This window comes from Coregonus lavaretus (assembly GCF_964263955.1).
Source record: "Coregonus lavaretus genome assembly, chromosome: 7".
Taxonomy (NCBI): Eukaryota; Metazoa; Chordata; class Actinopteri; order Salmoniformes; family Salmonidae; genus Coregonus; species Coregonus lavaretus.
In genome coordinates, this window is record NC_139994.1 from 44,917,733 (window position 1) to 45,061,911 (window position 144,179).

The window sequence follows — 144,179 nt, forward strand, 5'->3', positions numbered from 1 at the left end:
ATATACCCACACACAATCCAGAACATCTAGACGTCACACTACAGTACTACAACAGAGATAAATCATCCTCTTCCTCGATTCAATGTCAATTCACACTAGCTAGTAAATACATTATACAAAGCATGAAGAAATTCAACTTTCATTTATCTGTTCCTTGTCATGTAGTTGTTTATTCTGATTAACCATAAATGCTTTTTAAAAGGTATAAAAACAATCAATTATGTTCCATCAAACTTCTGCTCAAAAAAGAATATAAAAACAAAACAGATCAACAATGTCTCTTTTAGTTACAAAAAGAGGGGGAAATGTAATACCACAAATACGTCCCAAATGGCACCCCATTCCCTATATAGTCCACTACTTTTGATCAGAGCCTTATGGTCAAAGTAGTGTACTATAAACGGCATAGCGTGCCATTTGGGAACCAATTTGTTTGTAGCTGACATGGTCCAACCAATATGACTCCAACATGACTTAGTAAGATATTGTTTTTATTTTAATCAAAATAAAAAAACATCACTGCCCTCCAAAAAACACCCATGAACAATAAGCATAGCAACACGTTTTTTTAAACTGACAAAGAGAGAAAAAAAGAACATAAGTAAAGATAGAACTACCACTTCTTTTCACTCCACACTTGTCCATTTGGGGGGCTCCTGCATCGGCAAGGTGATAAGTCAGTTTAGAGAAAGAGAAAAGTCTAAATAAAGTGTATTTTTATTCAAATGCACCATCAGAGTATAGTAGACTTGGTTTGCATCCAAATGGAACCTTATTACCTATATAGTCTACTGCATTTGTCCAGGGTCCATGATCAAAAGTAGTGCACTACATATGGAAATAGTGTGCCATTTGGGATACAATCATAGACATTGCCTCTGTCAATCACAAGGAAACAACCATGAAAATGAAATAAAAGGTCATGGGAGAGAGGAGAAAAACAGAAAGAGAGGGCAGAAAACAGGGGCCGAAAATATAAAATGCCCTCTTGTAGTAGTAGTAAAGTCTCTGGATATCAACGTCGTCAAGGGGATTTTTTTTTTCCTTTGAAAAGTTTGTTTCCTTTCTTTCAGTCACTAGCTCGTTTAGAATAGTTCATTTGAACCATCCCTCGCTTCCTCCTTAGAATCCCCCACTTCTTTGTTAAGAATCCTCAAAGGGCGTGGCGTCACAGCGAGAGCTTGCAGTGACACAGTTCTTTGTACATGAGCCTCCTCAGTTTGGGCATGTCCTGCTGGCCGAAGCTGAACGGCTGACCCAAGGCTAGAGTCTTGCAGTACTGGAAGGAACACGGACAGAGATGGGTTAGAAATCAGGCTTCCCCCTAGTGTAGGACACAAAGGCCCCCAAAGCAACATCCAGGCCCTCTAGCACCAAATTGTTCTACCTTGCCATTCAGAGGGCAATGTTAAGCAGTTACAATATTAAAACTATCCAATCCTAAATCTAAACGAGTGTCTAGGTCTTGGAGTAGGGGCTAGGGCTTGTTTTGGAATTCAGCACACAAGTTTGTAGTACAAGGACAGCTATGGATCATGGCTCTCGATAGAAGTATGAAAAATGTATGCACTCACTAACTGTAAGTCGCTCTGGATAAGAGCGTCTGCTAAATTACTAAAATGTAAGTATGACCATCTAGGATTATAATGAGGACTTGGACCTACCTGAAGAACGAACGCCCCACAGTCACTGTCATTGTTCTGGCGGCCCACATTCTGAAACACACAAAACAGTAAATACACTCAGAATATAACCCCACCAATGTCAAACAAACAAAATATGTTGTTCCTTCATGTAAAGCAATTGTTATTACACTATGTCAGAAATGAGAACTGAAGTCAAACCGACTCACCATTTTGAAATAGCCTTTCCATCCTGGAAGGAAATCTCTCTGTTCTTTCTTGACAGCCTCTGCCTGCAGATACTTTGCAATATGCTGAGGAGGTGGTAAACAGAAGAAGCGTGAATTTAGCATAATTTCAAAGACGACCAAATTAACACCCAAACAGACCATTCTGAATGAGGTGAAACAAACAGGTGCTGTAACAAATAGAAATCGAGGTGCCACTAAATCCTAAATCCATGTTAGACAAGAAAAAAGGTATGGCACAAAAGAGTACGTTCACTCAGATTTTAGAAAGCAACGTTTCTCTCTATGCAAGCTATGGTCAGGTCTCACTTGGGAAAGAGGTATTCTGACCGCAACTGGACTTCCGAGTTAAATATGCATTTGAAACATGGCCGTCTCACCTTTGGGCAGCGTCGGTTGAGTGTGCGTTGGGAGTCGAAGTAGGTGATGGCCCTACGGGGGATGTCCACGCTGACCAGGGACCAGTGGACCTCCAGGTGGATGGGGATCAGGAGGAGATCCTTCTTGAAGATGTCCACCTGGGAGGGAAGAGGTAGGAACATGTTCAGGCGTTGGTGGGTTAAGGCCCGGGTCTCTTTGCACTTAACAGTAAGCGTAACAGATTTGTCCCCTCAATGTATTTGTGACAGGTGCACAAATGTCAATTGGTTCACAATTTGTTGCATATTTAGTTACAATGCAATATACTGACAACATTTGATAGATTGCTTTTTTGAGAAAGGATAATGCAAAGCAGGTATATTGAGGACAACGTAACAAAAAAAACGATGAGATAACGAATATCTGGATAAAGTAATCCTTCTACCCCCCCCCAAAAAAAACCATTGTAAAGTGGTTATCCCACTGGCTATAAGGTGAATGCACCTATTTGTAAGTCGCTCTGGATAAGAGCGTCTGCTAAATGACGTAAATGTAAAAATGTAATCTTTATGGTTCCTTACATTCTTCGTCCATCGTTTGACTCCATCGTAGCCTTTCGTCCTCAACTTATCGTAGAAGAAACTGTTGAAGAAGTGAACCTGGGAGAGAAGGAGAAAGATGTCAGATGCTACAGATATTCTCCTTCATTGAATATACTGTGTTCAGGGGAAATATTATGGATTTTGTTGAAGTAGTACATCATGGAAGTATGTTGTATTATACATTTTAAATTGTTCCTACCTTCTCGGGCACAGAGTCCATCACAAGGTCACCATACATGTTCATGACCTAAAGAAGAAGAGACATTGAATAAACACAATGCCTTGCTTTTAATCTGTTCAAAAGTAACAGATATTTGCATACAGTGCCCAATCCTAACTAGACATACACACAAATACAATTTTGCATAAGTCATGCAATGATTTCAATGCATAGTATGCAAAATGTATGCAGAAATTCAGGTTACATGAGCAAATATCAAGTTAGAATCCGGGCCGTAGTGTTTAGCACAGGGTCCCACCTTGGGGCATACAGTTGTGTGTTATTACTTGTTATAAGCATGTATGCGACTCCTGAACAGCTAATCAAATGGCTACCCGGACTATTTGCATTGCCCCCACTCCCTCTTTTACGTTGCTGCTACTCTCTGTTTATTATCTATGCATAGTCACTTTAACTCTACCTACATGTACAGATTACCTCAATTACCTCGACTAACCTGTGCCCCCGCACATTGACTCTGTACCGGTAGCCCCTGTATATAGCCTCTGTTATTTTGCTGCTGCTCTTTAATTATTTTTTAATTAACACTTATTTTTCTTAAACTGCATTGTTGGTTAAGGGCTTGTAAGTAAGCATTTCACTGTAAGGTCTACACCTGTTGTATTCGGCGCATGTGACAAATACCATTTTATTTTTATTTGTGGCCTTATAATGCTTTGTAGTGTTAGAAAAATTATACAATAATTGATTATACAAAATACAGATTTAAAAAAATTGTCAAACATGGTACAGTATTTCCTTATAATACATTACATAATCTCTACACATGTAGGCATAAACAAAAAATGGAGTAAAGTAGACTAAAGGATAATTAGGCACTTATAAAGAAACACCTTCATTGGAGGATAAGGTGGCAGGCTTTGGCACAGGCATTTTACAGTGCCTTCAGAAAGTATCACACCTCCACTTTTCCACATTCTGTTGTTACAAAGTGGGATTAAAATTGATTTAATTGTAATTTTTTGTAATCTATCTACTTCCTTCCTTTCCGGCAACAGTTAGGAAGGACGTCTGTCTCTTTGTAGTGACTGGGTGTATTAATACACCATCCAACATGTAATTAATAACTTCACCATGCTCAAAGGGATATTCAATGTCTGCTTTTTAAATATTTACCAAATAGGTGCCCTTCTATGCGAGGGATTGGAAACATTCCCTGGTTTTTGTGGTTGAATCTGTGTTTGAAATTCACTGTTCAACTGAGGGACATTACAAATAATTGTATGTGTGGGGTACAGAGATGAGGTAGTCATTACAAAATCATGTTAAACACTATTATTGCACACAGAGTGAGTCCATGCAACTTATTATGCGAGTTAAGCACATTTTTAATCCAAAACTTATTTAGGCTTGCCATAACAAATAGGTTGAATACTTCTTGACTCAAGACATTTCAGCTTTTCATTTCATAGTAATTTGATAATTTTTTTAAAATCTAAAAACATAATTCCACTTATGGGGTATTGTGTGTAGGCCAGTGACCAAAAAATCAAAATGTAATAAATAATGTATTCAGGCAGTAACACAACAAAATGTGGAAAAAGTCAAGGGGTGTCAATACTTAGTTACCTGATAGAATTTTACAAAATGTATTATTTTAATCTAGACCGCTAACATTATCAATGTCTGGAAAGCTGACGAAGAAGACCTAATGGCGTTGTATAACCCACAGTAAAGCAAGGTATGGGCTTCTGTTTCAATGGATCCATCATTACAAAAAGTACAGACACGTTTATCTAAGGGAGTGTATCGATCAGTCTCAATAGCGCGAAGGGCCACTCCACATCGAAATGTAGCAAAAGAGCTTCGATATTGCTTGGATAAAACTGTACATACGGTTCTGTCCCAAAAGCGCATTTAAAAAGGCAGCCGGTGCACAGTTTTTTTACTTTCAGGTTTTTTTATCAGTTGGTACCACTTTAGTTCATCGCTCTCTGAAAGTGCTGATTGAAAATCATTTTGGTAATTTTTAGAATACACTTCGCCTGTATGAGTGAGGTGAGTCATATGAACAGAGTAAAAAAGGCTGACATGGTATATACATGGTCCTCTGTAGCTCAATTGGTAGAGCATGGCGCTTGTAACGCCAGGGTAGTGGGTTCGATCCCCGGGACCACCCATACGTAAAAATGTATGCACACATGACTAAGTCGCTTTGGATAAAAGCGTCTGCTAAATGGCATATTATATAAAAATGTACAATTGCAACATCACAAGCCCATAACAATACACGTTTACATAGACGTTAATTTGGCATGCTACAAAAGTGTTTAGTACAGGGTCCCACCCACCTGGTCATTGAGCCAGTTCTGTCCATACAACGTGCTTAGGTCATCCATGGTGAGGACATGACGCTTGTAGTTGACACGGAACCCTCGCACCATGGCCGTGCCGGACGACCTCTGGTAGGACTGGATTAGGTGTTGAACCACTACTTTCCTGTTGGAAATGGAAGCATGAGATGAGGAATATGAAACTTGTCCTAAAGTTTTTCTGCATTTTACCGCCTTGTCTTTTTTGGAAATATGAGATGGAACTGTATCAGTCAAGGATTACACTGGACAACAGCTGGGTCATATTCATTAGTCCACAACATAGCGAAAACAAGCGTTTCTTATTGGAAAATCCTCTTCCGTTTGGTTCCCAAGCCCTGGTGATGAACAGGGGGTTGCATCACAGATTGTTTACATCACGATCATCAATTTGTAACATTTGTGCCTTGTTATAACACGAAGACTCATTTCCATCAACATACTCAGAACTTGGGTGATTCTAATAACGTGGGTGGTTTCATCATGTGGGTGGTCCCTTTCCCTTTGTTCCAATTCACTCCAGCAGATTTTATGGACTCCCGAGTGGCACAGCGGTCTAAGGCACTGCATCTCAGAGGCGTCACTACAGACCCTGGTTCAATTCCAAGCTGTATCACAATCCGACCGTGATTAGGAGTGTTAAAAATAACTCATTTGGAGGTCTAAAATCATAGAATTAGAATCATTCCAATTCTATGTCTGAAATTAGAGCGCTGCGTAGAAGCTAGAAGGAATGCGTGACTACTCTCCAGGACAAATGGACTTGGTTTACATTCCACCTGGCCTTGGCAAAGAGCACCAGGCTTTTTATGGCCAACATTTTAAAAGCACCTCACATTAGGCAGACATCAGGGATATCAGATTGTATAAATATTAGGCTATGTTGTGTTTCTCATTTGTGTTGGTTGTCGCTCTCTCTGTGTATGTGTCCATGCACAGTACAATAAATTATGTTTCATCTGTGTTTGTACGTGTACTGTATGTGTGGACACTGTGTGTGAATGTGCACCTGCGCATGGATTGCTTTGCATGTCTGTGCGTTTTTGCATGTCTGCCTGTGTGTGTGTGTGTGTGTGTGAGAACGTGTACACTACATTGGTGTGTGTGTGTGCACACGTCTCAGACCTGTGAGGCTGTGAGAAGTTGTCGTTGAAGATGTCTTTTAGTTTCTCCACCACATCGTCAGCGTGGATGGGGATCAGACTGCCGTACTTCTGGAGGGACTCATCCAGGATCCCTGAGACGATGGGAAAACAATACAGAATGTTGGGAGAGTAATATGGAATCAGACTGTAGAGGATTCTGTGACCTTGAGCAGCCAAGGTCAGTCCTATATTCATATCCTGTTGGTAGCAGATGCGTAAAGCTAAACCATACCAACATGAACATATTACCTTAACTACCTCGTACCCCAGCACATTGATTTGAGAAAAGAACAAGCTTAATTTCTTACTTGAACTGGGCCCCGTTTCCCAAAAGCATCTTAAGGCTAAGTTCATCATTAGATTGATTGAGGTCAATTCTACACAATGTAGCAGTTTTAAAGCAAATTCCCTGCGATTCTACATTGTCTGCCATGGAGAGGAGAGAAAATGTGGCCGTTTTAAAGCCAATTTCCTGCAATTCTGCAATTTTGCCATGGCTAATGCTATGGTCTTTTGCTCAAACATAGTAACAAAATCTATACTGCTAAATACATTTTCAATTCTCCCCGTCTAGCTTTAATTTTGGTGATTGTTACTTTTCAAAGATTATATTATATATAAAAAAAATAGGTCCATTATCTTTTCTACATACTTTATATCTGGTTTTAGTCGTTTAAGTTTACACTGTTTGTTTGGACTTACGCGACCTGAAAATACGCTTAGGCGGCCCGTCCAATGATTTCATATATATATTTTTAATTTTTTTGTGTGTGTATTTTACCCCCCCTTCTCTCCCCAACTTCGATCATGTCTCATCACTGCAACTCCCCAACGGGCTCAGGAGGTGAAGGTCGAGTCATGCGTCCTCCGAAACATGACCCGCCAAACCGCGCTTCTTAACACCCGCCCGCTTAACCCGGAAGCCAGCCGCACCAAGTGGCGCAGTGCCTTAAACCGCTGCGCCACTCAGGAGGCCCCCGCTCATCCATTTCAATAGCAGAAAATCCCTGAGTTACTTCATTACATCACATAATTTAAACTAGAAAAGGTAATTTCCCCTAAGAAAAATGTAATGTTTTAGTTTACCATGCACACAGCTCATGTGTTCCTCAGTGAGAGCGACCTCCACAGGTTTCTCTCTGACGATGGCGTACGATGAGGCCTCTGATTCCCTTCTTCCGCTCTCCCTGAGACCTCCCATCAGACTGGACTGGTAGTCTCCTGAGTAACCATTCAACACGTTATCTGCAGGGACGACAAGGGTTTAGTAAGTGAATATTATGAGATAATTATAGTATAGTTTATATAATGGTGATACCTGTTGAGATGCATACAGTCACATTCATTGAAACATATCAGCCCAGTGCCAACACGAGCGTTCCAATTTTGCCAATAGTGGGTATATTAGAGAATTCTGCTTGCCAGCAAAAAATAGAGACTTGAGTGTACCCTCTCAATTGTTTTGATCATATCAACAGCCCTTTCGAACACTGAGTGTTCAGTTTGTCAGATACACCTTTCACCATCCATGGGATCATCTCACCTCTTTCAGACCCACTGAGCCTCTCGTCATCTGACAGTGGGCTGCTCAGGCCCGGGTCCGCTACCGTCCTCTGCCGGTTGGAATACAAACTATACCGACGCCACCTCCTCGCCCTCCTGTGCCCCAGGGTGCCCACCCACTGAGCCCGCTGACGCCAGGTCTGCCAATGCTGGGTGAGACGGAGCCGTAGGCCTTCATGAGAGTGGAGCTTCCTCCAGCGCCTCAGCCTGCGCTGCCTGAGCCCGTTGAGCCTGGACTGGATAGGGACGCTGGGAAAGTCCCTTTCTTCAGGTTCGGCCTGGTTGTTGTCATGGTCATCGTCGCCTAGTGGTGCTTGATGATGATTCTGCTCTTGTAGGGATGGGGTGGGGACCATGTGTGGGACCTCCCATACAACCTCAGCCTCCTCTCCTTCCTCATCATCATCCCAGCCCTCACCTTCAAAATCTTCCTCATCATTTTCCCCCTCGTCCTCCATGTACTCGGCCTCCCAGGCCACCCTTTCCTTCTGGCCCAGCTTTAGGTGCATGGGGCTGGGCATCCGGTGGGTGACGGTGGGGTCGATCTCCAGGTGACCCCCGGAGATCGCTACACCACCACCTCCTCCATCCCCACTGTCCTCCTGGCCCAGCTGCCCCTGCCAGCGGTTCTGTGCTAGGCTGCTACCACTGTCCCTCATGGTCCACGGGCACCCCACAACCTGCGCCAGCTCGTCGCTTGGGGAACCAGTAAGGGAGAGAGATGAGACAAATGTCACATGATGTACTTCCAATGTTTTTCTGTAGGTAGGCCACTACCATAATAAGCAAACCTACGACATGCAAAGCAAGTGTATAGCATTCTGCAAGCATGACTGTAACCACGTTTGTTTCTGCAACTCTTAGGCCATAAAGCTAGGTAACTAGTACATTCCTTTCCTGTTCACCGAATTATTGTAAGCAGCTCAACGCTTTTAAGTTTCAACATAACGTGAATTGATGCATTTACATCCTGGGCCTTGCGAAAGCCATTCATTTTGGTTGTCATTAATTGGAACATTCAGCTGGCGAGCTAGCAGGCTGCACCTATAAGAAACCTGTGAACTAGAAACAAACGTGCAATTATTGCTAAGTTAACTAGCTAACGTTAATGAGATAGCGATTAAGCATGTTGTTTAGCTTGCTTCGACATGACCTAAGTTAACTAAGTGTAACTATCAAAACTATTTTACAGCTTAGTGTGTTGTTTTGTATGTATATTGTATAAGCAATTCATGGGTGACCAATTAAGCGAAAAACGGTGCTAGCTACTTAGCAAGGCTTTAGCTAGCTACTTCGCAAGCTAACATTAGCTAGCTAGCAACACAAAAACTGCCGGTCGCCTATCGTTGTCTCAAATAAAATGCAACCCCGCACTCACCGTTAAACTGCAGTTTTGTGCAAATGTTTTTCTTATATACAGTTTGCGCAGTGTTTTAAATTATATTTGGCACCAAAACAGACGCTACTTTTCTGCTAAACCTCATTCAATGAAGCAGACACTGATGTAGTAAAGCAATCGTCACCACCCCCCAGCTAAGTTTGAGCCCTCTCCGGACTTCCGGTTTCAAGAAAATAACATCGCTTTTAACAGAAAGGAATGGCAGTTATACGACACGGTGAATAATAAATACCATATATTTAAATACATTTTCGATAGTCTATAAGGGGTGCAAAGGAAGTAACAGTGTAGCAAGGCGAATTTATGCTAACAACCCTCTCGACTGACAACACACGAAACCCGTCGCACTGCATCGCGTCATTTACGACCTAGCTTAAACAGTGCAGGTCAGGGCACAGGTAAGAGTAGCACATTTTCGGTATTTTCTACGATTCTGCTTCACATTAAGTTAGATTAAATGTGTTATTTTGAAAGTATATAAGCTGTGGATGCGCTGCATAATAGAAAATAGACATTATACGCAGTGGAAGTAGTGAAATGATGACAAGCGGTGAGCGCTCGTGCAGTGAGCTGTTTTCTGTAATGAAAGTTTTTGTTTATTTGCCTGTCGGTGTCAACAAAATGGCACGTTGATGTAGTCTAGGTGATTGTGACAATCAATGTTATGAGGGTGACATCTATTTGCTGGTAGAGCAAATTGATAGTTTCTGAAAGTCTACGTGATGTCATGCATGGTTTTCTCAGATATTGAAACGTGACCCTTGCTCTATATAGCTGATTGTCTGGAATGGACTTTTGAACTACACAAACCCTGGCCTCCACTGCCATTGCGCTCTCTCTCTCTGCAGGCTCTTAAGAATGTTATCTAGCTAGCTAAGCATCTTTTTATTTTTAGTAACTAGTAGGCTACTTCAAGATATTGTATCCACTATTCTTTCCACTCTTTCTTATAGGGAACAATAAAGTGCCTTACATAATGAGTGTCCCCAGCTACACCAAGGCTAAGTATGACCAGAGTGACAAGATGGAGCTGGGTCTGCCTGACTTCCCTAGCGGACCTCTGGACATATACAGGAAGAAAGCATCCTTCAACTGGAAAGAGATGGTTATGTTCCTTGAGGGAGAGGACATGCTAGCATTGAAGGTACACTACCGGTCAAAAGTTTTAGAACACCTACTCATTCAAGGGTTTTTCTTTATTTTTACTATTTTCTACATTGTAGAATAATAGTGAAGACATCAAAACTATGAAATAACACATATGGAATCATGTAGTAACCAAAAAAGTGTTAAACAAATCAAATAATATTTTATATTTGAGATTCTTCAAATAGCCACCCTTTGCCTTGATGACAGCTTTGCACACGCTTGGCATTCTCTCAACCAGCTTCATGAGGTAGTCACCTGGAATTCATTTCAATTAACAGGTGTGCCTTGTCAAAAGTTAATTTGTGGAATTTATTTCCTTCTTAACGCATTTGATCCAATCAGTTGTGTTGTGACAAGGTATACAGAAGATAGCCCTATTTAGTAAAATACCAAGTCCATATTATGGCAAGAACAGCTCAAATAAGCAAAGAGAAACGACAGTCCATCATTACTTTAAAGACATGAAGGTCAGTCAATCCGGAAGTGCATTCACAAAAACCATAAAGTGCTATGATGAAACTGGCTATCATGAGGACCGCCACAGGAATGGAAGACCCAGAGTGACCTTTGGTCTGGAGTCCAAATTGGAGATTTTTGGTTCCAACCGCCGTGTCTTTGTGAGACGTGGTGTGGGTGAACGGATGATCTCCACATGTGTATTTCCCACCGTAAAGCATGGAGGAGGAGGTGTGATGGTGTGGGGGTGCTTTGCTGGTGACACTGTCTGTGATTTATGTAGAATTCAAGGCACACTTAACCAGCATGGCTACCACAGCATTCTGCAGCGACACGCCATCCCATCTAGTCTAGCTTAGTGGGACTATCATTTGTTTTTCAACAGGACAATGACCTAACACACCTCCAGGCTGTGTAAGGGCTATTTTAGCAAGAAGGAGAGTGATGGAGTGCTGCATCAGATGACCTGGCCTCCAAAATCCCCCGACCTCAAACAAATTGAGATGGTTTGGGATGAGTCGGACCACAGAGTGAAGGAAAAGCAGCCAACAAGTGCTCAGCATATCTGGGAACTCCTTCAAGACTGTTGGAAAAGCATTCCAGGTGATGCTGGTTGAGAGAATGCAAAGTGTGCAAAGCTGTCATCAAGGCAAAGGGTGGATATTTGAAGAATCTCAAATATAAAATATATTTTGATTTGTTTAACACTTTTTTGGTTACTACATGATTCCATATGTGTTATTTCATAGTTTTGATGTCTTCACTATTATTCTACAAAGTAGAAAATAGTAAAAATAAAGAAAACCCCTTGAATGAGTAGGTGTTCTAAAACTTTTGACCGGTAGAGTAGGCTCTGTAATGAGCATTAAGGGTAGGCTAAGTCAGAGCCTTCTATTTGCAAATAGAAGTCTCTGGGCTATGTAAAGAAACACTGACAACGGTAACTGACTGTTAGACCTATATTTGGAGTAATATCTTACATAAGTCACTTTATAATATTTTCTCCCACAATTCCACAGCAACACGTGTTCCGGATGTTGGAGAACGACCCTATCTTCGCCCGGCAGCCCGGCGAGGACATGTCAACGGAGAGGATGCGTGAGGTCACTTTCCGACGGTGTAAACAGCTGTTCCGGTATGACTTCTTGACACGCGATGACATTATGGCGAACCCGTGGAGGACGGTAGTGCTCAACGACTGTCTGGGCATGTACGACTGGTCATTGGGCGCCAAGTACTTCCTCAACAAAGGGGTGAGTTTAGATGGATGGATGGAGGGAGGGAGGGAGAGAGAGTTGGAGATAGATAGTGCTCAAGGACTGTCTGGGCATGTATGACTGGTCACTGGGGGCTAAGTTCTCCCTCAACAAAGGGGTGAGGGTTGTCAGTAGTGTTGTCAGTAGTTACAAACCTAAGTTTTGCTATTTGGTATTTTATTAGGATCCCCACTGCAGCAGCAACTCTTCCTGGGGTCCACACAAAACATGAAACATGACATAATACAGAACATTAATAGACAAGTACAGCTCAAGGACAGAACTACATCAATTTAGAAAAAGGCACACGTAGCCTACATATCAATACATACACACAAACTATCTAGGTCAAATAAGGGAGAGGTGTTGCTGAATCAGTTTTTTTAAACCAGGTTTGCTATTCATTTGAGCAATATGAGATGGAATGGAGTTCTATGCAATAATGGCTCTATATAATACTGTATGCTTCCTTGAGTTTGTACTGGATTTGGGGACTGTGAAAGTGAATTCACCCACTCATTTTGATGATCTCCCATGCAAGTCTATCTATTGCCTCTAAGCTTCAACCTTTAGTCATATGCATGTTGTATAACCTCCATAGAGTGTGACATTATGCTTGAATCTTCTCAAGAGTAATGATATGAGCGGTTACAGTATAATCATATTCATGTTCTGTTTCAGATGTTTGGTGCGACAGTGGCCAACTCCGGATCCCAGAGACACAGCCAGTTTGTGCAGGATACAGACGACATGATGGTAAACAAACAATAATCAGCATACACATGAATTGATATTTACCTTCTCCCTTTCAAATGTATTGGAATCAATGTAAACACATCTTAAAAGTGATTTCATAGTTCTTTATAGTGGCAGGTTATTGCCGTTCAGTGTGTTATGCAAATAAGCTATTTGACCTGAATGCTGCTAGCTATGTCTCTCATTAGAATGCTGAAACTAAAAGACAACTTGTTACATAAATGGTTATTTTATTGCAATTTATTAATTCTACAACAGACTATTCATTTCTCTATTTCAAAAAACATGTATCCCAGTGACAGAAAGCTGTTGAAATACAATGTAACCGTTGTGGTGTCCCATGTCCTAAGCTGCACCTGGTATTGTTTGTGTATCCACAGACGTTTGGATGCTTTGCATTGACAGAGCTGAGCCATGGCAGCAATACCAGAGCTATGAGGACCACAGCCAAGTATGATCCCAGCACACAGGTGGGTGGGATACAGTTCACCGCAAGGCCTCTGACTCCATTAGAATAGTATTGTATTCTATACTGAATATTGAATTATTTGATCTGTAGATTTTGAATGTGTCAGTCTCCTTTTTTATTTTATTTCCTTTTGTTTTTGTATATTGCAATTCAGCTTTTAGCTGCGTATGTATACAAGATCAAATAAACCTTCTATATATATTATTATTATCATTAGTCTCTACTAAGAATACACTATACTCAAGTGAACTCTCTCTTTCAGGAGTTTGCGATCAATTCCCCTGATTTTGAGGCAGCCAAGTTCTGGGTGGGGAACCTTGGGAAGACGGCTACACATGCTGTGGTGTTCGCCCAGCTCTACACCCCCGACGGAGCCTGTCACGGCCTGCACTCCTTCATAGTTCAGGTACAGTGAGCTTACCGTATTTAAATTAACTTTTTGCATACATGTACTACTTTGTGTCCTCAGAGTTAGCAATCCTTTATGATTTCCAAAAAGCAATCACAAAACGAATCTTACATTTTAAAACTAAAACATGCTTCTACTATCTTTGCTGGTGAAACTGTGATATTGTAACCTAAATTAATGTGTTTGACAGGTAAGAGATCCCAAGACTCTGCTGGCGATGCCAGGAGTAATTGTTGGAGATATGGGCAAGAAGCTCGGCCAGAACGGACTGGACAATGGGTAAGTTCAATACCATATGTTTTATAGCAAATAAAACTATGCATTTCTCATCATCACACCACTGCATTCTATGGCATTCAGTCAAAATAAGCACCATTAATAATATTACTATAATATTACTAAAGAGAAAGTAATATTCATTGTGAACTTTGGTGGTGACACTCCGCAAGACCACCAGAGGGCAGTTGAATCCTACTTTATATTATTATAGAACTTCCACAATGTCCTGTGGAACAGACGTTTCAACCATGAGAATGTTCTGTTTAATGAATGTTCTAAAATTCTCTCCCGGGGTGTGCAGGATTTCTACAGTACCAATGCTTAGAACTAGGCTGTACTGTATAGATCACCACACTAATTATGATTTGAAAGGTATTCCTAAAATGGGCTCTGACTTTAGTGCATGTCTTTTGTTTCCCGTACCAGGTTTGCAGTGTTTCACAATGTCCGAATCCCTCGGGAGAATATGCTGAATAAGACGGGTGATGTCACCCCTGAAGGACACTACGTCACACCTTTTAAGGTGAGGAAACACACACACACATGAACACCTTTCATGTGTGTGTGTTTGAGGAAGGAAGTAGAAATCCAATTTTTACAACTTACTACAAGTACGACTATGATCAAATATCTACTCTCTGTTCTTCTCTGGCTCAGAGCATAATAGTTTGTCGTTGTAAAGTTCTAACCGAGATTCCAACTCCAACCTTCTAAAGAACTTGGCTAGGCTCTACTCAGTCGTGAGTGGTGGGATGTCGAATTAAAACATATAAACAAACATTCTGGTTCGTAGTCTTCAGACCACCACGCCTGATCTCACAGTAAGACTCTTTCCTCTGTTTTTGTTCCAAACAAACATGGATGTGTTTGACCCCACGCGCACACACAAACATGGATGGATTAGACAAACATGTAAAAAGAAATTACCAGGGCTCTCTGGGTTCTCTTGAATGATGGGAACTTGGCCTGAGGAGGCTTCTGAGAAAACAACTTGGCCGGAGGAGGCTTCTGAGGAAACAAATAATGACTGGGGGAGGATATAGGCCTTAAATGTTCTGGGGTTAGTTTCAGTTTCAAGTTTTATTAGTCGTATGTACTGGATACGCATTGTATACATTGTCCAACAGGATGCTTACCTGCATGTTCCTTCTAGACAATGCAACAACAATAAAAAATAATACAAGATAAGAATACGAACATAAAGCAAACGGCTCAGTAGAATAGAATAAACATTTTAGTGTACGTATAATACAGGAGTTAAGGATTGGATCCCCAGCAAGGCCCTGAATGCTGCTCAAAATTGGTACCGTTTTACTCCTGGTTCAGATGGTAACTAGGAGCCTAGTGGAAGAAGGTTTGAGAAAAAAGGGGTTAGGAAAGTGTTGGAAAATGCTTCTGTACCCATGAGACATGTACAGTTGAAGTCGGAAGTTTACATACACTTAGGTTGGAGTCATTAAAACTTGTTTTTCAACCACTCCACACATTTCTTGTTAACAAACTATAGTTTTGGCAAGTCGGTTAGGACATCTACTTTGTGCTTGACACAAGTCATTTTTCCAACAATTGTTTACAGAGATTATTTCACTTATAATGGTCCTCTGTAGCTCAGCTGGTAGAGCGCGGCGCTTGTAACGCCAGGGTAGTGGGTTCGATCCCCGGGACCACCCATACACAAAAATGTATGCACACATGACTGTAAGTCGCTTTGGATAAAAGCGTCTGCTAAATGGCATATTATATTATTATATTATTAATGTATCACAATTCCAGTGGGTCAGAAATGTACATACACTAAGTTGACTGTGCCTTTAAACAGCTTCGAAAATTTCAGAAAATGATGTCATGGCTTTAGAAGCTTCTGATAGGCTAATTGACATAATTTGAGTCAATTGGAGGTGTACCTGTGGATGTATTTCAAGGCCTACCTTCAAACTCAGTGCCTTGACATCATGGGAAAATCAAAAGAAATCAGCCAAGACCTCAGAAAAATAATTGTAGACCTCCACAAGTCTGGTTCATCCTTGGGAGCAATTTCCAAACACCTGAAGGTACCACGTTCATCTGTACAAACAATCGTACGCATGTATAAACACCATGGGACCACACAGCCATCATACTGCTCAGGAAGGAGACGTGTTCTGTTTCCTAGAGATGAACGTACTTTGGTGCGAAAAGTGCAAATCAATCCCAGAACAACAGCAAAGGACCTTGTGAAGATGCTGGAGGAAACGGGTACAAAAGTATCTATATCTGTCACGTTCGTTGTGTAAAGGATCGGACCAAGGTGCAGCGTGGTATGCGTACATAGTCGTTTATTTGAATAAACACAGACAAAATAACAAAATCCAACAGAACGTGAAGTTCAAGAGGCTAAACATCAAACAAGCCAAACAGAAACAAGATCCCACAACTAAGGTATGCAACATGGCTGCCTAAGTATGATCCCCAATCAGAGACAACGACCGACAGCTGCCTCTGATTGGGAACCACACCCGGCCAACATAGAAATATATAAACTAGATTTCACACCCTGACCAACCCAACTAGAGATCTCAATGTCCACAGTAAAACGAGTCCTATATCGACATAACCTGAAAGGCTGCTCAGCAAGGAAGAAGCCACTGCTCCAAAACCGCCATAAAAAAGCCAGACTACGGTTTGCATCTGGACATGGGGACAAAGATCGTACTTTTTGGAGAAATGTCCTCTGGTTTGATGAAACAAAAATAGAACTGTTTGGCCATAATGACCATCGTTATGTTTGGAGGAAACAAGGGGGGCTTGCAAGCTGAAGAACACCATCCCAACTGTGAAGCACAGGGGTGGCAGCATCATGCTGTGGGGGTGCTTTGCTGCAGGAGGGACTGGTGCACTTCACAAAATAGATGGCATCATGAGGAAGGAAAATTATGTGGATATATTGAAGCAACATCGCAAGACGTCAGTCAGGAAGTTAAAGCTTGGTCGCAAATGGGTCTTCCAAATTGACAATGACCCCAAGCATACTTCCAAAGTTGGCTTAAGGACAACAAAGTCAAGGTATTGGAGTGGCCATCACAAAGCCCTGACCTCAATCCTATAGAAAATGTGTGGGCAGAACTGAAAAAGCATGTGCGAGCAAGGAGGCCTACAAACCTGACTCAGTTACACCAGCTCTGTCAGGAGGAATGGGCCAAAATTCACCCAACTTATTGTGGGAAGCTTGTGGAAGGCTACCTGACACGTTTGACCCAAGTTAAACAATTTAAAGGCAATGCTACCAAATACTAATTGAGTGTATGTAAACTTCTGACCCACTGGGAATATGATGAAATAAATAAAAGCTGAAATAAATAATTCTCTCTACTATTGTTCTGACATTTCACATTCTTAAAACAAAGTGGTGATCCTACCTGACCTAAAACAGGGACTTTTTACTAGGATTAAATGTCAGGAATTGTGTAAATGTATGTAAACTTCTGACTTCAACTGTAAGGGAGTGGGTCTTAAAATAAGTACTCTATACAACATGAAACTGTTCATGACCGTAGAAGTCAACAGCAAAGGGACACTTGGACTTGGGGAACTTCACTCTCTACTTTGTTAATCAGTTGATTTAGTCTTTGAGTGGGATTTCCCTCTTGAATCAGATTTTAAGTGAATACTGACTTGACAAGAGTTTTCCACTCTTGCATACGCCCTATTTTTCAACTTTTATTTAAAGGCCCCCACAAATAAACTATGAAAACTATTGAAAAACGGAACATTTTAATATTCTCATACTCAAACTCAATGTTAATCCCTCCCTCCTCTCTCTGTCCCCCAGGACCCTAACAAGCGTTTCGGTGCATCCCTGGGTGCCCTGTCGGGGGGCAGAGTCTCCATCTCCAGAATGGCTGTGGTCAACCTGAAGCTAGCCATGACTATAGCTATCCGTTTCTCTGCCACCCGACGCCAGTTTGGACCCAAAGACGACCAGGAGATTCCTGTCATAGAATACCAGCTCCAGGTAATGTACAGTTAGTTACCTTTCAGTTGGTCCATGGTTATGTTGGTGGACATAGGTATAAGCCAGGAGTTTTTCCAATTTTTTCAGAGACGTTCCTTGGGATATGCGTCCCATTCCATTGATGGTGAAATATGTCTTCTGTGGACGCCAGAGGGGTATACTACAAAGCAGAATCAATGAGTTAGCCAGCTAATTTGCCTAAATATCCAGAAATAACTTTGTACTTTTTAGAAAGATTTACTCAACATCAAAAAACACAAATGTTTAGCTTTCTTAATAAACCAGAAAATCAACAGTTATTTTCCTTTTTAAAGTTACCCCGTTGTAGGCATGTAGCCTAGTGGTTAAGAGCATTGGGCCAGAAACGGAAAGGTCGCTGGTTCGAATCCCTGAGCCGGCAAGGTTTAAAAATCTGCCGTTCTTGAGCAAAGCAGTTAACCCCCAACAACAACTGCTCCCCAGGTGCCGATGACGTCGATTAAGGCAGCCCCTCGCACATCTGATTCAGAGGGTTTGGGTTAAATGCGGAAGGCACATTTCGTTTGAATGCATTCAGTTGTGCAACTGACTAGCTATCTCCTTTCCCCTCGTCTGGTTGCAGCAATGGCGTCTGATCCCATACCTGGCGGCTGTGTACGCTCTGGACTACTTCTCTAAATCCATCTTCATGAACTTTGTGGAGTTCCAGATCGGTTTGATGATGAAGGACGAGAGCGACAGACAGGTAAAGAAGGGAAGGAGGGGGGGAAAGAGATGGAGAGACAGAGGAGAGACACGTAGAGAAAGAGGAAAGAAGAGAGAGAGAGAGAGAGAGAGACAAAGGAAGAAATGAGGAGAGCGAGAAAGAGAGAGTGAGACAGAGCGAGGGAAGGGAGACCGAGAGAGAGAGACACACACACAGGGAGAGAGAGGGAGGGGAGAGAGACACATACACCCATAGTTAGTTCTGTGTGATATGTGTTTTAACTAGGCGGAGCTGGGCAGAGAGATCCACGCCATCTCCTGCTCCAGTAAGCCCCTGGGGTCCTGGACGGCTCAGAGGGGTATCCAAGAGTGCCGCGAGGCCTGCGGAGGACACGGATACCTGGCCAGTGAGTCACACACATAATAATATAATAATAAAACCCTAGCCACAACCCTAACCCTATCTTCATGTCCACATCCTGGTTCAAACCTAACCCCAGCCTCAACCCTAACCCTAAGTTCATGTCCAAATCCTGGTTCAAACCTAACCCCAGCCTCAAGCCTAACCCTAAGTTCATGTCCACATCCTGGTTCAACCCCAGCCTCAACCCTAACCCTATCTTCATGTCCACATCCTGGTTCAAACCTCAGCCTCAACCCTAACCCTAGCTTCATGTCCACATCCTACTTCAACCCTAACCCCAGCCTCAACCCTAACCCTAACTTCATATCCACATCCTGGTTCAACCCTAACCCCAGCCTCAACCACAACCCTAACCCTAGCCTCATGTCCACATCCCGATTTAAACCCTTGCCGCAACCACAACCCTAACCCACATCAAATCTATCTCCTAATAATGATGCTGGATGTTGACTCCCTTGTAGTGAATCGTCTGGGGGCCATCAGGGATGACAACGACCCTAACTGTACATATGAGGGAGACAACAACGTGCTCCTGCAGCAGACCAGTAACTACCTCCTCAGCCAACTACACGCCAAACAACACGGTTAGTATTAATACCAGGAACACTTTGTTTCATAGACCGCTTATAAATGCTTTATAAATCATTATGGAACTGCTTTGTAAATCATTACATATCATTTTTAGAGAACCTGTGAAATCCTAAAGACACTGGTTGCAGCTCATTATTTGTATGCTATTGAAATATATTGATTTTACGCATGAGATTGTAATGTTAACCGTTTGTCTCACTGTTTTATGTGCTGGTTTGGTTTTGTTGTTTCATTAGATGGAGTGATGATTGTGTCGCCACATCCAGCTTATAAACTGCTTATAAATGTCTTATGAATGTCTTATATACTAGTATTTGTTTGTTGTAGATGGAGTGAGGATTGAGTCTCCACTAGAGTCTGTCAACTTCCTGGAAGAATATGACAGCATTCTGGAGACCAGGTTCACGGCAACGTCGGTGGAGGAGTGCATGGACTCTGCAGGTAACGACACACACACATACACACACACACACACACACACACACACTTGTCTCTGCAGCTGCAACACAAACACCTCTCTCTAGTCAGTACTCCGCTCCATGCAGAGATTGCTTATGGCCAGTCAGTTATGTAAGATGCCCAGTGTTATTGTACTACTGGAAAGCGCTTTACTGGAAGCTATTTGTCATGATGCCAGAGGTAACACCCACTCTCCAGCTGTCACATCTGGTAGAAGGCAAGCAAAGCCTTACTGACCCTCTGAAGGACCCCATTCCCAGGCCAGGGCAAGCTGCCCCTGGAAGTGCCTGTTTAAAGCCCTCACAAAATCCCCATCTTTTATATTGTAATATAGCTCAACCATAGCTTTAATTATAGAGGGCTGGAACAAAATCATCTCAATCCAAAAAGCAACCTAAACAAAGGCAAATAGAATGTGTTGAATCAAACACAGATGCACGCGCACACACACACACCGGCTTCAGCTGTGTTTTGCATGCTGCTTTAGACTGAATGAATGCCCTTCCAAGGTAAAGCCGTCCAGACAGCCTCAGTCTCAGATGATGTAAATCTTGGTTAAAGCCTCTCTTTCCTCATATGCCACACACACACACACACACACACACACACACACACACACACACACACACACACACACACACACACACACACATCGAAGCCTTCTCTCCCCCATCTGCAAAACATCTGGTCCATTTATTGACATCATACCACAGAGGGTGACTCAGCCCGCCGGTCGACGAGCGACCCAGGTCTGCGCTGCCAGCTAATTGGCTGAATTGGAACGAGAAAGGGGAAAAATAAAGGCGGCCATTTTGTGTACCGGATCGGTCACTGTCTGTCAACATCGTACTGTTTGTGTTGCCACAGCCTTGTATAACCACCATCGAGCTGTAGGCCTAAGAGCGCATACTGTTTAGTCTTAATACCATAACTTACTTAGGCCTATATTTCAATACTTCTATAGGCTACTGTATCAATCATTCATTCATTCATGTCATCACACGGCATACGAGTCATTCATGATTTGAAATGCAATCAGGCATTTTAGTTTTAAAATAAAATAAAGCGAGCCTTGAATAATTAGCTTAAACAATAAATAAATGTGACAGTTTTTAGCCTTTGCTGTAATAAAGGCTTAACAAAAGTTTTTTTTACAACAGACTCTCTGGTACAGTGCCTTGCAAAAGTATTCATCCCCCTTGGCATTTTTCCTATTTTGTTGCATAACAACCTGTAATTGAAATTGATTTTTTATTTGGATTTCATGTAATGGACATACACAGAATAGTCCAAATTAGTGAAGTGAAATGAAAAAAATAACTTGTTTCAAAAGATTCTAAAAAATAAATAACGGAAAAGTGGTGCGTGCATATGTATTCACCCCCTTTTCTATGAAGCCCCTAAATAAGATCTGGTGCAACCAATTACCTTCAGGTCACATAATTAGTTAAATATAGTCCACCTGTGTGCAATCTAAGTGTCATTAGATCTGTCACATGATCTCAGTATATATACACCTGTTCTGAAAGGCCCCAGAGTCTGCAACACCACTAAGCAAGCGGCACCATGAAGCCCAAGGATCTCTACAAACATGTCAGGGACAAAGTTGTGGAGAAGTACAGATCAGGGTTGGGTTATAAAAAAATATACTTTGGGCCATCAAGGAAAACGCTATGTCTGGCGCAAACCCAACACCTCTCATCACCCCGAGAACACCATCCCCACAGTGAAGCATGGTGGTGGCAGCATCATGCTGTGGGGATGTTTTTCATTGGCAGGGACTGGGAAACTGGTCAGAATTGAAGGAATGATGGATGGCGCTAAATACAGGGAAATTCTTGAGGGAAACCTGTTTCAGTCTTCCAGAGATTTGAGACTGGGACGGAGGTTCACCTTCCAGCAGGACAATGACCCTAAGCATACTGCTAAAGCAACACTCGAGTGGTTTAAGGGGAAACATTTAAATGTCTTGGAATGGCCTACTCAAAGCCCAGACCTCAATCCAATTGAGAATCTGTGGTATCACTTAAAGATTGCTTTATACCAGTGGAACCCATCCAACTTGAAGGAGCTGGAGCAGTTTTGCCTAGAAGAATGGGCAGAAATCCCAGTGGCTAGATGTGCGAAGCTTATAGAGACATACCCCAAGAGACTCGCAGCTGTAATTGCAGCAAAAGTTGCCTCTACAAAGTATTGACTTTGGGAGGGTGAATAGTAATGGACACTCAAGTTTTTTTTTTTGTTGGTCTTATTTCTTGTTTGTTTCACATGTTGTGTAAATCAAATGATACAAATGATACAAACCCCCCAAAAAAATCCATTTTAATTCCAGGTTGTAAGGCAACAAAATAGGAAAAATACCAAGGGGGGTGAATACTTTCGCAAGCCACTGTACGCTTATACTTTATTTAGTGTTGTTTACATTGTTCCAAATGGTCAGAAATGATATTGTAATCTATACAGCACCTATACAGCATGATATGCTATAGGCACGGCCTGACTGCTCATTAGGCAGGATTAGGCAGCCGCCTATGACGGCAGATTGACTAGGACAGCATTTTCTGAGCTAAACTGACCAAAACACACCCCCAACAACAGCACATAAAACCTCACGTAATTCTGCCCAAAAACAATGACAATTTCTCTCAACCAGGGGCATATGGGCTTTTTAGGTGAGCGCTGATGCCGCCCATTTTGTCAAAGGCAGTGGCGCAATAATATTTGTATTGTCCATTCCCAGTGCACCTCTCCAAGGTGCTGTTGGAGAGACACATCTCTGCAGCGCTCCACCAACTGTCATGTTAACAAAGCAACATATCCTAAAAACAGGACAGGTCAAAGTAACATGGACAATATGGAATGGACAATCACAACTGTTGTCCAGGAGTTTCACCCCATTGTTATGATCATTCGTTTCAAGTTTGTATCCGTCAATTATTGAAAATATATATTTGAACCCTTTGACGCATACAATCACATATTTGTGGTCCTTGCAGCGTACCATCACAAATATGTGATTGGAACAGTAACAACAGAACGTATGGTAAAGGTCTTCACAACTTTATTCCTCAATTTCACCTTTTTATTGTAAAAGATAAATGCGAACTTCATCATCCAAACATCACACAGAACACATCCACAGCAAAACCCATTCCATAAACCAGTCTAAATAACAGGTTGCGCTGACAAAAAACTAAACATAAGTTAGCGACCTAACAACTAGACTTGTTTACAATGTACCACTTCTCTGGTGAGCAAAAGGGAGAAATGTAATATTGTTTAGAAAAGAGATGCGTGTCAGCTAAGCTAACAGCAGCTAAATTCTTTATCATGGCAGCCAGGTTTGTTTATGTTTGACAAACAAAAACTCCCTAACCCCAGAATGCCACTCACTATAAGACGCAAATAAACAAAGTCAAAGTCAAAGATGGCTGCACCCATTGCCTGAAAAATATTAACTTAGTTTTGCCACTTTTCAGCATATTACAAATCTTCAATGTACGTGTTACAGTGTATACAAGAACCGGAGCACATGACTTGACAAGTCGTTTACAGTTTTTGACAAATCACAAAGCAAATAAAATGTTATCACCGTATAGATCATCACCCCAAATACAAGCCTACTGCCTAGCCTAACCGTAGCGCGAAAGCTAAACAGGGATGAAACCGTTTTAGGGGGGTTTGTGGGGGGGGTTCATTTAATTTGTGGTGGGGGTAGAAATGGGGGAAGGTATGGTGGGGGGATATGATGCAGCAAATATTACTATGATGGGCGATTTATCAATAAATGGGGGGCAAACACAGGAGAAGTTTATACGCTAAATTAAAATAAAACCCCTGGAAAGGGGTTCTGGCCTGGCAACCCTATAATAATAATAATAATAAGCCATTTAGCAGACGCTTTTATCCAAAGCGACTTACAGTCATGCGTGCATACATTTTTTGTGTATGGGTGGTCCCGGGGATCGAACCCACTACCTTGGCGTTACAAGCGCCGTGCTCTACCAGCTGAGCTACAGAGGACCACCCTGAGGTACCATAGTTACAATCTGATGCAGCGTTCAAAACCGCTGGGAACTGGGAAATCTCTGACTTCAGTGCGTTCAAGACAACTGGGAACTCTGAAAAAAATTAGCTCTGACTAGTAAAAATAGTTTTGAACGGTTATCCAACTCGGAATTCCAACTCAGGAACTCTGGCCTCTTTCCAGAAAACTTGGGAACCAAGCTCGAGTTATCAGTGTGGACCAATTACCTGGACATGTTGAAATACTGTATTGTCACTCCTAGAATAAAAACCTCCAGGCTTCCGTCATAACCGTCAATTTATTGGAAAAAAAAGAAAGAATAACGGACATTCTGGAGTAATAATTACATAACCAACGTTCTCTACTAATACTAGTCCCGTGCGAATAGGTCTTTGGTCACGTGCATGCAAAGCATACACGTGCCACCTAAAGAGAGCAGGGGTTGAGGGAATAGGGAATGTTTATCCTCAAATGAGGGATTTCGGTAACAACTTTTCAGTCAGATATAGCTGTAATTATATTGTTGCTTCAGCAACACGGACAGCCCGATAAACACTGTTGATGTTCTGTGGTGTTCGCTGCTGCAGGGAGGAGAGCGAAACAACAGGTGCTAGTCACAGTCACTCTTTTTCAGAGCAGCAAGTCTGAGCCCGGCAGGCACAATCAAATCAATTGCTGGTCGGACTCTCTCTAGTCATTTGTGTGTCTTAATTATTTAATCAAACCGTGTGCTTAAAGCATCAGACAAGCTCAGTGAATATAGTTGATTTGATTAAAACATATAGGATGTGTCAATATATGGAAAAATACACGTTTAATCCACAGATGACTCTTGGTCGACCAATTTTTTTTGTTGTTGTCTGGGACAGCCCTATCCCCAATATTCTCCTGTTATAATTATTTCCTTATCTGACCCTTCAAGGTTCACAATGTCTCTGGTTAGTGTGTGTGTGTGTGCGTGCGTGCATCTCCAAACCTTACAAGCATAAAGCTTCTCATATCCTCCTCATAATCATTCCAGGATCATATGTTTGTCATTATTTATCATCATGTTACACACTCCTCTGCAAACCTTGGCCCTAGAAGCTGTGAAAACAACCGTCACACACACACACACCTGCACTCGCTCAACCCCCACTCCTTATAAAGCTAGCCAAAAATAAAACAGTGTTATCATGGTCAAAAGGATTCAGGTTAGTCACTCACTACCTATTCTATGTTATCTGACCTTTGATTTCTAACAGGCTAGGACAGGGTTGTCCAAGAGATGTTCCATAACTTGCTAGAAGATTAACTGTATTATGATAAGAGAACAAATGTTGGTTTGATACTGTATGCATTGGAAACCTTTCTTGATACTCTTCCATAAGTTCATATTTTAAATATTACCTGATGAAATCTCTGAAGTCAAACTCATTTCCCTTTTTAATATGCTCATATTGTAAATATTACCTGATGAAATCTGTGTTTTTAACACTAGAAAGCTTACTCATGTCCTCGATTTATTTAATATTGTATCTAAAGTAACGTAATAAATAATATTATCTCTGAAGCCTAACATATTTCCTGGTCTCTCTTCTCACTTCAGTGCCGTTAGCAGCGTATAAATGGCTGGTGTGTTTCCTACTAAGAGAGAGCGAGAGGAGACTGGCTCAGGAGAAGGCTTCTGGCAAGGCTGACTTTGAGGCCCGCAACAACAGCCAGGTAAATAGTACACACACACACACACACACAACGCACGCATGCACACACACAACAGGAGGGGAGTAAGGTCAAATAAAACACTGAACTACTGGTCCTCCACTTTCATCTTCATCATCATCATCATCACCTTTGTGATTTAATTTTAACATTATACAGCTGTCTTTACATTGATGTCATTACATTTCAGTAGCTGAAAGTCCACGTAAGGTACTGTAGTTCTGGTCTATCTGCTTCTCTACAGGCACGTGTACCAACCAAGTGCTTCTAGAACAGTCATTAGCTAGGATTCCATCCAATCGGCGACAGATTTTCATGTAAATATTCTAAAACAATATGCGCATTTTCCCACCAGAGATGTGTTTCCATAAATTTGACTTGTTGCGGATGAAAGGCTGTGCGTCATGACGTAGTGCACATAAAAATAACTTTTGCGGTTAAATTCCCATGTACCAAATAAAAAATACAAGTTAAATGGACTTCCATCGCATTTTCAACTCTACTGATGGTTTTGTCTCAAAAACTGTTGCGATATATAACAAATGTGCCCATTTTGGTCTTGGCACATGCGCTCTAGCCCAGGTGTTTTCAAACTGGAGTCCAAGCCCCCCTGGCTCTCATGAGGACCGCCACAGGAATGGAAGACCCAGAGTTACCTCTGCTGCAGAGGATAAGTTCATTAGAGTTACCAGCCTCAGAAATTGCAGCCCAAATAAATGCTTCACAGAGTTCAAGTAACAGACACATCTCAACATCAATTAAATTGCTGCAAAGAAACCACTACTAAAGGACACCAATAAGAAGAGACTTGCTTGGGGCAAGAAACACGAGCAATGGACATTAGACCGGTGGAAATATGTCCTTTGGTCTGGAGTCCAAATGTGAGATTTTTGGTTCCAACCGGTGTGGGTGAACGGATGATTTCCGCATGTGTATTTCCCACCGTAAAGCATGGAGGAGGAGGTGTTATGGTGTGGGGGTGCTTTGCTGGTGATACGGTCTGTGATTTATTTAGAATTCAAGTCACACTTAACCAGCATGGCTACCACAGAATTCTGCAGCGACACGCCATCCCATCTGGTTTGGGCTTAGTGGGACTATAATTTGTTTTCCTCCAGGCTGTGTAAGGGCTATTTTACCAAGAAGGAGAGTGATGGAGTGCTGCATCAGATGACCTGGCCTCCAAAATCCCCTGACCTCAACCAAATTGAAATCGTTTGGGATGAGTCGGACGGCAGAGTCAAGGAAAAGCAGGCAACAAGTGCTCAGCATATGTGGGGACTCCTTCAAGACTGTTGGAAAAGCATTCCAGGTGAAGCTGGTTGAGAGAATGCCAAGAGTGTGCAAAGCTGTCATCAAGGCAAAGGGTGGCTATTTGAAGAATCTCAAATATAAAATATATTTTGATTTGTTTAACACTTTTTTGTTTACTACATGATTCCATATGTGTTATTTCATAGTTTTGATGTCTTCACTATTATTCTACAATGTAGAAAATAGTAAAAATAAAGAAAAACCCTTGAATGAGTAGGTGTTCAAAAACTTTTGACCGGTAGAGTATATTTTAATAATACCATATTTGAGAACTAACAATCAAGTCAGAGCTAGTCAGGGAGAATTGAAAATTCCCAAAACCAGGCATTCAGGCTACATGCCCATTGATTTTGTTATAATGTTTGAGCAGAGGAACACAGCATTAGCCATGGCAAAATGCATAGAATTGCAGGAGAATTGCACCTTTTTAAAACAGCAAAATTGTCTCTCAGCTCCATGCCGAACTGTGTAGAATTGCTGGAAATTAGCATCAAAACTGCAAAATGTTATCTCAGCTCAATAAAAAAAAAATGGAATAGCAGAAAATCAGCTTTACAACAGCAACGTTTTGGGTCGCTGGAGTGCCTGGGCAGGGGTCCCTGGGCAAGAAAAGTTTGAAAACCCCTGCTCTAGCCAACAGCTTGCAGATATAGTGTGGGTGGGCTAGCCTACATGATGAGACACCGACCACTTATCATGGACATTTTACTGTTATTGTTAATTACTATAAATAGCCTATAGGGCCCTACTAGTTCGAAATTAAATAAGCTTGCTAATATGGGTGATTGTTATTGGGACAATTGATAGCTACATCATCAAAAGTAGTAGTAGTTTTAAGGGTAATACAAAAAAGATTGCTGTGGTGCACATTAATCGTTCAATTTATCGTTTTCGTGATAATTCAGTCAATTTATTGTGATATGGATTTTTCTCCTAATCGCCCAGCTCTAGTGTGTGTGTATTTGTGTGAAGAGTGAGCGTTTGCTTTGGCAGCCTTCTTAGGCCAGTTGGCTCAGCGTGTCTGGCTGTGGTGTTGTCCTAACCCGAACCCTGTATCCTGTTGGCTTAGAACAAGGATTAGCTAAAGACGGCTATAGTCTCAACTCACACTCGACTAATAACAAATGTGTTTATAACTGCTAAATCAGATGAATCAGAATGTGTTTTGACATATCTCGTATGTTGCTGACTGGCTCCAGTTATTGCATGGTTAATGTCTGATAAGACTACTTCATACCGATATGGTAGGCTAATTCATGATTGCCTGCAATTATAACCCCTCATAGGAACCGAACCCACTGCTGCTAGCAAGAGGGTTCTTTGCAACAATTCAGACAGCGAAGAACCTAGTGAAGAACCCTCTCCAAGAAAAGGGTTATTTGATTAGAAATAGTGCGACATAGAACCATGGCTCACTTCAAATAAATTCTCAAGAACCCTTTTTTTCTAGAGTGTATTTGAACTCCACTATGTTGCCACACTATGACCAAAGCAAGTTAGAACTCCACTATGTTGCCACACTATGACCAAAACAAGTTTGAACTCCACTATGTTGCCACACTATGACCAAAGCAAGTTAGAACTCCACTATGTTGCCACACTATGACCAAAACAAGTTTGAACTCCACTATGTTGCCACACTCTGACCAAAACAAGTTTGAACTCCACTATGTTGCCACACTATGACCAAAACAAGTTAGAACTCCACTATGTTGCCACACTATGACCAAAACAAGTTAGAACTCCACTATGTTGCCACACTATGACCAAAACAAGTTTGAACTCCACTATGTTGCCACACTATGACCAAAACAAGTTAGAACTCCACTATGTTGCCACACTATGACCAAAACAAGTTTGAACTCCACTATGTTGCCACACTATGACCAAAACAAGTTTGAACTCCACTATGTTGCCACACTATGACCAAAACAAGTTAGAACTCCACTATGTTGCCACACTATGACCAAAACAAGTTTGTTTTCATATTCGGTCTATTAAGTGTCAGTGTTTTTAGGATTTTTTAAATATATTTTTTTCATCACTGATGATGACTTCACCCATTGTTATAGAGGGACAGATGAACTGACTGACCTAATAGAAGGAGGAAAAAAAGTCCACAGAGGAGGTACAGCCAGAGAGCGACCTCATACCCACACCTGGGTTCAAATAGGTGAGCCTTTGCTTGAGCTAGATGGGTGGGAGTTTGCACTTTTGGGACTATTCCATCAGTACCTTTTGGTTCCGCTGCGCAGGCAAGCTCAATCAAGCTAATCAAGCTCAGCTAAAAGTATTGGAAAGTAAATAAATACTATTTGAACCCAGGTCTGGTGTGAAAGGACATGCAGGGAGGAGGCAGATCCAGAGTTATCTCGTACCCAGACCAGGGGACTAGGCGGGGAACACAGCGACCTTGGCAGAGTGGTAGAGGGGTTCAGAGGCGTGGGAGAGGTTCTGTGTTCTCTCTGCCAACATGGAAAAGGAAGGATGGGCATCGCCCAGTTAAGGCCAGACAAGGGGAGAGGCACAGACACACAATTTAATACCAGGGCTGGGAATGGGGTTATGATAACTGGAGGGGGGATGTTTGGTTCAGTCTAACTTCTGCAGTGTTTGGAAATTGGAATCTAATAACGCTGTTTTGTCTCCTGCTCTCTCTCTCTCTCTATGTGTGTGTGCGATTAGCTTGGAATAACTTTTTTGTCACTTTTTATGTCATTCCTGCATTTAAAAAAAAGTTACTTGTACTAATGTTGTGTTCTCTGTGTGTTTGTGTGTGTGTGTGTGTGTGTGTGTGTGTCTGTACCTATCCAGGTGTTCTACTGCCGTTCCTTGTCCATCGTGTACATAGAGCACACCGTGGTGCAGAGGTTCCACGACCAGACCCATGACGAGAACACACCGGCTGGTCTCAGACCAGTTCTTAAACAGCTCTGTGCCCTCTACAGCTTGTGGACCCTCAGCAACCACATGGCCACGCTGTACCAGGGTCAGGTTCATTTGAGAGCTTGCCGTCTTTCTCATTAAAGTTTGACTTCCCCTGGGCCCATATTCATATAGGGTCTTTACAGAAGGAGTGCTGATCTAAGATCAGATTAACCTTTTACATAATAATGAATAAGATAACATGGACCGGGCAGGCCTGATCCTATATCAACACCTACTCTGAGACACTTGATACATACGGCCCCTGGTCAACTTCTCCCAAAGACTGTATCCTTTTGAGAGTTGAGCATGCCTGATTATGTATTATATTCTGTGTGTTTGTGTGTGTGTGTGTGTGTGTGTGTGTGTGTGTGTGTTGTTGTTGTGTTCCTCCAGGTGGTTATTTCTCTGGTTGGGAGCCAGCTGATTGGATCCAGCAGGCCATCCTCACCCTCTGCTCTCAGGTCAGTTCTCATATGAACTAATTCATGCACTAGGGTTGGGCGGTATCCAGATTTTCATTTTCAAGGGGCGCAAACAATATTCTTGATCCAGTAAGGGATTGACATCTAGCCACTTAGCTAGAAAGTTAGCAAACCAAATGCATAGCTGGAGTACTGAGCTGGATAGAATTTATTTCACACATCTTAGATTTCTTATAGTTATACTTAACTTTTAGTTAGTTATAAGCAGTGGCTTATTATATTTTTTTTTAACAGTATTGAAAATCATACCGTCGGTATTTAGAAATATCCCGGTGTATACGGTATAAACAGTATATTGCCCAAGCCTAAGATGCACACACACAAATGAGATTGGCCTAAATAACCCATTAAATGTCATGTGGTCTTGAGTTGTTTGGTTTGGAGGACTGAGGGGGATGACCTCAAAGGTGTTTGTTGGCTTGTAGTGTGCTCTCTTCAGAGTGCAATCACTGTGTTTGTCTGTGTTTATCTGTGTGTATACTCTCTCTCTCCTTCTCTCCCTCCATTCTTCCCACTAATCCCTCTCTCCTTCTCTCCCTCTAACAGCTGAAGGATGAGGCCATAGCTTTGGTGGACGCCGTCGCCCCTCCTGACTTCATTCTCAACTCACCCATTGGCAAGGCAGACGGGGAGGTAAGACAAGTCAGGCGTGTGGAATATAATAATAATAATAATATGCCATTTAGCAGACGCTTTTATCCAAAGCGACTTACAGTCATGTGTGCATACATTTTTGTGTATGGGTGGTCCCGGGGATCGAACCCACTACCCTGGCGTTACAAGCGCCGTGCTCTACCAGCTGAGCTACAGAAGACCACATATATGAATATGTCAGCGTCAGAGTCCTATATGGATCTGGTTAGTTCTTAGCTGTCATCTCTCATCTAACCCTAATCCAGTGCATTTAAAGTGCATTTTAGACACAGTCACAACTCATTATACAAAAACAAAAATGGAAATATGAAAGGTTAAAATAGAAACAGAGGAGCCGAATGAGATGGGGGAGCTATGGCTGCTTAACTTGCAGGAACAAAGCGTTACACACACGCGCACACATTTGTCTGGTCTTACTCATTTACCCTACTTTTAAATGGCTGGAGGTTAGTTAAGATGCCAAACTGCCAACTCCTAAACACACTGTATATGAATGCATGATCTATTAAAACACATAATCCTTTCAGTGCTCTTCTGTTTGGATAATGAATAACACTAGGCTTAATACTCATCCATTGATTAAATCATGTCTGTTTTGAGTAATGCTAGTAAGCTATTCATCCATGAACTCAGACAGTGCTCTTGTGTTTGAAGGATCTGTGGAGACTAACAACAATGTTTGAGACACTGAGTTTCCACAAATACCATCACAATGGACTAAATAGCAAAAGGTCTCAATCAAACAATACAGAGTGTTCTGCTATTAACCTACTCTTAAAGGATGGGTGGGAACGCTTTTTTTTACTGGAACAGAGAGGGAGGAGAGGTCCAGAGGCTGCTGTCATCTTCCAGTAAACACACTGACCCAAACCTATAAACATACAGGCTCAAGTGTGTCGGCCAGGAGTGAGGTTGGGGAGGGACAGTGTGTGTGTCTGTGTGTCTGTGTGCGGGTGTGTCAGCCAGGATAATGCATTACTAAGGAGGGACGGCGTCAGAGTGTGTGTATGACCCTTTAACTGTGGTGTCATCTGTTTTGATAGGAGTCTGGCTTTCAAATGCTCCTCTTGTCTTTCTGGGCTCAGAAAAGGGATGCTGTGTTTTCACTCTGAAGACTCACAGCTGCTTTAGTTGGCAGACAGTACTAACACACATAAACACACACACACACACACACTTGGAGATCTATGTTAATAATACTGGACCTGGAGACAGTGGGATAAACATGCCTTCCTAGCTGTGCTGAGTAGTAGAATAAATCTGTAACACTGTAAGCAAATCTAAGTTGATCATTAATCAATGTCTTTATCACCATTGTTATTTAATAGTGATACTAATAGTAGAACAACAGAACAGTCACAGAAGCATGAGATGGAGTTCTATACTGTAGTGATGGTAGTAGTGGTGGTGATGGTGGTAGTGGTGGTGATGGTGGTGGTAGTAGTAGTAGTGATAGTAGTAGTGGTGGTGATGGTGGTAGTAGTGGTGATAGTAGTAGTAGGGGTAGTACTGGTAGTAGCAGGAATAGTGTATGTCTTAACTGCTTTTGCTAGTAGCCTTGCTATAATGCATGTTCGCAGGTGCAAGTTTCAGAGCAGACGTTTAACTACATTAGGGTTGATTTATGGTGTCGTTGAAGCAATGGCATTTCCTTCCAACCTTACGCAATGGTGTGAGTCTGACACTCTGCTCCCTGGCTGTGTGCTGTATAAGAAACATTTAGCTTTTTGACATTTAGCTTTAGTGTGTGTGAGACATACACTATATCTACAAAAGTGTGTGGACATCCCTTCAGATGAGTGGATTCGGCTATATCAGCCACATCCATCTGACGGGTGTATAAAATCGATCACACAGCCATGCAATCTCCACAGACAAACATTGGCTCAGTGACTTTCAACGTGGCACCGTCATAGGATGCCACTTTTCCAACAAGTCAGTTTGTAAAAATCCTCTATCCTCGGTTGCAACACTCAGTACCGAGTTCCAAACTGCCTCTGGAAACAACGTCAGCACAATAGCTTTTCGTTCGGGAGCTTCCATGGCCAAGCAGTTGCACACAAGCCTAAGATGACCATGTGCAATGCCAAGCGTTGGCTGGAGTGGTGTAACGCTCAGTGGAATTGCGTTCACTGGAGTGATGAATCACGCTTCACCATCTGGCAGTCCGACGGAAAAATCTGGGTTTGGCGGATGCCAAGAGAACTCTACCTGCCCCAATGCATAGTGCCAATTGTTAAAGTTTGGTGGAGGAGGAATAATGGTCTGAGGCTATTTTTCATGGTTCGGGCTAGGCCGCTTAGTTCCACTGAAGGGAAATCTTAACGCTACAGCATACAATGACATTCTAGACGATTCTGTGCTTCCAACTTTGTGGCAACATTTTGGGAAAGGCCCTTTTCTGTTTCAGCATGCAATGCCCTCGTGCACAAAGTGAGGTCCATACAGAAATGGTTTGTCGAGATCGGTGTGGAAGAACTTCACTGGCCTGCACAGAGCCCTGAACTCAACCCTATCGAACACCTTTGGGATGAATTGGAACGCTGACTGCGAGCCAGGCCTAATCGCCCAACATCAGTGCCGACCTCACTAAAGCTCTTGTGGCTGAATGGAAGCAAGTCCCCACAGCAATGTTCCAACATCTAGTGGAAAGCCTTCCCAGAAGAATGGAGGCTGTTATAGCAGCAAAGGGGGGACCATGATTTTGGAATGAGCTGTTCGACAAACAGGTGTCCACATACTTTTGGTCATGTAGTGTATTTAGTTGTCTGTATATTAGGTAGAAACACATTCTTTTTTAATTACATTGACATTTAGCTTAACATGATCCAGAGACTCATAACAAATGTCGAGTGATGTAGATCACCACGACAACACCCACCCAAACCCATATCAAGTGTGGGCCAAGCAGTACTAACTAATGCTATACCGGTGAGGTCAGTGAGATAGTGTCTGCATCCCAAATGGCACCCTATTCCCTTTATAGTGCAATATTATTTCCAGAGCCCAGTGCACTATATAGGGAATAGGGTGCCATGTGGGATGCAGTCATGGTGTGAGTGACTGGACCATTACAATAACATAAGCCATGCATTGTCCAATCAACACCCTGCCTGAGGTGTTGCCGAGGCAACACAGTGCTGGAAATTGAGCCCAGAAGCACAGGGAATTCCAGAACTTCCTAGAAATTCTTATAGAATGGGGTTGGAAGCATTGAGGGGAATAGACAATGATATACAGTACCATATGTATGTCTATAGCTAGAAGATAGGGGTCAAATGTACCTTGCATATACTAAACAAATGGACCATAATGATTTGTGATAATAACAATACCCATGAGCACTGGATACTTGACTTGCCATAAAGGCCTTATAACAATATAAATTATAAACATATCATAACATATTGTAATCATTAGTGTGTGTGTGTGGTCTGTCTCTAACCCCCTGTTGAGGTCAGTAAATCATAGAAATCAGATAAAAGACTTAATGCTTCTTCTCACTCCTGTGTTGTATACACTAAACAAAAATATAAACGCAACATGTAAAGTGTTGGTCCCATGTTTCATGAGCTGAAATAAAAGATCCCCAACATTTTCCATATGCACAAAAAGCTTATTTCTCTCAAATTATGTGCACAAAATGTTTACATTCCTGTTAGGGAGCATTTATCCTTGCCAAGATAATCCATCCACCTGACAGGTGTGGCATATCAAGAAGCTGATTAAATAGCATGATCATTACACAGATGCACCTTGTGCTGGGGACAATAAAAGGCCACTCTAAAATGTGCAGTTTTATCACAAAACACAATGCCACAGATGTCTCAAGTTTTGAGGGATTGTGCAATTGGCAAGCTGACTGCAGGAATGTCCACCAGAGCTGTTGCCAGATAAATTAATGTTCATTTCTCTACCATAAGCCGCCTCCAACGTCGTTTTAGAGAATTTGGCAGTACGTCCAACCGCCCTCACAACTGCAGACCACGTGTATGGCGTGGTGTGGGCGAGCGGTTTAGCAATAGGTTATGGCAAAAGTCTGACATTCTCCATCACTTCCCTATGAAAGCCATTATTTGTCCATGAGCAATGCATGACAATTAAGATTAGTTGATTTTGACCTTTATGATTTTGCTGTTAATGCCAACAGTTCTTCAAGTTACTTGCCCCAATTACGCACAGCAAACCACCACTAGGATTCCAGCATGTTACTAAAAAAGAATAAATCATCAATTTGAAATCTTGTCATAGTCACACAATACACTTTGTCCTATCAATTCTTGATGGTTTTGTTCTCCTGTGTTCTAGCTCTATAAGAACATGTGGTCCACGGTGATGCAGGGGAACAAGGTTCTAGAGCGCCCTTCCTGGTGGGCAGAGTTTACCTCAGACAAGCCTGTGGTGGGTTCCCTTCGACCCAAGCTGTAGGGTTGTAGATCGCGGTTCTAGAGTCCTCGGTTTCCCGGTTCCATCACCCAGGTTCATCAGCCCAGAAGACTACAAGAAGAAGCCTTCAGATTAGATGGATCTCCTTCTCCTCACTTTGAAATATCAACTTTGTGTTATCAGATCTTTTTTGTCTATGAAATGAATGACCTATGGAGGCAATGCAATTATAAACCACTGTCTTCCACTAAATATGGAAAGAATGATAATCAATAATGTTTGTGGTAATTGTTAGAATCAGTGCCTATGACGGGAACACTCTAAGGAGGAGATTATATTCAAGTACATTGGTTAACACATTTCAATAGATTTGATGCCAGCTTATTGATATGATTATGTATCTAACACTACATAAGGTTAATTGTCAGTATTTTTTTGTATAGTTAATTCATGTAACTATGAATTCATATAATGTGAGATATTTGTGAAATAGAGCTTATTTTGATTGCCAAATGATGCCATGCTTGTCTGTCTAATGTACGTATATACTTACCACACTTATAATACTGTGGTAATATATAAATGTAATACATTCTGCACATTTTGTAAAATACAGACTGAATAAAGGGTTTGCAAAATAAACAACAAAATAAAATATTTCTACTAATACAAATACATGGATTGCGTTGATGGATTATTATTTCAGTGAAACACATACTCTATTCATTTGATATTCTCAGCTCAAGTAACCACGCTTGCTTGACAAGTAGTAACCTTGCCTGAGACCTGAAGACTTGCTAGATCCCAAATCCTTTTAGCTCCCCAAGCTAAAAGGCTTTAGCTCAGCTGGCTAACATTCTTGTGGTTCATTAGAGACTCGGATTTGGACTAGAACTCTGCTACCCGACCCGAGCCCGATGGGGCTCGACATTATACATTGGGTTAGACAGGAGAGATTCTTTCACAAAAATAAATGTAAAGTGACTAAAAGTAGCTAGCTAACTGCTCTCTCATGTCTCGTTATTGAGCAGCGCAGCCCAAACAGAGCCGTTGCTATGGATACTCACAGACCCATACCCACCATGAGCAGAGCGCATGCAGAGCAAGCAGCGCACAGGAGCGAGTGACAGACAGAGAGGAGTGCCCAATGGATTTTACTAACGGAGGAAGTTATTTCTGTTATTTCGGGCTGGGCCGGGCCTTAAATGTAGCAGAAGCAATCGGGCCTGGGTAGGGTAGGGCCTGAAGGTCGTGGGCATGTGAAGGGCTCAGACTTAAAATTTGAACTCTAGTGGGTCACTTGAGTAGTTTTTACGATCACACAACATGTAATATTGTTAGTCCTTTTATATACTCTTATTTTCTCATTCCTATCAGTTGAGCTCTATGCTGGGCATTCAACATTCATTCCAATCAAAATCAGATGACATCCTTATAAACTCACTAGCTTCCCAAAATGTCCAGATATTGTTTCTTTAAGCAGGGGTTTTGGTCATATAAATAGACATGGTTTAAAAATAGCTGGCTTCTAAAATTAGCTATGTATTAGTTTTTTTGTTTTTTAGCATTCCCGTTAGCTGTTGCAAAAGCAGCAGCTACTCTTCCTGGGGTCCACATGAAACATGTCTATTAATGTTCTGTATTATGTCAAGAACAGCTCAAGGGCAGAACTACATCAATAAAAAAAACAAAGGCACACGTTGCCTAGATATCAATACCAATGCATACACACAAACTATCTAGGTCAAATAGGGGCGAGGCGTTGTGCCGTGAGGTGTTGCTTTATCTGTTTTGTGAAATCAGGTTTGCTGTTCATTTGAGCAATATGAGATGGAACAGAGTTCCATGCAATAATGGCTCTATATAATACTATACGCTTTATTGAATTTGTTCTGGATTTGGGTACTGTGAAAAGACCCCTGGTGGCATGTCTGGTGGGGTAAGTGTGTGTGTCAGAGCTCTGTGTAAATTGACTATGCAAACAATTTGGGATTTTCAACACATTCATATTTCTTATAAAAAGAAGAAGTGATGCAGTCAGTCTCTCCTCAACTCTTAGCCAAGAGAGACTGGCGTGCATAGTATTTATATCAGCCCTCTGATTACAAAGAAGAGCAAGATGTGCCGCTCTGTTCTGGGCCAGCTGCAGCTTAACTAGGTCTTTCCTGTCAGCACTCGACCACTTAACTGGACAATAATCAAGATAAGACAAAACTAGAGCCTGCAGGACTTGCTTTTTGGAATGTGGTGTCAAAAAAGCAGAGCATCTCTTTATTACGGACAGACCTCTCCCCATCTTTACAACCATTGAATCTATATGTTTTGACCATGACAGTTTACAATCTAAGGTAACGCCATGTAATTTAGTCTCCTCAACTTGTTCAACAGCCAGACCATTCATTACCAGATTCAGCTGAGGTCTAGAACTTAGGGAATGATTTGTACCAAATACAATGCTCTTAGTTTCAGAGATGTTAAGGACCAGTTTATTACTGGCCACCCATTCCAAAACAGACTGCAACTCTTTGGTTAGGGTTTCTGTGACTTTATTAACTTTGGTTGCTGATGCGTATATGGTTGAATCATCAGCGTACATGGACACACGTTTTGTTTAATGCCAGTGGCAGGTCATTGGTAAAAACAGAAAAGTGTAGAGGGCCTAGAGAGCTGCCCTGCGGTACACCACACTTTACATGTTTGACATTAGAGAAGCTTCCATTTAAAGAAAACCCTTTGAGTTCTATTAGATAGATAACTCTGAATCCACAATATGGCAGAGGTTGAAAAGCCATAACACATACGTTTTTTCAACAACAGGTTATGGTCAATAATATCAAAGGCTGCACTGAAATGTAACAGTACAGCTCCCACAATCTTCTTCTTATCAATTTCTTTCAACCAATCATCAGTCAATTGTGTCAGTGCAGTACATGTGCCCTTCTCTATAAGCATGCTGAACGTCTGTTGTTAATTTGTTTACAGAGAAATAGCATTTTATTTGGTCAAACACAATTATTTCCAACAGTTTGCTAAGAGCTGGCAGCAAGCTTATACAGTTGAAGTCGGAAGTTTACATACACCTTAGCCAAATACATTTAAACTCAGTTTTTCACAATTCCTGACACTTCATCCTAGTAAAAATTCCCAGTCTTAGGTCAGTTAGGATCACCACTTTATTTTAAGAATGTGAAATGTCAGAATAGAATGATTTATTTAAGCTTTTATTTCTTTCATCATATTCCCAGTGGGTCAGAAGTTTACATACACTCAATTAGTATTTGGTAGCATTGCCTTTAAATTGTTTAACTTGTGTCAAACGTTTCGGGTAGCCTTCCACAAGCTTCCCACAATAAGTTGGGTGGATTTTGGCCCATTCCTCCTGACAGAGCTGGTATAACTGAGTCAGGTTTGTAGGCCTCCTTGCTCGTACATGCTTTTTCAGTTCTGCCCACAAATGTTCTGTAGGATTGAGGCCAGGGCTTTGTGATGGCCACTCCAATACCTTGACTTTGTTGTCCTTAAGCCATTTTGCCACAACTTTGGAAGTATGCTTGGGGTCATTGTTCATTTGGAAGACCCATTTGCGACCAAGCTTTAACTTCCTGACTGATGTCTTGAGATGTTGCATCAATATATCCACATAACTTTCCTTCCTCATGATGCCATCTATTTTGTGAAGTGCACCAGTCCCTCCTGCTGCAAAGCACCCCCACAGCATGATGCTGCCACCCCCGTGCTTCACGGTTGGGAGGGTGTTCTTCAGCTTGCAAGAAACCCCCTTTTTCCTCCAAACATAATGATGGTCATTATGGCCAAACAGTTCTATTTTTGTTTCATCAGACCAGTAGACATTTCTCCAAAAAGTACGATATTTGTCCCCATGTGCAGTTGCAAATCGTATTGCAAATGTAGTCTGGCTTTTTTATGGCGGTTTTGGAGCAGTGGCTTCTTCCTTGCTGAGCGGCCTTTCAGGTTATGTTGATATAGGACTCGTTTTACTGTGGATATAGATACTTTTGCACCTGTTTCCTCCAGCATCTTCACAAGGTTCTTTGCTGTTGTTCTGGGATTGATTTGCACTTTTCACACTAAAGTACGTTCATCTCTAGGAGACAGAACGCATCTCCTTCCTGAGCGGTATGACGGCTGCGTGGTCCCATGGTGTTTATACTTGCGTACTATTGTTTGTACAGATGAACGTGGTACCTTCAGGCGTTTGGAAATTGCTCCCAAGGATGAACCAGACTTGTGGAGGTCTACAATTTCTTTTCTGAGGTTTTGACTGATTTCTTTTCATTTTCCCATGATGTCAAGCAAAGAGGCACTGAGTTTGAAGGTAGGCCTTGAAATACATCCACAGGTACACCTCCAATTGACTCAAATGATGTCAATTAGCCTATCAGAAGCTTCTAAAGCCATGACATCATTTTCTGGAATTTTCCAAGCTGTCTAAAGGCACAGTCAACTTAGTGTATGTAAACTTCTGACCCACTGGAATTGTGATACAGTGAATTATAAGTGAAATAATCTGTCTGTAAACAATTGTTGGAAAAATTACTTGTGTCATGCACAAAGTAGATGTCCTAACCGACTTGCCAAAACTATAGTTTGTTAACAAGAACTTTGTGGAGTGGTTGAAAAACAAGTTTTAATGACTCCAACCTAAGTGTATGTAAACTTCCGACTTCAACTGTAGGTTTGCTGTTAGAACTAGTAAAGGCCGCTTTACCGCTCTTGGGTATTCTTAAGAAGGGAGGGACCGGTCTAGGTTCATCCATCTATGGGTCTGAACAAAGTTTGAAAATCCCAAAGATCCATTCTTATCAACACACCATCTGAGCTAAAAATGTCCTGATATTGTTTTTTTATGCGCTCTAGTCATAAATAGTTATGGGGCACACAGAATTCAAAATGTAGTTATGTCCTCTTAAGAAGGGTGACCGATGTTTAGTTCATCCATCTATGGGTCCGAACAAAGTTTGAAAACCTCAAAGATTGCCCCAGTTTTGTGTTATTAGTGTAGTGGTGAGTTTGCCTGGCAACACATGCACGCAACACACGCACGCGTACACACGCACGCACGTCGTCTGGAAAGGAAATGTTAATTATTCCACACTATAACCCTTGTCCTCCTACCTCTGGCCCTTCAAATTAAACTTACATAACGATGTGAAGGACCTATTTTGTCCCAGATTTTACAGTGTGTGTGTGTCAGTGTGTTGTAACATTCACTTAATCTCGGAAATAATTGCTCCTAAATGTTTGTGTTACTGTTTCTCTGTGCATTTCAAACTTTCAAATCAGATAAGGGTGTTTAACCTCTACAGGACGATTGAGCTAACGTGCGCTAATGTGATTAGCTTGACTGTTGTAAGTAACAGCAAACTTTCCAGGACATAGACATGTCTTAAATGGGCAGAAAGCTTAAATTCTTGTTAATCGAACTGCACTGTCCAATTTACAGTAGCTATTACAGTGAAAAAATACCATGCTAGGAGAGTGCACAACAACAAAAAACTTATCACGGCAACTGGTTTGATACATTCACCTCTGAAGGTAAATAATTCAGTAATCTTGCTCTGATTTGTCATCCTAAGGGTCCCAGAGATAAAATGTAGCAGAGTGTTGTTTGATAAAATCAATTTCTATATTCAAATGTAGGAACTGGATTCTACAGTTTAAACCCCCTGTCTCTGGCTCCATACCCACCCCGCCCAGCCAGCTAGATGTGTGAAAGTTAGTGTATAAGCTAATGATCCATCATGTATGACATTCCTGGGAGTGTGTAAACTTACATTTTGTATTACAATATCATTTTTGTATGTTCTCTATAGTTATGTACTTGAAAATGTATCAATTGATCAATTCAGCACATTTGGGCAGACTTGATACAAAATAGTCCAGTATTGCAGTGCTTCACTGGATCAATCTGAAACGTTGCACACATACTGCTGTCATCTAGTGGCCAAAATCTAAAATCCGCCTTAACTGCAATATTATATTGTGGCCTTTCTCTTGCATTTCAAAGATGATGGAACACAAACATAAATAGAAAACGCATGTTTTTTTGTTTGTATTATCTTTTACCAGATCTAATGTGTTATATTCTCCTACATTAATTTCAAATTTCCACAAACTTCAAAGTGTTTCCTTTCAAATGGTATCAAGAATATGCATGTCCTTGCTTCAGGTCCTGAGCTACAGGCAGTTAGATTTGGGAATGTCATTTTAGGTGAAAAATGAAAAAAAGGGTCCGATCCTTAAGAGGTTAAGAAAGTAAAAGTGTGTTTAGGAGATTTCCATGTAAGGTATGTAAATAAAACCAGAGTGCCATTGAGAAAATGGTTAGTCAGTCTAAACCAGGGGTCTCCAACCTTTTCTAGCATGAGAGCTACTAAATTGAACATGTCGCGAGCTACTCATTTTTCAAATAGGCACATTTTTCTCTTCTCTTCTCCACCTACAACTCTTCCTCTGGTCCTTAGTGTACACGAGAAAGTAGTGCACTATGTTTTATGTCAATATACCTGGTAAAACAATGGTTAATAAACAACTCTAAGGGGGCCCTATAATATCAGTGTATCTAGCGAGTGAGGAATGTGCCATCTAATGTGCCAATCTAGCGGTGGTTCTGTAGGCCTACTGCTGCTGCTCATTTCATGGCAAAGTTTGCAAATAACAAATAATAAATACAAATGATATACTTCCTCATGATATACTTCTGCCAGGTAAGCCTACTTTGCAGTTAACATTTAATTGAGAAGGTTTTGGGGAAAGTATTTCTGTCATCCCACAAGACGGTTATCACATCAACTGGCTGGCTGCACACAGAGTGAGAGAAACGCACGCACCACACAGACAGACAGGCAATATTGCTGGAAATTAATTGGCAGATATTGTGTTAGGTGTGGCTTTTTAAGCCAATGGTGGCTAACCAGGGGTGGGATAATGTCAATGTTGCGTTGATTAGAGTGTAGCAGGGAGCTTGCGGTGTCTGTTACTTGTGAGATTTGTTAATGACAGTTTGCTGTGGAACACTTGACAATTGCATGTACTTTCAGAATTGTTTGGCGAGCTACACATAGGTGACCTGCGAGCTACTGGTAGCTGGCGATCAACCTGTTGGAGACCGTCTAAACACTTGACTTTAACCTTATTCCTTACACAATAGCTAAATGCTAATACAAACATTCTCTGTGAGAAAATTCAGTGAGATTTGTCCCAAATCTGTGAAAGGATTAGATCCTTGTTTTAATGTCAGTGGCCTGGTGGTTAGAGTGTCTGCCCTGAGATTGGAGGGATGGGAGTTCGATCCCCAGCACGAGTCATACCAAAGACCGTTAAAATGGGACCAAATGCATCTGCTTGGCACTCAGCATTAAGGAGATGTGGGGTAAGGCCCTGCGATAGACTAGCGTCCTGTCCAGGGGGTTTACTTGTACATCAAGCTGCCTCAAGCTAAAGAAACAGGAGATAGGCTCCTGTTCCTATGAGCCATTCCGGCTCAAGGCAACTTACTTACTTAGGGTGCGTTTGTAAATTGCCTCCAGTGTGTCAGAGTGCCCGTTTGTAAATTCAGAGCGTTGTCAGATTGTCCGTTCGTAAATTCAGAGCGTTTCAGTCTCTGAGCATTCAGAGCACACACTGGACGCTCTGGCCGAGGAATATGATTGATCTGAGCGTTCTGACCTCACAACAGCAGTCAAAGTTGGCTAAAGTTGGTTAGCTTGCTAGCTACTTCCAGATACAAATGAGAGACCACTTCACTCGCCGCAGCAGAGCTGATTAGGCTGTTTTCATGTTATCTAGAGTGTTGGTGACTGTAACTGTGCTGCTGGCAACAATTAAGTTATGTTTTTTTGCCGACATTTACTGACACCGTCATATTCAGCGGGTGTTGCGCGTTCTATACTGAACAAAAATGTAAACGCAACATGCAATAATTTCAATGATTTTACTGAGTTACAGTCATATATATAAGGAAATCAGTCAATTGAAATGAATTCATTAGGCCCTAATCTATGGATTTCATTAGGCCCACCCACTGGGGAGCCAGGCCCAGCCAATCAGAATTAGTTTTTCCCCACAAAAGGGCTTTATTACAGACAGAAATACTCCTCAGTTCCATCAGCTGTCTGGGTGGCTGGTCTCAGACGATCCCACAGGTGAAGAAGCCAGAAGTGGAGATCCTGGGCTGGCGTGGTTACACGTGGTCTGCGGTTGTGAGGCGGGTTGGACGTACTGCCAAATTCTCTAAAATGACATTGGAGGCGGCTTATGGTAGCGAAATGAACATTACATTTTCTGGTAACAGCTCTGGTGGACATTCCTGCAAAACTTGAGACATCTGTGGCATTGTTTTGTGTGACAAAACTGCACCTGTGTAATGATCATGCTGTTTAATCAGCTTCTTGATATGCCACATCTGTCAGGGGGATGGAATATCTTGGCAATGGAGAAATTCTCACTAACAGGGATGTAAACAAATTTGTGCACAAAATTTTAGAGAAATAAGCTATTTGTGCGTATAGAAAATTTCGGGGATGTTTTATTTCAGCTCATGAAACATGTTCAGTATTAATTCATCAGTTATTCTGCGCTCTGGCACACTCAGACGAGAGTGCTCTGAAATCGGAGTAGATAGCCAGAGTGAATTTACAAATGCACCCAATGTTAGCGAGCAGCTTGTTCATGTCGAAAGTAACCACAAAATTTCAACATCATGAATTGCACGTAGACTTACAGTACCAGTCAAAAGTTTGAACACACCTACTCATTCAAGGGTTTTTCTTTATTTTAACTATTTTCTACATTGTAGAATAATAGTGAAGAAATCAAAACTATGAAATAACACATATGGAATTATGTAGTAACCAAAAAAGTGTTAAACAAATCAAAATATATTTTATATTTGAGATTCTTCAAATAGCCACCCATTGCCTTGATGACAGCTTTGCACACTCTTGGAATTATCTCAACCAGCTTCATGAGGTAGTCACCTGGAATGCATTTCAATTAACAGGTGTGCCTTGTTAAAAGTTAATTTGTGGACTTTCTTTCCTTCTTAATGCGTTTGAGCCAATCAGTTGTGTTGTGACAAGGTAGGGGTGGTATACAGAAGATAGCCCTATTTGATAAAAGACCAAGTCCATATTATGGCAAGAACAGCTCAAATAAGCAAAGAGAAACGACAGTCCATCATTACTTTAAGACATGAAAGTCAGTCAATACGGAAAAATTCAAGAACTTTGAAAGTTTCTTCAAGTGCAGTCGCAAAAACCATCGAGCGCTATAATGAAACTGGCTCTCATGAGGACCGCCACAGGAAAGGAAGACCCAGAGTTACCTCTGCTGCAGAGGATAAGTTCATTAGAGTTAACTGCACCTCAGATTGCAGCCCAAATAAATGCATGAGTCAAAATTTGAGATCTTTGTTTCCAACCGCCGTGACTTTGTGAGACACAGAGTAGGTGAACGGATGATATCCGCATTTGTGCTTCCCACCATGAGGAGGAGGTGTGATGGTGTGGGGGTGCTTTGCTGGTGATACTGTCAGTGATTTATTTAGAATTCAAGGCACACTTAACCAGCATGGCTACCACAGCATTCTGCAGCGATACGCCATCCCATCTGGTTTGCGCTTAGTGGGACTATCATTTGTTTTTCAACAGGACAATGACCCAAAACACACCTCAAGGCTGTGTAAGGGCTATTTGACCAAGAAGGAGAGTGATGGAGTTCTGCATCAGATGACCTGGCCTCCACAATCACCTGACCTCAACCCAATTTAGATGGTTTGGGATGAGTTGGACCGCAGAGTGAAGAAAAAGCAGCCAACAAGTGCTCAGCATATGTGGGAACTCCTTCAAGACTGTTGGAAAAGCATTCCTCATGAAGCTGGTTGAGAGAATGCCAAGAGTTTGCAAAGTTGTCATCATGGCAATGGGTGGCTACTTTGAAGAATCTCAAATATAAAATATATTTTGATTTGTTTAACACTTTTTTGGTTACTACATGATTCCATATGTGTTATTTCATAGTTTTGATGTCTTCACTATTATTCTACAATGTAGAAAATAGTAAAAACAAAGAAAAACCTTTGAATGAGTAGGTGTGTCCAAACTTTTGACTGGTACTGTATGTCATTCATTTATTGGAGACCAACTGAACCGCTTCTGACCTATAAACAACAACTGGTGAATCCAAGATGGAAATTCATTATTTCCTGTCTTAGGATGGACAGGACCAATGAATTAGAAGCTCAGTGTTTACACTTGTCTTCCTTGTAGATGACCATTGGCAACTAAATACACTACATAACCAAAAGTATAGTATGTGCTCGTCGAGCATTTCATTCCAAAATCATGGGCATTGATATGGAGTTGGTCCCGCTGTTGCTATAACAACCTCCACTCTTCTGGGAAGGCTTTCCACTAGATGTTGGAACACTGCTGTGGGGACTTGCTTCCAATCTGCCACTAGAGCATTAGTGAGGTAGGGCACTGATGTTGGGCGATTAGGCCTGGCTCGCAGTCAGCGTTCCAATTCATCCCAAAAGTGTTCGATGGGGTTGAGGTCAGGGCTCTGTTCAGGCCGGTCAAGTACTTCCACACCAATCTCGACAAACCATTTCTGTATGGACCTCGCTTTGTGCACTGGGGCATTGTCATGCTGAAACAGGAATGGGCGTTCCCCAAAATGTTGCCACAAAGTTGGAAGCACAAAATCATCTAGAATGTTATTGTATGCTGTAGCGTTAAGATTTCCCTTCACTGGAACTAAGAGGCCTAGCCCGAACCATGAAAAACAGTCCCAGACCATTATTCCTCCTCCACCAAACTTTACAGTTGGCACTATGCATTTGGGCAGGTAGCGTTCTCCTGGCATCCGCCAAATCCAGATTAGTTCGTCGGACTGCCAGATGGTTGATTCATCACTCCAGAGAACACATTTCCACTGCTCCAGAGTCCGATGGCGGCAAGCTTTACACCACACCAGCCGACGCTTGGCATTGCGCATGGTGATCTTAGGCTTGTGTGCGGCTGCTTGGCCATGGAAACCCATTTCATGAAGCTCCCGACGAACAGTTATTGTGCTGACGTTGCTTCCAGAGGCAGTTTGGAACTCGGTAGTGAGTGTTGCAACCTAGGACAGATGATATTTACTCGTTACGCACTTCAGCACTCGGCGGACCCATTCGCGGCTGAGCCGTTGTTGCTCCTAGATGTTTCCACTTCACAATAACAGCACTTACAGTTGACCGGGACAGGTCTAGCAGGACAGAATTTTGAAAAACTGGCTTGTTGGAAAGGTGGCATCCTTTGACGGTTTCACGTTGAAAGTCACTGAGCTCTTCAGTAAGGCCATTCTACTGTCAATGTTTGTCTATGGAGATTGCATGGCTGTGTGCTCGATTTGATACACCTGTCAGCAACGGGTGTGGCTGAAATAGCCGAATCCACTAAGGTGTCCACACTAAGGTGTCCACATACTTTTGTATATATAGTGTATGTGTGTTTGGATGGGTTCTTGTTGCAACAATTCTCCAGGCTTGACCACTGCATTAGATCTTCAGCGATACATGTGGTTGGGTTGTTTAGGACAGCCATGTTTTCTCTCTTGTCTCCCACCTTTTTTTCTATGTCTGTACATTCACTCATTCTTTCCTTCCCTCTCCTTGTCCCTCCCGCCCTCCTTTAAATGTCTGTCTGTTCTGCCTTCACTCATTATTTTCCTCTCCTTTCTTCTTTCTCTTTTCCTCCCTCATTTTCTATATCTGTACCATCTCTCTTTCTCTCCTACCCTCTCTTTCCCTTTCCTTCAATGTCTGCTCTTCCATCACTCCATATTTCTCTCCTTCCCTCTCTCTGTCTCACCCTTTCTCTAGGTTCACTGACTGCGCCTCTATGCGTTACATTCCAGACATTCATTCTAGAACCCCAGGAGATTCTAGGAGGCCAAATTCTAGCTGTTTGTTTTCAGGAAGGACAAGTTCATTCCAATTCATTAAGAACAGAAGACTATAACTCAATCCAAACTGCCAGGTCATAAAAAGTCTCGCTGTCTGTTACTGTAATATTTAAAGCTTCAACTCAACTTAGAGCGTACTGAGCATACATCAGACTAGATATGAATGTCTTCTTTTATAGCTGACATTATGGTCTGTTTCACAGGGTTTAAAGCTCATAGCTGTGAAAGACAAAGACAAATTGCAGTCAGAATAAAGGGATGTCCTGAGCAGAGGTGAATTTTGAGGTAGAGGTATATATTGGTGTGAGACTGCACCAGTGGTTTGGGTTTGGGACACTCCTTTAAAACACGTGGTCTGAAACATAGATGGAATGGAGGCACCAGCTGTGTCTAGAAAGAGAGAGAGAATGAAAAAGAGGAAGGATATAATAACCTCTTCAGTTGAGGTTACTCAATTCATTGGATCCACACAAAACTGTCGACCTACTTCGGAGAACTAGACATTACACATAATAGCCATTATTTCTGATGCATGTCCTACTGATCCATATGTGTATGCCATAAGGGATCTTACATTACTTGATGATACATCCGCTTGCGTTACATTACTTAGAGCATCTTGCATCTTGCATTGCCAAAATCCATAATCTCAAATTCACTCTAAAGGGAAAGGCTGGATTGAGGCTACTTGGTCTACATTTAGACAGGCAGCCCAATTCTGATCTTTTTTTCACTAATTAGTATTTTGACCAATCAGATCTGAAAAAGATCTGATGTGAAAAGATCTAATGTGATTGGTCAAAAGACCAATTAGTGGAAAAAATGATTGTGCTGCCTGTCTAAACGCACCCATAGAACTAAAGAAAGTCTTAAAAATGAATTTGGGAATACATTTTATGGTCACCTCTGTCTGTGTGTATACTACTCATATTGACTACGGAGCTGTATTGGCATGCAAACAGAAAAGGCTTGACTCCTTCCCCATTCGCTTTAATCTAGCTAGAATACAACCACACATACACAACCATCTACCACCCTCAGAAGATCTCCTATCATCTTCTGGCCTTGTGGTCACATACTTCCACGTTTGACGCATTCAAAATAACTGGGAACTCTGAAATTTCAGACTTCCGACTTCAGTGCATTCATGACAACTGGGAACACGGGGAAAAAACAGCTCTGACTGGGATTTGTTTTCTCTGAATTCCAAGTCGGAAACTCTGATTTGACCTACTTTTTCCCCCAATATCCCAGTTGTCTTGAAAGCACCAAGAATTGAACCTCTTCCAGCATCACAGAAGTTCTACTTCCTCTCATTCCACCCACAATTTCCTGTTCCTGTTTAACTATCTTGGATCAATTAACTGCCAATGTCTGTTTGTCTTGACTTGAAATAAAGACACGTCTGTTGCACATATTCATCACATATGCAGGAGAAGTGAGAGTTTGTTATTGGTTAGTTTCACCGCTTGCATGTTGGTTTCTCAACTCTGTTGCATTTTCATTTCCTAAGGTAGATGTTGACATGACTTCTAGATCTATTTTCTCTTTAACCACACGTGCAAAACACTCACACTTTCATAGGTCAGTTTAAGGAGAAATCTAAACATTAGTCACTCTGTATCTCCTTTAGCTCTAGATCCATGTCATTCTATGAGAGGCAGAATCTATCAACAATAATTTTTTAAGTGACACCAGCGAGTTAAGCCTGTATACACTATAGTGAAAGCACTTCACCGTTTATAGAGCTGACAGAGATGAGACACACACACACACACACACACACACACACACACACACACACACACACACACACACACACACACACACTTAGGGTTACATGAGAGCCAAGACCAATTGCACAGGAGATGCAAGACTTATTTTGTGGGAAGGAGCTTTGGCCTCAACTCTCCTCTCCCAAATACATTCTCTATGATCCCCTTTGGATATTTTCCACTGACTTGACTGACTTTTCCACCCCATATTAGCTAGCTTGCATTTTTACATATAATCTAAATAAAGTTTTCTGCCAATTTTCCTTCTGAGTCATAAAAGATTTAGAATGCAGAGGATTATAGGATTATCATTCATTGGGCAGATTGTAAAATGAGAAGTGAAGTGATACATTTATTAGATATATCTGTGGTTTGGTGAGCCAAAGTCAACAGTATGGTTGTTGTCTGATTATATAATGTTTCTGTCATAGTATTTCAACATCATGGAGATTCTCATAATGGGGAAAAACAGAGCTTTATAAACTGTGAACCAGATTAGGTTCAAGTTGTAGTTTAAGTATATTGTATCTAAGTTCATAGATACAGTATATATCATCATTCATGCTGTAAAGTTATAACACCATCCTCCTTATCTTGGCATTGCCCTTAAGTTATACTAAGTTCAAGTTCATTAAAGGTACTCCCATGCGAGACTTAAACCTACAATGTCGATGTTGCAAAAACCATGATCCAACCATCTGAAAACTAGTTTTCGTTCGACCCAGTCTGGGAATCAAATATCTGGGGTTTAGGAATGCTTCTGTAATACTTTATTATATATCCATGACAGGGCGATACTCTAAATCACATGGCTCCAACGGCCATGCTGGATTCATCAGTTAACCACACAGACTGGGGTTTGAGGTTGGGGCTGGGAAACTGGAGTCCGGCGGCCTCGCTCTGTGCCAAGACCTACAGGAACTGGGCTGAAAGGCTAGTATTACCATGGCCTATATGGGTAATTCTACAGAAGTGGTGTACACTACCAGTCAAAAGTTTGGACACACCTACTTATTCAAGGGTTTTTCTTTATTTTCACTATTTTTTTACATTGTAGAATAATAGTGAAGACATCAAAATGGGGGGGGGGGGGGGGGGGGGGGTATACAGAAGATAGCCCTATTTGGTAAAAGACCAAGTCCATATTATGGCAAGAACAGCTCAAATAAGCAAGGAGAAATGACAGTCCATCATTACGTTAAGACATGAAGGTCAGTCAAAGAACTTTGAAAGTTTCTTCAAGTGCAGTCGCAAAAACCATCGAGCACTATGATGAAACTGGCTCTCATGAGGACCGCCACAGGAAAGGAAGACCCAGAGTTACCTCTGCTGCAGAGGATAAGTTCATTAGAGTTACCAACCTCAGAAATTGCAGCCCAAATAAATGCTTCACAGAGTTCAAGTCACAGACACATCTCAACATCAAGTTTTCAGAGGAGACTGTGTGGATCAGGCTTTCATGGTCGAATTGCTGCAAAGAAATCACTACTAAAGGACACCAAAAAAAAAGAAGAGACCTGCTTCGGCCAAGAAACACGAGCAATGGACGTTAGACCAGTGGAAATGTGTCCTTTGGTCTGGAGTCCAAATTGGAGATTTTTGGTTCCAACCGCCGTGTCTTTGTGAGACACGGTGTGGGTGAACGGATGATCTCCGCATGTGTAGTTCCCACAGTAAAGCATGGAGGAGGAGGTGTGATGGTGTGGGGGTGCTTTGCTGTTGACACTGCCTGTGATTTATTTAGAATTCAAGGCACACTTAACCAGCATGGCTACCACAGCATTCTGCAGCGATACGCCATCCCATCTGGTTTGGGCTTAGTGGGACTATCATTTGTTTTTCAACAGGACAATGACCCAAAACACACCTCCAGGCTGTGTAAGGGCTATTTTACCAAGAAAGAGAATAATGGAGTGCTGCATCAGATGACCTGGCCTCCAAAATCCCCCGACCTCAACCCAATTGAGATGGTTTGGGATGAGTCGGACGGCAGAGTGAAGGAAAAACAGCCAACAAGTGCTCAGCATATTTGGGAACTCCTTTTAGACTGTTGGAAAAACACTCCAAGTGAAGCTGGTTGAGAGAATGCCAAGAGTGTGCAAAGCTGTCATCAAGGCAAAGGGTGGCTATTTGAAGAATCTTAAATATAAAATATATTTTGATTAGTTTTTTGGTTACTACATGATTCCAAATGTATTATTTCATAGTTTTGATGTCTTCACAATTATTCTACAATGTAGAAAATAGTAAAAATAAAGAAAAACCCTTGAATGAGTAGGTGTGTCCAAACTTTTGTCCAAACAAGCTTATTTGTATCCTATTTTTCCCAAACTTTCTGCCTATTTCAGGTAGACATATATACTACTCACACACTTTGTTTGTATTGCATATTTGAAATATTTACCAGAATCATTTTGATTAACCTTCTATTACAGATTAATTTTAACATCTGTATTTGCATACCAAATGAAAAAAATAGCTGATTTTCAAAACCTTTACAGTGAATTTAGAGAAATATAATTGCTATTGTTCTCTGTAAAATGTTGGTTGTATGAATCTGATTGATTGAATTACTTATGCATTTAATTAATCATGTTGTTAGATGTTTAGATTATAATTTGACCTATCTTTATTTAGGCAAAATAGGATGTAAATGGAGGACTCATCATGGATATAACCTGTTTTAGCATGGACATTGCCATTGAGGTCTTCCACCACTTAAAAGTAGTCAACTGGGTGGGGATTCCTATGGGTTGAGAGTGATCAGCCAATGATCAGAGAGCATTGTCTTCTTCAAATTGGGTTGTCTATGGTTTGTAAACGAAAGAATAAGGTAATATCCAGGAGGCAAGACCAAGATTTATACCAGGACATAGGTCCCAAGATCCAGACCCAGTGAGTTGAGACCATGACAAGTTAAAGACCAGATGTATGTGGTCCTGAGTGGTCTCAAGACCAAGACCACTAGATTAAGAGTCCATGGGCCCTTTCTTCAAATGCAAGAAACTCAAGTAGAGTAAACCTGAGTACAGTACAGTACAGTAGAGCACAGTACAGTACAGTACCATGCCGTACAGTATAGCACATTATAGACGTCTACGTTTTGGCTAAATAGATGTTTGGGCTCTTGGATGGTTGGAGCCCCTCTGGTGGCTATGTATCTCACTTAATACTCTACACTTTTTCCTGAAGTGTGCACTTGGCCACTACCCACATGGTGGTCCTCTGTAGCTCCGTTAGTAGAGCATGAATTGTGCAACTTTAAAATGGAGATAGCCTCAATGGTGCTGCCCGTGCTGTCACAGACACCATAATGGCACAGATACAAAGATGAGACCTCTATACATCTCTATGGTGTTAATTGTTTCTGTTGTGACCATTTCGGTTTGTACAATTTTGACTTATTTTGGATCTCCATAGCTAACATATCGCTTTCTATTTTTCATTTGGACAGATTTACATCCCAGCAAAACATATATTTTAGTCCCAAAACCATACTTTACATATTTCTTGATATATTAGATGTTAGTAGTGATACTTCTTAAAAATATATGAAGATTTATCGACTTACGCCCTAATTTTCTCCAAAATGTTTGCAGACAGACTACTCACCATGTTGCCATGCTGGAGAGGGGTGCAATCCCATCACCTGGTGATATTTGTAGGGTTGTAGTTTAAGGCACATTCATTCTACAGTCCATACGTAAAAATGTATGCGCACATGACTGTAAGTCACTTTGGATAAAAGCATCTGCTAAATGGCATATTATTTTAAAGTGTGTGTTTCGGTAGTACATTTTAGTCATAGTGACATCAAATGTTGGGACAGCATTTTTAAGAGAAAGATATTTAAAAATAAACAAAACTACTTATTAGATCAGTATCTTTCATGTAATAATAGAACGACTAAAGATGTTCTAGTGAAATAATAGTGTTAGAAAATGACAAAAATCATTAATTGCTTTATTTTCAAACATGACAGCCACCTCTCAATAGTAATAGGTGTATAAACAATGATTTGTACTATAATAATTTAACAATATGTTTGTTATTACCTTGGATGGAATTAGAACATATCATGATGTAAATAAATGTCTTAAGATTGGAGATATAACTGTTTTTTTTTTATTGTTTTTTTTTGGGGTGGGACTGTAATTTGCACCACTTCTGTAGAATCACCCATATCTCATGTCGTTGTCTTAACCACCAACAAATCTCCTGTATGTCTGAGTAAATCTTCCAATGTACTTACTCCGCAAAACCGAAATGTGCATGTTCATAAGGCTGAAACGTTAGTGTTGCAGATAGAAATGTAATTTATAGAGCAGACATGATAGATTATGCTCCATGACAAAGAATATTATCTGTTCATCATGATGTATTTCTATCTGGACTTTCTTCAATGTTTCAACCTCTGGAATAAGAACCTGTATTGAGAAAGCGTCTCAGAGTTGGAGTGCTGATCTAGGATCAGTTTAGCATTTTACGTCATAATAAATTTGATTATTTGGACAGGAGTGACCTGATCCTAGATCAGCTATTATACTCTGAGATGCTTAATACATATGGCCCCTGGTTTCTCTTTGTTTGAGCGACTCAAACTAAAGCAGGATGGAGAATAGATTGAGTTTATTTTTAATACCTTTTACCTAGAAATCGTTTCTGGAATCACAAAGCTTAAAACCAAAGGTGTTACTTGGCTGTAAGGTTCCTTCCTCCTTGGGGATCTGTTCCAAGTTCCAAGAAGTACCAAGTTCTAAGTTCCAAGTGGTGATTGGTTACTCATTGGGTTAAGAGTGAAGTTGAGGGGCAACACCCTATTGTGATGATGATAATATTCATAAAGGGTTTCAACAGGGTTGTGTTTGAGCAAGATGGATAAACCATGACCTAAGTCGTATAGTCAATATTGATGGGTGAAAACTCAACCCAGACGAAAATCTTTTTATTGTTTTGTGAGATCAAAGAGAGATTTCACACTGAAAAGACTATTAGTCGAGGCACACCCAATAAGGTTGTTATGCTTCATAAACAATGGATCTGCAGTTACATGTATAGCCCTATTCACCAGTTACAGGGCGAGAACATGCTCAACTCAACCTCTTAGGTAAATATATCAAAGGGCCCTTGGAGCCAACAATCCATCACATCAGAAATGGGGAAAAAGGAGCCAGCACGAGCACCCACTTAGATATAAATTGAAATTAAAGCTTTGTTTGAATTTTCTTTCAGTCATAACAACATGTCAAGTTTTTATACAGAGCTAACTTAGCAGTAGCTGCATTAAGGATATTAGCCAACAATACACAGACAACCAAGTATACCATGACAGTAAATTGTGTATGAAACTCTCCCAGTTTCCTTTAGGACATCCTCCTAGGATATTAGACATAAATGTATGACCTGTGACAAGACAAGTAAAACTGTATGACTATTCTTAGGACCTTAACATACATACATCTTCACTTTACGCCATGTCTGATTGTGCTGGTGGAGGGTGGAAAAGTATGCCCCCTTCAGTGCGTGTGTGTATGTGTAGCAGCCACAATACCCTGATTGTACTTAAACAAGGCTAAGCTCGTTACAGCCTGCAGCAATAAACATTCCTAACTTCCTCGTCAGCCATGTCCAAGTACAGCAAAACGTTGTCAAGGGAGTCACACAGACACACACGCATGTACCGGCACACATCTCACTGGGTCAATGCAAGAACGTCCTATACAGCAATGTATTTTATTTTATACACATTTTATCACTCCCATTGATATAGCCTGTTGGTAAGGAATCCAGATATGTAAACATTCAATCTGTTCTTAAGTCATAATGATTAAGATATAAGTAACTGACTGTAAAGTGAGTTTATTTATTCATACTATAAGCACAAGTCAGTATTGTAAACTGTTTATAAACTGCTTATAACACCTTTACAAACCCTTTATAAACCCTTAGGGACATTAATATAAAGTGTTACCAACAGGTCAGTTATAGTAGAAGACATCAAGAATCCAGTAACAGTGAGATTCAATCAGACATTTGCTCACATTTTACCAGTTGAATAAAAATGTGGTCTTTCTTTCAACTTATAACTGAACATGTCTGACCAAATGTGGTCTTACTTTCAACTTATAACTGACCAAAAAACAACATTCACAGTTGGTTATGGAATGGTTTCAAACTGAAAGCATTGGACACATAGCTACTCGCATGTACAGAAATAACTTCTATTCAACAGATAAAAGGCTATAAAAGCAGTGTAACAATGGACAAATCTTTGAATGAACTATATGCTAAACTTGTCTTACCAATGACCACTTGCATTGGGAGTAAGTGAGTCTCAAAAAACAGCTAGCATGCTTTGACAAAGACAGTTAGATGATACAAAACACAAATACAACAACAATGAAAATCAAGTGTTTCATTTCACTGGGCGTTCCAACATTCAGTCCTAAATGTATCCAGACTCCAGAGAGTTTTCTGGCTGGATTTCCCAAGCAAGGGTCAGTCAGTCTCTATTGTTTCCCGATCAAAGTTCCAACAAACAAACACAGTTTTCTGTTTCTTGACTTGTTTGTTGATCGTTCTCCCTTTGGCTCTGAGTAGTTAAAAGTCACCCTTTAGGCACTGATCTGGGATCAGTTTTACCCTCCCAAAACAAACACAAATTGACCCTAGATCAGTGACTATAGGGGCAACTTTATCAGTGTATAGGGCTCTCAACCAGAGTTTTTTGTTTTATTTTGTTTGGTCATTATACTTTTTCAGTCTCCCGGGTTCCACACCACGGTTGCTGTGGTTACTGCATGATGACGTCGTCTGGCTCGATGTTGAACAGCTGGGAGCCTGTTCATGAGTGACGTTGTAACGTTTACAGAATGTTCTGATAGAAATGTATCGTGAATACAGTACTCCTGGTCATTGTCATCATGGTTACTGGGTTACTGCATAATGACATCAGGCTGGATGTTGAAGAGCAGGTCGTCATTACCCCTCCTGACCTCCAGCAGCAGGGCTGTCTCCTCTGTGAGCGCCCCCTGTAGGTCAGCTGTGGTCAGCAGAGGACGACCGTTCAGCTTCACGATGATGTCACCGTCTCTGATACCACCTCTATGTGGAGAAAGGAGGATGAGGGGAAAAACATATTATTTTGAGATGGGAAAGACTATAGTGCAAAGAGAGACACTGGGGTAAACATATAACAAGCATGAAAGGGAGTGATAAAGAAAACCAAGAGATGTAATGAAATAGTCTACGCTAAATTTCCATACAAACTCATCTTGACCCTTCTCAGGGAAACTATGCTATTTGCACAGTGTATGGTAGTTTTGACAGAGGCCACCTACTTCTGTGCAGGAGAATGAGGCACCACTTCATGGACGTAGATCCCACTAGTGACATCAGGGAAGTCTGGGTTCTGCTGCTTCAGCTCCTCAACCAGCCTACACAAGACGAGTTAGAAATGTCTGTTTTAGTTTAACACAGTATTATTGGTAACTGTAATATTGCACAGTGTCATGCTTGTATAAGACTTACGCTGGGGTGATGGTGAGCATCCTTATTCCAATGAACCGTTTCTTCAATGATCTCACTTCTTTAAAATAAAAAACAATAATTTGCCTTTAATATACATAACAATACATAATTTGCCTTTGTTGAATTATAATGTGATCATACTAGTAGCTAATAGCTGTCTGTCTATCTCAGACATAGCTACCTTTGCTCTGCTTGTCCATTTATTAGTTGAGGAAGAGTTTTATCCTATCATAGAGGAGGGGCGGGCCTACCTTTGCTCTGCTTGTCCATTGATTCCTTGAGGAAGCGTGTGATCCTATCAGAAGGGATGGCGAAGGAGATCCCAGCAGCCACTTTCAGAGTGTTGATGCCAATCACCTCCCCGTCCTGGTGGCAGTCAGACAAACAACTTAACAGAGTGTTATGTATAGGAACTGGATCACTACTGATACCGATCACCTCCCCGTCCTGATGGCAGACAATACAGGTTGACAGGTTATTAGGGGTTTAGAACAGGGCTGGCTCCATTGAATTAAATAGAACACTAGAATGGACATTGACATCCTGGTAACGTGACCAAAAAGATGGCCATCTTGGTCAGGGATACTTTCATACTAGTGTATTCAAAAGCTCTATGGCTGTCTCACAACTGCTTCTACTCAATATTATCACAGTGAAGATTGGGAAAAAGTGGGGGCTGACATAACACTTACCAAGTTAACAAGAGGTCCGCCTGAATTTCCATACTGAGAAAATATCAAAACAATGAATCAATCAATTATTCAGTCAATCAATGAGATGTGTATGTATTTGTCTGTGTATTTGATCTCCATGATCATAAATGTCCTCTTCTAAAATGTAAAAACAGACAGCTAGACAGCCTTATGAGTTGGTTATAAGTGGAGTCTGCTATAATTGCCCTTTAAATAAAGTTAAGCTAAATTGTATTGAATTGATTGTCTCACGTTGATGATGGCGTCCGTCTGTATATAGTCCATGTCAGAGTCTCTGATGCCCAGCTCCTTCCCGTCTCTCTGTGCAGTGCTCACGATCCCTGTGGTAACCGTGTTCTGGAGCGCGAAGGGGCTGCCAATGGCAACCACAAACTCACCAGGTCTAAGGTCAGCCGAGTGGCCTAGCAACAGCACCGGGAGCTTTTTCTGAGAGGGAGGAAGGGGATAGAGAGAGAGAGAGGGGAGAGGGAGAGAGGGAGGGGGAGATGGAGAGTGGGGGGGGGGGGGGGGGGAGAGCAAGCGAAAGAGAGGGTGAGAGGGGTGGAGATGGAAAGGGAAAGGCGGAAGGGAGGATAGAGGGCCGGAGAGAAGAGTTACATTTCCTGATTTGGCCTCGTTTTTCATCTTGGCCATTAAGAAATACAGCGGCCATGACTGAAGCCAAACGAGATTTGTCTGGGGGGGGGGGTTTCATTTGGGTGTCTTTGTGTGTGTGCTCGCGCGTGGCAAGCGTTTGTACATTCAGTACACAGTTACAGTCCCTCACCCTTCCAGATAACTTGTGTCTTGAAGTCGCCTAGGCTAGCTAACTTCTTTCGCCAATTAGTTTCAGCTGGCTGGTGTGCAACCTTGGCAAAGTTGGTTTGACATTGGATAGAGAGCCTATCTCTGGGGCTAGTTAGGGACTGTCAATAAATTACACAACGTAATTGGGACAATATTTTCATGTTGCACATCTTTCAGTTGTCTCATTAAATGCTTTCAATATTTGTATATTAATTATCCTATTTAAACTTTGTAGTACATTTTGACACTAGAATAAATGTTTCTGACTCATATCGATGTGATTAATCCTATCACAAACAGGATATGACATTAGTCATAACTATTTGTGCCCTCAGACATTCATGACATCCATCAAATAGCTATTCAACTCACTAACGTCCAGGAATTCCCCCAGCTTTTTTATTTTCTTTGATGTTTCTTTGTTCCTATTCCCCTTGTTTTTAACAGTAAGGCCTTCTTATTGTGGAATACAATACAGCTATTATGTGAACCAGAACATAGTATTCATATTGGATTTGGAATTTCAGTGTATTTCCTGAATTGACTGGAATTTAAATGGAATTGACCCAAATCCTAATCCACTCCTCTCACCAGTGGGTTGACTTTGATGGTGGCGATGTCGGACTTCTTGTCGATGTCCTTGATGGTTGCTTCGTAGATATCACCATTGTGCATCTGGACCTTGAGCTGCTGACGCCCCGATACAGGCGTGGTGCTGGAGACTACATGGGCGTTGGTCACTATCAAACCTGTGTCTGACATCACAAAGCCCGACCCGCTGGACAGAGGGACGTTCCGGCCGAACAGAGGGTGCCTGGGGGTCAAGAGGTCAATATAGAGGTCAAAAGAGGTCAAGATAGAAAGTCTATCATTTCTAGCTCTAACAACAAGACGAGAATTTACTGTGATGTGTTTTGTGTTTATTGAGAGATGACATAAGATCTACACTGTTGTGAAGTTACTACCAGTAAGTTAAACGTGATAAATGTGATTATTTTGGTTCAACCACCATGAGCTTTTTCTTCAACAAGTGAATGGGTATTACACATACTTTACAGACACAACACACACTGTAGTACGACAGAAATATGTGTCTGAGTCTGCCTACACAAACACACTGTACCTGAGGAAGAGTTCGATGTGGACCACAGCCGGGGCAATCTTCTCAACCACGTCAGCTATGAAGTTAAACTTGTACCTGGGACTGGTGGGGTGTGAAGTACCTATACTAGCAGGAAGAATTACTCATGTTAATAATATAACACAGTCACTCCTCTACACCATCACCACTCTAACAATAGTACTGTAGCTTCTTAACATGTTACCTGCAACCTTATGTGCAGAAAAAAATATATTGGAAACACTTTACTTAACCATCCACATATAATGATGTATAACACTTTTATTAAATGCACTGCTTAAAAGTGGTAACAAAGTAACTGGGGCCAGGAGTGTTTTCAGGTTTGATCAAGTGGTCAGGAAAAACTTGACTTTAAAAATAGCCACAAGAACAGCAACAACAACAACAACAACATCAACTGAGTGCAGGTTCTTAGGTGAACTTCCTTTGCAATACCCTGCAATACTTTTTTCTATACTCCACCCCTTCCTACATGAAACCTCAGTCATTTGGTCTAAAAACAGCTGGGTAGTTTCGCCGGGCTGCGCTCCTTCAGGGCCATGAAAGAGCCTTTGTGGCGTGTGCGTGAGTGTATGTGTGTGTGGTGTGGCGTGCTGCAGTAAACTGATGTTAATTACGGTCAGTTATTTCCAGCACATGGCGGTCTGCTCCGCCGGCTGGCGTTCGTTCTCCTCAGCTGACCGTGGTTTCCTATGACCAGACTGCCTTGGCTATGTGTGTGTGTGTGTGTGTATGTGCATGCATGTATGCGTGAGTATGTGTGTGTGATCGCCTTTGCTCGTATAAACAATCAGGTTACACAGCTGATTTTAGAGTGCAAACAACACACCCTGTCCTGTAACTAGCCAGCAGTGTACTAGAGACCTAAATATGAAAAGCATGATGTCCATTCTGTTACTCCTATGTATCTCATGCAGTGTTAGCAGGGCCAGGAGTTTTTCCTGCACAGATGACCTGTTCAGGAAAAACTTTCTATAGCTAGGGTCCATAGTTTTACTTAATCAGGTCACATGGTCAGGGAAGACCTCCTGGCTCTACATGTTAGACTCTACATGGCTCTACATCTGTCTCTACATTTTAGAACTACAGTGGCTTGCGAAAGTATTCCCCCCCCTTGGCATTTTTCCTATGCTTGGCACATCTAGTCACTGGGATTTTTGCCCATTCTTCAAGGCAAAACTGCTCCAGCTCCTTCAAGTTGGATGGGTTCTGCTGGGATGGTATCTCGGGGTGATGAGAGGTGTTGGGTTTGCGCCAGACATAGCGTTTTCCTTGGCCAAAAAGCTCAATTTTAGTCTCACATGACCAGAGTACCTTCTTCCATATGTTTGGGGAGTCTCCCACATGCCTTTTGGCGAACACCAAACATGTTTGCTTAAGAAATTGCTTTTTTCTGGCCACTCTTTCGTAAAGCCCAGCTCTGTGGAGTGTACGGCTTAAAGTGGTCCTATGGACAGATACTCCAATCTCCGCTGTGGAGCTTTGCAGCTCCTTCAGGGTTATCTTTGGTCTCTTTGTTGCCTCTATGATTAATGCCCTCCTTGCCTGGTCTGTGAGTTTTGGTGGGCGGCCCTCTCTTGGCAGGTTTGTTGTGGTGCCATATTCTTTCCCTTTTTTAATAATGGATTTAATGGTGCTCCAAGGGATGTTCAAAGATTCTGATATTTTTTTATAACCCAACCCTGATCTGTGCTTCTCCACAACTTTGTCCCAGACCTGTTTGGAGAGCTCTTTGGTCTTCATGGTGCCGCTTGCTTGGTGGTGCCCCTTGCTTAGTAGTGTTGAAGACTCTGGGGCCTTTCAGAACAGGTGTATATATACTGAGATCATGTGACAGATCATGTGACACTTAGATTGCACACAGGTGGACTTTATTTAACTAATTATGTGACTTCTGAAGGTAATTGGTTGCACCAGATCTTATTTAGGGGCTCCATAGCAAAAGGGGTGAATACATACAGTTGAAGTCGGACGTTTACATACACCTTAGCCAAATACATTTAAACTCAGTTTTTCACAATTCCTGACATTTAATCCTAGTAAAAATGCCCTGTCTTAGGTCAGTTAGGATCACCACTTTATTTTAAGAATGTGAAATGTCAGAATAATAGTAGAGAGAATGATTTATTTCAGCTTTTATTTCATTCATCACATTCCTAGTGGGTCAGAAGTTTACATACACTCAATTAGTATTTGGTAGCATTGCCTTTAAATTGTTTAACTTGGGTCAAACATTTCGGGTAGCCTTCCACAAGCTTCCCACAATAAGTTGGGTGAATTTTGGCCCATTCCTCCTGACAGAGCTGGTGTAACTGAGTCAGGTTTGTAGGCCTCCTTCCTCGCACACGCTTTTTCAGTTCTGCCCACACATTTTCTATATGATTGAGGTCAGGGCTTTGTGATGGCCACTCCAATACCTTGACTTTGTTGTCCTTAAGCCATTTTGCAACAACTTTGGAAGTATGTTTGGGGTCATTGTCCATTTGGAAGACCCATTTGCGACCAAGCTTTAACATCCTGACTGATGTCTTGAGATTTTGCTTCATTATATCCACATAATTTTCCTTCCTCATGATGCCATCTATTTTGTGAAGTGCACCAGTCCCTCCTGCAGCAAAGCACCCCCACAGCATGATACTGCCACCCCCGTGCTTCGGCTTGCAAGGTACCCCCTTTTTCCTTCAAACATAACGATGGTCATTATGGCCAAACAGTTCTATTTTTGTTTCATCAGACCAGAGGACATTTCTCCAAAAAGTACGATCTTTGTCCCCATGTGCAGTTGCAAACCGTAGTCTGGCTTTTTTATGGGGGTTTTGGAGCAGTGGCTTCTTCCTTGCTGAGCGGCCTTTCAGGTTATGTTGATATAGGACTCGTTTTACTGTGGATATAGATACTTTTGTACCTGTTTCCTTCAGCATCATCACAAGGTCCTTTGCTGTTGTTAGGGGATTGATTGGCTGTGTGGTCCCATGGTGTTTATACTTGGGTACTATTGTTTGTACAGATGAATGTGGTACCTTCAGGCGTTTGGAAATTGCTCCCAAGGATGAACCAGACTTGTGGAGGTCTACAATGCTTTTTCTGAGGTCTTGGCTGATTTATTTTGATTTTCCCATGATGTCAAGCAAAGAGGCACTGCATTTGAAGGTAGGCCTTGAAATACATCCACAGGTAAACCTCCAATTGACTCAAATGATGTCAATTAGCCTATCAGAAACGTCTAAAGCCATGACATCATTTTCTGGAATTTTCCAAGCTGTTTAAAGGCAGAGTCAACTTAGTGTATGTAAACTTCTGACCCACTGGAATTGTGATACAGTGAATTATAAGTGAAATAATATGTCTGTAAACAATTGTTGTAAAAATTACTTGTGTCATGTACAAAGTAAATGTCCTAACCGACTTGCCAAAACTATAGTTTGTTAACAAGAAATTTGTGGAGTGGTTGAAAAACAAGTTTTAATGACTCCAACCTAAGTGTATGTAAACTTACGACTTCAACTGTATGCACGCACCACTTTTCCATTATTTATTTTTTAGAATTTTTTTTCATTTCACTTGACCAATTTGGACTGTTTTGTGTATGTCCATTACATGGAATCCAAATAAAAATCCATTTAAATTACAGGTTGTAATGCAACAAAATAGGGAAAACAAGGCAAGGCACTGTATTCCCAACACATCCTATCCATTTGCTAATAAAATATTTGGCTATGGTCATCCTCCTAACCAATCGGAAATTGTTGGCTATGGGAGTCTAGAATTAAACATGCAAGCAAAGGGGAATCTCAGAAGAGCATATTTCAGCACTAGGCTACAAAATGGCCCTCTTCGGTTGGCTAACCAAGCATTAGAAAACCAAACCAGTGGATGGCACAATCTTGGCAGTAACCATGGAAAAACCCTACTCAGCCATTATTCTAGCCTGCTCCCAGATTTGTTTGTGCTGTCTTGCCATCAATAACCATATGAGTTGGCAAAACAGTACAAACAAATCTGGGACTGCAGCTACTATTATCCTGAGTGGTGGCCAATAAGCTTTGAGATAACTCTGGAAAATGTGGTTTTGGATCGAAGAACAGTTTGAAGATACTAAACATGTGCTTAGCCTGAAGGCCAGCCCATCCTAATGATAATGGCAGGATAATTTTAGGTTTAGTCTAAAGTGGTAGTTGGCCTATCTGACATAACTCAAGGATGACTTGTGTGCAAATACACATGTTGTAAGTTGAATGGGTTCATATGATGATATAGTATTAGACTGAATGATAAGCTGTAGAGAGTTACAGCCTCTACCCCCAAGTCATAAGACTCCTGAACAGCTAATCAAATGGCTACAAATGGTTTATTATCTATGCATGGTCACTTTACCTCTACCTACATTACCTCAATTACCTCGACTAACCTGTGCCCCCGCACATTGACTCCGTTCAAGTACCCCCTGTATATAGCCTCGTTACTGTTATTCTATTGTTGCTCTTATTATTATTATTATTACTATTATTATTATTTTATTTTTTTTCAGTTTATTTAGTAAATACTTTCCTTGAAAAAGTATTCATCCCCCTCGCCGTTTTTCCTATTTTGTTGCATTACAACCTGTAATTTAAATGGATTTTTATTTGGATTTCAAGTAATGGACATTCACAAAATAGTCCAAATTGGTGAAGTGGAATGAAAAAAATAACTTGTTAAAAAAAAATCTAAAAAATAAATAACGGAAAAGTGGTGCGTGCATATGTATTCACCGCCTTTGCTATGAAGCCCCTAATTAAGATCTGGTGCAACCAATTACCTTCAGAAGTCACATAATTAGTTAAATAAAGTCCACCTGTGTGCAATCTAAGTGTCACATAATCTGTCACATGATCTCAGTATATATACACCGGTTCTGAAAGGCCCCAGAGTCGCAACACCACTAAGCAAGGGGAACCACCAAGAAAGTGGCACCATGAAGACCAAAGAGCTCTCCAAACAGGTCAGGAACAAAGTTGTGGAGAAGTACAGATCAGGGTTGGGTTATAAAAAAAATATCTGAAACTTTGAACATCCCACGGAGCACCATTAAATCCATTATTAAAAAATTGAAAGAATATGGCACCACAACAAACCTGCCAAGAGAGGGCCGCCCACCAAAACTCACGGACCAGGCAAGGAGGGCATTAATCAGAGAGGCAACAAAGAGACCAAAGATAACCCTGAAGGAGCTGCAAAGCTCCACAGCGGAGATTGGAGTATCTGTCCATAAGACCACTTTAAGCCGTACACTCCACAGAGCTGGGCTTTACGGAAGAGTGGCCAGAAAAAAAGCCATTGCTTAAATAAAAAAATAAGCAAACACGTTTGGTGTTCGCCAAAAGGCATGTGGGAGACTCCCCAAACATATGGAAGAAGGTACTCTGGTCAGATGAGACAAAAATTGAGCTTTTTGGCCATCAAGAAAAACGCTATGTCTGGCGCAAACCCAACACCCCTCTCATCACCCCGAGAACACCATCCCCACAGTGAAGCATATTGGTGGCAGCATCATGCTGTGGGGATGTTTTTCATCGGCAGGGACTGGGAAACTGGTCAGAATTGAAGTTATGATGGATGGCGCTAAATACAGGGAAATTCTTGAGGGAAACCTGTTTCAGTTTTCCAGAGATTTGAGTCTGGGATGGAGTTTCACCTTCCAGCAGGACAATGACCCTAAGCATACTGCTAAAGCAACACTTGAGTGGTTTAAGGGGAAACATTTAAATGTCTTGGAATGTCCTAGTCAAAGCCCAGACCTCAATCCAATTGAGAATATGTGGTATGACTTAAAGATTGCTGTACTCCAGCGGAACCCATCCAACTTGAAGGAGCTGGAGCAGTTTTGCCTTGAAGAATGGGCAAAAATCCCAGTGGCTAGATGTGCCAAACTTATAGAGACATACCCCAAGAGACTTGCATCTGTAATTGCTGCAAAAGGTGGCTCTACAAAGTATTGACTTTTGGGGGATGAATAGTTATGCACACTCAAGTTTTCTGTTTTTTTGTCTTATTTCTTGTTTGTTTCACAATAAAACATATTTTGCATCTTCAAAGTGGTAGGCATGTTGTGTAAATCAAATGATACAAACCCCCCCAAAATCCATTTTAATTCCAGATTGTAAGGCAACAAAATAGGAAAAATGCAAAGGGGGGTGAATACTTCTGCAAGCCACTGTATTGTTGGTTAAGGGATTGTACGTAAGCATTTCACTGTAAGGTCTACACCTGTTGTATTCGGCGCATGTGACAAATACAATTTGATTTGATTTGAATGAATAAGTAAGAGTGAGTAATTCTGATCTTTTGCCCAATTATTATGGTTGATCAAAAGATAAATTAGTGGAAAAAGATCAGAATTGGCCTGCCTGTGTAAACACAGCCATATAGACTGAGAAGCACTCCACACTGCCCTTTCCCACCTGGACAAAAGGAACACCTATGTGAGAAGGCTGTTCATTGACTACAGCTCAGCGTTCAAAAGCTCATCACTAAGCTAAGGACCCTGGGACTAAACACCTCGCTCTGCAACTGGATCCTGGACTTCCTGACGGGCCACCCCCAGGTGGTAAGGGTAGGCAACAACACATCTGCCACGCTGATCCTCAACAGTGGGGCCCCTCAGGGGTGCGTGCTTAGTCCCCTCCTGTACTCCCTGTTCACCCACGACTGCGTGGCCAAGCACGACTCCAACAGCATCATTAAGTTTGCTGACGACACAACAGTGGTAGGCCTGATCACAGACAACGATGAGAGCCTATAGGGAGGAGGTCAGAGACCTGGCAGTGTGGTGCCAGGACAACAACCTCTCCCTCAATGTGAGCAAGACAAAGGAGCTGATCGCGGACTACAGGAAAAGGAGGGCCAAACAGGCCCCCATTAACATCGACGGGGCTGTAGTGGAGTGGGTCGAGAGTTTCAAGTTCTTTGGTGTCCACATCACCAATTAACTATCATGGTCTAAACACACCAAGACAGTCGTGAAGAGGGCACAACAACACCTTTTCCCCCTCAGGAGACTGAAAAGATTTGGCATGGGTCCCCAGATCCTCAAAAAGTTCTACAGCTGCACCATCGAGAGTATCCTGACCGGTTGCATCACCGTCTGGTACAGCAACTGCTCGGCATCCGACCATAAGGCGCTGCAGAGGGTAGTGCGTATGGCCAAGTACATCACTGGGGTCAAGCTTCCTGCCATCCAGGACCTATAAACTAGTCGGTGTCAGAGGAAGGCCCCAAAAATTGTCAAAGACTCCAGTCACCCAAGTCATAGACTGTTCTTTCTGCTACCACACGGCAAGTGGTACCGGAGCGCCAAGTCTAGGTCCAAAAGGCTCCTTAACAGCTTCTACCCACAAGCCATAAGACTGCTGAACAATTAAATGGCCACCCGGACTATTTACATTGAACCACCCACCCCCCCATTTGTTTTTACACTGCTGCTGCTCGCTGTTTATTATCTATGCATAGTCACTTTACCCCTACCTACATGTACAAATTACCTCGACTAACCTGTACCGTCGCACATTGACGCAGTACCGGTACCCCCTGTATATAGCCTCGTTATTGTTATTTTATTGTGTTTTATTTTTTACTTTAGTTTATTTAGTAAACATTTTCTTAACTCTATTTCTTGAACTGCATTGTTGGTTAAGGGCATGTAAGTAAGCATTTCACGGTAAGGTCTACACCTGTTGTATTTGGCGCATGTGACAAATACAATTTGATTTGATTTGATTTGAAGTGAGAGGTAAGTGAGATCTGAGAAGTAAAAACAAAATGTAAAACGGTACTCCTCTCCTAGTACTACTTCTAGATATCCCTACTCCTACTCCTAACTCAACAATACCACACTTTAATACAGCAATGGCAATGATAAGTTTAGTTAAAGGAAACTTGAGTAATTGGTCAATTATTGGAGAAATTAAGATACAATGCCACCAATCACAATCTTTCTGTGTGAGGTCTCTATTTATAGAATCTCTATGGTGGTACATTCTTTATACAGAAAACGTTCTGAATGGAAACCAAGGCAACTGCCACCTTTGGGCAGGAAATGCCTATAACCTCCTGAGACCCAGCAATTCACAATTTGCAAATTTTATGATAAGTGTGTCTAATTGTGTAATTATAATTTTTGTGAGTTTGATATTCAAATTGTTTCTATAGGTAAATATCTCAGGAATAGTTTAGTGTGGTTACAGAGCAGTCCCAGCTAGCACATAACGTTTTGAGAACTATATGTTTCTTAGAGCTTGGTGAGAGCGTGGTTGTCCTATCGTTGTATTGCATTCAACCTTCCCACAACGTTCTGGGAATAGTGCAGGATAGTCTCTTGGCTTTGGAACATTCTCAGCACATTTAAGGAACTTTACAAAATAACGTTATTTTCTTAATATTTTATTACTTTAACAGAACGTTTCATAAAAGTTCAAAAATTGTTACGTTAAATTGAAGTTTTGGTAATGTTCTAGGAATGTTCTCCAACTCCTTTGACATTGGGAATGTTCTCAAATAGTTCATAGAACATTAAGAAACAACGTTCTTCTGTGGGAATTTCAATACTTCATGGTTCTATTGAAAGTAACATTCTCAAATTGTTCAGAGAACTATTGAAACAATGTCTTTCTGTGGGAATTTCAATGCGTTAACATAACGTTTCATACAGGTTTCCTCATGGTTCTATTTAAAGTCATGTTCACAAATAGTTCAGAGAATGTTAAGAAACAACGTTCTTCTGTGGGGATTTCAGTACTTCAGCATAACGTTTCCTACAGGTTTCCTCATCGTTCTATTTAAAGTAATGTTCTCAGAACATTTAGAGAACATTAAGAAACAACGTTCTTCTGTGGGAAATCAGTACTTCAGCATAACGTTTTCTGCAGGTTTCCTCAATGTTATATTTAAAGTCATGTTCTCAGAACATTAAGAAAACTTTCCATAAAACCCACAAGAAAACATTAGTAACGTTCTAAGAATGTTATTTAAAAACATATACATTCCGTTCTCAGCGTCAACAAAATTCTCTCTATCCTCTATCTTGTTAAGTGTGTTCAGGTGTGTTGGCCGCACCCACTAAGTGGCCACACCTGATCTTAACGAGTGCTTGTTTCCTTTGAAATGGAGCCTGTTTGAAAATACTAAAATGAACAGCTTTGTATACAGTGCCTTCGGAAAGTATTCAGACCCCTTGACTTTTTCCACATTTTGTTACATTACAGCATTAATCTAAAATGGATTAACTAAATACAAATCCTCAGCAATCTACACACAATACCCCATAATGACAAAGCGAAAACAGGTTTTTAGAAATATTTGCTAATTTATTTTATTTTGTTAAACAGAAATACCTTATTTACATAAGTATTCAGACCCTTTGCTATGAGACTCGAAATTGAGCTCAGGTGCATCCTGTTTCCATTGATCATCCTTGAGATGATTTTACAACTTGATTGGAGTCCACCTGTGATAACTTCAGTTGATTGGACATGATTTGGAAAGTGCATGTCAGAGCAAAAACCAAGCCATTAGGTCGAAGGAATTGTCCGTAGAGCTTCGAGACAGGATTGTGTCGAGGCACAGATCTGGGGAAGGGTACCAAAACATTTCTGCAGCATTGAAGGTCCCCAAGAACACAGTGGCCTCCATCATTCTTAAATGGAAGAAGTTTGGAACCACCAAGACTCTTCCTAGAGCTGGCCGCCCGGCCAAACTGAGCAATCGGGGGAGAAGGGCCTTGGTCAGGGAGGTGACCAAGAACCTGATGGTCACTCTGACCGAGCTCTAGAGTTCCGCTGTTGAGATGGTAGAACCCAGAAGGACAACCATCTCTGCAGCACTCCACCAATCAGGCCTTTACGGTAGAGTGGCCAGACGGAAGCCACTCCTCAGTAAAAGGCACATGACAGCCCGCTTGGAGTTTGCCAAAAGGCACCTAAAGACTCTCAGACCATGAGAAACAAGATTCTCTGGTCTGATGAAACCAAGATTGAACTCTTTGGCCTGAATGCCAAGCGTCACGTCTGGAGGAAACCTGGCACCATCTCTACGGTGAAGCACGGTGGTGGCAGCATCATGCTGTGGGGATGTTTTTCTGCAGCAGGGACTGGGAGACTAGTCAGGATTGAGGAAAAGATTAATGGAGCAAAGTACAGGGAGATCCATGATGAAAACCTGCTCCAGAGCGCTCAGGACCTCAGACTGGGGCAAAGGTTCACCTTCCAACAGAACAACTATCCTAAGCACACAGCCAAGACAACGCAGGAGTGGCTTTGGGACAAGTCTCTGAATGTCCTTGAGTGGCCCAGCCAGAGCCCGGATTTGAACCCGATCGAACATCTCTGGAGAGACCTGAAAATAGCTGTGCAGCAACGCTCCCCATCCAACCTGACAGAATTTGAGAGGATCTGCAAAGAAGAATGGGAGAAACTCCCCAAAAACAGGTGTGCCAAGCTTGTAGCGTCATCACCAAGAAGACTCGAGGCTGTAATCGCTGCCAAAGGTATTGAGTAAAGGGTCTGAATACTTATGTAAATGTCATTTTTCAGTTGTTGTTTTTTATCAATTAGCAAAATATTCTAAAACCTGTTTTTGCTTTGTCATTATGGGGTATTGTGTGTAGATTGATGAGGTAAAAAAACAATTTAATCAATTTTAGAATAAGGCTGTAACCTAGCAAAATAAGGAAAAAGTTAAGGTGTCTGAATACTTTCCAAAGGCACTGTAAGTAAAAAAAAAAAATGGAATGCTAGCTCCATCCTGGTGGCGCAGTGGACTAATTCCATGGATAGAGAACAGAAGATAATAGTGTTCGAATCTCACTGATGCTGTGCCACAATAAAAAAGAAATGTGTTTGCATGATTAATGCCTAAGGAAATGAATTTCCATGTGTCCTATCTGTGCTTGGAGTTCAGAACAGTTAACCTAAGCTAGCAGTCTTATTAAACGTCTTATTTTAACATTCAGTGTAAGTTTTAAGGAAGTTATTCAAAAACCTCCAAATAACCTTTACATTTCGTTCAAAACATTCACAACATTTTGAGAATGTTCTCAGAACGTTATTTAATTACCTTCAAATAATCTATAATTTTCGTTCTCAGAACGTTAATAAAAACTTTCAGGGAACCATAGTAAAACGTTCTCAGAACATCCCTGCAACCTAAAAATTAACATTCCTAGAACAAGATACATTTTCACTTCCGTTCTCAGAACATTTTAAAAACTTTCAAATTTACCAGTCAAGAAACATATGGCTTCGTTCCCAGAACCAATGGGAAAACCAAAAACGTACATTGCCACCACTTCTAAGGAACCAAATGTGCTAGCTATAATTTTTTCACATTAAATAAGAGCTAAATAAGAGCTTGTAATAAATGTCCTCTGTAGTGGACATCAGGATGTGCTAACTAGGTCACCCCAAACACTTTTTTTTTGCTGGGTATCAGGAGGATAAATGGACACAGGAAATGCAAAAAAAAACTAGACAGGAAAACAAACATTACATTCTGACAAGTGAACTCAGTCATTCAGTGGCTGGTCATTAGTTTTAACATGTGAGACTATAGGGAGTCTGGCTGAGAATAAGATGGTGATGGGTTATTTCCTATGCACAGATCTAGGATCAGCTTTCACTCCCCCAATCTAAAACTAAACGATTTGGAGGAGAAACACAAAACTGGCCTCAGGTCAGTGTCTAGGGGCAAAGTTTTTCCTATTCCAATGGGAACCATAATGGGCTTGTAGGGGTTAACTTTAATGACCTAGACAGTCTACTGGCTTCCCCTTCTGACAAAGGAGGGGTTTAAGGGTTGTTCATTATATTCCGCTAGCCTCCACTATGTATATGTCTCAAATGGCACCCTATTCCCTATATAGTGCACTACTTTATACCAGAGCCCATGGGCCGTAGCCAAAAATTCAGCATTGAGTCCAGAAAAAAGTAGTGCACTCTAGGCAAGAGTGCACTATATGTAAACATAATTTCTTACCAATTCTCCATCCATGTCTATTGCATGAAGTGCTACTGTGTATGCAGCCTATACATTTCTGCTATTACTGATGTTGAACTACAGTATACCTATATGTTGCAACTGTTTTGTTGCTGTTATTGTTGTTGTTGTTTTCTTTTTAGACACAAATGACTTACCTTTGTTATGGTTGATTTCGCATGGTCCCTTCTTGACAGAGTTGATGGTGGGCAGGCCCTGCTGCAGAGCCTTCCTACTCTGCACCTTCAGCTGACATACGTTCCCATAGGTATTACCATCACTGCCGCAGACTTTGTGACCCAATTTGCACTGACAAAACCCCTTGGCTAGCCGCTTTCCGGCCGGGTGCTTGCATTCGAGTCCATCACCGCAGGGTAGGTCATCTTTGCGCCCGCATGGGTCGCTTTCTCCCTGGGCGCAAACCAGGCAGCAGTTGCATCGGTCTGGAACGTACCCCATCGCGCAGCTAGGGCTGGGGCAAGTGCTCACCTCGCACCGCTCTGGGCATTTTGGTTTGGGCTCAGCTCCGACGAAGTTCACGATATAGTAAAGAACGGTAGCAAACAGTAGGATCTGCATCGTTTGCGATCAAGTGCAGTGGAGATATGAGAAAATAAAAACAAAAAAAGAATTACAAATAATGTTATGCTAAGTATTTACACGGTCATGTTCGTCGTAAAACGGTCGCCGGTAATTTGGGATTGAACGACGCGCAACGCTCCACACTTTTACGCATCACTTTCACGGGACTGTTGAGACAAAGTTAGGCGTGCAGGGCAGACATTCGGGGTTTTCTTACCACTGAAAAGTTCTCAACTCATATGCAGTCCTTTCTTGATCCAGATTAAATGGGAAACGTTATCCTAAAGGAGTGGAAACTCATCCCAAATATGCCGTAATTGTGCGTCTAATCGATGCACTGGCTGGCGCTATTAGTTATATTTGCAATGACCACCAATGAGTCTCAGTACAGCAGTGCGGTGCCTTTTCTTTTTTCAGGTTTTTGAAGATCCCATATCATTCGCTTGCGTCTGGTCTGGCTCTGCCCCTCCAAAGCTCATGTGATCTTGCCTAGACATCTTGTCACAAGAGGACCACAATGGAAATAAATCCCAGACTTTATTGTGTGTTATCTTCGATGATTTTATTCGTTTTTTTATTATGTGTGCTTGTTTTTAAAGTAGCTTTAAAAACTTAGCTCCGCAAAGGAGGAGGTCTTTGACAATAATAACGCGACCCCAGGAAGCAGAGAGTTGGACCCCCTTGACCCCGCATAACTGTTCAGTGTACTCTTTATCATATCTAGCATGAAGGTTGTCATCAAACCTTGAGATGCATGACTTGGAAACTTACTTTGTTGTCAGTAGCAACACTGCCTGGACAATATTATACTGGGAGCCGAAAAGGTGTCGAAATGTTGATGTAAATAATTGGGTTGCTGTTAAACAACATAAGCATCAATGCAGCTAGTGACTGATCTGACACATTTCTAGTTTTGTCCATTTCAAAACATTAAGTAATCCATTCTTCAGGCTGGATGTGAATGAGTGCATGGTTCCGTCCCACATGGCACCCTATTCCCTATATAGCAGACTACTTTTAGCAGACTATGGGCCCTATGTGCCATTTGAGAAACATGTAGTACCATCTTTTTATAAGCACCCCTTTTAAGGACAATTTAAGGTGACCAGCCAGTACCGACATAATGGCAGATGTGGTTCTGTTTTTAGCACATACTTTTCTCTCTCTCTCTCTCTCTCTCTCTCTCTCTCTCTCTCTCTCTCTCTCTCTCTCTCTCTCTCTCTCTCTCTCACTCTCTCTCTCGCTCTCTCTCTCTCGCTCTCTCACTCTCTCTCTCCTGCTTTCTTTCTTTCTCTCTCTCTACTTGCCAAGGGGAATGAGCTAATACATGTTTGTTATGGTAGAGAAGTGAGTGTGTTCACCAAGTCATATGGGATGCATCCCAAATGGCACCCTATCCCCTATCCCCTATGGGCCCTGGTCAAAAGTAGTGCACTATATAGGGAATAGGGTGCCATTTGGGACGCATACATATTTCACCAACAGTGGGTATGTTTATTTGAAAACTCAATGTCAATCTCTCCTGGCACTTCTCGGAAACACTGGACCCCTTGTTCCAGTCACATGTATCCACTGTGCTGGCTGTTAATGGTGGAAGCAGTACTTGGTGATATTTTTACGATTCCTAAGCATACTTTAGATGTGTTATTCTTAGGATTAAAATATGGAATTGTTGCTGAAATTGTGATATTGCTGTACTGAAAATGCCACTCATTACAGAAAAGTAAGACTCAGCATTACTTTCTCTCTTTGTCTGTAACCACATTTTCAATAGTCATGCTTTCGAGACATATTTTGTTTACATAATTCCAATGCAGCATGTTGTTAATTTGGAAAGTCTTTGAAGTGTGATGCATTTGTGAGTCCACTGACAGATTTATCTATCTCTCCCTCCCTCTCTCTTTCTCTCTCCCTCTCCATCTCTTTCTCTCTCTCTTTCCTACACCATCTGGAGAAGGGAGACAAGCATTCCATCTGGCATGATTTTACCCAAGCACCCTCAACACTGCTCAAAGATTTAGGACTATTATAAGTTAGGGCCCAGAGTTTTTCCTTGCCAAGTGGTCAAAGGTCAGGAAAAACTCCTGGCCCCAGTTATGACAGACATTTTGAAGATGTTTGCAGAATTTATTTTAGCATGTAGATTTTTATAAAGACTGCATCATAGTGATTGTTTATTGCAAGAAACAGAGAACAATACAAAAAAGGCATTGGTGGCTCATCAGTTATGATTATAGGGGCTGGAGTTTTACTGACTAGAGAGCTGACCAGGATAAACTCAAGGCGCTTGTCATGGCTCTACGCTTCCCTTTAATGACATGGATATGATGAGAGGTCAGGGCAGGTATCCACAAAGTGTCTGATCTAGGATCAGTTTAGTCTTTTAGATAATAATGAATAAGATTATATGGACAGATCCTAGATTAGGACTCATTTGTGGAAAGCAGTTCACTCCACTATAAACTGCATCAACTGAACCTTAACACTCCCATTATCTTCTCTTGATTCTCATATTAATTTTATTAGCGATATGTCTTTCATGATTCATTCCTTTAACCAACACGACTTTAACTAATTTCAGGTCTTCAACTGAAGACAATTGTAGATATTCGGTCATTGCTGTATGATTATATAAGTGAAATTGTTCAGTACGGCACAGAACCCGAATTGGCAAAATCATATCAACACATCTCAACGGTTTAAAAATCTCAAAATTACATATGTACACTTCTTCAAACCAAACATATGACATCCACTTGGCACAATTTCCTCTGATACCCTTAACCTCTCCCTTCTTCTCCCTAGCTTCAAACCAAGATGGCGGTTTGGTGGTTACTTTGTTGTTGTTTCCTGAATGCTAACCCTATTCGACTTGTACTGTGACATACTACTGAAGTTCTGGTCGGGCGAGAGGTTGATGCGGCGTACGTTGAGGTCTGAGGCGAACGCTCGCGCTTTCTGGTAGAAGAAGAGCGAGAGCTCCCGGTCGACCAGAAAGTTGTGGTAGATCGAAGCCAATCGCGTGCAGAGCTGGAGCTGGGACTTCTTGTTGCCGAGATCCATGGCTGCTGCCAGCGCCAGGTGGTAGTACCCCGCGGCGTCGTAGGGGTCCTAAAGGTCAAAGGTGAAAGGTGAAAGGTTAGGGGTCAGGGTTTAGAGGTAAGATTGGATGGGGTCAGCGGAGGAATCGTTAAAGCTGTTTTGGTCCATGTGAGTCAAGCAGTTTTATGAGTGGGAGAATATGAACACAATGAAATGAAAAACTCATGCGTCTTCTTGGATCCTCTATGTTTTCCATGGTTGGGGTCAACTCCATCATGACATGGAATTTCTCCAAAGGAGTGTAATTCAAATCCTGTATTGACTGGAACTTAAGAAGGAATTGACTTCAACTACTCTCATGTACTCTTGTCAACCATCAGTTTAAAAATCAAAACCATTTGTATTTCTTTTAATTGTGTATTGAAAACCTAAAATGCAAAAAACAGTCTATGTATAACTGCCATTGTTTTCAGATTATTTTACCTTCAGGTCGTAGAAGATGATGTCCCCTAGCGTCTGATAGACTCTGACGTAGTACAGGGTTTCCTCATCAAACTCCAGGGGCGTGGGGCAGAGGGAGAGGGTCTTCAGGTAGTAGTGTTCAGCCAGTTCAAACTGACCCAGACAGTGGTACAGGGTAGCCAGACGGTGGAAGGCCACACGCTCGTTTAGACTATTTCCTATTTCAAAATATACAACCACAATTTCATTAGTTAGTATTTCTTCACAAAATGAGCTATAAACAGGCTGTGGACATTGCACTTGTTTTTTCTTCCCTGGCACTGATTCTGCTGATGACGGCTATTTTTCCGTTTTATTCTACCAAACTTAATTGAATTCATTATTGTAGGTTGCTGTGGATAAGAGGATCTGCTAATTGTAAATGCAAATTTCTCTAGGGAAATACAAGTAAGGACTAGCGGTGAATCCCAAACCACTCCCTCGACCCTACCAACTCGCTCAGAGGGCTGTCCATTGTCACGTGTTGCTGACGAAACTGAGGGTGACATCCAGAGAGTGGCGAGGGGAACAATAAACCCATCAACTTTGGGACACTCCTGACTTGAATGATGCAATTCACGTTCCACTAAAACGAGCATGAAATTCAAATGAACAATTCTTCTCTGCCGTTTTACAAGATATAAACCTCAGTAACAGTTAAACATTTCATTTGGGAGGTATTTCATATTTTGTGTCAAGTCTCGAAATCAGACATGAAAAAATTAATGTGGCAAATATTTATACACGCCTCTCCATTGTGTGAAATTGTGATAAACTCAAAAACAGCGAAGTGGAATCCCATAAGGCACGGTGCTATTTCTGAAGCCGGCAACGTTGCTGGCTCGGTCAAAGTGGCTATCGGAGGGTCTAATTAGGCCCTACACCCTCCATAAATTTCACTCCCTCAACTTTGGGACACTTGTGCATATGGCGGAGGCGCACGTTAACTCGCAAATGGAGGGCAGAGGGGCTAGGGGAAGGGGAAGGGGGTGATTTGGGATTCAGCCTAGGTCTGGGCTAAGTTAAGTCTGACATCTGGTGGCCATAGCTAGAATACACAGGCTCTGTTGTGTCTTACCCAGTGTAACACTGATGTCCAGGGCAGCCTGGGCGTACTCCACAGCCTCTCCATACAGCTTCAGTTGCAGTAGCAGCTCCACCAGCTTGTTAGACAGCCTCAGTCTGGCCTCTGCACTGCTGGTCCTCACAGCGATGGGCAGGGCACGGTCCTAGAGACACACACAGGGGAGATCACATACATGTACACACACAAAGACATTAGGTCACACACACATGTAAACATACACATGCATGCACACACACACACCCTCTGTCCTACCCAATAGAAGCAGTGTGTGTATGTGTGTGTACCCTATAGAAGCAGACAGCCTTCTCTCTCTCCTGGTTGCTGTTGAAGAAGACATCCCCTGCTGCCTCCAGCAGCTGTAGGATAAAGTGTGTGTCTCCTGTACTCAGGCCCACATCTTGGGCCACCTGGGAGGAATACAATAAGTCAATGTAACTCTGAGTCAATGCTGTGTGCTCTGTATAATAGAATAGAATAAAATACAGTAGAATAGGTTCTGACCTGTACATAGAGGTCCACCAGTTCGGTTTGGCCCAGCATGTGGTATATCTTCCCAGCCTGCAACCAGGCATATGCCTCCTTCTCCTTCCGGCCCAGGTCTATGAAGATACCCAGGCTACGTTTGGTGTAGTCCAGAGCAGACCGCCTAGCCCTGGACACAGAGATAGAAAGGAAGGGACAGAAATGTTATCATTTGCTGCCAACTAGAGACAGACAGACAGACAGACACATCTCACACACACACACACACCCGTGCCCTTTCCACACACACCTCTCTGTCTCCAGACTGAGGTATAGCTGGCTGATGGTCTCCAGCACCTCCCCCTCCTGTCCCCTGTCTCCCCGGGTCGCCAGTAGGGTCAGCTGATGTTCGTTGTAGATGATGCACTGAGCTGCGTCAGAACATACAGCTCCGTACAGGTGGCACAGACGCCGTGTCGCACTTAACTGGCCTGGGACACACATAACAGGGATGGATAGAGTCATGTCAACATAGCAACAGCATATACACTGAGTGTACAAAACATTAGGAACATTGATTTGCACGCACCCCCATCCCCCACAGGGATGCTGGCCCATGTTAACTCCAATGCTTCCCACAGTTGTCAAGTTGGCTGGATGTCCTTTGGGTGGTGGACCATTCTTGATACACATGGGAAACTGTTGAGTGTGAAAAATCCAGCAGCATTGAAGTTCTTGACATAAACCGGTGCGCCTGGCACCTACTACCATATCCCGTTCAAAGGCACTTAAATCTTTTGTGTTTCCCATTCACCCTCTGAATGGCAGACATACAGTGGGGGAAAAAAGTATTTAGTCAGCCACCAATTGTGCAAGTTATCCCACTTAAAAAGATGAGAGAGGCCTGTAATTTTCATCATAGGTACACGTCAACTATGACAGACAAAATGAGAAAAAAAAATCCAGAAAATCCCATTGTAGGATTTTTAATGAATTTATTTGCAAATTATGGTGGAAAATAAGTATTTGGTCAATAACAAAAGTTTCTCAATACTTTGTTATATACCCTTTGTTGGCAAGGACACAGGTCAAACGTTTTCTGTAAGTCTTCACAAGGTTTTCACACACTGTTGCTGGTATTTTGGCCCATTTCTCCATGCAGATCTCCTCTAGAGCAGTGATGTTTTGGGGCTGTCGCTGGGCAACACAGACTTTCAACTCCCTCCAAAGATTTTCTATGGGGTTGAGATCTGGAGACTGGCTAGGCCACTCCAGGACCTTGAAATGCTTCTTACGAAGCCACTCCTTCGTTGCCCGGGCGGTGTGTTTGGGATCATTGTCATGCTGAAAGACCCAGCCACGTTTAATCTTCAATGCCCTTGCTGATGGAAGGAGGTTTTCACTCAAAATCTCACGATACATGGCCCCATTCATTCTTTCCTTTACACGGATCAGTCGTCCTGGTCCCTTTGCAGAAAAACAGCCCCAAAGCATGATGTTTCCACCCCCATGCTTCACAGTAGGTATGGTGTTCTTTGGATGCAACTCAGCATTCTTTGTCCTCCAAACACGACGAGTTGGGTTTTTACCAAAAAGTTCTATTTTGGTTTCATCTGACCATATGACATTCTCCCAATCCTCTTCTGGATCATCCAAATGCACTCTAGCAAACTTCAGACGGGCCTGGACATGTACTGGCTTAAGCAGGGGGACACGTCTGGCACTGCAGGATTTGAGTCCCTGGCGGCGTAGTGTGTTACTGATGGTAGGCTTTGTTACTTTGGTCCCAGCTCTCTGCAGGTCATTCACTAGGTCCCCCCGTGTGGTTCTGGGATTTTTGCTCACCGTTCTTGTGATCATTTTGACCCCACGGGGTGAGATCTTGCGTGGAGCCCCAGATCGAGGGAGATTATCAGTGGTCTTGTATGTCTTCCATTTCCTAATAATTGCTCCCACAGTTGATTTCTTCAAACCAAGCTGCTTACCTATTGCAGATTCAGTCTTCCCAGCCTGGTGCAGGTCTACAATTTTGTTTCTGGTGTCCTTTGACAGCTCTTTGGTCTTGGCCATAGTGGAGTTTGGAGTGTGACTGTTTGAGGTTGTGGACAGGTGTCTTTTATACTGATAACAAGTTCAAACAGGTGCCATTAATACAGGTAACGAGTGGAGGACAGAGGAGCCTCTTAAAGAAGAAGATACAGGTCTGTGAGAGGCAGAAATCTTGCTTGTTTGTAGGTGACCAAATACTTATTTTCCACCATAATTTGCAAATAAATTCATTAAAAATCCTTCAATGTGATTTTCTGGATTTTTTTTTCTCAATTTGTCTGTCATAGTTGACGTGTACCTATGATGAAAATTACAGGCCTCTCTCATCTTTTTAAGTGGGAGAACTTGCACAATTGGTGGCTGACTAAATACTTTTTTCCCCCACTGTACACAATTCATGTCTCAATTGTCACAAGGCTTAAAAATCTTTCTTCAACCTGACTCCTCCCCTTCATCTACACTGATTGAAATGGATTTAACAAGTGACATCAATAAGGGATCATAGCTTTCACCTGGTCAGTCTATGTCAAGGAAAGAGCTGGTGTTCATAATGTTTTGTACACTCAGTGTATATGTGACCAAAGGTGATTCAAACCTCAAAACATATTTGGGGATGAATCAGGAATCCTGCAAGTCGAATTAATTTCACATGTACGTACAGTGCATTCGGAAAGTATTCAGACCCCTTGACATTTTCCACATTTTGTTACGTTACAGCCTTATTGTAAAATTGATTCAATAGTTTTTTCCCCTCATAATGACGACGCAAAAACTGTTTACTGTATATTATATTCACATAAGTATACAGACCCTTTCCTCAGTACTTTGTTGAAGCACCTTTGGCAGCGATTACAGCCTTGAGTCTTCTTGGGTATGACGCTACAAGCTTGGCACACCAGTATTTGGAGAGTTTCTCCCATTCTTCTCTGCAGATCCTCTCAAGCTCTGTCAGGTTGGATGGGGAGCGTCGCTGCACAGCTATTTCAGGTCTCTCCAGAAATGTTAGATCGGGTTCAAGTCCGGGCTCTGGCTGGGCTACTCAAGGACATTCAGAGACTTGTCCCGAAGCCACTCCTGCGTTGTCTTGGCTGTGTGCTTAGGGTCGTTGTTCTGTTGGAAGGTGAACCTTTGCCCCAGTCTGAGGTCCTGAGCGCTCTGGAGCAGGTTTTCATCATGGATCTCTCTGTACTTTGCTCCATTCATCTTTCCCTCGATCCAGACTAGTCTCCCTGCCACTGAAAAACATCCCCACAGCATGATGCTGCCACCACCATGCTTCACCGTAGGGATAGTATCAGGTTTCCTCCAGACGTAACACTTGGCATTCAGGCCAAAGAGTTCAATCTTGGTTTCATCAGACCAGAGAATCTTGTTTCTCATGGTCTGAGAGTCTTTTAGGTGCCTTTTGGCAAACTCCAAGCGGGCTGTCATGTGCCTTTTACTGAGGAGTGGCTTCCATCTGGCCACTCTACCATAAAGGCATGATTGGTGGAGTGCTGCAGAGATGGTGGTCCTTCTGGAAGGTTCTCCCATCTCCACAAAGGAACTCTGGAGCTCTGTCAGAGTGACCATCAGGTTCTTGGTCATCTCCTTGACCAAGGCCCTTCTCCCGCGATTGCTCAGTTTGGCCGGGCGGCCAAGAATGATGGAGGCCACTGTGTTCTTTGGGACCGTCAATGCAGCAAAACATTTTTGGTACCATTCCCCAGATCTCTGCCTCAACACAAACCTGTCTCGGAGCTCTACGGACAATTCCTTTGACCTCATGGCTTGGTTTTTTCTCTGAGATGCACTGTCAACCTTATATAGACAGGTGTGTGCCTTTCCAAATCATGTCCAATCAATTGAATTTACCACAGGTGGACTCCAATTAAGTTGTAGAAACATCTCATGATGAACAATGGAAACAGGATGCACCAGAGCTCAATTTCGAGTCTCATAGCAAAGGGTCTGAATAATTATGTAAGTAAGGTATTTCTGTATTTATTTTTAATAAATGTGCAAAAAAATCTAAAAACCTGTTTTCTCTTTGTCATTATGGGGCATTGTGTGTAGACTGAAGAGGAAAACTATATATTTAATCAATTTTAGAATACTCTACCCACTACTGTCAGACTGTATAATAACTCTAGCTCTTAAATGGTTTTCCCAAAAAGTATATTTTTTACAATCACATTTTAATATTTCAATTTCCATCATGAAAAATGTCCTGTAATGTTTCAAGTGTTCTGCATTCTATTTATGTCATGTATTATGAGTTATATATTTCAAATGAGTGTTTTGCAATTATTAGTAATGTAAATTCTGCATTTCTTCAGTTTTATCTGTGAGCAAGAATAAACAAACTCAAACTCAATACGGCTGTAACGTAACAATATGTGGAAAAAGTGAAGGAGTCTGAATACTTTCCGTTTTCAGGATGCGCAGCCAAGGGACCCCATACCTCACACTGTTGTTTCAGCAGTGTACCATAAGTGTGTGTTTGCATGAATGTGTGTGTTCGTGTGTGTTCCTATGCGCACGTGCGTGCGTGTGGTGTGTGTAAGTTGACCACTTCTATGCGTAACACACTCACACTGAGAAAAGGAGGTAAGCAGTAAAAACACTTACTGTCTAAATGGTTTGACTTGATGGCCATCAGCAGAGCCCACTCAAAGTAGATCTTCCCTCTTTCCAGGAGTCTCTGGTTCACACAGTGCTGTCCCAGCTCCAGCAGCACTGTTATAAAGTTCACCTCATGCTCCTCTCCACCCAGCTCTGAGAACAGCGCCACGGCTTCCGTGAGGTGCCCCTCCGCCAGACCCTTGAATTGAATTAAATTTTGGGTGAAATGATATATACATCTAGCAAGATGTGCATTTGATCCCAGAGGATATCACTAGAAAACATCAATTAAAACACTTATTTCCAAAGTGGTCCTTGATGGTAAAACAAACAATATATCGAATGTAAAAGACAAGAAGTTACAAAACAAAAACATGATATAAATACCTTAGCCCCAGCCTTCAGACACAGAATCCCCAGGTTAGCCTGCACGACTGCCCAGTTGGCCCTGAGAGAAGGGTTTATTTTACAATAAAAGAAACATTATATAGTATCAATAGCAGAATTATTTGATACAATGTTCACATTTTAAACACACAAGAATGATCATTACCTGTCTTCGAACTCCTCACACACATTAATGGCCGCCTGGTAGCTCTCTGCCGCCCTCCGCAGGTCTCCCGTGCATCGAAGTGCCACACCCCTCATGTTGTGGACCAATCCTTAATAATTCAATTTATAAATAATAATAAATAATATAATTATCCAAAGCGACTTACAGTCATGCGTGCATACATTTTTTTTTTGTGTATGGGTGGTCCCGGGGATCGAACCCACTACCTTAGCGTTACAAGCGCCGTGCTCTACCAGCTGAGCTACAGAGGACCACTTTATCAATCGATATCTGCATTAAATTGGGAAATTTGTCATACAGCCAGGGTACAAACATACAACAGATATAATCATAAGATAAATAGCAACCTTCCTGTTGGGTAGTGCAGTGTTCTGGCATGGAGGCCAGCACTGAGTCGAGGACGTCTAGAGATACCTCCGGTTGGCTGTTACAGATGTGCAGCCAGGCTAGCCACACGAGGGTGCTGTTGCGTTCAGGGCTGCTAGTGGCGCCCAATGATGATGACGGCCCGCAATGATGGTCTATGAGAGTGTGCATGGAGCATACTGCGCGTCCTAGCATCCTGTGTTTCTGAAACAGCTGGGATAGGCAAAGTGTGAGTGCCTGGCTTAGAGTGTGGTCGCCATTGCCACCGACTCCATCTAATTCCCAAGTGAAAGAGAGCGACCGGCTCAGATACGGAGCCACTTGAGCAGGAATGGCGACTTCCTGCTTCCGGATCCCATAGAGTCTGGCTGTGTTCTCCAGCACTAGCCCCATTCCACTCAGACAATTGGCTAGCCTAGCGGACGGATGCATTGTGGCTCTCCTGGCTGAGCTGACACAGAGGTGGGGGAGGGAGAGCTGGCTGTACAGTCTCCCCAGGCTCAGGTAGCCGTGACTGGGCGTGACGCTCCGGACACCTGGGGGCTCCGCCGAGAGAACCAGAAGCCTCTCCAAGAACGGCACGGCGTCCGTCCCCTCGCCTCGCCTCCAGTGGAGCTTTGCTAGAAGGAAACAAGCGCGTGCTTCGGCCATCTTGTTATGAGCGAGAACCGCCTTCTTCAGGATGAACTTGAGGACTTCAGAGTCTTTCTCTACAGTAGAGACGCAGTCAGGGATACCCATGAGCAATGCAGCAATCCGCTCTGACAGAGCAAAGTACTTCTCTGTGTTTTTTTGCATGAGATAGATCACAGCTAGGTTAACGTAGATGCTAGCTAGCATTAGCATGTCCATGAATCCGTCTCGAGGGATACTGAGGGCCTCCTCGAAGTAGACGCGAGCCTGGGAGAATTTTGAGCTTCCCGAACAGAGTTTCCCCAAAAGCAAACAGAGGCGGCTCTGCGACCAATGGAGACGCTTCTTCCTGGCCATTTCCCTGGCAATGCCTAAGTATGCAACCAATTCGTCAATGTTGTCCGAGTGGCCGTTGAATGTGGCGAGGAGCAGTTCCGGGGATTGTCCGTAGAGGGTGCCAAAATCTGGCTTGTAGTCAGAGCCGTCCAGGAAGGATAGAAGAGGAAGGAGTTTCTCTTGGTTGGTGGGGGTGCCTTCCTCTACTGGGTGGATGGTGAAGTGAGACCCACTGGGTAATATAGTCTTAGAAGACTCACTGTGGTCCTCCAGAGTTCCGTTTGTAGTCACAGTCGCACAAGGCACTTTCTCCTTCACTTCTTGTAGAATCTCTTCTATCTTCCTCTTTAGTTCTGCTTGGTGGTGAGCGTCCATGTTTCCTTGGGAACCATCTGTAAGACATTAGATGAAGATGATTATTTATGATGTTGTTGACATGTGGGAGGAGACAGAACATTTTAATTATTTGAATCGTTTTTTAGGTTGAGAAGGAAAACAATATACTACTCAAACCCAACTGTCCAGGCTGTGCTATTTGTACAAAGCAAACAATAAATACGCCTACTTTGAGTTAGTTCCTTTGGAGAATCCTGTTGATCAATCAGATCTGGAATAAAAGGGATAATTCATGAATCAATATCATAACTGACCGTCTTTACACAGTAAGGAGTCTTAGAGAGCTGTTCATCACCAACAAAATGAGCCTGCACATTTCTCAATTTCTGTCTCACCAAGTTTGTAGACGGATCCAACATCATTCTGGGAGATTTTCTTCAGCAAGGCAATAGTTTCTTCTTTGATCTGCTCTTCTCTCAGGTTAAAAAACAACCTTTCTTCTTTGTCTAGGAATATGTCCGCCGACCTAAAAGTGGATTGATTAAGCAAAAATAGGTAGAATAATAACACTTTTTAAAAGGAACGCGAGGACCTACTATGTGGGTTTGAACATCTAATTTGTCATGGCTCTGAAAGCATTGTCCACAGTGTGCATTTACTGTAATACAGTGATAGAGATGTATAACATTTTACATTTTAGTCATTTAGCAGATGCTCTTATCCAGAGCGACTTAGAGGTTAGTGAGTGCATACATTTTTTCATTCTGGCCCCCCGTGGGAATCGAACCCACAACCCTGGCGTTGCAAGTGCCATGCTCTACCAATTGAGCTACAGGAGGCCACTACATACACTAGATGGCTGATATCATTGTGCTGCATAGTTGCCGGGATGCCAATGACCATTCTAGTGTTCTATTTAATTCTATGAATATATGACTACTGTATACATGATGAAACATCATGATGCAGTTCATCAAAATATAACTCATCAGAATGATACACTTACAAAGGATATTGGCTGATTGATTGAATGATTGATTGATATAACTCAGCAGATACACTTACTCACGAAGGGTATCATCAGCTGGCTTGACCAGTGTTGTCCTCACCAGTCCCACCTCTCCTGTCCTCTCCAGCCTGCCAGTGAACCACTCGAAGCACGACACCAACAGGCCTACAATGATGATGCGATCACCCTGCTCCAGGCTCAGCTCATCTGGCCCTCCGGCGTCATACTCCACAGTGGCAACGCAGGAGCCTGTGGCTAGCATGGGGAGAGGAGGATAGGGAGAGGGAAGGATGGAATTTGAATTTTAGGGTTGGTTTAGAATTCCCCCACTAGTTGGTTTAGAATTCCCCCAATAATTCTAATTCTATGGGAAAGAGACGGGACAGAGGAGACCTTAGAACTAAGATATGTCTAGGAAAGTCTAGAATTATCCTACAGATGGGAGAATGGGAACTCAATGAAGAATACTACAGAACTAGATTACATTGATTTACTGTGTAGAAATCTGTACATTGATGGAATGTGAACTGCTTACCAAACTGGCAGAGGAAGTCACATGCTGGCTTGCCACTACCAACTAAGATGTTCTCCGCACAGGATTTCAAGAACCATCTTTAGGGAGTGAAATAATATGAAGTGTTTATTTCCAAAATGCGATACAGTGGGGGAAAAAAATATTTAGTCAGCCACCAATTGTGCAAGTTCTCCCACTTAAAAAGATGAGAGAGGCCTGTAATGTTCATCATAGGTACACATCAACTATGACAGACAAATAGAGATGAAAAAATCCAGAAAAACACACTGTAGGATTTTTTATGAATTTATTTGCAAATTATGGTGAAAAATAAGTATTTGGTCACCTACAAACAAGCAAGATTTCTGGCTCTCACAGACCTGTAACTTCTTCTTTAAGAGGCTCCTCTATCCTCCACTTGTTACCTGTATTAATGGCACCTATTTGAACTTGTTATCAGTATAAAAGACACCTGTCCACAACCTCAAACAGTCACACTCCAAACTCCACTATGGCCAAGACCAAAGAGCTGTCAAAGGACACCAGAAACAAAATTGTAGACCTGCACCAGGCTGGGAAGACTGAATCTGCAATAGGTAAGCAACTTGGTTTGAAGAAATCAACTGTGGGAGCAATTATTAGGAAATGGAAGACATACAAGACCACTGATAATCTCCCTCGATCTGGGGCTCCACGCAAGATTTCACCCCGTGGGGTCAAAATGATCACAAGAACGGTGAGCAAAAATCCCAGAACCACACGGGGGGACCTAGTGAATGACCTGCAGAGAGCTGGGACCAAAGTAACAAAGCCTACCATCAGTAACACACTACGCCGCCAGGGACTCAAATCCTGCAGTGCCAGACGTGTCCCCCTGCTAAAGCCAGTACATGTCCAGGCCCGTCTGAAGTTTGCTAGAGTGCATTTGGATGATCCAGAAGAGGATTGGGAGAATGTCATATGGTCAGATGAAACCAAAATAGAACTTTTTGGTAAAAACTCAACTCGTCGTGTTTGGAGGACAAAGAATGCTGAGTTGCATCCAAAGAACACCATACCTACTGTGAAGCATGGGGGTGGAAACATCATGCTTTGGGGCTGTTTTTCTGCAAAGGGACCAGGACGACTGATCCTTGTAAAGGAAAGAATGAATGGGGCCATGTATCGTGAGATTTTGAGTGAAAACCTCCTTCCATCAGCAAGGGCATTGAAGATGAAACGTGGCTGGGTCTTTCAGCATGACAATGATCCCAAACACACCGCCCGGGCAACGAAGGAGTGGCTTCGTAAGAAGCATTTCAAGGTCCTGGAGTAGCCTAGCCAGTCTCCAGATCTCAACCCCATAGAAAATCTTTGGAGGGAGTTGAATGTCTGTGTTGCCCAGCGACAGCCCCAAAACATCACTGCTCTAGAGGAGATCTGCATGGAGGAATGGGCCAAAATACCAGCAACAGTGTGTGAAAACCTTGTGAAGACTTACAGAAAACGTTTGACCTGTGTCATTGCCAACAAAGGGTATATAACAAAGTATTGAGAAACTTTTGTTATTGACCAAATACTTATTTTCCACCATAATTTGCAAATAAATTCATTAAAAATCCTACAATGTGATTTTCTGGATTTTTTTTCCTCATTTTGTCTGTCATAGTTGACGTGTACCTATGATGAAAATTACAGGCCTCTCTCATATTTTTAAGTGGGAGAACTTGCACAATTGGTGGCTGACTAAATACTTTTTTCCCCCACTGTATATCAATTTTCAAAAATGTTGGTAAATTAGCTTTTATTGTTTAAAGAACTTATGAAAGATATTGGTGTGTTTTTTCACTATTTAATCATGGCATTGGGTTGTTTAAAATCTATCACTTGATGGTTTCATTTCAGAAAACAAATAATTATATTGTTTTGCAAAATGCTACATATCTGCCTCCCTCTCAGAGAAATAAGCAGTGCTGCTAGGTTTAACACAGTCAAATGTAATAATTAACTACATTTTTTATAAAGAACTGTACAGATGTTACATTTGTCACATCAATATTTTAAAAAAGTTTTTTGGGGTTGGTGGCACCTTAATTGGGGAGGACGGGCTCATGGTAATGGCCGGAGCGGCATAGTTTGAATGGTATCAAATACATCAAACACATGGTTTCCATGTGTTTGATGCCATTCCATTGGCTCCGTTCCAGCCATTATTATGAACCGTCCTCCCCTCAGCAGCCTCCACTGAATTAACTACAGTAATATGAGATCTGTATGTAAAACATTTACATTTAACATTTTAGTCCTTTAGCAGATGCTCTTATCCAGAGTGACTTAATGTTAGTGCATTCATCTTAAGATATCTAGGTGAGCCAACCACATATCACAGTCAAATATAAAGGATACAAACATTATTTTCCAGCTAAACAATGGATATATAGTGTTTTGCAAAGAAACACATTTTAATACACATCTGAGAACAGTAATATTTTACACATACATGAAGATACCCATAAGCAATAATTGCTGATGAAAAAACACAATGTGAAAAATTGGTGGATATAGCGTTTTGGATATAAACTATTCATATATATATATTTATATTGCAGAATATTAACAATGGTGAAATTATATATTTTATATTTTACTGACTGGTGGAAGGGTATGACGGGCTCCAGGGCTGGTTTGGGCTTGGTCCCCCGGGCTCCATCCCCCAGGGAGAGTACAGTCCACCCCGACCCCAAGAACGGGGGCTCGAACAGGGCTATGTCCCCCTGCTCCAGGTAGAGGTCACTACCAGAGGTGGAGCTGTCAAACATCTGGGTGGAACTGCAGCTGGCGAAGAAGGAACCTAAGAGAGGGGGAGAGATTTGGTAATATTTTATTTTAAGAGCTTCTAGGAATGTATAACATTGTACCTAATATCGGATAACATCCTAGCTAGCAAATTTGGTTCCTGGGAAGTTGTGTGAATGTACGTTTTTGGTTTCCCATTGGTTCTGGGAACAAAGCCATACGTTTCCTGACCGGTAAAAATACACGTTTTTTTAACGTTTCGCCTGTTCTGGGAACATACATTTTTAGGTTGCAGGAAGGTTCTGAGAACATTTGACTATGGTTCCCTAAATGTTTTCCTGCGAGGTTTTATTAACGTTCTGAGAATGGAAATTATAGGTTATTTGAAAGTAATTAAATAACGTTTTGAGAACATGTTTGAATAAGAACTTTGATAAAACTGCTAGCTTAAGTTAACTCCTAGTACCGATATAAATTAATTTGCTTAGACATTAATCATGCAAACATTTCTTTTTATTTTGGCACGCCGTCAGTGAGATTCAAACCTATGATCTTCTGTTCTCTATTCATGGAATTAGTCCACTGCGGCACAAGGATGGAGCTAGCATGCTGTGTTTTTTGTTTTACTCATACAAAGCTGTTCATTTTAGTCTATTCAAACAGACCCCATTTCAAAGGAAACAAGCACATTGAGATCAGGTGTGGCCAATTAGTGGGTGCGGCCAACATACCTGAACACAATTAACAAGATGGAGGCTTGAGAGAGTTTTGTTGATGCTGCGAACAAATTGTATATGTTTTTAAATAACATTCTTAGAATGTTCTTTGAACGCTACTAATGTTTTCTTGTGTTTTTTTACGGAAAGTTTCCTTCATGTTCTGAGAACATTAGTTTAAATAGAACCATGAGGAAACCTGCAGAAAACGTTATGCATAAGTACTGAAATTCCCACATAAGAAACATATGGTCCTCAGAACGTTATGTGGTAGCTGGGTATCCTGCACCATTCCCAGAACATTGTGGGAAGGTTGTATGGAAAATAACCATAGGACAACCACGCTTTCAGAAACATATGGTTTTCAGAACGTTATGCGATAGCTGGGATACCTGTAGCATCTTATAACACTATAAGCTTATTTTTATGTGTTTGATGCCATTCCATTGGCTCCGTTCCAGCCATCTTTGGTATGATTCGACTGGGGATCGAAGTCCCAACCTTCCAATCTCAGGTTGGACACTAACCATAAGGCCACTGAGTTGGTCAACAACAATGCACATTGTAAAGATAGAAAAAAGCTGTCAAAGTCAGACATCTTCATGTTAAAACTCCCTGCAACATTTTAGGCATGAGTAGAGAGTTAGAGAGTTACCCTCTTGCATGAGGATGCCTTTGTACATGAGGTTGAGAGTCTCCTCTTGGATAGAGATCTCTATGCCCACGTCCTTCTCGTCCATAGAGCTCAACCAGAAGTCCTGGTCTAGGAGCAGGTTCTCCATGCAATGACCCAGAAAACCTGGGGAACAGAGGTCAGAGGTTAGAGGTCAATAGGTCAGAGGTCAGCCAGAAGTCCTGGTCCAGCAGCAGGTTCTCCATACACTGGCATAGGAAGCCCGGACAACAGAGGTCAACAGGTCGTTAGTGAGGAAACTGTTATTTAAAGTCCTATTCGAGTTGGAATTTACGTAGTATTTGTTAAGAAATTATGTAGCTAGTACTTTCATGTTCTAAGAAAATATAACACATTTGATTTGAACATCCAAGTATCCTCTTATCCCATACAAACAGAGTTTGTTGTTCTGTAGTTTCCCTATTCTGTGTGTTTATAATACATACCCATTGTGTAATACGTGGTGAACTTCCATATCTCTTCGAATGTTTTGAATGCGACTAATATGACGTTTTCTTCACTGTTGATGGAGACCAGCCTGGCAGAGAGTTCCTTAAGAACGGGAGAGGAAAACAGAGGAGAGGTTGTACATGAGATGTTGATTCATTTAAACCTGTTTGGTCAATATTAAGCAATGTAATCTGTGATTAAGATACTTACTGGTATTCAATATGAACAATCACAAACTGATAACAAAACCATTTAAAGGGATACTTCGGGATCTACTTCCCCAGAATCAGATGAACTTGTGGATACCATTTTTATGTCTCTGTGTCCAGTATGAAGGAAGTTAGAGGTAGTTTTGCAAGCCAATGCTATCTAGTGTTAGCACAATGTCTGGAAGTCTATGTAGCGGTAAAGCAGGTGATAACAAATCTGCAGATATGCCACGACCATACATAATGCATTCCTTCTATTCACTATAACTTTACACACTTGCGATAATTCCACAAAAGCTGTGAGAATGCATGTTGACAAAGTGGGGTGTGACTGTGCAATGCTGAGAACAGTATCATAGCGAATGCTGTTTAGCAGAACATATAGATTACTGCTGTACATATAGATTACTCTTGAAAATACATCTTACCTCAACAAGACTAACCTAAATGTTCAGAAAGATCCAAGATGGCATAGCAGTGCAGTCGTGTCCTCTGTGTGTGTCCGTGTAAATAGCCAGTTTTTTGTATTTTTTTGTACATATTTCCCTAGCACACTTTTCATCCTTCTACTAAATATGCTTTCCTGCAACCCATCTCACTCAATGTGGAACGGATTCTATTATTGACTTACCTTTTATCTAGAATCTCCAGTTGAAACTAGCTAGCCAGCTAACTAGCTACTTGCTATTAGCCACCGTTAGCGGTTTTCACCCAGAACATCGGATTTTCTGCCGGAATAACTGAATCAATGGACATTAACACCGGATCGCAACTAGCTAGCCGCAACCGAATGGATGTTGCTGTTTGCTAATCACCACTGCCCCCGAAGCAAGCACCAGTTAGCCTTGAGCTAGCCTCGAGCCAGGCCCATATCCCGGCTATCTACCTCTCTGTCTACCGGACGGGAGTAGCCAGCTAACTAGCTACTTGCTATTAGCCACCGTTAGCTGTCTTTCACCATTGTCTGTGGCCTGCACTACCTACCAGCCAGCTCTAGCCTGGACTATTATCGGCCAGTCTGCACTGTCTGCACAGCGCGTTATCGACCCAGAACATATCGGTTTTTCTGCCGGAATCACTAAATCACTGGACCTTTAACTCCGGATCATCGCAACTAGCTAGCTGCAACCAAATGGATGTTGTTGTTGGCTAATCAGCCTTGAGCTAGCCTCGAGTCAGGCCCATCTCCCGGCTATCTACCTCTCTGTCAACCGGACGGGACCTCCTAGAGTCGACATGGAGCCCCGCCGATCCATCATGACTGGTCTGCTGACGTAATCGTCTGTGGTTTCAACAGGCTTCCTGTTGCGACGACCACGAAGATCCATCTGCTAGCCCCGGCCCGCTAGCACACGCAAACAACAGCCGTGCTTCCTGCTAGCCTGTGCTGTAGCACCAATTCGAACTGCTCTCGGACTCACATATTGCTGTTCACTGGACCTTATGATCACTCAGCTGCACAGCTGATGCCTGCTGGACTGTTCCTTTACACGATACCCTGTCCTGTTTATCTGTTTAGCCTCAGCCCAAACTTTTATCGCCATTACCAGTTGTTGTCTTAGCTCTCTCGAATAACACCTGTGATTGCTTTATGCCTCTCTCCCATGTCAATATGCCTTGCCTATTGCTGTTCCAGTTAGTTCTTATTATACAATTTCACTGTAAAGCCCCAAGTCCCTCTCAAACTGCCTCAAATAGCTCCTTTGTTCCACCCCCCATACACGCGGAGACCGGCTCAATCGGTGCCTCCAGTGATGCTATCGCTTTCATTGTTACCCAACGCTTAGGTTTACCTCCACTGTACTCATATCCTTCCATATCCTTGTCTGTACATAATGCCCTGAATCTATTCTACAACGCCCGGAAATCTGCCCCCTTTACTCTCTTCTCTGTACCCAACGCACTAGAAGACCAGTTCTTAAAGCCTTTAGCCGTATCCTTATTCTAGTCCTCCTCTGTTCCTCTGGTGATGTAGAGGTTAACCCAGGCCCTGCAGCCCCCAGTATCACTCCTACTCCCCAGGAGCTATCATTAATTGACTTCTGTAACCGTAAAAGCATTGTTTTTTTGCATATTAACATCAGAAGCCTCCTCCCTAAGTTTGAGTTATTCACTGTGTTAGCACACTCCGCCAACCCTGATGTTCTAGCAGTGTCTGAATCCTGGCTTAGGAAGGCCACCAAAAAGGCCCCAACTACAACATTTTCCGTCTAGATAGAACTACCAAAGGGGGTGGAGTTGCAATCTACTGTAGAGATAGCCTGCAGAGCTCTATCATACTATCCAGGTCTGTGCCCAAACAGTTTGAGCTCCTACTTCTAAAAATCCACCTTTCCAGAAATACATCTCTCACTGTTGTCACTTGCTACAGACCCCCCTTAGCCCCCAGCTGTGCCCTGGACACCATATGTGAATTGATTGCCCCCCATCTATCCTCAGAGTTCGTACTGCTTGGTGACCTAAACTGGGATATGCTTAACACCCCGGCCATCCTACAATCCAAACTAGATGCCCTCAATCTCACACAAATTATCAAGGAACCTAGCAGGTATAACCCTAAATCCGTAAACATGGCCACCCTTATAGATATCCTCCTGACTAACTTACCCTCTAAATACACCTCCTCTGTCTTCAACCAGGATCTCAGCGATCACTGCCTTATTGCCTGTGTCTGTAATGGGTCCGCGGTCAAACGACCACCCCTCATCACTGTCAAACGCTCCCTAAAACACTTTAGCGAGCAGGCCTTCCTAATTGACCTGGCCCAGGTATCCTGGATGGATATCGATCTCATTCCGTCAATAGAGGATGCCTGGTTGTTCTTTAAAAGTGCTTTCCTCTCTATCTTAAATAAGCATGCCCCATTCAAAAGATTCTGAACTAAGAACAGATATAGCCCCTGGTTCTCCTCAGACTTGACTGCCCTTGACCAGCACAAAAACATCCTGTGGCGTACTGCATTAGCATCGAATAGCCCCCGCGATATGCAACTTTTCAGGGAAGTTAGGAACCAATATACACAAGCAGTTAGGAAAGCAAAGGCTAGCTTTCAAACATAAATTTGCATCCTGTAGCACTAACTCAAAAAAAGTTTTGGGACACTGTAAAGTCCATGGAGAATAAGAGCACCTCCTCCCAGCTGCCCACTGCACTGAGGCTAGGAAACACTATCACCACCGATAAATCTACAATAATCGAGAATTTCAACAAGCATTTTGCTACGGCTGGCCATGCTTTCCACCTGGCTACCACTACCCCGGTCACCAGCTCTGCACCCTCCGCTGCAACTTGCCCATGCCCCCTCCCCTGCTTCTCCTTCACACAAATTCAGACAGCTGATGTTCTGAAAGAGCTGCAAAATCTGGACCCCTACAAATCATCTGGGCTAGACAATCTGGACCCTTTCTTTCTAAAATTAGCCGCCGAAATTGTCGCAACCCCTATTACTAGCCTGTTCAACCTCTCTTTCGTAACGTCTGAGATCCCCAAAGACTGTTACAGACCTATATCCATCCTGCCCTGCCTTTCGAAAGTTTTTGAAAGCCAAGTTAACAAACAGATCACCGACCATTTTGAATCACACCGTACCTTCTCCGCTATGCAATCCGGTTTCCGAGCTGGTCATGGGTGCACCTCAGCCACGCTCAAGGTCCTAAACGATATTATAACCGCGATCGATAAAAGACAGTACTGTGCAGCCGTCTTCATCGACCTGGCCAAGGCTTTCGACTCTGTCAACCACTGCATTCTTATTGGCAGACTAAATAGCCTTGGTTTCTCAAATGACTGCCTCGCCTGGTTCACCAACTACTTCTCAGATAGAGTTCAATGTGTCAAATCGGAGGGCCTGTTGTCTGGACCTATGGCAGTCTCTATGGGGGTGCCACAGGGTTCAATTCTTGGGCCGACTCTTTTCTCTGTGTATATCAATGATGTCGCTCTTGCTGCCGGTGATTCTCAGATCCACCTCTACGCAGACGACACCATTTTGTATACATCTGGCCCTTCATTGGACACTGTGTTAACAAACCTCCAAACAAGCTTCAATGCCATAAAACACTCCTTCCGTAGCCTCCAACTGCTCTTAAACACTAGTAAAACTAAATGCATGCTCTTCAATCGAACGCTGCTGGCACCCACCCGACTAGAATCACTACTCTCGACGGGTCTGACCTAGAGTATGTGGACAACTACAAATACTTAGGTGTCTGACTAGACTGTAAACTCTCCTTCCAGACTCACATTAAGCATCTCCAATCCAAAGTTAAATCTAGAATCGGCTTCCTATTTCGCAACAAAGCCTCCTTCACTCATGCTGCCAAACATGCCCTTGTAAAACTGACTATCCTACCGATCCTTGACTTCGGCGATGTCATTTACAAAATAGCCTCCAACACTCTACTCAGCAAATTGGATGTAGTCTATCACAGTGCCATCCGTTTTGTCACCAAAGCCCCATATACTACCCACCATTGTGACCTGTACGCTCTTGTTGGCTGGTCCTCACTACATATTCGTCGCCAAACCCACTGGCTCCAGGCCATCTATAAATCACTGCTAGGCAAATCCCCGCCTTATCTTAGCTCATTGTTCACCATAGCAACACCCACCCGTAGTATGCGCTCCAGCAGGTATATCTCACTGGTCATCCCCAAAGCCAACACCTCCTTTGGCCGCCATTCCTTCCAGTTCTCTGCTGCCAATGACTGGAACGAATTGCAAAAATCTCTGAAGCTGGAGACTCTTATCTCCCTCACTAACTTTAAGCATCAGTTGTCAGAGCACATTACCGATCACTGCACCTGTACACAGCCCATCTGAAATTAGCCCACCCAACTACCTCATCCCCATATTGTTATTTATTTTGCTCATTTGCACCCCAGTATCTCTATTTGCACATCATATCTTGCACATCTATCATTCCAGTGTTAATACTAATTGTAATTATTTTGCACTATAGCCTATTTATTGCCTTACCTCCATAACTTGCTACATTTGCACACACTGTATATATATATTTTCTGTTGTATTTTTGACTTTATGTTTTGTTTTGTAAGTCGCTCTGGATAAGAGCGTCTGCTAAATGATGTAAATGTAAATGTAAATGTTTTACCCCATATGTAACATATGTTGTTGTTTTTATCGCACTGCTTTGCTTTATCTTGGCCAGGTCGCAGTTGTAAATGAGAACTTGTTCTCAACTGGCTTACCTGGTTAGATAAAGGTGAAATAAAATACATTTAAAAAACCTGGACACATAAAGGTTGAATAAAGAGGGTCATACTGTGAAGAGAGCGTTGACCTCCGTGCTGTCGGCCTCCAAGAGGCGGAGTTTCCCCCGCAGCACTTCCTGAGATCCCTCGTCTGCAGGGTGCCTGTCGGGCCCCTCCACGAAGGCCAGCAACATGGGTAGAGCTGGAACACAACGTGAAAGGAACACAATATGATACAACACTATATCTATAAAAATTATAAGGACCCAATACGACACAACACCATGTAGGCAGGAAGCCTGTCCAGCAGCATGGGCAACGCTACAACAATCTGATACATCTGAAATGGCCCCCTATTCTTTATACAGTATAGTGCACTACTGTTGACCAAGACCCATAGTGTGTGTGTCTGTGTGTGTGTTTGTGTGTCAGTCTGCTCCTTTGCGATGGGCTTTGAGTACTTTTAAAATACAATTTGTTATAATTTACTCCAGTCAATATCGGACTCTAACCCCAATCTAAGGACACATTACATCTCCATTATAGTCTATGACAAGCTGAGTATGAGCAATTCTTCTCTAGTTAATGTTTTGTAGGAAAGAAGTGGTGACAGAGATACTCAGGTGACTCAATAATAAAACAATAACATTGTGTTTTAAAACACCATGCTGAGGTAACTAACATCCACATTCCACAATTATAGCCTAGTCTAGTCTATAACATCCAAAGGTAGGTCAAAAGATTAGGTTAAGATTTGCCATAGTTAGAGACTCAAAACTCTAATAAATAATGTCAATATGCTGACCGGTATAGTACTAATACTTTATCCTCAATTTTGCTTTACTTCCTATTTCTTTATTAATTGAGGGCTATTTTGGAGCCTACCATATCACTGGTCTGGTGACATTGTGACTGACTGACAGTGTGACTGACCTACAGAGATTAATCAATGACTTCGAAGAGGCTTTCTCAGGGTCTCTCAGGTCCAAGGTATAAAATAGTTAAAATTCACTGTCAACCACATGACTTTCCATAATGAGAAGTGAATTCCTAGCCTGGTTTCAGATGCTAAATGTAACAATGACCATAGGAGTTGGCAAGACAGTACAACAGATCTGGGACCAGGAAAACAAAATTAAATGTCACCTCACCTGCACCTAAATTAATTGTAGGGTTTTTAACGATTGAGATACTTATAAGTCTACAGTGGTAATGTGGATCAAACTACTAGAGCAGGAGGCAACAAACTGAACCCAAAAGACTGTTTGTGGTTCTCAACCCATGCTATTGATATGCTGATATTGGAAATATCCATCAGTATGAACTATGAAATATCATGATGGTTCGTAGCAGAATGTCAGTCAAAACTCACAGTTAAATAAGAGAGCTCATCGTGAACAGAGAGAGAGAGAGACCGAGACAGAGGGAGAAATAGAGAGAAAGATAGGCAGAGCGAGAGAGTGAGTGTGAGAGAGAGAGAGAGCGAGAGAGAGAGAGAGAGAGAGAGAGAGAGAGAGAGAGAGAGAGAGAGAGAGAGAGAGAGAGAGAGAGAGAGAGAGAGAGAGAGAGAGAGAGAGAGAAAGAGCGAGAGAACCCATGAACCATAACTACTCCAACTGCTGAAGCCAAACCTCAAACTCTCTCCCCTCCTCTTTGGAATACTGTGGTTGGAACCTCTGTAAAATTCCATTCCATTTCATGAAAGTTCCACATTGAGAATGAAGTGTCTGATATACATGCACGAGCAGATGGAATTGGAATTTACCCTTTAACTGAATGATGTCAAATTTCTGGGTCCATGAAACATGTAGATATTACAGACTCGGTCAGGGAGAGGTTGAAAATATCAGTGAAGACACTTGCCAGTTTGTCCGCGCATGCTTTCAGTACACGTTCTGGTAATCCGTCTGGCCCCGCGGCTCTGTGAATGTTGACCTGTTTAAAGGTCTTGCTCACATCGGCTACCGAGAGCGTTATCAAACAGTTGTCCGGAACAGCTGGTGCTCTCATGCATGCTTCAGTGTTGCTTGCCTCGAAGCGAGCATTAAAGGCATTTCGCTCATCTGGTAGGCTCACGTCACTGGGCAGCTCGCGGCTGGGTTTCCCTTTGTAGTCCGTAATAGTTTTAAAGCCCTGCCACATCCAACGAGTGTCAGAGCCGGTGTAGTAGGATTCAATCTTAATCCTGTATTGATGCTTTGCCTGTTTGATGGTTCGTCTGAGGGCGTAGCGGGATTTATTTTAAGCGTCCAGATTAGTGTCCCGCTCCTTGAAAGCGGCAGCTCTTTAGCTCGATGCGGATGTTGCCTGTAATCCATGGCACTTATTGATGAAGCTAATGACTGAGGTGGTATACTCCTCAATGCCATTGGATGAATCCCGGAACATATTCCAGTCTGTGCTAGCAAAACAGTCCTGTAGCATAGCATTCGCGTCATCTGACCACTTCCGTATTGAGCAAGTCACTGGTACTTCCTGCTTTAGTTTTTGCTTGTAAACAGGAATCAGGAGGATAGAATTATGGTCAGATTTGCCAAATGGAGGGCGAGGGAGAGCTTTGTATGCGTCTCTGTGTGTGGAGTAAAGGTAGTGTAGAGTTTTTTTTCCTCTGGTTGCACATGTGACATGCTGATAGAAATGAGGTAAAACGGATTTAAGTTTGCCTTCCTTTAAAGTCCACGGCCAATAGGAGCGCCGCTTCTGGATGAGCATTTTCTTGTTTGCTTATGGCCTTATACAGCTCGTTGAGTGCGGTCTTAGTGCCAACATCGGTTTGTGGTGGTAAATAGATTGCTACGAATAATATAGATGAGAACTCTCTTGGTAGATAGTGTGGTCAAGCAGACCACCATAGTCCCTGTGCCCAAGGAAGCGAAGGTAACCTGCCTAAATGATTACCGCCCCATAGCACTCACGTCGGTAGACATGAAGTGATTTGAAAGGCTGGTCATGGCTCACATCAACACCATTATCCCAGAAACACTAGACCCACTCCAATTCGCATACCGCCCGAACAGATCCACAGATGACGCAATCTCAATCGCACTCCACACTGCCCTTTCCCACCTGGACAAAAGGAACATCTATGTGAGAAAGCTGTTCATTGACTACAGCTCAGCGTTCAACACCATAGTGCCCACAAAGCTCATCACTAAGCTAACGACCCTGGGACTAAACACCTCCCTCTGCAACTGGATCCTGGACTTCCTGACAGGCCGCCCCCAGGTGGTAAGGGTAGGCAACAACACATCTGCCACGCTGATCCTCAACAGTGGGGCCCCTCATGGGTGCGTGCTTAGTTCCCTCCTGTACTCCCTGTTCACCCACGACTGTGTGGCCAAGCACGATTTCAACACCATCATTAAGTTTGCTGGCCTGATCACTGACAACGATGAGACAACCTATAGGGAGGAGGTCAGAGACCTGGCAGTGTGGTGCCAGGACAACAACCTCTCCCTCAATGTGAGTAAGACAAAGGAGCTGATCGTGGACTAAAGGAAAAGGCGGGCCGAACAGGCCCCCATTAACATCGACGGGACTGTAGTGGAGCTGGTCGAGAGTTTCAAGTTCCTTGGTGTCCACATCACCATCATCAACTATCATGGTCCAAACACACCAACATAGCCGTGAAGAGGGCACGACAACACCTTTTCCCCCTCAGGAGACTGAAAAGATTTGGCATGGGTCCCCAGATCCTCAAAAATTTATACAGCTGCACCATCGAGAGCATCCTGACCGGTTGCATCACCGCCTGGTATGGCAACTGCTCAGCATCTGACCGTAAGGCGCTACAGCGGGTAGTGCGTACGGCCCAGTACATCACTGGGGCCAAGCTTCCTGCCATCCAGGACCTACAGTGGCTTGCGAAAGTATTCACCCCCCTTGGCATATTTCCTATTTTGTTGCCTTAAAACCTCGTATTAAAATAGATTTTTTGGGGGGTTTGTATCATTCGATTTACACAACATGCCTACCACTTTGAATATGCAAAATATGTTTTATTGTGAAACAAACAAGAAATAAGACAAAAAAACTGAAAACTTGAGTGTGCATAACTATTCATCCCACAAAAGTCAATACTTTGTAGAGCCGCCTTTTGCAGCAATTACAGCTGCAAGTCTCTTGGGGTATGTCTCTTTAAGCTTGGCACATCTAGCCACTGGGATTTTTTCCCATTCTTCAAGCCAAAACTGCTCCAGCACCTTCAAGTTGGATGGGTTCCGCTGGTGTACAGCAATCTTTAAATCATACCACAGATTCTCAATTGGATTGAGGTCTGGGCTTTGACTAAGCCATTCCAAGAAATGTTAACGTTTCCCCTTAAACCACTCAAGTGTTGCTTTAGCAGTATGCTTAGGGTCATTGTCCTACTGGAAGGTGAACCTCCGTCCCAGTCTCAAATCTTTGGAAGACTGAAACAGGTTTCCCTCAATAATTTCCCTGTATTTAGTGCCATCCATCATTCCTTCAATTCTGACCAGTTTCCCAGTCCCTGCCGATGAAAAACATCCCCACCGTATGATGCTGCCACCACCATGCTTCACTGTGGAGATGGTGTTCTCAGGGTGATGAGAGGTGTTGGGTTTGCGCCAGACATAGCGTTTTCCTTGATGGCCAAAAAGCTCAATTTTAGTCTCATCTGACCAGAGTACCTTCTTCCATATGTTTGGGGAGTCTCCCACATGCCTTTTGGCGAATACCAAATGTGTTTGCTTATTTTTTTCTTTAAGCAATGGCTTTTTTCTGGCCAGTCTTCCATAAAGCCCAGCTCTGTAGAGTGTACAGCTTAAAGTGGTCCTATCGACAGATACTCCAATCTCCGCTGGGGAGCTTTGCAGCTCCTTCAGGGTTATCTTTGGTCTTTTTGTTGCCTCTCTGATTAATGCCCTCCTTGCCTGGTCCGTGAGTTTTGGTGGGCGGCCCTCTCTTGGCAGGTTTGTTGTGGTGTCATATTCTTTCCATTTTTTAATAATGGATTTAATGGTGCTCCGTGGGATGTTCAAAGTTTCTGATATTCTTTTATAACCCAACCCTAATCTGTACTTCTCCACAACTTTGTCCCTGACCTGTTTGGAGAGCTCCTTGGTCTTCATGGTGCCGCATGCTTGGTGGTGCCCCTTGCTTAGTGGTTTTGCAGACTCTGGGGCCTTTCAGAACAGGTGTATATATACTGAGATCATGTGACAGATCAATGTGACACTTAGATTGCACACAGGTGGACTTTATTTAACTAATTATGTGACTTTTGAAGGTAATTGGTTGCACCAGATCTTATTTAGGGGCGTCATAGCAAAGGGGGTGAATACATTCGCACGCACCACTTTTCCGTTGTTTTTTTTTTAGCATTTTTTGAAACAAGTTATTTTTTTCATTTCACTTAACCAATTTGGACTATTTTGTGTGTGCCCATTACATGAAATCCAAATAAAAATCCATTTAAATTACAGGTTCTAATGCAAGAAAATAGGAAAGTATTTGAATTATTACTGAAACAGGATACAAGTGGAAAATATAAAGATTCAGTCCATTTAAAAAATTGGAGGCCCCTTACACTTCAGTGTTGTGATGCAAAAATCACTAAAAAATACTATTTTTACATTACCATGTAGTTTACCAATAAAATGGTCTGATGGTGATGTGGATATACTCAGAATACTTATCCCAAATTATATAAATGATCTCACTCCAATAACTTTTAATAGAAAGTTAGCAAAAATAGATAAGATCTTGCTACCATGGAAAGGTCAATTTGTGGAAAAATCACCCTGATTAACTCTTTAGTATTATCCCAGTTTACCTATTTGCTTATGGTCTTGCCTACACCTAGTGTATTCCATTTTATTTGGAACGGCAAGCCAGACAAAATTAAACGGGCCTATTTATATAATGAATATGAATTCGGAGGACAGAAATTATTAAATATTAAAGCATTAGACCTATCACTAAAAGCTTCAGTCATACAACAGTTATACTTAATTCCGAACTGGTTCTCTAGCAAATTAGTAAGATTGTCTCACCCAATGTTCAAGAATGGCCTTTTCCCCTTTATTCAGATTACAACCTCTCACTTTCAGTTATTTGAAAAGGAAATAATCTCCCAAATATCACTATTTCTAAAACAAGCAATAGAAAGTTGGTTGCAATTTCAATTTAATCCTCCAGAAACTATAGAACAAATAATGCAACAAATATTGTGGTTAAACTCAAATATACTAATTGATAAAAAAAACATTATTTTTTGAAAAAATGTTTAAAAAAGGTATAATCCTCATAAATGTTATCATCGGTAGGGCTGGTGGAGTTATGTCGCACATGAAGCTAACAAAAACATATGGAAATGTCTGCTCTACCCAAAATTACAACCAAATAAATGCAGCATTACCGCAAAAATGGAAGAGGAAAGTGGAAGGGGGAAAAAGTAAGGAACTTGTTTGTCGGCCCTGCATTAAAGAACATAATTGGTTAAAGAAAATTGTGATAAATAAAACTGTATACCAGTTTCATTTAAGGACAAAAGGATAGATTGCTAAATAGTTGGGAAGAGATTTTTGACGTACCGATTCCATGGCATAGTGTTTATGAACTGATATGCAAAACGACGCCGGATTCAAAACTTAGAATTGTTCAATTTAAATTATTATACAATGTTCTTGCTACTAATAGAATGTTATTTATATGGGGAATACAATCTTCCCAGCTCTGCAGATTTTGCTGCGAAGAGACAGAATCATTAGATCATTTGTTTTGGTACTGTCCATTTGTAGCTTGTTTTTGGACACAGGTCCAGGAATGGCTGAAGGATTGCAATATTTACCTGGAGCTAACCCTGCAGATAGCACTACTGGGTGATCTGAAAAGTCATAGTCAATCGATCAATAATATAATAATTATTTTAGCAACAAAAACAATGAGAGTAGAAGGGTTCAGACGTTTTGTAAAACATCACAGCACAGTTGAAAAATATATGGCAAATAGAAATCCAATATGGATGGTGTTAAGAGATAGATGGGAGGTGTTGAATGGAGTTGAAGGATGGGACTAATAACAACTAACAACAACTAATAACAACAAGAGAACTCATGTAAAGCATACTGTGTCCATAATAAGTATACAGGTTATAGGTTGAGAGATTTTGTGAAAGAGCAGAGTTAGAAATATATGGCATATAGAAGCAAACCGGATGGACATCATGAAAATGATCGGAGAGGTTGAGGGTAGAGGAAGTTGTAAGGAATTATTGTAAAATTGACTGTGTCCATCAAATGTATATAGTATGTATAAGCTGGAAGTAGAGACCTAAGCATAGTTGTTCACTAGTTTACTCCAATTAGGGAAGGGGTGGTGGGGTTGGAAAGTAATAAAGGGAAATATATTTTTTTAAAGGATATGTATATACAGTGGGGAGAACAAGTATTTGATACACTGCCAATTTTGCAGGTTTTCCTACTTACAAAGCATGTAGAGGTCATAGGTACACTTCAACTGTGAGAGACAGAATCTAAAACAAAAATCCAGAAAATCACATTGTATGATTTTTAAGTAATTAATTAGCATTTTATTGCATGACATAAGTATTTGATCACCTACCAACCAGTAAGAATTCCGGCTCTCACAGACCTGTTCGTTTTTCTTTAAGAAGCCCTCCTGTTCTCCACTCATTACCTGTATTAACTGCACCTGTTTGAACTCGTTACCTGTATAAAAGACACCTGTCCACACACTCAATCAAACAGACCAGAGAGCTGTGTAAGGACATCAGGGATACAATTGTAGACCTGCACAAGGCTGGAATGAGCTACAGGACAATAGGCAAGCAGCTTGGTGAGAAGGCAACAACTGTTGGCGCAATTATTAGAAAATGGAAGAAGTTCAAGATGACGGTCAATCACCCTCGGTCTGGGGCTCCATGCAAGATCTCACCTCGTGGGGCATCAATGATCATGAGGAAGGTGAGGGATCAGCCCAGAACTACACGGCAGGACCTGGTCAATGACCTGAAGAGAGCTGGGACCACAGTCTCAAAGAAAACCATTAGTAACACACCACGCCGTCATGGATTAAAATCATGCAGCGCATGCAAGGACCCCCTGCTCAAGCCAGCGCATGTCCAGGCCCGTCTGAAGTTTGCCAATGACCATCTGGATGATCCAGAGGAGGAATGGGAGAAGGTCATGTGGTCTGATGAGACAAAAATTGAGCTTTTTGGTATAAACTCCACTCGCCGTGTTTGGAGGAAGAAGAAGGATGAGTACAACCCCTAGAACACCATCCCAACCGTGAAGCATGGAGGTGGAAACATCATTCTTTGGGGATGCTTTTCTGCAAAGTGGACAGGACGACTGCGCCGTATTGAGGGGAGGATGGATGGGGCCATGTATCGCGAGATCTTGGCCAACAACCTCCTTCCCTCAGTAAGAGCATTGAAGATGGGTCGTGGCTGGGTCTTCCAGCATGACAACGACCCGAAACACACAGCCAGGTCAACTAAGGAGTGGCTCCGTAAGAAGCATCTCAAGGTCCTGGAGTGGCCTAGCCAGTCTCCAGACCTGAACCCAATAGAAAATCTTTGGAGGGAGCTGAAAGTCCGTATTGCCCAGCGACAGCCCCGAAACCTGAAGGATCTGGAGAAGGTCTGTATGGAGGAGTGGGCCAAAATCCCTGCGGCAGTGTGTGCAAACCTGGTCAAGACCTACAGGAAACGTATGATCTCTGTAATTGCAAACAAAGGTTTCTGTACCAAATATTAAGTTCTGCTTTTCTAATGTATCAAATACTTATGTCATGCAGTAAAATGCAAATTAATTATTTAAAAATCATACAATGTGATTTTCTGGATTTTTGTTTTAGATTCCGTCTCTCACAGTTGAAGTGTACCTATGATAAAAATTACAGACCTCTGCATGCTTTGTAAGTAGGAAAACCTGCAAAATCGGCAGTGTATCAAATACTTGTTCTCCCCACTGTATATGTATGTATATGTATTTATATGTATATGTATGTGTATGTATGTACAGTGGGAGAAAAAAGTATTTAGTCAGCCACCAATTGTGCAAGTTCTCCCACTTAAGAAGATGAGAGAGGCCTGTAATTTTCATCATAGGTACACGTCAACTATGACAGACAAATTGAGAAAAGAAAATCCAGAAAATCACATTGTAGGATTTTTAATGAATTTATTTGCAAATTATGGTGGAAAATAAGTATTTGGTCACCTACAAACAAGCAAGATTTCTGGCTCTCACAGACCTGTAACTTCATCTTTAAGAGGCTCCTCTGTCCTCCACTCGTTACCTGTATTAATGGCACCTGTTTGAACTTGTTATCAGTATAAAAGACACCTGTCCACAGCCTCAAACAGTCACACTCCAAACTCCACTATGGCCAAGACCAAAGAGCTGTCAAAGGACACCAGAAACAAAATTGTAGACCTGCACCAGGCTGGGAAGACTGAATCTGCAATAGGTAAGCAGCTTGGTTTGAAGAAATCAACTGTGGGAGCAATTATTAGGAAATGGAAGACATACAAGACCACTGATAATCTCCCTCGATCTGGGGCTCCACGCAAGATCTCACCCTGTGGGGTCAAAATTATCACAAGAACGGTGAGCAAAAATCCCAGAACCACACGGGGGGACCTAGTGAATGACCTGCAGAGAGCTGGAACCAAAGTAACAAAGCCTACCATCAGTAACACACTACGCTGCCAGGGACTCAAATCCTGCAGTGCCAGACGTGTCCCCCTGCTTAAGCCAGTACATGTCCAGGCCCGTCTGAAGTTCGCTAGAGTGCATTTGGATGATCCAGAAGAGGATTGGGAGAATGTCATATGGTCAGATGAAACCAAAATAGAACTTTTTGGTAAAAACTCAACTCGTCGTGTTTGGAGGACAAAGAATGCTGAGTTGAATCCAAAGAACACCATACCTACTGTGAAGCATGGGGGTGGAAACATCATGCTTTGGGGCTGTTTTTCTGCAAAGGGACCAGGACGACTGATCCGTGTAAAGGAAAGAATGAATGGGGCCATGTATCGTGAGATTTTGAGTGAAAACCTCCTTCCATCAGCAAGGGCATTGAAGATGAAACGTGGCTGGGTCTTTCAGCATTACAATGATCCCAAACACACCGCCCGGGCAACGAAGGAGTGCCTTTGTAACAAGCATTTCAAGGTCCTGGAGTGGCCTAGCCAGTCTCCAGATCTCAACCCCATAGAAAATCTTTGGAGGGAGTTGAAAGTCCGTGTTGCATGACACAAGTAATTTTTCCAACAATTGTTTACAGACAGATTATGTCACTTATAATTCACTGTATCACAATTCCAGTGGGTCAGAAGTTTACATACACTAAGTTGACTGTGCCTTTAAACAGCTTGGAAAATTCCAGAAAATGATGTCATGGCTTTAGAAGCTTCTGATAGGCTAATTGACATAATTTGATTCAATTGGAGGTGTACCTGTGGATGTATTTCAAGGCCTACCTTCAAACTCAGTGCCTCTTTTCTTGACATGGGAAAATCAAAAGAAATCAGCCAAGACCTCAGAAAAATAATTGTAGACCTCCACAAGTCTGGGTCATCATTGGGAGCAATTTCCAAACACCTGAAGGTACCATGTTCATCTGTACAAACAATAGTACGCAAGTATAAACACCATGGGACCACGCAGCCGTCATACCGCTCAGGAAGGAGACGCGTTCTGTCTCCTAGAGATTAACGTACTTTGGTGCGAAAAGTGCAAATCAATCCCAGAACAACAGCAAAGGACCTTGTGAAGATGCTGGAGGAAACATGTACAAAAGTATCTATATCCACAGTAAAACGAGTCCTATATCGACATAACCTGAAAGGCTGCTCAGCAAGGAAGAAGCCACTGCTCCAAAACCGCCATAAAAAAGACAGACTACGGTTTGCAACTGCACATGGGGACAAAGATCTTACTTTTTGGAGAAATGTCCTCTGGTCTGATGAAACAAAAATAGAACTGTTTGGCCATAATGACCATCGTTATGTTTGGAGGAAGAAGGGTGTGGCTTGCAAGCCGAAGAACACCCTCCCAACCGTGAAGCATGGGGGTGGCAGCATCATGCTGTTGGGGTGCTTTGCTGCAGGAGGGACTGGTGCACTTCACAAAATAGATGGCATCATGAGGAAGGAAAATTATGTGGATATATTGAAGCAACATCTCAAGACATCAGTCAGGAAGTTAAAGCTTGGTCGCAAATGGGTCTTCCAAATGGACAATGACCCCAAGCATACTTCCAAAGTTGTGGCAAAATGGCTTAAGGACAACAAAGTCAAGGTATTGGAGTGGCCATCACAAAGCCCTGACCTCAATCCTATAGAACATATGTGGGCAGAACTGAAAATGTGTGTGCGAGCAAGGAGGCCTACAAACCTAACTCAGTTACACCAGCTCTGTCAGGAGGAATGGGCCAAAATCCACCCAACTTATTGTGGGAAGCTTGTGGAAGGCTACCTGAAACGTTTGACCCAAGTTAAACAATTTAACGGCAATGCTACCAAATAGTAATTGAGTGTATGTAAACTTCTGACCCACTGGGAATGTGATGAAAGAAATAAAAGCTGAAAGAAATAATTCTCTCTACTATTATTCTGACATTTCACATTCTTAAAATAAAGTGGTGATCCTAACTGACCTAAAACAGGGAATTTTTACTAGGATTAAATGTCAGGAATTGTGAAAAACTGAGTTTAAATGTATTTGGCTAAGGTGTATGTAAACTTCCGACTTCAACTGTATATATATATATATATATATATATATATATATATATATATATATATATATATATATATGCGAGAGAAAAAAAACATATGGGGGATTGGATGTGATGCAGACAATTACATTGATGGAAGTTACAATCTATCTGCAATATTAAACCTAAAAAATGTTTGGGGGGAAAAACGCCAAGGGGGATGAATACTTTTGCAAGGCACTGTATATACTAGGCGGTGTCAGAGGAAAGCCCAAAAAATTGTCAAAGACTACAGTCACCCACGTCATAGAGTGTTCTCTCTGCTACCGCACAGCAAGCGGTACCAGAGCGCCAAGTCTAGGACCAAAAGGCTCCTTAACAGCTTCTACCCCCAAGCCATTAGACTGCTGAACAATTAATCAAATGGCCATCCGGACTATTTAAATTGACCCCCCCCCCCCCCCCCCCACCTCCATTTGTTTTTACACTGCTGCTACCCGCTGTCTATTATTGGCGGCAGGTAGCTTAGTGGTTAAGAGCGTTGTGCCAGTAACCGAAAGGTCGCTGGTTCTAATCCCTGAGCCGACTAGGTGAAAAATCTGTCGATGTGCCCTTGAGCAAGGCACTTAACCCTAATTGCTCCTGTAAGTCGCTCTGGATAAGAGCGTCTGCTAAATAAAATAAAATAAAATAAAATAAAAAATCTATGTATAGTCACTTTATCCCTACCTACATGTACAAATTACATAGACTAACCTGTACTCCCGCACATTGACTCGGTACCGGTACCTCCTGTGTATAGCCTCGTTATTGTTATTTTATTGTGTTACTTTTTATTATTTTTTACTTTAGTTTATTTGGTAAATATTTTTTTAACTCTTTCTTGAACTGCATTGTTGGTTAAGGGCTTGTATGTAGGCATTTCACGGTAAGGTCTACTCCTGTTTGTATTCGGCGAATGTGACAAATAAAGTTTGATTTGATATCCATAAAGCGTCTCAGAGTAGAAGTGCTGATCTAGGATCAGTTTTGCTTTTTAGATCGTAATTAATCAGATTACATGGACAGGTGGGACCTGATCCTAGATCAGTTATAAGTTACCTGTTGGGAAGCTGTCTTCAGACGTTGACATGGTTCCCTTTACGCTGCCGGCTTCTCTGGAGATTGACCTCTCTGTAATATACAGGTGCATTGGTTATGAATAGAGAGACACAACATATTATAAGCCTTGTCATAAGACATTTTAATGGCTCATACATGCTTATAACAAGTTATAACTCATTGTAACGGGATGCTTTAAGTAAAGTGGTAACAACATATTACCAACAATTGAAGACAGAATTTCTACTATTTTGATAGATATTAAAAATTATAAACTGGGTGGTTCGAGCCCTGAATACTGATTGGCTGACAGCCATGGTATATTAGACCTTATATCACGGGTATGACAAAACATGTATTTTTACTGCTCTAATTACCTTGGTAACCAGTTTATAATAGCAATAAGGCACCTCGGGGGTTTGTGGTAAATGGCCAATATATCACGGCTAAGGGCTGTATCCAGGCACTCTGCGTTGTCGTGCATAAGAACAGCCCTTAAACGCCATACACCACACCCCCTCGTGCCTTATTGCTTAATTAGAATGCAAGATTGTGAAAAATAGGTAACAAATCAATCTTTCTAGAACTTTGTAGTACTTCATTGGTCATTTTGTTGAGTCAGAGGGTGACATGTGGTTTATTATGACAAGTGCAGTAATCCCTAGTCCTCTACCCATGTTCCTGTGTGTGCTATCGCTTTTGCACACACACATACACACACACACACAACACACACACACACACACAGAGCGAGAGAGAAAGAGAGAGAGCGAGAGAGAGAGAACAGGAGGCATCTGCCAAGCTCTGATTTCATAGTGTCCCCATCTAAACAGGAAGAATAGAGAGGTAGGGGCAGGGGTACAAAACAGACCACCATAGACCTTTAACAATCATCAAGTTGTCAAATAAATTCAATCAAACTGAGCTATTATGACTATTCATAGTACTAGACACTCAATCAACAAAATATTAGCAAGGTCAAATTAGTTTTATATTGGATATTTGGTGGATATTCGTTTTTCTCTCATCAATAGTTATTGGACCAAGCATGCCATGACTATGAATATGGTATATTCTGAATCAGGGGAGGATGGACAGAAATTCACAACTTTTTTTGTTTGGTAAAATTGAGATTTTTTGTTGTTGTTGCTTTCAATCTTCAATAGATCTTAGACAAAGCGTGCCATGACTATGAACATGATATATTCAGAATCGGGGGAGGATGGGGAAAAATCCACTAATAATTTTCATAGTCATGGCACGGTTTGTGTATGAACATTTTGAAGATTAAAACAATCTCATAATAAAAAAGTAATGGCACACTTTGTCTAAGATGTATTGAAGATTGAAAGCTAAAATATATATATATTTCAAGAAACAAAAAAAGTTGAGAATTTCTGTCTACCTCCCCTGATTCAGAATATATCATTATCATAGTCATGGCACGCTTTATGTAAGAGCTATTGAAGATTGAAATCAGACATTTTTTGTATGTATTTTCAAGTATGGATTATTCTCCATCTAACCCTGATTCAGAATATGCCATCTTCATAGTTATGGCATGCTTGGTTCAATAGCTATTTAGGAGAGAAAACCGAATATCCACCGAATATCCAATATAAAACAAATTTTACCTTGGTCAAAATATTCCTAAAGATTATCATTACCTATGGGTGTGTATTTGAGAGAAAATTATAATCTAATGATTATATAGGCCTTGTCCTGTAATATATCCCCAAATATACCTAATTAACAACAATATCACTACTACTGCAGAGGGTTGTACATCTGAGTGTACTTTTTTTACTTGTATCACTGACTCACCCATTCTTCTACTTCGGGTGATAGTCCCAATTTTTACCGGATCATGGTGATGATGGTTGTGGTCATCTGCTGAGAGCTCTCTCTGGTAACGACGACTGTTAGTGTCAACTCCGTTACCCACCGCCACTGGGTCCGGTTCTACCTCCTGTTCGGCATTTGACATCTTCAATCAAATAATTTCCCACTTCTCCATGTAGTAGCTCTACCGAAAACTCGACAGTGGATCACGCGCCACCGCGCCCTAGTTGCGCCTCACGCGCACTATCCACGGAGAACACATGGGGTAGGGGGCAGGGGCTCATAAACTTTTGCTATCGCGGTCGAAGAGTTCATGAAACGTTTGGGAAAAAACACACTTGGAGATGCATTGTCATAGAATAATAGCAATATGGTGTTGTCAACTTGTTACTTACCGTATTCTAAAATCATATCTTTAGAGAAAATCGCTGTTTTGCTTACAGACTTCCCAACTCCATCAGAATTGTCATGTCCTTCCCTGTGACGTTTGGCTCATGAGACACTCTAGTTCATTGTGTCACAGGTGCGGATAAAGTGCAACTGATTGCACCGAACAGGTTAATAATCGCTGAACAAATAAAGTGTATTTATTTTCCAAAATCCACCGCGCTGACTGTTCTGTCAACAGAAAAAGGAGTTCCCAGTTATACATATAGGCCATACTGTGGGAAAGATTTAACTGTTTTCTCAATCCTCAGATTCATTTTTCCAGAAGTTTGAGTGTTGGGTGTTTTATATAAAACATTTCCACCTCTCTGACTGTATAGTGCCATTCATAATTCCTTGGTATCTCAGCTATTTCACATTGAGAAACTGATACTGCAGTAAAGTAGTCAGATGCACACGCACACACACACACACGAGAAAATGTGTCAATCAAAATGTATAACGCTTTATCCAAATCTAAGAATGTTTAACACTTGCATAGACCTATTGATACATTTTATCATTCAAATTCCTATATAGCCTATAGGCCTAGCCATTGCATCATTTAAACATTTCCACAGTGTCTCCTGCATGCACTAATGTCTCCTTTGCCAAAACTAAACTCTGTCAAATCTTAGGAAGAGTAAGCGTTTCCCTTTCCTCTTCTATATCAGCCTGGAGTGAACACTTAAGTATAGTCTGCAGTAGGCTTACACTAGAGCGCGAGAGGGTGTCCAACTGAATGAAAATAATGACCCAATATTGCTATTAGTATCTGTAGTATTAAATATGGTTTCAAGCACTTTTCGCACTACAAATAATTTTGTGACCTATGAAATGCGGACAAAAAGCAAACATAAAAGCACACAATAATAGCCCATAACACAATAAAAAAAGATGTAATCAATGCAACACAATATAAAATGGTTAACAGTACATTAAAAAAAAAAAAAAAATGAAAAAAATACGTTTGTAATAAGCATGTTTCCTTTCTGAAAAAGTCGTATGTTTAGTTCTGCTGTTTACCAGGAAATAATGACCTACTGTAAAAATATAGAACACATGATAGATATCAATTATGACATCAGGGTTCCATCATAATTTAGTTCTATGATGTATCCGAATTTTCACATCATTTCCCTGGGAAACAGAACCAAACATTACATTGGAATGCACTTTTCACCAAAGATATGCAAATCATTTCATAACTCAAACATTACTTTCAATGAGCAGAGGTGTGTGAGTTTCAATGACATCCAAACTTTTTCAATCCACCATCCTTCACCAAGAAATGGATCTACGAAATTGTAAGACTACAAACTTTTCAATTATTAAAATATTGTGAATTTATTTCCATAAAAGGTTTATTATAAATAAGGTTTATTTGTTTGAATGTGGCTTTTTCTCTGTAATTTACAAATCAGTCAGCATACATTTCCAAGTACTGGCTTGATGACCCAAATGGCACCCTATTCCCTATGCAGTGCACAACTTTTGACCAGGGGTCTGTTCAAAAGTAGTGCACTATGTAGGGAATAGGGTGCCATTTCTCTTGCCACAAGTAGTGCACTATGTAGGGAATAGGGTGCAGTTTCTCTAGTCAAAAGTAGTGCACTATGTAGGGAATAGGCGGCTGCTTTGGACATACCCTTTACTTCTGCCTGTCTTCCCTCCAGTGTATTTTGATGAGGTATTTAGTATTCAGGATCATGACCAGCGGACTGGCAGGGCCAAATGGAGCTACTCCATACCCGACGACCCTGAGGCAAACCTGGGAGGCACCTCCAGAGTCCCCGACCACCTCCAGGCTGGCTTCCTCTACCGTGTCTCCGTCCACCAGGACCTGACTGAGGGACCAGACGACCAGGGCTTCCAGGGCTACCAATGTGGCCTGTGTCGGTTGCCCCTCCCCAGCCTTGCTTCCCTCCAGGCCCACCTCTTGGTCAGCTGGACCCACAGCACAGGCTGTAACCGCCTCTACAGTGACATGATCAGGCTGTGTCCGTCTCCTCCTCCTCCATTGGTGTATGTATCTGAGGAGCCATCGCCATCTTCCCCCATCCAGATCCACAATAACCAGCAGGACCAGGAGGCTGATAGGGCCCGTCGTCTCTACGCCGTTATCAATGACCTTGAGGTGAAACTGGGATCGCGGCGAGGCAGATGCACTGACCACCTCCAGGCAGACTTCGTCCGCTATGTCTCCAGCCAGGTCTGTGTGTTGTCTGTCTGTGTGTGTGTGTGTGTGTGTGTGTGTAGAGGAAGGGGTAGAATTGAGCAGAAGACACATTTCTGTTGTTCACTGTAACATATGGACAATAAAGTTGTATTTTATTGTAGGCCTCCAATAATGGTCCAGGCTACCACCGGGGCTACCAGGGCTCTGAGGGCTACCAGTGTGCCCTGTGTCAGCTGCCCTTCCCCAGCCTGGCCTACCTCCAGGCCCACCTTCTAGACAGCTGGGAAGCTAGGCAGTCCTGTAGCCTCCTCTACAGCCAGATGATCAGGCGTTGTCCCTCTCCTCCTCCTCCTCCTATGGTGGTGAAACCAGTTCTGCGCACCACTGGCTCCTCCTGCTCATCCTCTGTTTCAGTCACAAAGAGACCTCCAAGACGCCATGCAGAGCACCTTTATCCATATCTGCCTTCCACTTCATCATCCTCAGTCTCAGCCACTGTGGTATCTTCATCATCCAGACGCCATGAGCATGTACTGTCTCCAGACCTGCCTTCCTCCTCCTCCACCTGCTCCTCTTCAGCCATACCCTCCAGAAAGAGAAGGAGAGACAACGACGTGAGCTCCAGAGGGGCCCCCAGGAGCCCCAGCCAACAGCCCAGCTTTAGCACTCTGTCTCGGCGAGACAAGAGCCACCAGGCTGGCCCCTCCTTGATGAGACCCATGGACAACCTCCAGAGCTACCTCCCTCAGCCCTACTGTCCCCAGCCCAGCCACAGCACTCTGTCTTGGGGGGAGGAGAGCCATCAGGCAAGCCCCAGCAAGAGACACAGAGAGCTGGAAGCCACCCCACAGGGATACCCTGGACCCAACTGCACGGCACGCATGCGAACGACTTGCAAGACAAAGTCAAAGTGCAAGATGCTACAGAGGAAAGCCCTTGTGTAAAAGGGTTTTTCGGTTGTCCCCATAGGAGAACCCTTTGAAGAACCCTTTTTGGTTCCAGGTAGAACCCTTTAGGTTCCAGGAACCAAAAAGGGTTCTCCTATGGGGACAACCGAAGAACCCTTTTGAACCCTTTTTTCTAAGAGTGTAGGTAAACACTATATGAAATATGACTGTAAAATAAAGTGTTACCACACAGCCTATTTATGTGAATCCTATTTTAATAAATCTTCATAAATGAATTTGCTCTGCATTTGATGTTTTTTTTATTTTTTTATTAAACATCATACATTTTTTGTGTTTTGTTTTGTTTGACCAAATAAATGAGTTGTATTTCCATTTGTCATAATCAGATATGAAACAGAATTTACCATACGTTCAAAATACTTTTTGCACATCTAATTTGGTGCCCAATACTGTACCTCAAATAATAGCCTTGAAAACATTATTAACTATCACTAACGTCGAACTACAAATACACTTTAAAAAATAAAGTTCAAGATATCAAGTAGCTACCTACTACAATAATAACCTTGACAATACACTTTGTTTATAATTCCTGTCACACACAGACACACACGGTGTGACTGACTGAGTGTGTGAATGCGAGCGTGTGACAGAGCCACAGTCAATCACACTGTGTCACGTGTTGTTTTGCTTTCTGACCTAGACACATTTAGCCAGGAAATCACCTGGTAATACTATTTGATGGATGGAGGGATAGACAGCGGGAGGGAGGGAGGGAGGGAGGGGAAGGGAGGAATGAAGGAGAGGAGAGCAAGTGGACCCAGTCCTGTCATTCACATTACTGCAGGAGGAAGAGTGAAGCAATTTTTTTGCCAACCAGCTAAAGGTAAGGACAACGTAGATACATTTTCTGTCTGTAATATTTGCATCAAATAGAGAGTGGAAGTTACTTTTCCTTGCAGGTTGGTTGATTACCTATACCTTGACTGTGTATGTGTGTATGTCCCTAAAGTAGGTTACAGTAAAAAAAGAAAATATATATTGTAACATACACCGGATAGGTGCTGTGAAATGTGTTGTTTTACAGGGTCAGCCATACTAGTACAGCACCCCTGGAGCAAATTAGGGTTAAGTGCTTTGCTCAAGGGCACGCCAGATTTTTCACTTTGTCGGCTCAGGTATTCAAACCAGCGACCTTTCAGTTACTGACCCAATGCTTTAACCACTAGGCTACCTATTTTCACAGTGTGTTGGGTATGCTTTGCAAAGAAATCATAATTTCTGTGACCGTGACACCTGCCAATATCCGTTTCTGAAAATGTAGCTATCAACACATACACACTCATCTGTGTATTCATTTTATTCAGGATGTCTAAGACCCCGTCCACCACGTCTGCAACTTCTGTAACCTCTGCAACGTCTGCAGCCTCTACAGACAGGTAAGATCAACGTCTACATCTGAGACTGGAGAACTTGCCGTAGAGAAAGAGATTGGCCATGATGGGCACAATAGAGTTATTGAGAGACACTGGCACCGTACACACTCAGGTTGTACAAGTGATATTGTTGACTCAATGGTTGTGATACACCTGATGTGTTTGTGATGCCCAAAAATATCTACAAAACCATTAAGCGGTGTCTCCACAATACTTATATGAATATTTTTGTGCAGAAAAACTCTCTGTTGTATCACAACTATTGTGCCAAATGTGCTTTACATCCGTTGTAAAACTTGAATGTGTACGAAGCCATTGAGTGATGATTCTATTTGCACGGATTCGCTTCATGGTTATTACAATACTGTAAGTCAAGTCAAGGTGTCAAGATAGCTCATGTCATTGTCTGTAATATTGTGAACACCTGTTGCCTCTTGGCTCCTGGCCTGTAGCAAAGGTGGTAAATCCCGGAAGACTTCGTCCTCGGGTTCGGAGTCAGCTCCCAAGAAGGTGTCTAAGAAAGAGCAGAAGAGGAAAGACATGGAGAAGATACACACCACCCTGCTCAGCAGCGTGTTTGGAGCGTTACGCGCACGCACACACACACACACACACATTAAAGCTACTTTAACATCTGACCCCTGACCTATAACTCTTAGTAGCGACATGCTGGGCTAACAACAGTCAGGTGTTTTTTTTTTTGTCAAGGGGACATTGATAATCATGCGAAGGAATGAAAAGTCATAGAAGCTACAACGTTAGCTAAGCTCCTGATCTTTGCATGCTGTGTGTATGAGTGGGTGCCTGCGCATGCGTGCCTGCCTATCTGCTTGCCTACCTGTGTGTGCCTGCGTGTGTGTGTCTGCCTGCCTGCATGCATGTGTGTGGGAGTGTGTGTGTAGGTAATGACCCTCTAAGCTACACACACAGAGAGTAGTTATCCTCTCCAGCTAATCCTATTGACACAGCAGTATTATTAGATCCTTAGTGTGGCTCAGCATCACCATTCATTAGGATTAATGGGTAGAAGCTGCCGAAAGAGCATCGAACACAAAGGGAAAGTTGTACGATTCTTTTAGGAACTTTTTTTGTTTGATATTTGTAAACGTTTAGACCCAGTGACGGGTGTGGTATTGTGTGTCAATTGATGTTCGATGTTTAATGAACAATTTCTGCTTTTCTCACTTTGTTTCTTGACACTGTAAAACTTAGCTTGGGGACATCGATTTAGGATAGAATAATTCAGACTAGAACATAAACTAGATCATATTGAGCATGCAGTGTGTGTAGGCTATGCGGGTAAACACAACACGCTACAAACACGTGTGTGAATGAGGTTGAATGGTGTCCCAAACAAACATGATAGAAACCATTATGATTTAATCCACCTTGATCAGGAAACATCCCCAACTGTACCTGTCCCCAATCCCTCACTAACTTCCTAACACACCAGAACTACCTGACCCTAAAACTTCTCACCAAATCGCCTGTGCTAAACTTCCATCCAAAAGTATCTGTATTTGACTCTTTAAGGTGAACCCTATCCAGAGTATAGTATGTCTAGTTCTAAACGCCATACATGCACTATAATATTACTCAAAAGGCTTCAGTATGGCAGACAGTGTTGTTTCTCTATGGCAGCTCCCTCACTAAAACACACACTACATGGGGCCTCCCGAGTGGCGCAGTGGTCTAAGGCACTGCATCGCAGTGCTTGAGGCTTCACTACAGACCCGGGATTCGATCCCAGGCTGTGTCACAACCGGCCGTGACCAGGAGTCCCATAGGGCGGCGCACAATTGGCCCAGCGTCGTCCGGGTAAAGGAGGGTTTGGCCGGGGTGGCTTTACTTGGCTCATCGCGCTCTAGCGACTCTTTGTGGCGGAATCTGCAGACTTCGGTCGTCAGTTGAACAGTGTTTCCTCCGACACATTGGTGCAGCTGGCTTGGAGTGACGTTTGGCGGGTCATGTTTCGGAGGACGTATGATACGACCATCGCCTCTCCCGAGCCCATTGGGGAGTTGCAGCGATGAGACATTAAATTGGGAGAAAAAGAGGGTAAAATACAAAACACGACATGGCCGAAAGTATGTGGACACCTGCTCGTCGAACATATAATTCCAAAATCAAGGGCATTAATATGGAGTTGGTCCCCCCTTTGCTGCTATAACAGCCTCCACTCTTCTGGGAAGGCTTTCCACTAGATGCTGGAACATTGCTGCGGGGACTTGCTTCCATTCAGCCACAAGAGCATTAGTGAGGTCGGGCACTGATGTTTGGCGATTAGGCCTGGCTCGCAAAGGTGTTCGATGGGGTTGAGGTCAGGGCTCTGTGCAGGCCAGTCAAGTTCTTCCAATCCGATCTCGACAAACCTTTTCTGTATGGACCTCACTTTGTGCACGGGGGCGTTGTCATGCTGAAACAGGAAAGGGCCTTCCCCAAACTGTTCCCACAAAGTTGGAAGCACAGAATCATCTAGAATGTAATTGTATGCTGTAGCGTTAAGATTTCCCTTCACTGGAAATAAGGGGCCTAGCCTGAACCATGAAAAACAGCCCCAGACCATTATTCCTCCTCCACTAAACTTTATACACCTCACTCTGCAACTGGATCCTGGACTTCCTGACGGGCCGCCCCCAGGTGGTAAGGGTAGGTAACAACACATCTGCCACACTGATCCTCAACACGGGGGCCCCTCAGGGGTGCGTGTTCAGTCCCCTCCTGTACTCCCTGTTCACCCATGACTGCATGGCCAGGCACGACTCCAACACCATCATTAAGTTTGCAGACGACACAGGCCTGATCACTGACAACGATGAGACAGCCTATAGGGAGGAGATCAGAGACCTGGCCGTGTGGTGCCAGGATAACAACCTCTCCCTCAACGTGACATTGACAAAGGAGATGATTGTGGACTACAGGAAAAAAAAGAGGACTGAGCATGCCCCCATTCTCATCGACGGGGCTGTAGTGGAACAGGTTGAGAGCTTCAAGTTCCTTGGTGTTCACATCACTAATTAACTATCATGGTCCAAACACACCAAGACAGTCGTAAAGAGGGCACGACAAAGCCTATTCCCCCTCAGGAGACTGAAAAGATTTGGCATGGGTCCTCAGATCCTCAAAAAATTATACAGCTGCACCATCGAGAGCATCCTGACTGGTTGCATCACCGCTTGGTATGGCAACTGCTCGGCCTCCGACCGCAAGGCACTACAGAGGGTAGTGCGTACGGCCCAGTATATCACTGGGGCCAAGCTTCCTGCCATCCAGGACCTCTATACCAGGCGGTGTCAGAGGAAGGCCCTCAAAATTGTCAAAGACTCCAGCCACCCTAGTCATAGACTGTTCTCTCTGCTACCGCACGGCAAGCGGTACCGGAGTGCCAAGTCTAGGTCAAAAATACTTCTCAACAGCTTCTACCCCCAAGCCATAAGACACCTGAACAGCTAATCATGGCTACCCAGACTATTTGCACTGCCCCCCCACCCCCACCCCATATTTTTACGCTGCTGCTACTCTGTTAATTATTTATGCATAGTCACTTTAACTCTACCCACATGTACATATTACCTCAACTACCTCAACTAGCCGGTGCCCCTGCACATTGACTCTGCACCGGTACCCCCCTGTATATATAGCCTCCCTACTGTTATTTTATTTGACTTCTGCTCTTTTTTTCTCAACACTTTTTTGTTGTTGTTGTTTTATTTTACTTTTTTATAAAAAAAGTAATGCATTGTTGGTTAAGGGCTGTAAGTAAGCATTTCACTGTAATGTCTACACATGTTGTATTCAGCGCACTTGGCCAATAACATTTTGATTTGATTTGATTTGATTTAGTTGGCACTATGCATTCGGGCAGGTAGCGTTCTCCTGGCATCCGCCAAACCCAGATTCGTCCGTCGGACTGCCAGATGGTGAAGCGTGATTCATCACTCCAGAGAACGCGTTTCCACTGCTCCAGAGTCCAATAGCGGCGAGCTTTACACCACTCCAGCCGACGCTTGGCATTGCTCATGGTGATCTTAGGCTTGTGTGCCGCTGCTCGGCCATGGAAACCCATTTCATGAAGCTCCAGACAAACTTGTGCTGACGTTGCTTCCAGAAGCAGTTTGGAACTCGGTAGTGAGTGTTGCAACCGAGGATAGATTATGTTTACTCACTACGCGCTTCAGCACTCGGCGGTCCCGTGCTGTGAGCTTGTGTGGCCTACCACTTTGCGGCTGAGCCGTTGTTGCTCCTAGATGTTTCCACTTCACAATAACAGCACTTACAGTTGACCGGGGCAGCTCTAGCAGGGCAGAAATTTGACGAACTGATTTGTTGGAAAGGTGGTATCCTATGACGCTGCCACATTGAAAGTCACTGAGCTCTTCAGCCATTCTACTGCCAGTGTTTGTCTATGGAGATTGCATGGCTGTGTGCTCGATTTTATACACCTGTCAGCAACAGGTGTGGCTGAAATATCCGAATCCACAAATTTGAAGGGGTGTCCACATACCTTTGTTTATATAGTGTATCTCTCCTTTGCTTGTTGTCTTCCTTTAGGAGAGGGAGTTGGCCCAAGCAGAGTTGGATGGTGAGTCTTCTTATCACAGTGATATTGCATATACAATAGAATGCTTTTACTTACAGTTGATTGACTAGTTGCACAACTTATTACACTGAACCCGTGTTACTCAAGTTAAGATTCTAACAGGCGCTATATTTGTGAAGGGGGGTAGCTTTGAATCATCCATAGAAATAGTATGACTAGATCGGGCAAAAAGCCCCTCAGACCACGGCAATTTGACGGTACATTCATGGGCACACTCAATATGGCAGCCGGTCCACCCATCACGGAACGTTGACTTGAATGGGAATGTCCTTTCTGGTAATTCTATTTCTATGGTGTCATCATCAACTTCTGACCTGTAACCTTTAACCTTTGGCACAGAGCTGGACTTTGCCTTCAAGGAGTTTGACTACGACTGTGACGGCTACCTGAACTACAAGGACGTAGCTGAGTGCATGAGGACCATGGGCTACATGCCCACTGAGATGGAGCTGCTGGAGATAGTGCAACAGATCAAGATGAGGAGTATGTTAAGTTTAAGTTATTTTCATCTAATGTGCTTATTGTCCAGTCCCTACCTGTGTCCTGACTGTTGATTGGCTGTCTCCCTTCAGTGGGCGGTCTGATGGACTTTGATGACTTCTGTGAGCTGATGGGTCCCAGGATAATGGGAGAGACAGCTGATATGCTGGGGCTGAAAGAGCTCAGGTCCGCCTTCTCACAGGTAAGAGACTGACACAGAGCCAAAGAGACTGAGATTGAGTGAATGTTCATAAAACACAGGCCTACAAACACAGATATTATGGCCCTACTCAAACTCTCATTAATATCTCCCAGCCTCTTCATTATTGCATGATTTACATGACCTACTCTTCCTCAAGTTGGGATTCAGCCCTCAGCCAATATTAACTCACATGTTCACTTAATCACCCACATTCTCTCCTCCTCAACATCCCTCCATCATATCTTCTCCCTCTCCTCCTCTCAGTTTGACCAGGACTGTGATGGGAAGATCAGCCAGGATGAGATGAAGGAGGCGGTGAATAGTCTACTGGGGGAGAAACTGAAGAAAGGAGAGCTGGAAGAGATACTCAAAGAGATAGACATCAACGGAGACGGAAGCGTCGACTTTGATGGTGAGGAGATAACGGTGCATAGACACATACGCACACATACACACACACGTAAGGTCACACACACGGAGGAAACACTCACAAACATGCAGAAACACATCAGGACACACACACATACACAGAAGTAAGATCACACACATGCATACATACACACACACACACACAGTCACACACACACATTTTGTAGCCTTTCTCATTTCCCTCTCTTGCCTTCCAGAGTTCGTCATGATTCTGTCCATTCGGTAAGTGCTGGAAGACCTGAGAAGACGCTATCATTTGTGTGTATGATCAGCTTTAAGGATGAGATGTACTCCTCTCATCTCCTCACTCCTCCTTTTCGCTCCTCTCTTCCTCTCCTCTCCTGTTCTCTCCTTTTCTGTTCTCTCCTCTATACTAGAAAATAAATATGGTGTACAATGGGCAAGAGTATATTCTTAAATGTATTTTAAATGTATTTGGATTATACTGATTCATCAGTTTGTAGACACTGATTGGCTGTATGTAATATGACATGTAAATAAGATACAATTTTTCTATTTTAATAAATAATTAGAATGTCAATCTTAGTTGCTGAGTGACTGAGTTACAACCACAGACTTTTGAAAAACACATTTTTCAGTATAATTTTTTTCAGTAAAATAAAGACATAAATATCTACACAGGTATCAAGCACACTCAATTAACCATAAGCCTGTAAACTTTACTTCTGCAAATAACTTGACGAATTTGAAACTCTCCTTTCATTAACTTTATTCCTAAAACGTTGTAATTAACCAAGGATAAATGTTAAGTTAACAAAATGAAAATAAAACAATAACCCTTAAGCAGAGTAAATATAGCCTGGTCCCAGATCTGTTTGTATTGTTTTGCCAACTCCATTACCAACTGAAGCAATAGAATTGGCAAGACAGCACAAACATATCTGGGACCAGAATAGAGTACTCCCAGCTAGCACATAACGTTCTGAGAACCATATGTTTCTTAGAGCTTGATGAGAGCGTGGTTGTCCTATGATTATTTTGCATACAACCTTCTCACAACTTTCTGGGAATGGTGCAGGATAGTTGCTTGGATTTGGAACATTCTCAGTACATTTAAGGAACTTGACGAAAACATTATTTTCTTGCTATTTCATTACTTTAACAGAACATTTCCTAAAAGTTCATACATGGCTACATTTAAGTAAAATGTTGGTAATGTTCTAGGAATGTTCTCCAACTGGTTTGACATTGGGAATGTTCTCAAATAGTTCAGAGAATGTTCAGAAACAACGTTCTTCTGTGGGAATTTCAGTACTTCAGCATAACGTTTTCTATAGGTTTCCTCATTGTTCTATATAAAGTAATGTTCTCAGAACGTTCAGGGAAAGTTAAGAAACAACGTTCTTCTGTGGGAATTTCATAAAACTTAAGTAACGTTCAGAGAACGTTCTAATAATATTATTTAAAAACAAACACATTCCATTCTTAGCATCAACTAAACTATCTCTATACTCTATCTTGTTAAGTGTGTTCAGGTTTGTTGGCCGCGGCCACTAATTGGCCATACCTGATCTTAATGAGTGCTTGTTTCCTTTGAAATGGGGTCTGTTTGAATAGACTAAAATGAACAGCTTTGAATTAGTAAAAAACAAACATGGCATGCTAGCTCCATCCTAGTGGCGCAGTAGACTAATTCCATGGATAGAGAACAGAAGATCATTGGTTAAAATCTCACTGAAGCCGTGCAACACAATATATATATTTTCTTCCCATTTATGCTATCTGTGCTTAGAGTTCAAAACAGTTAAACTAAGCTACCAGTGTTATTAAAAGTCTTATTGAAACATTCAGTGAACGTTTTAAGGAAGTTATTCAAAAACCTTAGTTCAAAACTTTCACAACATTTAGAGAATGTTCTCAGAACGTTATTTAATTACCTTCAAATAACCTATAATTTACATTATCAGAACGTTAATAAAACCTCAGAGGAAAACTCTCAGTGAACCATAGTAAAACGTTCTCAGAACCTTCCTGCAACCTAAACATTTACTTTCCCACAACAGGCAAAATGTTCACCTCCGTTCTTAGAATGTTTAAAAAAACATTCAGTTTTACCGGTCAGGAAACGTTTAGCTTCGTTCCCAGAACCAACGGGAAAACAAAAACATACGTTCCCACAACTTCCGAGGAACCAAATGTGCTAGCTGTACTGTAATTATTCTGTTTTCAGTAAAACTCCAACCATACCGTCACTCCAACGGTAAACAGAGAGTATCGTCAGGTAAACACAACTACCGGTTAGCATATATTGTATTTTTTAACTATCTGCACGCAATTCAGCACAATTTCCAACATATCATGCAGTGTATCTAGGGCCAGGAGTTTTTCCCAACCTAGATGACGTGACCAGAAAAAAACTCTGGGCCCTATAGTACAGTAATATCCTAATACTGTAGCTAGGGCCTCCCAAAACGTTCTCGGTCAGGTCACTTGGTCACGCAAAACTCCTGGTCTCTAAGAATAATGTATCTGCAGAAAGTCTTGTTGTCCGACACAAAATCAACGAAGGAAAAATAAATAAATAAAAACCAATGTTTTTAAAACTGAGCTAAGTCACATGAGCGGGAAATAGAAATATGAAACAACAATGTCTTCTTTGCATCATCAATTCACTAGAGGGAATGTCTTCTTAAAGAGATAGTTCAGTGACTTTAACATATTTACTTATTTGTTTCCTTACCTTTAAAGCGGTCTATGGACAAAATAATTTGCCGAACTATCCCTTTAAACTATGTTTTGTAAACCTTCATTACTTCAGATTCAAATGAACAGGCCTTCATACTGTAAGTCTGTGTCTCAATTAACAACAGCCTCTGACAAGTTGAGTTAAATACTTTTTGTGCGTTGTTGATCGATAATGCATCACATAATGTATCACATATATACCTTTTATATCAGATTCCCATGAACAGACCTTGGTAAAGTTAGCCAGGTTATACCAGACTGAATGCAGCACTAACCATTGTTGGTCACCATTCAATCTTGTTTAACCAGGCAATTGGTAAAGGCCTTTAGTCTTTAAACCAACCACAGTCTCTTACAAGTTGAGTTAAATACTTTTTGTGCGCTGTTGATCAATTATGCAGCTAATGCACCACATATACATTTCCATAGCTTGTATAGCCAGAGGAGTAGAAATTATTTATATAGACACTGTAGCCTAATGAAAGCTACTAGCCACAGGTGAGTTTCCAAAAGCCTTTGTAGCTAATGTTGACTGCTATATCTTTCCACAACCCGGACACAAGAGAGACACAGATATAAATATCAATGTTTTCCAGTTAAGGAATGACATTTGTCAAATGAAGCACTTTGTTGTTCAACAAGTGGTGTGAGTATGGTTGTCCAGAGAAACAAAGTACCATATTATTAGCTATGAAGGCTTTGGGAAACCCATCCCATATCAGGGCTAGATATTCAACAGCTTATTATGACAACTCCTCTGTGTGGCAAAGCTTTAAGGTAAGTCAGCACAAGGGTGATATTATTGAGCTTTTGAAAAGGCCATGCCATGCTGCTAGCGAATGTTTCACTGTCACTGTGTCACCCCACTCTCAAACACAAAACGACAAGTCCAAGTCACGTCTCTAAACCATCTCCCATTGGTCTCCCATAGCAACCCCAACAAGCGTTCTGGTTTCTCATAGCAACGTCCGCAGCAACGTCCAGCATCCAGCTACACTTAGGTATCCAAAACAAATGTTTGTTTATATATATACTTTTTTTTAAACATTTGTTTTGGATAGACCTACCTAGTTGTTCCTGCCATAACCAGCACTATAGATGCACTGTTGTGCACAGGGTTTATCCAACTACACTTCTTTGGTGAGTTTGTCTGCGAACTCGGCCATGATGTCATGCACCCAGATGTCCCTCTCCTCCTGCGAGGTGTCGACCAGGAAGACAGTCAACTTCCTGTCCCAGGGGTGATGCGCTTCCTGTACGGCCTCCAGCTGGGCCACCAACGGCTTCTTCTCTACGTGGTTCCGGAACACAATGGAAGCCTTTCTTCTGACCACTGCCTCGGCTTCACTCCTATTGGTGGAGAGAGAATGTCAGTCAATAAAGTTACATTCCTATTGGTGGACAGAGAATATCAGTCACTAAAGTTACACTCTTATTGGTGGAGGGAGAATGGCAGCCAATCACACAGCCTTATACCAAAATAATTAATGTAAAGTATAAATATGTTATGTCAGTCCACCAAAATAACAAATACTGTACATCAGCATTGAATGCTGAAAACGGTTAATATCCTAGCAATAAACACGCGGTATAACAAATAGGCATTTCTACATTCAATGGCCGTGTCCGAAATCTGTGTTGCCTACTACTTACTAAAACTACATAATGTGTACTATTCTTACTACATACTATTTAGAACGTAATGTTTAGCAAAAAGATCAACGTACTACTCATCCATAATGAGAAGGCATCATCTAATGTGCGATTCTCTTCCTCAATAGTGTGCAGCAAATTTTACTAGAGGAAAAGCCGAAATGAGTATTTACATTTTAGGCAAATTAGCAGACGCTCTTATCCAGAGCGACTTACAGGAGCAATTAGTGTTGAGTGCCTTGCTAAAGGGCACATCGACAGATTTTTCACTTAGTCAGCTCGGGGATTAGAACCAGCAACCTTTCGGTTACTGGCACTACAATCTTAACCACTAAGCTACCTGCCGCTCGTATGACATCCTGGCATTTAAAGCACACAGAATGTTCTAAATTTCACATACTATAAAACGTTATATTTTCTTATACCCAAAAAGCCTACTATTTAGAATGGAAGTGTCACGGTTTCGGCCGAGGCGGCTCCTCCTCCTTGTTCGGGCAGGTTTCGCCGGTCGTCGTCTCCGGAGTACTAGCTGCCACCGCTCTATGTTTCCTGTTTGATTGGTTTTGTCTGTTAGTCACACCTGTTTTGTGTTAGGTCTCATTCAGCACCCTATTTAGTTTCCTTGTTGTTAGTTTAGTGTTGTGTGTAATTGTTCGTGTCGTGTTGTTGCGCTACCCGTGTTCGGTACGCTATTTTCATAGCTTCCTCCTTGTGTAGAGGAGAGTATTTCGCACCTGTGTATGCGCTCACTTTATTTTACGCCTGTGTGCGTCTTTTTGCCTCCGGGCTGTTTGGATTATTTTGAGTGCTCTAGTAAAGTCTTGTTGGACTTATCCTCTGCTTCCTGCGCCTGATTCTACACCACACCATTCCACAGCAACGTGACAGAATTACACACCTCTTTATGGAATCAGCAGGAGCACCCGTCGACAGCATGGAGGAGCGTCTCCTTGGTCAAGAGCACCGAATCAACCGGATCGGGCACGCCTTGGAGGGCGTCATGGACACACTTCGTCGATGGGAGATCAGCGGGGTTCCCACAGCCCCACCTATCGCACCATCACCACCGGACAGCCAGCCCACCCGTCTACCGGAACCCAGTGGGATTCGGCTCTCGCGCCCGAGGGCGTACGACGGCACCGCTGCCGGGTGTCAGGGGTTCCTCTTACAAGTGGAGCTCTACCTTGCCACCATACACCCGGCGCCCTCGGGATACGAGAGCGTTTCCGCCCTCATCTCCTGTCTCACCGGCAAGGCGTTGGAGTGGGCCAACGCCGAATGGAGGGGAATAGACGCCGCCACAGTCACCTATGCGGAGTTCTCCCGCCGCTTCCGTGCGGTCTTTGACCATCCACCAGAAGGGAAGGCGGCGGGGGAACGTCTATTCCACCTCCGACAGGGGATGAGGAGCGCTCAAGAGTTTGCGCTGGAGTTCCGGACTCTAGCGGCTGATGCGGGGTGGAATGAGAGGGCCCTCATAGACCACTTTAGGTGTAGCCTTCGGGAGGACGTCCGCAGGGAGTTAGCATGCAGGGACACCACACTAACATTTGACCAGCTTGTGGACATGGCCATTCGACTGGACAACCTGCTTGCGACCCGCGGACGTCCCAGGTGGGGGCCTCCCATTCCACCCTCCAGCGCCTCCGAGCAGAGTCCGATGGAGCTTGGAGGGGCTGGCGCTAGAGGGAGTAGAGGAAGGAGCCCGAGGGGGGCAGTCTCCTGCACCAAGTGTGGCCGCGGAGGGCACACCGCGGCTAGGTGCTGGGGAGGGTCCCCTGATGAGGGAGATGGCAGGTCATACAGTGGGGAGTCCTCCCAGGTGAGTAGGCGCCCTACTTACCCAGAGCTTTCTGTCGTACACATTACATTACCTGTTTGTTTCCCACAGGTTGCACCTCGTTCCCAGCATAAGGCGCTAGTCGATTCAGGCGCAGCTGGGAATTTTGTAGATCGGAGATTCTGTGTTAAGTTAGGGATTCCCCTCCTTCCAGTCGAAAAGCCCTTTCCCGTACATGCCTTAGATAGTCGTCCGTTAGGATCTGGGTTGATTGGGGAGGTCACAGCGCCACTTAGGATGATGACGCAGGGGGGTCATGAGGAGACGATTCAACTCTATCTGATTGACTCTCCTGCGTATCCGGTGGTACTGGGGCTTCCCTGGTTGATTACCCATGATCCTACTATTTCGTGGCGAGAGAAGGCTCTTAAAGGGTGGTCTGCTCAGTGTGAGGGGTTATGTCTGGGTGTTTCCGTAGGGGCGACCTCGGTGGAGAGTCCGAACCAGATGCCAGCACTGCACATTCCTCCTGAGTATGAGGATTTGGCGCTCGTGTTTAGTAAGACCAGAGCGGCACGGTTGCCACCTCATAGACAGGGGGATTGTGCGATAGACCTCCAGACAGGAGCCGCGCTTCCGCGGAGCCATGTGTATCCTTTGTCACAGGAGGAGAAAAGGGCAATGGAGACTTACATTGCAGAGTCTCTGAGACAGGGATACATACGGCCCTCTACTTCTCCCGCGTCCTCGAGCTTCTTTTTTGTGAAGAAAAAGGATGGAGGTCTGCGTCCGTGTATTGATTACCGCGGTCTCAATCAGGTGACTGTAAAATATAGTTATCCACTCCCGCTGATTGGGACCATGACGGAGTCATTACACGGGGCACGGTTCTTCACAAAATTGGACCTCAGGAGCGCATATAACTTGGTGCGCATTAGGGAGGGCGATGAGTGGAAGACAGCATTTAGTACTACCTCCGGCCATTACGAGTATCTCGTCATGCCATATGGGTTAATGAATGCTCCATCAGTCTTCCAATCGTTTGTAGATGAAATTTTCCGGGACATGCAGGCGCAGGGAGTAGTGGTGTACATAGATGATATTCTTGTGTACAGTTCTACTCGGGCCGAGCATGTAGCCCTGGTGCGCAGGGTATTGAGGAGACTGTTGGAGCATGACCTGTATGTCAAGGCTGAGAAATGTCTGTTCTTTCAGGAGTCAGTTTCCTTTTTGGGTTACCAGTTGTCTGCGTCAGGGGTGAGAATGGAGGTGGACCGAGTGTCCGCCGTGCGTAATTGGCAAACCCCAACTACGGTTAAAGAGGTGCAGCGGTTCTTGGGTTTTGCGAATTACTACCGGAGGTTTATCCGGGGTTTTGGACAGGTGGCAGCTCCCATAACGTCTCTTCTGAAGGGGGGTCCGGTGCGCTTGCAGTGGTCGGCTGAGGCGGACAGGGCCTTTGGGAGACTGAAGGACCTGTTTACCTCGGCTCCGGTGTTGGCGCACCCGGATCCCACTTTACCCTTCCAAGTTGAGGTGGATGCGTCTGAGGCCGGTATCGGGGCAGTTCTTTCTCAACGATCCGGTACACCACCTAAGCTCCGCCCCTGTGCTTTTTATTCGAAGAAGCTCAGTCCGGCGGAGCGGAATTATGACGTAGGGGACAGGGAGCTGTTAGCCGTAGTACAGGCCCTAAAGGTGTGGAGGCATTGGCTTGAGGGGGCTCAGCACCCTTTCCTCATTCTGACCGATCATCGTAACCTGGAATACATTCGGGCAGCTAGGAGACTGAATCCTCGCCAGGCTCGATGGACTATGTTTCTCGCCCGGTTTGTGTTCAAGATCACTTACATCCCTGGGTCCCAGAACGGGAAGGCAGATGCTCTGTCCCGTCGGTATGACGCGGAGGAGAGGTGCGTGGAGTCCATTCCCATACTACCGGAGTCTTGTCTGGTGGCACCGGTGGTGTGGGAGGTCGATGCGGAGATCGAGCGGGCGTTACGTACCGACCCTAGTCCTCCACAGTGTCCGGTGGGTCGGGCGTACGTCCCGCTCGAGGTCCGGGATCGGCTGATTTATTGGGCTCACACGTCCCCCTCCTCTGGACATCCAGGTATTGGCCGGACGGTGCACTGCCTTAGTACGAAGTACTGGTGGCCAACGTTAGCCAGGGATGTGAGGGTTTATGTCTCCTCCTGCTCAGTGTGTGCCCAGTGTAAGGCGCCCAGACACTTGCCCAGGGGTAAATTACAGCCCCAGCCCGTTCCACAACGACCCTGGTCTCACCTCTCGGTGGATTTTGTTACCGATCTTCCCTCCTCACAGGGGAATACCACCATCCTGGTCGTTGTGGATCGGTTCTCAAAGGCCTGTCGTCTCCTTCCCATGCCGGGTCTTCCTACTGCCCTACAGACCGCTGAGGCTCTATTTACTCACGTCTTCCGGCATTACGGGGTGCCCGAGGATATAGTGTCCGATCGAGGCCCCCAGTTTACCTCCAGAGTCTGGAGAGCATTTATGGAACGTTTGGGGGTCTCGGTGAGCCTTACCTCGGGTTACCACCCGGAGAGCAATGGGCAGGTCGAACGAGTCAACCAGGATGTGGGTAGGTTTCTGAGGTCATATTGTCAGGGCCGGCCGGAGGAGTGGGCGAGATATGTGCCCTGGGCCGAGATGGCACAGAACTCTCTCCGCCACTCCTCCACTAGACTAACCCCTTTCCAGTGTGTGTTAGGGTACCAGCCGGTTCTGGCACCGTGGCATGAGAGCCAGATCGAGGCCCCCGCTGTGGATGAGTGGGTGCGGCGCTCGGAGGAGACGTGGAACGCTGCACACGTTCATCTGCAGCGTGCCATACGTCGACAGAAGACGAGCGCCGACCTACACCGCAGTGAGGGGCCAGTGTACGCACCTGGAGATCGAGTCTGGCTCTCAACCAGAAACCTGCCCCTCCGCCTGCCCTGCCGGAAGCTGGGTCGGCGGTTTGTGGGGCCTTTTAAAGTCCTGAGGAGATTGAACGAGGTGTGTTACAGGTTAGAACTACCTATTGATTACAAGAATATTAACCCCTCGTTCCATGTGTCTCTCCTCAGGCCGGTGGTTGCTGGTCCACTCCAGGACTTTGAGATTGAGGAGACTCCTCCGCCCCCGTTGGACATCGAGGGGGCTCCGGCGTACACTGTTCGGACCATCCTGGATTCGAGACGCCGGATGGGGGGTCTCCAATATCTCGTGGAGTGGGAGGGGTACGGTCCGGAGGAGCGGTGCTGGGTGCCGAGGAGGGACATTCTGGATCCGTCCCTGATGACCGAATTCCATCGTGGTCATCCTACGCGCCCTGCTCCGCGTCCTCCTGGTCGTCCCCGAGGGGGGGGGTACTGTCACGGTTTCGGCCGAGGCGGCTCCTCCTCCTTGTTCGGGCAGGTTTCGCCGGTCGTCGTCTCCGGAGTACTAGCTGCCACCGCTCTATGTTTCCTGTTTGATTGGTTTTGTCTGTTAGTCACACCTGTTTTGTGTTAGGTCTCATTCAGCACCCTATTTAGTTTCCTTGTTGTTAGTTTAGTGTTGTGTGTAATTGTTCGTGTCGTGTTGTTGCGCTACCCGTGTTCGGTACGCTATTTTCATAGCTTCCTCCTTGTGTAGAGGAGAGTATTTCGCACCTGTGTGTGCGCTCACTTTATTTTACGCCTGTGTGCGTCTTTTTGCCTCCGGGCTGTTTGGATTATTTTGAGTGCTCTAGTAAAGTCTTGTTGGACTTATCCTCTGCTTCCTGCGCCTGATTCTACACCACACCATTCCACAGCAACGTGACAGGAAGTATGGACATTCGGACACAACCAATGTCTATCTTTGCCACCAGAGGCCTCACTTCTCCAAGGTTCTGAATTAATGGAATTATCAATACGTTAAGGAGCTTAAAGGTCCAATGCAGCTTATTTTTTTTAAATATCAATATCAAATAATTTCTGGGTAACAATTAAGTACCTTACTGTGATTGTTTTCAGTTAAAATGGTCAAAAATAAACAAAAATAGCTTCTTAGCATTTCTCAAGCAAGAATTTTGATTGGATTGTCAGGGAGTGGTCCGAGTGGGGAGGGGAAAACTGAAAACTAGCTGTTATAGGTAGAGAGGTTTGGAACTCTCTTTCTTATTGGTCTATTAACTCATTTACCGCCTGGTGATGTCACCAGGCAGACCAAAATTCCATCTCACAAAAACAGGCTGAAATTTCAGTATTTTAAAACAGCTCTTACAATAAAAGAGCATTATCATGAGTTTCACAATTTCACAGTATTTTTCCAACCTCATAGTATGGAAATATACAGTCATGGCCAAAATTGTTGGCACCCCTGAAATTTTTCCAGAAAATGAAGTATTTCTCACAGAAAAGTATTGAAATTACACATGTTTTGCTATGCACATGTTTATTTCCTTTGTGTGTATTGGAATAACACAAAAAAAACAGGAAAAAAGCAAATTTGACATAATTTCACACAAAACTCAAAAAATGGGCCGGACAAAATGATTGGCACCCTTAACTTAATATTTAGTTGCACACCCTTTGGAAAAAATAACTGAAATCAGTCGCTTCCTATAACCATCAATAAGCTTCTTACACCTCTCACCCGGAATTTTGGACCACTCTTCTTTTGCAAACTGCTCCAGGTCTCTCATATTGGATGGGTGCCTTTTCCCAACAGCAATTTTAAGATCTCTCCACAGGTGTTCAATGGGATTAAGATCTGGACTCATTGCTGGCCACTTCAGAACTCTCCAGCGCTTTGTTGCCATCCATTTCTGGGTGCTTTTTGAAGTATGTTTGGGGTCATTGTCCTGCTGGAAGACCCATGATCTCGGACGCAAACCCAGCTTTCTGACACTGGGCCCTACATTGCGACCCAAAATCCTTTGGTAATCCTCAGATTTCATGATGCCTTGCACACAGTCAAGGCACCCAGTGCCAGAGGCAGCAAAACAACCCCAAAACATCTTTGAACCTCCACCATATTTGACTGTAGGTACTGTGTTCTTTTCTTTGAAGGCTTCATTACATTTTCGGTAAACAGTAGAACGATGTGCTTTACCAAAAAGCTCTATCTTGGTCTCATCTGTCCATAAGACGTTCTCCCAGAAGGAATTTGGCTTACTCATGTACATTTTGGCAAACTGTAGTCTTGCTTTTTTATGTCTCTGTGTCAGCAGTGGGGTCCTCCTGGGTCTCCTGCCATAGCGTTTCATTTCATTCAAATTTAGACGTATAGTTCGCGCTGACACTGATGCACCCTGAGCCTGCAGGACAGCTTGAATTTCTTTGGAACTTGTTTGGGGCTGCTTATCCACCATCCGGACTATCCTGCGTTGCAACCTTTCATCAATTTTTCTCTTCCGTCCACGTCCAGGGAGATTAGCTACAGTGCCATGGGTTGCAAACTTCTTGATCATGTTGCGCACTGTGGACAAAGGAACATCTAGATCTCTGGAGATGGACTTGTAACCTTGAGATTGTTGATATTTTTCCACAATTTTGGTTCTCAAGTCCTCAGACAGTTCTCTTTTCCTCTTTCTGTTCTCCATGCTTAGTGTGGCACACACAGAAACACAATGCAAAGACTGAGTCAACTTCTCTCCTTTTTATCTGCTTTCAGGTGTGATTTTTAGATTGCCCACACCTGTTACTTGCCCCAGGTGAGTTTAAAGGAGCATCACATGCTTGGAACAAACTTATTTATCCACAATTTTGAAAGGGTGCCAATAACTTTGTCCGGCCCATTTTTTTAGTTTTGTGTGAAATTATGTCAAATTTGCTTTTTTCCTGTTTTTTTTTTGTGTTATTCCAATACACACAAAGGAAATAAACATGTGCATAGCAAAACATGTGTAATTTCAATACTTTTCTGTGAGAAATACTTCATTTTCTGGAAAAATTTCAGGGGTGCCAACAATTTTGGCCATGACTGTATATAAAATACAGGAAAGTCATGTTTTTGACTGCACTGGGCCTTTAAGGCCCATGTGACACACTACTAAGTGAGGGTAGGGATGCTTTATTTGTGTGTTCACAACAACAACAACATCAATGACAATGACAATAACGAAAACAAAACAGCTAGTTTTCAGTATGAAAAAAATAATGTATGCACTCACTAACTGTAAGTCACTCTGGATAAGAGCATCTGCTAAATGACTAAAATGTAAATGTAGGAACACAGACACATAAAGGAACACAGACACATTTTGAGGGACATAACTATTTTTCGAAAGTGTGCCAATAACAAGAACCACGTTGCTATATTGAGGTGCATAGCAAAATCTAAGGTACAGAATATGGTTGCCGGGAGGGCGATACTTCCTTAGTTACCTGCGAGTTGTGCAGTGATGCCCTGGAATGGCAGCTGTCTGAACTCCTGGATAAGTGGGCGAAGCTGGGTGCCGCTGACCAGCTCGTGTTTACTGTAGTCCAGCTCATAGACAGACACCAGGCCGTTGGTCAACACTCCCTTCACCAGCACACGGTGCCAACTAGGAGGGCACCGAGAGAGGTCAGAGGTTAGAAGTCAATTAGTCAAGTTCATTTAGTTCATTCAAGTTAATCCTTAGCCTGGGAGCCCAAATAAACTAGATGACTAATCAAATGATTGAATGCAGTCAGACTATCCCACTAGAAGCCCTACCCAAATCCCTCATACACACTTGAAATCTACAGTGCCCACACATACTCCCAAGACACATTCCCACCCCCTCCCACCCACTCCTCCCTCTACTCACTTGTTCTCCACCTTAGCAGCGTATATCTGATTCTTCTCCACTTTGAGAGGCTTTTCCAAACACCTGAAGGTACCCTGTACAAACAATAATACGCAAGTATAAACACCATGGGACCACGCAGCCGTCATACCGCTCAGGAAGGAGACGTGTTCTGTCTCCTAGAGATTAACGTACTTTGGTGCGAAAAGTGCAAATCAATCCCAGAACAACAGCAAAGGACCTTGTGAAGATGCTGGAGGAAACAGGTACAAAAGTATCTATATCCACAGTAAAACGAGTCCTATATCGACATAACCTGAAAGGCTGCTCAGCAAGGAAGAAGCCACTGCTCCAAAACCGCCATAAAAAAGACAGACTACGGTTTGCAACTGCACATGGGGACAAAGATCTTACTTTTTGGAGAAATGTCCTCTGGTCTGATGAAACAAAAATAGAACTGTTTGGCCATAATGACCATCGTTATGTTTGGAGGAAGAAGGGTGTGGCTTGCAAGCCGAAGAACACCCTCCCAACCGTGAAGCATGGGGGTGGCAGCATCATGCTGTTGGGGTGCTTTGCTGCAGGAGGGACTGGTGCACTTCACAAAATAGATGGCATCATGAGGAAGGAAAATTATGTGGATATATTGAAGCAACATCTCAAGACATCAGTCAGGAAGTTAAAGCTTGGTCGCAAATGGGTCTTCCAAATGTACAATGACCCCAAGCATACTTCCAAAGTTGTGGCAAAATGGCTTAAGGACAACAAAGTCAAGGTATTGGAGTGGCCATCACAAAGCCCTGACCTCAATCCTATAGAACATATGTGGGCAGAACTGAAAAAGTGTGTGCGAGCAAGGAGGCCTACAAACCTAACTCAGTTACACCAGCTCTGTCAGGAGGAATGGGCCAAAATCCACCCAACTTATTGTGGGAAGCTTGTGGAAGGCTACCTGAAACGTTTGACCCAAGTTAAACAATTTAACGGCAATGCTACCAAATAGTAATTGAGTGTATGTAAACTTCTGACCCACTGGGAATGTGATGAAAGAAATAAAAGCTGAAAGAAATAATTCTCTCTACTATTATTCTGACATTTCACATTCTTAAAATAAATTGTTGATCCTAACTGACCTAAGACAGGGAATTTTTACTAGGATTAAATGTCAGGAATTGTGAAAAACTGAGTTTAAATGTATTTGGCTAAGGTGTATGTAAACTTCCGACTTCAACTGTATATATATATATATATATATATATATATATATATATATATATGCGAGAGAAAAAAAACATATGGGGGATTGGATGTGATGCAGACAATTACATTGATGGAAGTTACAATCTATCTGCAATATTAAACCTAAAAAATGTTTGGGGGGAAAAACACCAAGGGGGATGAATACTTTTGCAAGGCACTGTATATACTAGGCGGTGTCAGAGGAAAGCCCAAAAAATTGTCAAAGACTACAGTCACCCACGTCATAGAGTGTTCTCTCTGCTACCGCACAGCAAGCGGTACCAGAGCGCCAAGTCTAGGACCAAAAGGCTCCTTAACAGCTTCTACCCCGAAGCCATTAGACTGCTGAACAATTAATCAAATGGCCATCCGGACTATTTAAATTGACCCCCCCCCCCCCCCCCCCCCCCACCTCCATTTGTTTTTACACTGCTGCTACCCGCTGTCTATTATCTATGTATAGTCACTTTATCCCTACCTACATGTACAAATTACCTAGACTAACCTGTACTCCCGCACATTGACTCGGTACCGGTACCTCCTGTGTATAGCCTCGTTATTGTTATTTTATTGTGTTACTTTTTTATTATTTTTTACTTTAGTTTATTTGGTAAATATTTTTTTAACTCTTTCTTGAACTGCATTGTTGGTTAAGGGCTTGTATGTAGGCATTTCACGGTAAGGTCTACTCCTGTTTGTATTCGGCGAATGTGACAAATAAAGTTTGATTTGATATCCATAAAGCGTCTCAGAGTAGAAGTGCTGATCTAGGATCAGTTTTGCTTTTTAGATCGTAATTAATCAGATTACATGGACAGGTGTGACCTAATCCTAGATCAGTTATAAGTTACCTGTTGGGAAGCTGTCTTCAGACGTTGACATGGTTCCCTTTACGCTGCCGGCTTCTCTGGAGATTGACCTCTCTGTAATATACAGGTGCATTGGTTATGAATAGAGAGACACAGCATATTATAAGCCTTGTCATAAGACATTTTAATGGCTCATACATGCTTATAACAAGTTATAACTCATTGTAACGGGATGCTTTAAGTAAAGTGGTAACAACATATTACCAACAATTGAAGACAGAATTTCTACTATTTTGATAGATATTAAAAATTATAAACTGGGTGGTTCGAGCCCTGAATACTGATTGGCTGACAGCCATGGTATATTAGACCTTATATCACGGGTATGACAAAACATGTATTTTTACTGCTCTAATTACCTTGGTAACCAGTTTATAATAGCAATAAGGCACCTCGGGGGTTTGTGGTATATGGCCAATATATCACGGCTAAGGGCTGTATCCAGGCACTCTGCGTTGTCGTGCATAAGAACAGCCCTTAAACGCCATACACCACACCCCCTCGTGCCTTATTGCTTAATTAGAATGCAAGATTGTGAAAAATAGGTAACAAATCAATCTTTCTAGAACTTTGTAGTACTTCATTGGTCTTTTTGTTGAGTCAGAGGGTGACATGTGGTTTATTATGACAAGTGCAGTAATCCCTAGTCCTCTACCCATGTTCCTGTGTGTGCTATCGCTTTTGCACACACACATACACACACACACACACACACACACACACACAGAGCGAGAGAGAAAGAGAGAGAGCGAGAGAGAGAGAACAGGAGGCATCTGCCAAGCTCTGATTTCATAGTGTCCCCATCTAAACAGGAAGAATAGAGAGGTAGGGGCAGGGGTACAAAACAGACCACCATAGACCTTTAACAATCATCAAGTTGTCAAATAAATTCAATCAAACTGAGCTATTATGACTATTCATAGTACTAGACATTCAATCAACAAAATATTAGCAAGGTCAAATTAGTTTTATATTGGATATTTGGTGGATATTCGTTTTTCTCTCATCAATAGTTATTGGACCAAGCATGCCATGACTATGAATATGGTATATTCTGAATCAGGGGAGGATGGACAGAAATTCACAACTTTTTTTGTTTGGTAAAATTGAGATTTTTTGTTGTTGTTGCTTTCAATCTTCAATAGATCTTAGACAAAGCGTGCCATGACTATGAACATGATATATTCAGAATCGGGGGAGGATGGGGAAAAATCCACTAATAATTTTCATAGTCATGGCACGGTTTGTGTATGAACATTTTGAAGATTAAAACAATCTCATAATAAAAAAAGTAATGGCACACTTTGTCTAAGATGTATTGAAGATTGAAAAATAAAATATATATATATTTCAAGAAACAAAAAAAGTTGAGAATTTCTGTCTACCTCCCCTGATTCAGAATATATCATTATCATAGTCATGGCACGCTTTATGTAAGAGCTATTGAAGATTGAAATCAGACATTTTTTGTATGTATTTTCAAGTATGGATTATTCTCCATCTAACCCTGATTCAGAATATGCCATCTTCATAGTTATGGCATGCTTGGTTCAATAGCTATTTAGGAGAGAAAACCGAATATCCACCGAATATCCAATATAAAACAACTTTTACCTTGGTCAAAATATTCCTAAAGATTATCATTACCTAGGGGTGTGTATTTGAGAGAAAATTATAATCTAATGATTATATAGGCCTTGTCCTGTAATATATCCCCAAATATACCTAATTAACAACAATATCACTACTACTGCAGAGGGTTGTACATCTGAGTGTACTTTTTTTACTTGTATCACTGACTCACCCATTCTTCTACTTCGGGTGATAGTCCCAATTTTTACCGGATCATGGTGATGATGGTTGTGGTCATCTGCTGAGAGCTCTCTCTGGTAACGACGACTGTTAGTGTCAACTCCGTTACCCACCGCCACTGGGTCCGGTTCTACCTCCTGTTCGGCATTTGACATCTTCAATCAAATAATTTCCCACTTCTCCATGTAGTAGCTCTACCGAAAACTCGACAGTGGATCACGCGCCACCGCGCCCTAGTTGCGCCTCACGCGCACTATCCACGGAGAACACATGGGGTAGGGGGCAGGGGCTCATAAACTTTTGCTATCGCGGTCGAAGAGTTCATGAAACGTTTGGAAAAAAAACACACTTGGAGATGCATTGTCATAGAATAATAGCAATATGGTGTTGTCAACTTGTTACTTACCGTATTCTAAAATCATATCTTTAGAGAAAATCGCTGTTTTGCTTACAGACTTCCCAACTCCATCAGAATTGTCATGTCCTTCCCTGTGACGTTTGGCTCATGAGACACTCTAGTTCATTGTGTCACAGGTGCGGATAAAGTGCAACTGATTGCACCGAACAGGTTAATAATCGCTGAACAAATAAAGTGTATTTATTTTCCAAAATCCACCGCGCTGACTGTTCTGTCAACAGAAAAAGGAGTTCCCAGTTATACATATAGGCCATACTGTGGGAAAGATTGAACTGTTTTCTCAATCCTCAGATGAATTTTTCCAGAAGTTTGAGTGTTGGGTGTTTTATATAAAACATTTCCACCTCTCTGACTGTATAGTGCCATTCATAATTCCTTGGTATCTCAGCTATTTCACATTGAGAAACTGATACTGCAGTAAAGTAGTCAGATGCACACGCACACACACACACACGAGAAAATGTGTCAATCAAAATGTATAACGCTTTATCCAAATCTAAGAATGTTTAACACTTGCATAGACCTATTGATACATTTTATAATTCAAATTCCTATATAGCCTATAGGCCTAGCCATTGCATCATTTAAACATTTCCACAGTGTCTCCTGCATGCACTAATGTCTCCTTTGCCAAAACTAAACTCTGTCAAATCTTAGGAAGAGTCAGCGTTTCCCTTTCCTCTTCTATATCAGCCTGGAGTGAACACTTAAGTATAGTCTGCAGTAGGCTTACACTAGAGCGCGAGAGGGTGTCCAACTGAATGAAAATAATGACCCAATATTGCTATTAGTATCTGTAGTATTAAATGTGGTTTCAAGCACTTTTCGCACTACAAATAATTTTGTGACCTATGAAATGCGGACAAAAAGCAAACATAAAAGCACACAATAATAGTCCATAACACAATAAAAAAGATGTAATCAATGCAACACAATATAAAATGGTTAACAGTACATAAAAAAAAATAAAAAAATGAAAAAAATACGTTTGTAATAAGCATGTTTCCTTTCTGAAAAAGTCGTATGTTTAGTTCTGCTGTTTACCAGGAAATAATGACCTACTGTAAAAATATAGAACACATGATAGATATCAATTATGACATCAGGGTTCCATCATAATTTAGTTCTATGATGTATCCGAATTTTCACATCATTTCCCTGGGAAACAGAACCAAACATTACATTGGAATGCACTTTTCATCAAAGATATGCAAATAATTTCATAACTCAAACATTACTTTCAATGAGCAGAGGTGTGTGAGTTTCAATGACATCCAAACTTTTTCAATCCACCATCCTTCACCAAGAAATGGATCTACGAAATTGTAAGACTACAAACTTTTCAATTATTAAAATATTGTGAATTTATTTCCATAAAAGGTTTATTATAAATAAGGTTTATTTGTTTGAATGTGGCTTTTTCTCTGTAATTTACAAATCAGTCAGCATACATTTCCAAGTACTGGCTTGATGACCCAAATGGCACCCTATTCCCTATGCAGTGCACAACTTTTGACCAGGGGTCTGTTCAAAAGTAGTGCACTATGTAGGGAATAGGGTGCCATTTCTCTTGCCACAAGTAGTGCACTATGTAGGGAATAGGGTGCAGTTTCTCTAGTCAAAAGTAGTGCACTATGTAGGGAATAGGCGGCTGCTTTGGACATACCCTTTACTTCTGCCTGTCTTCCCTCCAGTGTATTTTGATGAGGTATTTAGTATTCAGGATCATGACCAGCGGACTGGCAGGGCCAAATGGAGCTACTCCATACCCGACGACCCTGAGGCAAACCTGGGAGGCACCTCCAGAGTCCCCGACCACCTCCAGGCTGGCTTCCTCTACCGTGTCTCCGTCCACCAGGACCTGACTGAGGGACCAGACGACCAGGGCTTCCAGGGCTACCAATGTGGCCTGTGTCGGTTGCCCCTCCCCAGCCTTGCTTCCCTCCAGGCCCACCTCTTGGTCAGCTGGACCCACAGCACAGGCTGTAACCGCCTCTACAGTGACATGATCAGGCTGTGTCCGTCTCCTCCTCCTCCATTGGTGTATGTATCTGAGGAGCCATCGCCATCTTCCCCCATCCAGATCCACAATAACCAGCAGGACCAGGAGGCTGATAGGGCCCGTCGTCTCTACGCCGTTATCAATGACCTTGAGGTGAAACTGGGATCGCGGCGAGGCAGATGCACTGACCACCTCCAGGCAGACTTCGTCCGCTATGTCTCCAGCCAGGTCTGTGTGTTGTCTGTCTGTGTGTGTGTGTGTGTGTGTGTGTGTAGAGGAAGGGGTAGAATTGAGCAGAAGACACATTTCTGTTGTTCACTGTAACATATGGACAATAAAGTTGTATTTTATTGTAGGCCTCCAATAATGGTCCAGGCTACCACCGGGGCTACCAGGGCTCTGAGGGCTACCAGTGTGCCCTGTGTCAGCTGCCCTTCCCCAGCCTGGCCTACCTCCAGGCCCACCTTCTAGACAGCTGGGAAGCTAGGCAGTCCTGTAGCCTCCTCTACAGCCAGATGATCAGGCGTTGTCCCTCTCCTCCTCCTCCTCCTATGGTGGTGAAACCAGTTCTGCGCACCACTGGCTCCTCCTGCTCATCCTCTGTTTCAGTCACAAAGAGACCTCCAAGACGCCATGCAGAGCACCTTTATCCATATCTGCCTTCCACTTCATCATCCTCAGTCTCAGCCACTGTGGTATCTTCATCATCCAGACGCCATGAGCATGTACTGTCTCCAGACCTGCCTTCCTCCTCCTCCACCTGCTCCTCTTCAGCCATACCCTCCAGAAAGAGAAGGAGAGACAACGACGTGAGCTCCAGAGGGGCCCCCAGGAGCCCCAGCCCACAGCCCAGCTTTAGCACTCTGTCTCGGCGAGACAAGAGCCACCAGGCTGGCCCCTCCTTGATGAGACCCATGGACAACCTCCAGAGCTACCTCCCTCAGCCCTACTGTCCCCAGCCCAGCCACAGCACTCTGTCTTGGGGGGAGGAGAGCCATCAGGCAAGCCCCAGCAAGAGACACAGAGAGCTGGAAGCCACCTCACAGGGATACCCTGGACCCAACTGCACGGCACGCATGCGAACGACTTGCAAGACAAAGTCAAAGTGCAAGATGCTACAGAGGAAAGCCCTTGTGTAAAAGGGTTTTTCGGTTGTCCCCATAGGAGAACCCTTTGAAGAACCCTTTTTGGTTCCAGGTAGAACCCTTTTGGTTCCAGGAACCAAAAAGGGTTCTCCTATGGGGACAACCGAAGAACCCTTTTGAACCCTTTTTTCTAAGAGTGTAGGTAAACAATATATGAAATAGGACTGTAAAATAAAGTGTTACCACACAGCCTATTTATGTGAATCCTATTTTAATAAATCTTCATAAATGAATTTGCTCTGCATTTGATGTTTTTAAATTTTTTTATTAAACATCATACATTTTTTTGTGTTTTGTTTTGTTTGACCAAATAAATGAGTTGTATTTCCATTTGTCATAATCAGATATGAAACAGAATTTACCATATGTTCAAAATACTTTTTGCACATCTAATTTGGTGCCCAATACTGTACCTCAAATAATAGCCTTGAAAACATTATTAACTATCACTAACGTCGAACTACAAATACACTTTAAAAAATAAAGTTCAAGATATCAAGTAGCTACCTACTACAATAATACCCTTGACAATACACTTTGTTTATAATTCCTGTCACACACAGACACACACGGTGTGACTGACTGAGTGTGTGAATGCGAGCGTGTGACAGAGCCACAGTCAATCACACTGTGTCACATGTGTTGTTTTGCTTTCTGACCTAGACACATTTAGCCAGGAAATCACCTGGTAATACTCTTTGATGGATGGAGGGATAGACAGCGGGAGGGAGGGAGGGAGGGAGGGAGGGGAAGGGAGGAATGAAGGAGAGGAGAGCAAGTGGACCCAGTCCTGTCATTCACATTACTGCAGGAGGAAGAGTGAAGCAATTTTTTTGCCAACCAGCTAAAGGTAAGGACAACGTAGATACATTTTCTGTCTGTAATATTTGCATCAAATAGAGAGTGGAAGTTACTTTTCCTTGCAGGTTGGTTGATTACCTATACCTTGACTGTGTATGTGTGTATGTCCCTAAAGTAGGTTACAGTAAAAAAAGAAAATATATATTGTAACATACACCGGATAGGTGCTGTGAAATGTGTTGTTTTACAGGGTCAGCCATACTAGTACAGCACCCCTGGAGCAAATTAGGGTTAAGTGCCTTGCTCAAGGGCACGCCAGATTTTTCACTTTGTCGGCTCAGGTATTCAAACCAGCGACCTTTCAGTTACTGACCCAATGCTCTAACCACTAGGCTACCTATTTTCACAGTGTGTTGGGTATGCTTTGCAAAGAAATCATAATTTCTGTGACCGTGACACCTGCCAATATCCGTTTCTGAAAATGTAGCTATCAACACATACACACTCATCTGTGTATTCATTTTATTCAGGATGTCTAAGACCCCGTCCACCACGTCTGCAACTTCTGTAACCTCTGCAACGTCTGCAGCCTCTACAGACAGGTAAGATCAACGTCTACATCTGAGACAGGAGAACTTGCCGTAGAGAAAGAGATTGGCTATGATGGGCACAATAGAGTTATTGAGAGACACTGGCACCGTACACACTCAGGTTGTACAAGTGATATTGTTGACTCAATGGTTGTGATACACCTGATGTGTTTGTGATGCCCAAAAATATCTACAAAACCGTTAAGCGGTGTCTCCACAATACTTATATGAATATTTTTGTGCAGAAAAACTCTCTGTTGTATCACAACTATTGTGCCAAATGTGCTTTACATCAGTTGTAAAACTTGAATGTGTACGAAGCCATTGAGTGATGATTCTATTTGCACGGATTCGCTCCATGGTTATTACAATACTGTAAGTCAAGTCAAGGTGTCAAGATAGCTCATGTCATTGTCTGTAATATTGTGAACACCTGTTGCCTCTTGGCTCCTGGCCTGTAGCAAAGGTGGTAAATCCCGGAAGACTTCGTCCTCGGGTTCGGAGTCAGCTCCCAAGAAGGTGTCTAAGAAAGAGCAGAAGAGGAAAGACATGGAGAAGATACACACCACCCTGCTCAGCAGCGTGTTTGGAGCGGTACGCGCGCGCACACACACACACATTAAAGCTACTTTAACATCTGACCCCTGACCTATAACTCTTAGTAGCGACATGCTGGGCTAACAACAGTCAGGTGTTTTTTTTTTGTCAAGGGGACATTGATAATCATGGAAAGGAATGAAAAGTCATAGAAGCTACAACGTTAGCTAAGCTCCTGATCTTTGCATGCTGTGTGTATGAGTGGGTGCCTGCGCATGCGTGCCTGCCTATCTGCTTGCCTACCTGTGTGTGCCTGCGTGTGTGTGTCTGCCTGCCTGCATGCATGTGTGTGGGAGTGTGTGTGTAGGTAATGACCCTCTAAGCTACACACACAGAGAGTAGTTATCCTCTCCAGCTAATCCTATTGACACAGCAGTATTATTAGATCCTTAGTGTGGCTCAGCATCACCATTCATTAGGATTAATGGGTAGAAGCTGCCGAAAGAGCATCGAACACAAAGGGAAAGTTGTACGATTCTTTTAGGAACTTTTTTTGTTTGATATTTGTAAACGTTTAGACCCAGTGACGGGTGTGGTATTGTGTG

General features: G+C 42.6%; 4 protein-coding genes and 2 pseudogenes across 9 annotated transcripts in view; 3 read left to right on the forward strand and 3 right to left on the reverse strand.

The window, feature by feature from the left end:
* Positions 1-478: 478 nt before the first annotated feature.
* LOC311132977 (sentrin-specific protease 3-like) lies at positions 479-9,833 on the reverse strand. Of its 2 annotated transcripts, none has more exons than XM_084166381.1 (11): positions 9,472-9,833; positions 8,074-8,789; positions 7,617-7,775; positions 6,511-6,622; positions 5,365-5,512; positions 3,032-3,079; positions 2,812-2,889; positions 2,251-2,388; positions 1,853-1,936; positions 1,665-1,715; positions 479-1,279 (listed from the first exon to the last, which is right to left on the reverse strand). In XM_084166381.1, exons 2-11 carry the CDS (start codon positions 8,750-8,752, stop codon positions 1,169-1,171), a joined length of 1,608 nt encoding a protein of 535 aa, XP_084022507.1. In that variant the 5' UTR covers positions 8,753-8,789; positions 9,472-9,833; the 3' UTR covers positions 479-1,168. The 2 variants fall into 2 exon arrangements, with proteins under 2 accessions (XP_084022507.1, XP_084022506.1); XM_084166380.1 differs by lacking the exon at positions 9,472-9,833 and adding an exon at positions 9,061-9,163.
* On the forward strand, positions 9,687-36,584 carry acox3 (acyl-CoA oxidase 3, pristanoyl). Of its 2 annotated transcripts, none has more exons than XM_084166378.1 (18): positions 9,687-9,709; positions 10,446-10,636; positions 12,117-12,350; positions 13,035-13,109; positions 13,490-13,579; positions 13,841-13,984; positions 14,178-14,266; positions 14,693-14,789; positions 18,075-18,257; positions 18,859-18,981; positions 19,228-19,348; positions 19,827-19,949; positions 20,284-20,397; positions 26,031-26,146; positions 30,272-30,446; positions 30,779-30,846; positions 31,414-31,500; positions 35,830-36,584. In XM_084166378.1, exons 1-18 carry the CDS (start codon positions 9,691-9,693, stop codon positions 35,947-35,949), a joined length of 2,169 nt encoding a protein of 722 aa, XP_084022504.1. In that variant the 5' UTR covers positions 9,687-9,690; the 3' UTR covers positions 35,950-36,584. The 2 variants fall into 2 exon arrangements, with proteins under 2 accessions (XP_084022504.1, XP_084022505.1); XM_084166379.1 differs by lacking the exon at positions 9,687-9,709 and adding an exon at positions 9,809-9,890.
* A 17,681-nt stretch (positions 36,585-54,265) lies between these two features.
* On the reverse strand, positions 54,266-72,921 carry LOC311132128 (serine protease HTRA3-like). Of its 2 annotated transcripts, none has more exons than XM_084165335.1 (9): positions 71,987-72,921; positions 59,805-59,904; positions 59,273-59,495; positions 58,127-58,321; positions 57,875-57,907; positions 57,434-57,548; positions 57,183-57,240; positions 56,993-57,088; positions 54,266-56,756 (listed from the first exon to the last, which is right to left on the reverse strand). In XM_084165335.1, the coding sequence occupies exons 1-9, from the start codon at positions 72,405-72,407 to the stop codon at positions 56,588-56,590; spliced, it is 1,410 nt and encodes a 469-aa protein (XP_084021461.1). In that variant the 5' UTR covers positions 72,408-72,921; the 3' UTR covers positions 54,266-56,587. The 2 variants fall into 2 exon arrangements, with proteins under 2 accessions (XP_084021461.1, XP_084021460.1); XM_084165334.1 differs by having other exon boundaries at positions 57,434-57,629; positions 71,987-72,787.
* A 2,321-nt stretch (positions 72,922-75,242) lies between these two features.
* LOC311132301 (SH3 domain and tetratricopeptide repeat-containing protein 1-like) lies at positions 75,243-110,762 on the reverse strand (the record flags this gene model as incomplete). The annotated part of the gene is made up of 20 exons (XM_084165538.1): positions 75,243-75,521; positions 75,936-76,132; positions 77,032-77,182; positions 77,325-77,447; positions 77,542-77,692; positions 77,813-77,993; positions 82,162-82,354; positions 82,543-82,603; positions 82,709-82,817; positions 83,077-84,456; positions 84,630-84,671; positions 84,796-84,926; positions 85,466-85,664; positions 85,945-86,021; positions 88,555-88,753; positions 90,070-90,213; positions 90,534-90,639; positions 96,031-96,161; positions 108,776-108,847; positions 110,600-110,762. The coding sequence occupies 20 exons, from the start codon at positions 110,760-110,762 to the stop codon at positions 75,243-75,245; spliced, it is 4,089 nt and encodes a 1,362-aa protein (XP_084021664.1).
* Positions 110,763-112,334: 1,572 nt separating this feature from the next.
* LOC311132535 lies at positions 112,335-121,503 on the forward strand (annotated as a pseudogene). Its single transcript has 10 exons — positions 112,335-112,350; positions 112,720-113,041; positions 113,109-113,243; positions 115,498-115,569; positions 116,019-116,151; positions 120,118-120,148; positions 120,506-120,649; positions 120,739-120,848; positions 121,113-121,260; positions 121,475-121,503. The product of its transcript is annotated as an uncharacterized misc_RNA (transcript).
* An 18,305-nt stretch (positions 121,504-139,808) lies between these two features.
* LOC311132536 overlaps positions 139,809-144,179 on the forward strand; it is a 9,178-nt pseudogene continuing 4,807 nt past the window's right edge. The window contains exons 1-5 of the transcript in view: positions 139,809-139,824; positions 140,194-140,515; positions 140,583-140,717; positions 142,978-143,049; positions 143,499-143,631. The product of the transcript in view is annotated as an uncharacterized misc_RNA (transcript). The remainder of the gene's footprint in view (positions 139,825-140,193; positions 140,516-140,582; positions 140,718-142,977; positions 143,050-143,498; positions 143,632-144,179) is intronic.

What these genes read in the sequence shown, in the direction of transcription:
- LOC311132977 (XM_084166380.1), bottom strand. Translation starts at nt 9,083, where the DNA reads ATGGCTTTCGCAAGGCCCAGGAT. An exon ending in ACACATGAGCTGTGTGCATG is followed by an intron (nt 6,623 to 7,616) that starts GTAAACTAAAAC and finishes CCATCGTCTCAG; the next exon opens with GGATCCTGGATGAGTCCCTC. An exon ending in AGAACTGGCTCAATGACCAG is followed by an intron (nt 3,080 to 5,364) that starts GTGGGTGGGACC and finishes CTTCTTCTTTAG; the next exon opens with GTCATGAACATGTATGGTGA.
- acox3 (XM_084166378.1), top strand. An exon ending in AGTATGATCCCAGCACACAG is followed by an intron (nt 13,580 to 13,840) that starts GTGGGTGGGATA and finishes TCTCTCTTTCAG; the next exon opens with GAGTTTGCGATCAATTCCCC. An exon ending in TTGGCAAGGCAGACGGGGAG is followed by an intron (nt 31,501 to 35,829) that starts GTAAGACAAGTC and finishes CCTGTGTTCTAG; the next exon opens with CTCTATAAGAACATGTGGTC.
- LOC311132128 (XM_084165334.1), bottom strand. Translation starts at nt 72,407, where the DNA reads ATGCAGATCCTACTGTTTGCTACCGTTCTTTACTATATCGTGAACTTC. An exon ending in GCGGACCTCTTGTTAACTTG is followed by an intron (nt 57,630 to 57,874) that starts GTAAGTGTTATG and finishes GTCTGCCATCAG; the next exon opens with GACGGGGAGGTGATCGGTAT. An exon ending in CCTCATTCTCCTGCACAGAA is followed by an intron (nt 56,757 to 56,992) that starts GTAGGTGGCCTC and finishes TTCTCCACATAG; the next exon opens with AGGTGGTATCAGAGACGGTG.